This window comes from Dendronephthya gigantea, unplaced genomic scaffold, assembly GCF_004324835.1.
Source record: "Dendronephthya gigantea isolate DGI-Jeju-01 unplaced genomic scaffold, DenGig_1.0 000241F, whole genome shotgun sequence".
NCBI lineage: Eukaryota > Metazoa > Cnidaria > Anthozoa > Malacalcyonacea > Nephtheidae > Dendronephthya > Dendronephthya gigantea.
In genome coordinates this window covers 1-139345 of record NW_021163251.1, presented here as the reverse complement: position 1 = coordinate 139345, position 139345 = coordinate 1, and the positions used below count along the sequence as shown (strand labels likewise).

The window sequence follows — 139345 nt, the reverse complement described above, 5'->3', positions numbered from 1 at the left end:
AATGTTTCGCCAAAGTTTCAAGATTACACATGCTCAAACATCAAACAAGTGTCATGATTGATTCATGAAGATATTGCTAATATAATGTCCATTTTCAACTAGTTTCCAGACCCGCAAAATGGTTATTAGTTAGATTTTTAAAACTACTTATCTACTTTACCCAAGACTCCAGTTTATGCATAAAGACATGTCTTTATAACTTAGAATATAATATATCCTACACTGCTTGCTCCTATTGATATCTCAAACTTACAAAACTGATAACGCAACAACAAAGGGAAGATATCGTCATATTCTATAGTTATTGTGACATATATAGTAAGCCTATAATATTCTGCCTAATGCAGGTGACGTTATTTTCTGACGGTCCAAAAGATCCTTGCGAAGCAGCGCGGAGATGTTTAGCTGAGTCGACGGAAGGAGATGGTCTAAACGCTGGGCTATCCTTCGATGTTCGATCATACGGTTGTACCAGGCTGCGTGGAATAAGAAATGGGAGACCAGACAGTAACAGAAATCCCTCCAAAAGGGTTGAAGAAAACGAAAAATTTGTTGACGAATCTCGAAGATCAGAAGAATCATCGCAAAGAGAAATGGTATTAAACAAATCTTCACTCTTATGACACTGATCAGAAAACGCTCGAAAACGTTACCGTGTGCACATAGCCTATATCACATACCATAGACACAGTGGAATAAAAGCCATTAGTGATGTAAAACAGGATTGCAAACGTTAGAAGATAAGAATAAAATTTTGCTTCAGAAAGTTTAAATTCCAAATTTGTTTCCAGCAAGCTCTTTCATTGTGTGTTGATAAAAATTGTTTTTTTTCAGTTTTCTTGGTGTCATTTTTTATATCGGTCGTTAAAGTCGTTATTGGTTAGCAACTGAAAGATATAGAAACGACGCCTACTAACAAGCCTTTTTGCGTACATGTGAGAATTTCAAATTTTTTTATTCACACACATTGATATTTCTTAGGAAACCCGGGATTTGCTGAATGACGCAGATCGAACATCAGATGAAACAATTCGAGGACGACAAGAAACGGAAGATGAAACGGTATTAAAATCTTCATACTCATGACACTGATCAGAAAAGGCCGTCAAACGGAGGTGGGACATCAGTGGTAGAAACATGCTGCCCCCCCTACGTTTTTGTGCTGGAGATAATGTGTCCTTCCTTTAAAGCGATGTTCCATTTTTCTGACATCAAATTGCCCTTCTTGATTTTATGAACGGTAAATTGTGCACAGTCTACCACTGAACACAAAGACAGTGTAATAAGAGCCGTTCGTGATGTACAGTATGATTGCAGATATTAGAAGATAAAAATATTTTTCCTGCAGCAAAAAGTTTTTTTTTAAATTCAAATTTGTTTCTAATAATGTAATTTTTCATATCAGTTGTTGAGTCCTCGTAGTGTACTAAATTAACGAAAAAGATATAGAGACGAGAAGTGAACTACACCAATTAAGAAAGGGCGGAAGTAACGGTATATATATATACATATATATATACCTTATGTATAATATTTTATTTAAATGTGTATTATTTCTTTGTACAGTCGAGTTATTACTTGAGGTCCAATGAAAAGGGATCACGAAGGAAAAGATTAGCCAGAGAAAGGGTAAAACAATTGTATATGTTATAGTGATGCATGCCCTTCGCATTGACTGACGTTTTTAGCTTGAAGTTTTACTTGATGACATCAGGTGTATCAAACTTGGTGATGATACCAGCCTGGAGTAAATCGTTGCTACACAACGAAAAACAATACATATATAGCCATTAATCTAACCTCATTTTCTTTAAAGTGATAAGCTATAAATAGGAGTTAGCGAATTGTAAAAGAGAGAGCAAAATCTTTAATATTCCCAGTCATATTGTTTGCTCTTATTCATGCAATTGAAACAAGTATATATAACAAGTAATTAAGCTTGTAGGTACACCACGTAAATACTTACGTGGTGTACCTACAAGCTTAATTACTTATCGATTGTCACCATGCGAACATACAAGAATATTATTAATATATAACAACTCTAGATCGAGGTTCTTGGCCAAAAATCATGTACAGAAGCCGATGCGTCACAGTCAGAACCAATTGCAAAGGTACGTTTAACCCCATAGTTCATATTAGAAATATAGAAATTCATGTCGCTTGTCATGACATACTTGCATTGTGGTAAGGAGGTAGGGCCTACTATAGTCAGCAATCAGAAGCAAAACCACTCGCCAAGGGAAAACGATCTTTTCAGTTTTCCCCATACATCATATAATTTTAATTTTAGGTGTTTAAACAGTTGCCTTATTCCTTGAGATCCAATAAAAAGGCAAAAGAAACATTACCAGAAGGGAAGGAAACGGTAAACAATTATAATTTTTAAATAAGATAATTTTGTTAGATTATTTGGTTTATTTCGAATTAAAATGGACTATATTTAACAATTGTGTCTTTTGTTCACGCTTAGCAAAACAATATCTATCAACAATGGCCGATTATAAAAACGTTAAAACAACGTGTCCGATGATCTCTATATATTATGCTAATGATGTTTTTATCATTATATAGAATGTAAATGACAACCATGGTTATGACGTTGTGGGATGCCACTACTCCCTGAAGCAACTTGATGAAGACCTCGAAAAAAAGTTTGAATCGGAAAAATACAAACAAAAAATGGCTCCTATTATTGAAAGGCTCAAATCCAGAATTAAGGAAGATGCCAACTGTGGATGTTAATCAAATGGACTCGATTTTATGGTCAATCAATAATATACGCGAATAATTATCTATAACTTAAGGCCGGTATACACGACAAGCGTTTTGGGGCTTAGCCAGTCTGACGATTTTGTCCCGCTATGTAAATTTCGTGTTATTATAATTATTAATTTGTTTAGAAATTCATTGTTTTCACAGTCGATAAACACCAAAATATTAACATAGCGGGACAAATCGTCAGGCTGGCTACGCTACTGACCAGTGAAATATTATACACTTAGGGGCTGTTTACATGAGCCCGGTTACTCGAGATTCAACGAAGGGTGAGTGAATTTTGAGGTATTGAAATGAGCAGATAATGGCAGTCGTACAATCACCACAACAATAGCATGTGCTTGTTTGGTGTCATAAAGACTTATTTCAATACCTCAAAGTCCTCTCACGCTTCATTGAATCTCGGGTAACCGGGCTCATGTAAACAGCCCCTTACGAGACGAAGTCGAAAAAAAGTCTATTATTGACCAGATTGAAGGTCCGTATAGAGAAGTATTTCCCAAGGTCTCAAGTATTTCCCAAAGTCTCATTGAACATAATTTTGAAACAATCTAAACAAATAGTACTAACTTTAAACGGCATTTGAGCAGCCACAAATAATGACAAAAATAAACAAATAATGACAAATATTTTTTAAAACGGAGGTTTTTTTATCCGTTTTAGCCTTGCGTCCACACGTAACCGGCGTTTTCGGTAACCCGGCGAAAACGCAGGTTTTAAAAAACGCTCTCCAGAGTGGAGCTTTTCAAAAACGCCGGTTTCGTGTTTACGTGTGGACGGACAAAAACGGGTTTTCAAAAACGCTCTCCAGAGTGGAGCTTTTCGAAAACGCCGGTTTCGTGGTTACGTGACAATAAACACCAAAATATTAGCATAGCGGGACAAATCGTCAGTCTGGCTACGCTACTGATCAGTGAAATATATACACTACCTCGGGAAATAGTGAGTTTTGTTCTCTCGAAGGAAAACAAAACTCACTATTTCCCTCGGAAGCACACATTAAGTGTTTTGATATAAAGGAAAAAAACATACATATTTTAGCGTTTCCTGCAATCTGATTGGCTACGCGAGCGGTCCGTGTTAAGCCGTGCGGAAGCCAGTGGCGGAAGCACAGAGCCAACGCTAAAATATGAATTCGGACCGCAAGAAAAAAAATCCTATTATTTACCAGATTGGAGGTCCAAATAGGGAATCTTCCAAGGGTATATTAAAAAGGCAAAACGTGGGAATTTTGTCAGCACGTATCGATATTTTCGACCTTTGCCGGTAAAGCAAAGAGTAACAAAGCATGTTGCATTTGTGGGATAATAAATTATTTTTATCCCTGTTTCGTTTTGAGGCACTCGGCAAAATCAGTCATCTTCAAACAAACAAAATTTTCGCCAAATTGGGCGAAAAAAAGGATGTTTTCAAATGGAACTAGAAGTTACTTTTGCAGGTGAAGTGCTGCCACACAGGCATAGGGTCGTATAACACAACACAAGAACAACAGAACACAAGCAAATAAAACTACAGCAGTACAATGTACACAAAAGTGACAAATATTTTAATTTAGATATTAGTTAACTATCACTTATCTGAAATAATTGGCAAGGCTTTACAATGTTATAAAACATACACAATAATCGTATATATGAACTAAGAAAATGATTGGAATGCATGTATCTTTATACATTTTACTTATATAGTTAAACTTAATCTTTTCTGTAGAATATATTATCAATAAATATTAAAGAAATTCCTGTTCGACTTGCGTTTAAAGTAGCAGGGTCAAACAACTTCTGAAGGATATGTGTGCCGTTTAGTAGGCAAAGAAGTTAACCTTTACGGTGAAGAGGGAATCAAAACCCTGGGAGTCAACTGGAATCCGCAGTCGGATAAGTTTAGTTTCTCGGTTAAGAAGAGAAATGACGAAGAAACGTTAACAAAGCGAACAGTTCTTTCGAGAATTTCACGTCTGTTTGACCCTCTGGGTTTGGCCTCCGTGGTAACAATCAAGGCAAGAGTTGCTCTCCAAGAAATTTGGAAGGCAAAGAAGTACGACTGGGATGACCCATTGCCTGATGAAATGCGCGATTTGTGGTAAACTTTTCAGAGAGCTAGAAGAGTTAAATGAGATTGCAATCCTGGACCATCTGAATTGCACGTTTTCGCCGACGCAAGTGCTACAGCTTATGGAGCAGTAGCTTATCTTCTCTGGCCTACTTCCAAAGGTCCTAAAGTGAGTCTAATCGCCTCGAGAGTTAGAGTTGCCCCTTTACGTCAGGCAACTATTCCACGATTAGAGTTTATGGCATCATTGGTTGCTTCGAGATTGGCAAGTACCATTTACAACGAGTTTAAGACGAAGTCAGAAGTGGTTAAGCTGTGGTCCAATTCAAAGATAGTTTTGCATTGGTTGCAGTCCGATTCTACAATGTTGAAAGCGTCCGTGGGCGTTCGTGTAGCTGAGATACAGTCAACGTGGGAGTCAAGTCATTGGCAACATGTTCCTTCTGCCTTGAACCCGGCAGATGATCTAAGCCGAGGAATAAAAGTCAAAGACATGCATGGTCGATGGTTTCAAGGACCGACATTCCTTAAGTTGCCAGAAAGTGAATGGCCAAACGAGAGCGTGGAAGCTGATACAGAAAATGACACAGAAAGAAAGAAACCCAAAATTGTAGGCAGTGTCAATCCCGAAACCCCATGTATTGATCCAAAGAAGTATTCAAATTGGCAACGGTTAGTCAGAATTACGGCTTATTGTATCCGTTTTGGTCGCAACGCTCTAGTCAGCGTACAAGATAAGTCAAATATAGAGTTGGGTCCTCTTCAACCTGGTGAATTAAACGAGGCCAAAGAATTCTGGATTCGAAGAGCACAGAGCACGATAGTCGACTAGAAAAATCATTGCAAGGATCTTGTACCCTTCGTCGAGAACGACATCATCCGAGTTGGTGGACGCCTCAAGAGAGCTTCCTTTCCCTGTGATCAAACACATCCCATCCTGTTACCCGGAAACCACCACGTATCAAAGTTAATAATGGAAGAATTCCACGAGAAAGTTTGTCACGCTGGCTGTGAAAGAAGCCTTTCTGAAAGTAGGCGTGAGTATTGGATTATGTCGTAAGTTTCATATTGATATGTCGTAAGTTTCGTCAGTGACCCCACTCCATCTTGATGGCAGACCTTCCTCGAGAGCGAGTGAAACCTTTTTCCACCATTTACAGTAACTGGCGTGGATCTGTTCGGTCCATTCAGTCTTAAGGTTTCGAGAAACAAGAGTGTTAAAGCCTGGGGTGCAATTTTCACTTGTGCTAGAGTACGGGCAATCCACTTAGAAGTCGTCGAGAGTATGTCAGCCGTAGCCCTTCTCCACGCGATGAGACGATTCGCTTCACATCATGGTTGGCCAAGCACGATAATTTCCGATAACGGTACGTCGTTTGTTGGAACAGAGAGATTATTAAGAGAGCTATTTACAAAGTTGCGACAGAAGCTCGAAGATTTCGCAACCCTACATCAACTTGTTGTTGTAGATCGGGAGCCAACGGTTATCTTGGAACGAAATGAACACAGTTTTTGCCGAAGTAAAGTCGTTGATCAACGGAAGACCCTTAGGATACCCATCGAACGATCCCAATGATTTACAACCCCTTACCCCTAACCATTTTCTCATCGGTCGAGCATCGAACAGCGTTCCTCACGGGTCATTCGAGAGATGTGAAATCTCAAGTCGAAGGTTTTGAGTTTGTCCAACTCTTGTTCAGCAATTTTGGAAGAGATTTATTCGAGAGTATCTCCCGACGTTGCAGAAAAGAGGAAAATAGCGATTAAAAGAACGACAGATGAAGATTGGCGAAGATTGGTCTTGATGGTCGATTACGAGACACCGCACGGGAAATGGAAGTTAGCCCGAGTTGGAGAAGTTTACCCTGGAAAGGATGGTGTGGTAAGGAATGTTTTGGTCAAAACACAGCATGGTCATTACAAAAGGTCGGTGCAACATTTATGTGTTTTAATAGAAGCTAGAAGCAAATGAGCGAGCATCCACGAACTAGTCGAACTTTGGCCCCGGAGGGTTGGTTTGAATACCCAGCAACATTCCATCATTATAATTACTCCGGCGTCAGCGACGGAGTTGAAAATTCGCCCTGGTTTTGTTTTGTTGTTTTTTTTTTGTTTTTTTTATTTTTCGTCGTCGCAAGTCTGAATGGCGCGAAACATTCTAGTATTTAAAATGTGTATGTAACCGTATTTATCTACGCCCCAGTCTTATCTGCTAAGAGTTGTGGCAGTTGTGGTGCACAGCTTTGGCTAATTTTTTGATGCGCGATTCGATTTCGCTCGCATGATACGGCAATTCCTCCAAGAGGAACAAATAAACAGTTCTTTTCACGCTTTTCGACTAAGTTTAGATTGAATTGGGGTAAGAATATATTTAATACATGTAGATTTCTATAACTATATAACTATATAAGCGCGAATTCCAAAGGCAAAGTGTGAGACAAAGCGAATATATCATGCGGTTTATTTACATTTTTGAACAATTGAACTTCTATACTTTTTAAAGTACAATGTCCTTTTGAATTTCGTGATCGAACATTTAGGTTCGCAAGGCATCTAAATGCGAATATGAATTATGAACTGTATTGTTTATGTTCAGAAGCTCTATATTGAAGACTGGCACGTGCGCCGGAGTTAATGCCAGAACAGGCGTCTTGTTAAATTAATTTTAATGTAATATATCTAGTTAATGTTAGTTATTAAGTTCATAAAAGATACTGTATGAGTGACTGCTAATCAGTTAAGCGTCCGGAGAAGTGCGAGACAGAACGAACAGTTGATTTGAAAATATTTGTAGTAGACAAAGTCCTACGGGTTTCTGAAAGTGAAGACTCATGCTTCCACTTGTTCTCCCAATCCCTTATAGCAGATCGTTGATCATGATTATAAAAGGACAAGCTGAAAAAATAAAACTAAATCAATGAAATATTCACATTTTTTGCAACGTTTAGTATTTTGTAGAATCTCGAGATCAAACCTTAACGACGGCTAAACACCTACGAGGCATGCTATCTATCAAGTCCCTTAAGTTAATTTCGTGAGGGAATTCTCTCCAAGCAGTTAAGACACTGTCCCAGAGTTCATTGTTATTCTTGGAATTTCTCTCTTGAACAATAGTTAACGTTCTAACATGGCACACAAATTCAGTCATGCATGACTGTGATACGTACTCTGTAGTCTCCTCCCTAAACTAATTCCTCGCCACTCTGGAAGTATGGCAGGCGAAATATCTTACTAAAAATCATGCACTGAGCAACACGAATAACCACCATGTGAGTTGTGGCGGAAATAGGTGCATTCTTCAAGATAAAAATGTGCCCTGGTGCATGGGTTAAGCCTACCCTTCACCTTCGAGCGACATCCACTTCCCCGTGAACTAATGCATCCTCACCAGCATGCTTGAGCGTTACTGAGTTGAACACAATTTTCTCACCGAGTTGGTATCACAACAGGATCTCTCAAAGCAAACCTACATGTCGTTGCAAGTAATAAGGAATTTCATATAAATGCAAAACATATTATTTCCCCCATACTGGGCATTCAACTCATATTCATGCACAGTTCCTTGCATAACTAGGCTGAACGAAGGACTGAACACAAAATCTATTGCAAAGATGGCTTCACAAGAAGACAACATCTTACGCAACTATTTCTTAAAAGAACGTAACTGGATTCACACAGAGATAAAGAGCTTTTTGTTCGTAATTTTATCTTCTTTTGTTAATTATGAAGAGGATTACGGAGTGCCGCGAGAATTTATTGTAAACAGAATCAGCAATAAATTTCCTTTATTAATCAAATCCTTGTGTCAAATACATGGTCTATATGGTTATCCCGCGTCTACAAACTCTGACTATTCTCCTGATGACACAGGTAAAGCTTGAATTATTTTTGAACTATAATCCTCGATACACCCAAGTTTGCTTAGGTTGACAACATGTCCTTGAGTCGTTTAAATGTTAGAAAGTGCGTAAAGCCTAACAGTTATATAAAACCTAATAAAGACACCTAATAAAATTGATTCTCATATATGGAATACGTTCGGGGAACGAAAACTTGTGTACATTTTTAAATGAAATAAAATCAATAAATTTCTTAACAATTTTTCTAAAAATGCAACCGCATGGTTCCAAAGAAATATGCCGTAAAAGCGCATTTAGCAATACGCCCCCCCAAACAGTTCTTAGCTTAGTAGCGAGAGAAAAAATCACGAACAAAATGCATGTCGAGTACGGATCTGTAGATTTAGGTATCTCAAAGGTAACATTTGGGTCATTATAACTTTCCGTAAGCAAACGACGGTTAAAAATCAGCCAATAATGATAGGTTGTTTCATATCACACTATAACTTGCACAGGTGCATGGGGAGACCTACAAAAATTTAATCTCGCGGATGGAACGATTATGAAAAATAGTTTATTAAAAATCTATTCACTATTTTCACTAAATCCCATGATGCTGTGCGCGCGCATTCCTTGGGGTGCCAAATCCCGCCAAAATCAAAACAAAATGTCGCCATTTTGATCATATTTTAGTACCCCAAGAAATGCGCGCGCACAGCATCACAGGATTTAGTGAAAATAGTGAATGACTCATAAAAGACCGAAAATCTAGTTAAGACCAGAATGCGTCCAGCCTAGTTCAAGGGGGTTAACTTTTGCAGTCTTTCGCTAATTCCAGTATCTTCTTCGGTATAATCTTAGTTACAGATGTTAAACCAGAGGCAGTTAAAGAGATTTTCAACAGCTTGACAAAAAATGATAAGACACTTGGTATGTAGCTTTATTATTTATTTAGAAAATTTTTAATAACACTGCCGCAATAAGCGTTAATTAATGCATTAGAAGAACAATGACAGAACGAATTTCTTGATAAGTTTCTCTTTGAGACTAAACCTAAAAGCTGTTACTAACTATATATATATATATATATATATATATATATATATACATTACTCTCAGGAGATTATCACACAGATGCAAAGGAAGATCATTTTTGGCAATTTGAATCTTTTACCGACTTAGTCAGAGAGCCTGCTCATATTCTTGTAGAAATGGTAAGTATGTCTGATCAGGCAAGTTATTAACAGACTGTCCGCTTTAAATGTGGTATAACAACTGCCTAAAATAAACAAAAATTCTCGACGTCTCAGTAAAATGCTATAAACTTGCAAATTTGAAAATCTAAATTTAGAATTGTCATGTGCTTTTTGATAAAGACTACTGTTTAGTCAAACTTAGAAGTTAGGTTTCTAAGAAATGCCGGTTTGCGAAGTTTCTATTGGTTAATGTGGTTACATATAGTTACGGTATCATATAGTTATAGCATCACTTTCTACCTAATAACAGATGCGAGATTTATTTTATGGTCACGAAGACGCTTGTGAAGTAACGCTAGGGCTTTTGGAGGATCTGGTGGATGGAAATTATCTGAAACCCGTGATATGGGCAGAGCACAGGGAAAACCCGGAAAAGCATTCTGGATTTTCTCTTGGTGTTCGACCATTTGTTCGACCTTTATACGTCCAAACCAGGCTACGGGAAATAAGAGAACATCACAATGGTGTAAAACCAGGAGACGTGAACGCTTATCAATGTTTTGACAGAAAAGGCATTAAAGAAAATCCAGATTTGGCTAAAAAGAAATCTAAATACAAAAAAAGAAGTAATGGGAGACCGCGCAAAACCAGAAGTCCCTGCAAGAGTTGTACGTTTTTCTTTTATGGACGACAAAACTGGCCGGTTGAAGAAAATGAAGAATACCTTGGTGTCTTCGGGAATTGTGCTGAATATGATGTTATTAAAACTCATAAATTAGATGAATTGCTCGGCTCTACTGCAAACACTTCCTGGAGAGATTTTGAATCAGCCTGCAATGAACATTTAAGAGCATTCAACGATCTCACGAGGAGGGCTGGTGAGAATCAAGATCCATATCCTGTATTGAGAGAATATTTTGAAAGTACGCGTAGGCCGATAAACGCCAAAGTTCTAAGATACGAATGGAATTCTGAAAGCCAAAATTATGAATTGCAAGCGAAGGACTGGAAACCAGAAGAGCCTGATAATATATAAAATGTTACGTTTCCAAACTATAGACATTCACAATGATGATCCATAAGACCATAGCAAACATGACTTGTATACAATTCAGTCACGAAATAACTAAAACCCAGCTCATATAGGTTATTCTTATTGTTGACATTTACTTTTTTAATGTGACAATTAATTCAATAGGTAATAGTTCCAAGGCCGCACTTTCAACAGAAACCAGTTTAAGCCAGTGGCAGTGCTTTTTACTTTTTCTGAGTTTTGAGCTGAAATACTTGACGCCAAATGTTGAGCCGTATTTGAAATTAAAGCTAATAAAAAGTTATATTTCGTGCAGAAATTTCGAGACTTTAGTTTAAAGGGAAATATCCGTGAAAAGTTTTTTGCCGGTCGGTAATTGTTTTTTTTTTTAAATATTTCCTTTGCAGTTTAAGTCTTGAAATTTCTACATCAAATATAACTTTTCAAAAGCTTTAATTTGACACACAGCCCAACGTCCGCCGTCAAGTATTTCGTCTCAAAACTCAAAAAAACTATTTTCGCTTCAAGCTGAATAGGAATGTTTGTCAGGAGTTATCGTTCCAGTTGTTTAATTAGATTAATATGTAAATATGCACTCCTGCCCGCGTTTCTATAACGTTGGTTCAGAATAGTTTTGCTGTTACATTCAACGCGTATACACAGTAAATGCATGCATGGCTGTAAGTAATTTTTTAAATAGTGTAACTTAGATCGAACCTAACTTTATATCTTACTTTATGCATCTTATATACATGGCTGTAAGTAATTTTTTAAATAGTGTAACTTAGAACCTAACTTTATATCTTACTTTATGCATCTTATATAATTGGCTGTAAGTAATTTTTTAAATAGTGTAACTTAGAACCTAACTTTATATCTTACTTTATGCATCTTATATACAGCAAACTTTTTAATACTTAAATAATTAACAGTTAGCTATTGTTGAAAACTAGAATAAAAGTAATAAAGTAGTTATATGCCAGAGAACGTTTACTGCATATATACCCGTCACATGCCCATATCATATATGGTGATATGCATGCACGTTATCCTACACCGATCTGTTTTTCCCTTTGAATATTTTCTGATCGGTTTTATGGTGACGTTTTAGTATATTTCTTTTATGACTGTCATGCATGAAAGTTAGGATAAAATTCAGTGAACACCTCATAACTATATATACTCTCTTTAGTGACCAGGTTAGCTGGTTTCGATATACAACGTTTCACACACTCAAAATATGCAGTTTTTTTGTTTTTTTTATTGCATGGGTTGGTCCGCTTACCGCGTCACAACAGGATGGCAATCAATCAATCAAACGGATGTCAAGACCTTTTAAAACAAAACTGCATGTCGTAGCAAATAATAAAGAATTTTTTCATATAAATGCAAATATATTTCTCCCCCTTATTTGGCATTCAACTCAAAATGTCCCTTATATTATAAATAATGAGAAAGAATTAAGGACTTAGCACAAAATTTATATTAGGAGGATGGCTTCACAAGAAGAAGACGAGATCTTACGCAACTATTTCTTCAAAGAACGCAACTGGATTCACACAGAGATCGAGAACTTTTTGTTCGTAATTTTATCTCATTTTGTTAACTTTGAAGAGCGTTTCCAAGTAAGAGGGGAAATTATTTCAAAAAAAATTAGCGAAAAATTTCCATTATTAATGAAATCGTTGTGTCAAATACATGGTCTATATGGTTATCCCGCGTCTACAAACTTGACTATTCTCCTGATGATGAAGGTAAAGCTTGAATTATTTTTAACTATAATCCTCACCATACTTTCAATGACGAAAGTTTAGCCCCAAATACAAATAAATCGCCTAAAGGCTAGGGATACATGAATAGAGACCTAACAAAAGTGGGTCTCGTATATGCGATAGATACGGAGAAGGAAAAAATACGTGTATTTTGCCAAGTATATATAAAAGAGATTTTGAATTTCTGCCCAGTTATTATTTTCCAAATATGCAATTAACTTTGCCACTGTATGGTTCCAACGAAATATGCCGTATAGGCGCTTAATAATTACAACACGCCCCCACAAATATCTGTCTTTTCTTTGCTGTCAGCTGTCACGACCAAAACAGCCAAACACTTTTCAAAGCGCACTAGTCGAATACTATTTTCAAAATGTTATAAACGGTTAGAATTGTGAACGCATGCAGGTTCGACAAACAATAAGGCAAGCTAAATTGGCAGATCTATGGTCAGTCAAATAAAAATAAATTACTGCATGCAGCACCATCTTAAATTCAAAACACCTGAATTAATAACGATGCTTTTGCTTATATATACTGCCGGTATTTTCAAAGGATATTTTAGACCTCAAATTTAATTTTATTACAAATATTTCGAAATGTGAGATGTTATAATTTAAAGGAACTAGCTCACAAGACTTTTCTCCCCATATTCTTCCAACTACAAACTTACTGGTTGGTTGGAACATGCAACATTGTTGCACTGGCTTTAACTTTGTTCCAACGGGCTTAAAGAAGTTTGTTAATTTATCTTTTTTGGTATCTTAGTTATAGCTATTAAACCAGAGGCAGTTAAAGAGATTTTCAACAGCTTGACAAAAAATGATAAGACACTTGGTATGTAGCTTCATTCTTTGCCTTTGGATGATTACCACATGTGAAGGCGGGGAGTCTGATTTCAGTAGCAAGAGAACCAATCAATCAAAAAATAATTTGTGTTTGAGCGAAATTGGAAGCATTGGAAACTGAATCTGATCTACGTGCACTGTTGCTAACATATATGCCTGCATCATATGCTTGCCTTATATACTTTCAGGAGATTATCACACAGATGCAAAGGAAGATAAATTTTGGCAATTTGAATCTTTTACCGACCTAGTCAGAGAGCCTGCTCATATTCTTCTAGAAATGGTAGGTATGTCTGATCAGGCATGTTATTAAGAGACAGCCCATCTGAAAATCTGGGTTGCTTACGTTTTACCTTGGAGATTCCGTACCAATTGTTTTTCCGACCGAAATTTTCATTACCCCAAGGTAAATGGTAATCACCGACGAGTCCAGAAAACCTCACTTCCAACCGATTTTCTTGATCATATTTCATGATTTTCCCAAAATATAGATGCAAGATTTATTTGATGGTCACGAAGATGCTTGCGAAGCAACGCTAGAGCTTTTGGAGGATCTGACGGACGGAAATTATCTAAAACCCGTGATATGGATGGAAAACAAAGAATTCCCTGGGAATTGTGGATTTTCTCTTGGTGTTCGACCCTTTCTCCGACCGTTATACGTCCATACCCGGCTGCGGGAAGTAAGAAAACATCGCAAAAATGATTTGAAACTTGCAGAGGTGAACGGCTATCAATGCGTTGACAGAAAAGACTTTAAAAGAAACCCAAATTTGGCTAAAAAGAAGTCTAAATACAGAAAAAGCGGAAATGGAAAACCGCGTAGAAAAATGAGGCCCTGCAAAAGTTGTGAGATTTTTTTCGATAGTCCTCCAACCCTGTCAAGGCGTTCGGTTGCATTGGAAAGAAACCTTGGTGTCTTCGGGAATTGTGCTGAATATGATGTTATTAAAACTCGTAAATTAGATGAATTGCTCGGTTCCACTGCAAACACTTCCTGGAAAGATTTCGAATCAGCCTGCAATGAACATTTAAGAGCATTCAACGATCTCACGAGGAAGACTGGTGAGAATCAAGATCCATATCCTGTATTGAAAGAATATTTTGAAAGTACGCGTAAGCCGAAAAACGCAAAAGTTCTAAGATACGAATTGAATTCTGAAAGCCAAAATTATAAATTGCAAGCTAAGGACTGGAGACCAGAAGAGTCTGATAACTGAAACCCAGCTTGTTGTTAATGAACTATTTGTTAGAAATTAAAAAAATGGATGTATAACGATTTATAGCTATAAATTATTTAGATAATGTACCAAGCTTAACCCATATAAGATAATATCTTTAAGTAAAATTTGTTTTAGTTAAACTATAATTGATGTTACAACTACATACCTTGCATTTCTCGCAATTCTCCAGTTAATTTGGTTAAATCTGTTTTTACCTTCGTTATCCTGAACACCCATCAACATTTAATTTATATTTTGAGACTGGCTGCCTACGTGAGAATAACATGCGGCATCTTTTATGTCATTTGTGAATGTCAAAGAAATAGGAAACACAGTGTATGCATGCTTTGCAATTGGTAAAAGAAAATGGCAAAATTATGGTATTAAGAAGTTAGAAATCTTTTAGCTTTCAAGCTTTGGTGAAATGACGGCAAGGGAAAGATTAGAAATCAAGTTGCAGCACAGTGGTTGCAGTAACTACCACCAGCAACTCTTGCGGCGAGATACAGCGAATTAATGGATTTGCAATACCGAATATCTCTTTTCTGATAAAAACAAACTTGCATACTCTGAGAAGGGTTTTGGTTTGCGTCTGGTTGCAAAATGTTCATGACATAATTCACAGATGTCTGTTTTTGAAATGTTTAACCATTTCTCCAAGCATCTATATAACATGATACTTAGCAATGCTAACCGTACAATGACAGAGTGTTTTGAGGTTCTCAGTTTTGTACGACAGAGAGTCGATGAACTACTGCTGACGTTTAAAGCCTGTTTGACGTTTGTAGAAATAACGGCAATCCGAACCTGAGTTAGGCGAGGTTAAAAGTGGTGAATGAGAATAATTCTAGTGAAAAAAGCAAAGAAATTGTTGAATATAGGTTAAGAGAGAAAATCAAATACCTCAGGATCTTTTTTTAAAACCATACACAATGTAAACCGTTCCGCCTACCTGATGATTCATATATTGTATTGAAAGAATATTTTGAAAGAACTCGTAGGCCGAAACAGGCAAAAGTTCTAAAATACGAATGGGATTCTGAAAGGAATAATTATAAATTACAAGCGAAGGATTGGGAACCAGAAAAGTTAGCTTAAGAATTACTGTGTTTCCAAACTACACTGCAATAATGTTCCATAGACCATAGAAAAACCACTATATCTTAATGTCAGCCACTTGATAGATGATGACTTAATAAATTGTAGGGTTTATGTTAGATTTTCGTGAGCAAAAGATTTACAATATTAATTTTTCTCTACCCCACCTTTCACTTCCTCATTTTTTGTTTACTCTACCCCATATGCCTTCCTATTTTTTAGCTATCCCACCACTTTCTTCTTATAGATATATTATAATGCTTCTGGAGTTATTTTTCCCAGCAAAAAAACAAAATGGTGCATGGACGGGGTGTGAAAAGTTTTGAGAATTAAAAGTGAAAACAGGTCCCACCACTTCGAATACTCCAAATTACAATTTCAATTTGTAAGTAATGAAATAATTTTAGCGAGTTTAAGTTTGTAAAGTGTCAATTCCTGGAAATAATATCTGTACCTTTCATAATTTTCTTTGAGAATAGACGTACCGTGTTGCAAATTTGGTAAAAATGATTATTAAGAAAGTAATGGTTTAGGCTTGTTTTACTTTCTTTCTTTATTTAAATTTTATATGAAAACCATATTTCAATTTCTGTTTCGTAAACTAAAAGGAATGAGTTTCGTTTTTGTAGTATTTATTTCAATATATTCCCATCATCCTAACCTTAAGAATGTTAGGGCAAAGATATATACGCAGTATGTTTGTATCGTCGGCAAATAATATAGCTATGATCGAAATCGGTATGGTTGCATGCCTAAATTTTATAATAACATGCACAGAGCTAAGTATAATGTGCATGCTTTCAAGACAACAAATTAAGATACCTAGGCTACCTAGTTGTCATGTATACAATGCCTCACACAACTAAAAAAATTCTCACCAGGTCGGTCCGTTAGCCGGTTCACAACAGGATGCAAACTTTTAATTAATTATTTTTAAGACCATGTCGCGTAGCAAGCAAAGAATTTTTTCATATAAATGCAAAACACATAGTTCCCCCATACTGGGCAACCAACGCACATCAAATGAGTTGAAAGAAGGGCTGAATGTCTTTTGAGCTGATGGCTTCACAAGAAGACGAGATTTCACGCAATTCTTTTTTAAAAGAACGTAACTGGATTCACAACGAGATAGAGAGCTTTTTATTCGTAGTTTTATCTTCTTTTGTTAACTTTGAAGAGTATTTCGAAGTGCCGCGAGAATTTATTGTAAACAGAATCAGAAAAAAATTTCATTTATTTATCAAATCGTTGTGTCTAATACATGGTCTATATGGCTATCCCGCGACCACGAAGTTTGACTATTCTCCCGAAGATGAAGGTAAATCTTGACTTTTTTGAATCTAGTTTGGTGTATGCTTAAGACCAGGATAGAGAATATTATTAAAGACAGATAAATTTTAGACTCGTAATAATTTTCTGAAACTCTTCCAGTGTCCCAGTCCCACTGGGACATCCCTGCCCCAAATTCTTGATATATATTTTGCTATTTCATGCAGTTCCAGAAGTTAATCCAAATGCCATTAAAGAGATTTTCGATAGCTTGAAGAAGAACGATAAGACACTAGGTATGTAGCTATTTAGTTTGAATAACTGATTGGCAACTTCACAACTAAATGGCCCATTTTAGTAGATACATGAACCATGATCGCGCAGGCATGTCAAGTTGATATATGTGAACCAGGCTTGATGAGTTACCATCATAGTTTCCCATTTGACAGGAACTAAAATCTAGATTACTTCTAGGGTGTTATTACAAATTTCCCAAGGAAGATGAACTTCGGCAATTTGAATCCCTTACTGACATGGTCAGAGAACCTGCTCATATTCTACTGGAAATGGTTAGAAATGCAGATATATGACCAAGAGGCAGTCTAAAAGAAATACGAATCTGAAATACTCCCCTCGTCAACTGATTATTGCATACTATAATTAATCTGTTCGGCTGAAAAAAGCCTAAAAAAATTAATTTCAAAGTTTGGTTATGATTATTGTAGTTTGTAAAGTGCAGTAGTCTTACAAGTAAAGTTTGTAAGTTTTTTTGCTTTTATGTCAACGAATTAGATCACTCGGGACCGAGAGAAAAATATTCTGATATTTATAAAATGTATAAAATTTTAAACCCCCTGCAGTTTAAAGTATACTTGCAAATTGTAATGCTTTTTCAAACTGCTGCATGTAACAGTTGTCCTCCAGACTGTTTTAGAAAGAAAAATAGCACTAAACTAAACATTATAGCACGCAGAACTCCCAACAATTATGTCTATATAATTATAGGCCTTCAACTATATTCATGCAAGACTTATGTAATGTCATGCTGCAAACTTTAGCATATATACTTGCACGATATATGCTGCATGAGTATTTTCAATGAAAATAGCACAATATTTCCTGATGTTGCACTAGTATTTTAGTGCATGGTTACTTATTGCTGGATTTGCTACATGACTGATAGTTACCACATAATTTTCTGTTGAATACAGATGAATGATTTATTTCATGATCCCAAAGACGCTTGCAAAACAACGTTGGAAATTTTGGGGGATTTGAGGGATGGGAATTGTCTTAAACCCGTCTCTTGGGCAGAGAACAGAAAAGATCCAGAAAAATTTGGTATCTCTCTTGACGTCCGAAGCTTCGTTCAACCGTTATACCTTCATACAAAACTGTGTGAAATAAGGGAACATGGCGATAATGGTGTGAAACTGGAAGACGTGGATGTTTATAAATGTGTGGATAATAAGGCATGTTCGGAAGGAAAGCCAGCTTCAGTTGAACATATGTCGAAATACAAAAAAAAAAAAATGGAGAACCGCGCAGTACCAGAGGGCATTGCACAAGTTGTAGGATTCTTTTTGATAAACTTCACAAACGTAAAACAATCCTTTCTACTTTTGGAACGTGCGCTGAATACGACGTTATTAAAACTCATAAATTAGATGATTTGCTACGCTCTAGTGAAATGACATCTTGGAGAGAATTTGAATTAGCCTGCAAGCTACACTTAGACGCATTTAACAAGCTCACGGCGAAGATTGGTAAAGGTCATGCGGATAAATATTCTTTACTAAAAGAATATTTTGAAAGTACGCGTAAGCCAAAAACGGTGAACCTTCTGAAATTCGAATGGAGTTCTGAAAGCTATGACTACAAATTGAAAGCGATAATTTGGGAACCCGAATATCCAGACAAAAGACATTTAAATGCTGCAATACAATTTGAGCGAAGACGTTCAGTAAGTGCAGTGCATTAAACCGGTCTGAAGCTATATATATATTAAATGGCTCTGAAAGCGCCAATGCGCCATGCATTTCTTATAAAAACGGCGAACTATATATGTACGAAAATAGCCTCTGCTCAGGTTGCATGTACTATATGTATAAACTTGTTCAATATACTATATATAAATAATTTCCTAGTTTTATTTATAGACAGGTTGTTCGACTCACAGGAAAAGGAAGCGTGCCGAAGATGCCGAGAAAATAACCGCCCGGATAAACAAATGCTGGTAAAAAACCTTCATTTAAATGCCCCCATATATATACGCTATGATACTCCAGATGATTTTAGGTTCGTTTGCATGATATAGTTCCAGTTAGACCAATGTTTCTGATCGAGGCAGGATCAGTATAAATCAATCAGAGTCAAAATCAGTGCACGTGGAGTATGAGATTTTCACTAAAAAATGGTACATTCTGTTTCGGATATTAGCTAAATATATATTTTCTTTAGATCGAGCCAGTTGTAATTAAAGGAGCGGGTTTGTCAGAATCAGAATCAGAGGTAATTCGTAAAGAATATTTCGTAAACTGCATGATTGCATGATTCGATATCAATTGGTGTCTGTGCTCTTTGGACCCATATCGCTGTTGAGCCTAGAGTCATTTTTGATACTTTTTTCTATCATAATACAGGATAATAATGAAGATGGTTATGATGATGGAGGCTATGATTACTCACGAAATTAAAAGAACTCAAAAAGGAGTTGGACGACAAGTTTAAATCACCTGAATACCAAGAAAAGATGAATTCTTTGTTTCAAAGCCTCGAACTTAAAAAATAGAAAGATTATCTGTTATTGTGATCGATATATACTCACTACACTCAGCATATATATACTTATATTAACACATGTACTTTATCATTAGACCATGAATGCAAAGGCAAGGGCGGCAAGGGCGCACATTAGGGGATGTGGGAGGCAGGACACCATCATCTTTCAGTTCATGGAGATGGACAGAAAAAATCAGTCCGGTTGAAATCTGTGAACTTTAATAATGCAGTAAAAGCTAGTACGTTTTGCTACCATAGTGTTACCTCAAATTAGAAAATGTAGAAAATAGGTAAATTCTTGGACATATATTCTATAATACTGCATGTAATATAAGGGAAATTGTTTGTTATATGCACACAAGGGTTTTGCACGTGATGGACACACGGAAATGAAAACACTTTGCACCTTGCACTATGAACAATGCACAATGAACAATGCACAATAACGCACTATAGTTGTAGAGTATAAAATATCATGGGCTGCACTATTTTAGAAGAAGATTGATGACTTGGTCTGGGGCACGACAGTAAATATACTGGAAAGGAAGTGTATTGGTAATATCTGAGCTGTCCCTCATACGGCCCCGACGATCCCGCGTATAAAATAATTAGAAAAAGGGGTCGTTTAACAATACTACAATTACTATTATAATGTAACAACCAGATTCTGGCAATAAACCCTATGCTTTCATTTATTTAGAAGTCGGGTAATTTCAGTTAAAATAGGCAGCTCCATAGAGAAAATTGCATGGGGCTGAGAATGTGACTAAATATCATTCCCGACGGTCTTAATTTCAAGTCCCAAGCTGGCTCGCTTTAATTATTTTTTTTCTGTCAAATATAAACACGACAAAAGTCGGTCCCAGATTCCATAACGTAAGAGACCCCCGAAATTATTTTGGATTTGTGCGCCTGTGCAAATTGGTAAATTTCAGATTAAATAACGAGCAAAAATATTGTATAAAGAACTGAAGTAAAAGCATATGTGAAATTTGAAAGAAATGAATTAGGTGACTATTATTATTAGTCACCAACTATATATAGGTGACTATATTGTACCGGACAAATCTTGTGATACTCGTAATCAAAAGATGGAATCAAAATAATCGATAATTAAGTCGATAAACTATAATGAAACTTCTTCATGGCAAGGTGCATCACCTACCTTAAGATCATAGGCATGCATACAGGCTAAAAAATTGGGGGTGCAGACGAATGATTTGATAAAAAATACCTGATCCCCGCCCTGTACGCCTAAACTTTGGCAAGATGCTGTCACTTGATCATCATTTGAAATTTTGTGGTCAATGTGCATTTGAAACATGATTTGAGTCGAAATCTTGGTATTATGAAGATATCTCTAAATTTTGATTGATAATGGCGTAGCTGGCGGAACTGAGCGAAAAGGTATTATAGAATTTCGTGGGCGAATCATCAGGCCGCTTGGTTGCCATACCTACCCGCTTGCTCAGTCAAAATTTGCGCTATTTTTTATCGCTGAGTTGGCCTGCTTGCGGGAGATGATAGGACACCGCTGATATATCCATCAATTCTTGAGAAATGTCAAAACAATTTTTACAAACAAAAGACTCACTATAATTCCACTTGCTGCATGGGCTATCAACATTTCTTCAGTGAGATGAAAATACCGCGGATATGAAAAATGGATGCAGCAATAAACTTAAGAAGGTTTAGGGAATTTTTAAGACATCGTAACTCGATCCACGGAGAAATAGACGAGTTTTTGTATGTGGTTTTTCGCCATTTAATTTACCTTGAAGCCGAGAGATTCAACAGAAAACAAATTGCAAGAGGCATCAGCAATACGTTTCCTTCGTTAATCAAATCGTTGTGTCAGATACATGGTCTATTTGGTTATCCCGCGACCACGAAATCAGAGTATTCATTGGAAGATGAAGGTAAAACTTGATTGGTATAGTCTTTAGACTATATCGTCGCACTTTAAATTGGTGTGAGGTTATAACAGTGAGACGCTTGCATGCAAGTCAGCAAATTTCCCAAACGTTTAACTGCAGTCATGCATGCGGACTGAATCAGAGTTACATACTCTCTTTTTACCCGTTATAATTTACAGGAAGAACATGCATTATTTACCTTCGTACGGCACCAATGAAATATGCCGAATATGCGCATGGAAGTAAGCGAAACGCCTCCACAAGCAGCTGTTTTCGACCTTCCTCTAGCAATAGATAGAAAATTACAGAAAGGCAACCAACAATTTTGAATGAAAAAACGTTTTACCCCTCTTTTAAACTTATTTGAGTTATTTCCATATACCAAACAATTCTCCGTTAAGTCCAACAATGCTTCTCAACAAAACTAAGGTCACGTTTATTATTGAATTGCTTTGCTTCTCATTTGAACATATAGTTGTAGTTCTTAATTAAAGATAATAATTTCTTTTCGATACCTTAGATATAGAATTTAACATAAATGCTGTTAGAGAAATTTTCAATGAAGTGGAAAAAAATGGACAGACGCTAGGTATGTATTTTATCTAAGTTGGAAAGCTCGCAACAGGATTTCTACAGTCTAGTGGTTCTGCTGATCGAGAAATTTATATATAAAACTCTATAAAGAATATCAATTAACGAGCTTCTGTGTGAGACATGTTGCAATTGTTACGACCTAAACTAAAATAATATTACGATTGTTGCAAATTTTACTTTCAGGAGATTATTTCGAAAGGGCTAAGGAAGAGGAATTTTGGAATGAATTGTGTATTATCACTTTAAAAGATTTTGTCAGAGAGCCTGCTCATATTGTTGTGGAAATGGTGGGTAAATAACGGTGGGAAAGTCTACCAGAGCATGCATGGAGACCCAAATCTTATTCAAATGAAGTATAGCGATTGGCGATAATGCTCGCGTTTGACAACTTTGATTTACTAGAATTTCTTTGTTGCTTTTTGCCGGGCACGTTTAAGAAGTAAAAGGTGATTACTGCATACTATAATTATCTCTTCGGTTGAAAAAAGCCTCTTAAATTTAATTTCAAAGTTTGGTTATGATTATTGTAATTTGTAAAGTGCACTAGTCTTACAAGTAAAGTTTGTAAGTTTTTTTATGCTTTTATGTCAACGAATTAGATCACTTTAGATCACTCGCGGGACTGATCTCGAGAAAAATATTCTGATTATATATATATATATATATATATATATATAGGAAAAGTATATAGGCACCAAACAAAACGATGCAGCCCCCAGTAGAAGGATCCACCATCGGGATACAATTTCCGCTTCTTAACTTATTAGAAGATATGAATATAGGTATAATAAAAAGCAGACAACTTCTCACTGCTCCATTTATTAATTTAAGACGTTTCGGACTTCGTCCTTCTTCAGTAAAATTATAGGAGTGACAACTATATCTACAAGAGAGGCCACTATTTATAAATAGGAATCCTAATAAATTTAAATTATAACAATCATGCATAATTACTTATTATATCTAATCCGCCGTTTAGAGCGGTATTCACACCTTTTATTAAGTCCATTAGGTATCAAAGTGCAAAGCTGAGCGGCCCAATAGGCCTCCCTAATTAAAAGCGTATGCTCATTACTGTTCCTAACTTGTTCAATAATAATAAATTCGAAATCACTTAAGTTATGAGGTGCATTGTTAAAATGTATGGCAACCTCGCACGTGTTTTTGCCGGTTTTCATGGCTGACTTGTGATTCCGAAATCTAACTTTAAATTCCGTTGAAGTGGAACCTACGTACTGAAGTTGGCATTTCTTGCAAGAAGCTAGATAGATAACATTAGTAGAGGTACAACTCAGGGCTTGCTTAATTTTATAGAATCGCCCTGCGGCAAAGCTGCGAAATCTATCTCCTTCTGCAAGAAAATTAGCACAAAGATCACACCTCCTGTTACATTTATAGCAGCCTACGTTATTATGCAAGGCCTCAGCAGCATTAGAACCACCTTTAAGTCTAGATGGAGCTAGCATATCCTTCAAATTCTTCGTTCTCTTAAATGCTGGAAGAATTGAGCCCTCAGGAAATAGATCTTTAACTTTATCAGACGAGTAAATAAGATGTGAATGAGTCCGAATAATATTGCCAACGTTGGGCAACCTGGGGTTATATTCCAGCACCAAAGGGAACGTTTTCTTCCTAACTTTACATTTGGTCGGCTTAAGAACTTCCAATCTATCTCTCTTCATGGCTTTATCAAATTGCTCGTCAACCAGCTTAGGATTATATTTTTGTTGTTTAAGGTAAGTTTTATATTGCGAGCATGCCTTCTCTGTGAATTCCTTAGTGGAACAATTACGTTTCACCCTCAACGCAACCCCATAAGGTATAGCTTTTTTGCAATGATATGGGTGCGAGCTGTTAAAAGGTAAATATCTATGACTATCGGTAGGTTTGGAATAAATGTCAGTGACAATATACCCATTTTGGAGGTGTAGCGTGAGATCCAAAACATTAAGAAATTCCTTAGAATAAACTAATTCAAATTTAATGGTAGGATATAGAGAATTTATATATTCCGTAAATTCAAGAAGCCTGGCCTCTCCCTGAGTCCATAAATCAAAAACATCATCACGGTAACGCCACCACAACTTAGGTTTAATAGCACCCCCAAATTTGGCCTTCTCGTCAATAACACCCATTGCTAAATCCGCATAACTACAAGCGTTTTTTGGGCCCATAGCCGTGCCATGCTGTTGTAAGAAATTTAAAGACCCAAATTGACAATTATTACTTTCTAAACAAATTTGTACAGCTTCTACAATACATTCCGTAGAAGGACTTTTAACCTCTCTACGGTCTAAAGCTTGTTCCACAGCCGAAATTCCTAGAGTATTATCTATATTGGGAAACATAGAAACTACATCCCATGAAACCAACATGGTACTCCCACAGAATGGCCCTTCCTTATTCAAATCGCCTAATTTATTAATTAAATCAGTAGTGTCTTTAATAAAAGAGGGTAAAGATTGCGCTAAGTACGTAGGTTCCACTTCAACGGAATTTAAAGTTAGATTTCGGAATCACAAGTCAGCCATGAAAACCGGCAAAAACACGTGCGAGGTTGCCATACATTTTAACAATGCACCTCATAACTTAAGTGATTTCGAATTTATTATTATTGAACAAGTTAGGAACAGTAATGAGCATACGCTTTTAATTAGGGAGGCCTATTGGGCCGCTCAGCTTTGCACTTTGATACCTAATGGACTTAATAAAAGGTGTGAATACCGCTCTAAACGGCGGATTAGATATAATAAGTAATTATGCATGATTGTTATAATTTAAATTTATTAGGATTCCTATTTATAAATAGTGGCCTCTCTTGTAGATATAGTTGTCACTCCTATAATTTTACTGAAGAAGGACGAAGTCCGAAACGTCTTAAATTAATAAATGGAGCAGTGAGAAGTTGTCTGCTTTTTATTATACCTATATTCATATCTTCTATATATATATATATATATATATATATATATATATATATATATATATATATATATATATATATTATTTATAAAATATATAAAATTTAAAACCCCCTGCAGTTTAAAGTATACTTGCAAATTGTAATGCTTTTTCAAACTGCTGCATGTGATAGTTGATAAAGAAAAATAGCACTAAACTAAACATTATAGCACGCAGAACTCCCAAAAATTATCTATATAATTACAACTATTCATGCAAGACTTATGTAATGTAATGCTGCAAACTTTAGCATATACTTGCATGATATATGCTGCATGAATATTTTCAATGAAAATAATACAATATTTCCTGATGTAGCACTATAGTATTTTAGTGCATGGATATACTTATTGCTGGATTTGCTACATGACTGATAGTTACCACATAATTTTCTGTTGAATACAGATGAAAGATTTATTTCATGATCCCAAAGATGCTTGCAAAACAACGTTGGAAATTTTGGGGGATTTGAGGGATGGGAATTGTCTTAAGCCCGTCTGTTGGGCAGAGAACAGAAAAGATCCAGAAAATTTTGGTATCTCTCTTGACGTCCGATGCTTCGTTCAACCGTTATACCTTCATGCAAAACTGTGTGAAATAAGGGAACATGGCGATAATGGTGTGAAACTGGAAGACGTGGATGTTTATAAATGTGTGGATAAGGCATGTTGGAAAAGAAAGCCAGTTTTAGTTGAACATATGTCGAAATACAAAAAAAGAGAAAATAGAGAACCGCGCAGCACTAGACGGCCTTGCACAAGTTGTAGGATTCTTTTTGATAAACTTCACAAACATGAAAAAATCCTTTCTACTTTTGGAACGTGTGCTGAATACGACGTTATTAAAACTCATAAATTAGATGATTTGCTACGCTCCAGTGAAATGACATCTTGGGGAGAATTTGAATTAGCCTGCAAGCTACACTTAGACGCATTTAACAAACTCACGGAGAAGATTGGTAAAGGTCATGCGGATAAATATTCTTTACTAAAAGAATATTTTGAGAGTACGCGTCAGCCAAAAACGGTGAACGTTCTGAAATACGAATGGAGTTCTGAAAGTTATGACTACAAATTGAAAGCGATAATTTGGAAACCCGAATACTCAGACAAAAGGCATTTAACTGAAATACAAGTTGAACGAAGAAGTTCAGTAAGTGCAGTGCATGCATGCATTGAACCGGTCTGAGCTATATATATATTAATTGGCTCTGGGAGCGCCATGCATTTCTTATAAAAACGGCGAACTATATATATGTACGAAAATAGCCTCTGCTCAGTTTGCATGTACTGTATGTATAAACTCGTTCAATATACTATACATAAATAATTTCCTAGTTTTATTTATAGACAGGTTGTTCGACTTCTTTAACATCAGGGACTCACAGCAAAAGGAAGCGTGCCGAAGATGCCGAGAATAATATAAACCGCCCGGATAAGCAAAAATGCTGGTAAAAACCCTTCATTTAAATGCCCCCATATATACGCTATGATACTCCAGACAATTTTAGGTTCGTTTGCATGATTTAGTTCTAGTTAGACCAATGTTTCTGATCGAGGCAGGATCAGTATAAATCAATCAGAGTCAAAATCAGTACACGTGGAGTATCAGATTTTCACTAAAAAATGGTACATTCTGTTTCTGATATTAATATATATATATATATATATAATATATATATATAATATATATATATATATATATATATATATTCTTTAGATCGAGCCAGTTGTAATTAAAGGAGCGAGTCTGTCAGGATCAGAATCAGAGGTAATTCGTAAAGAATATTTCGTAAACTGCATGATTGCATGATTCAATATCAATTGGTGCCTGTACTCTCTGGACCCATATCGCTGTTGAGCTTAGAGTCATTTTTGATACTTTTTTCTATCATAATACAGGATAATAGTGAAGATGGTTATGATGATGGAGGCTATGATTACTCACGAAAAGAACTCAAAAAGGTGTTGGATGACAAGTTTAAATCACCTGAATACCAAGAAAAGATGAATTCTTTGTTTCAAAGCCTCGAACTTAAAAAATAGAAAGATGTCTCAGATCTGTTATCTGTTATTGTGATCAATATATACTCACTACACTCAGCATATATATACTTATATTAACACATGTACTTTATCATTAGACCATGAATGCAAAGGCAAGGGCGCACATTAGGGGATGTGGGAGGCAGGACACCATCATCTTTCAGTTCATGGAGATGGACAGAAAAAATCAGTCCGGTTGACATCTGTGAACTTTAATAATGCAGTAAAAGCTAGTACGTTTTGCTACCATAGTGTTACCTCAAATTAGAAAATGTAGAAAATAGGTAAATTCTTGGACATATATTCTATAATACTGTAATATAAGGGAAATTGTTTGTTATATGCACACAAGGGTTTTGCACGTGATGGACACACGGAAATGAAAACACTTTGCACTATGCACAATGAACAATGCACAATAACGCACTATATAGTTGTAGAGTATAAAATATCATGGGCTGCACTATTTTAGAAGAAGGTTGATGACTTTGTCTGGGGCACGACAATAAATATATTGGAAAGGAAGTGTATTGGTAATATCTGAGCTGTCCCTCATACGGCCCCGACGATCCCGCGTATAAAATAATTAGAAAAAGGGGTCGTTTAACAATACTATATGATTACTATTATAATGTAACAACCAGATTCTGGCAATAAACCAACACTATGCTTTCATTTATTTAGAAGTCGGGTAATTTCAGTTGAAATAGGGAGCTCCATAGAGAAAATTGCATGGGGCTGAAAATGTGACTAATTTCATTCCCGACGGTCTTAATTTCCCAAGCTGGCTCGCTTTAATTATTTTTTTCTGTCAAATATAAACACGACAAAAGTCGGCCCCAGATTCCAGAACGTAAGAGACCCCCGAAATTATTTTGGATTTGTGCGCCTGTGCAAATTGGTAAATTTCAGATTAAATAACGAGCAAAAATATTGTATAAAGAACTGAAGTAAAAGCATGTGAAATTTGAAAGTAATGAATTAGGTGACTATTATTAGTCACCAACTATATATAGGTGACTATATTGTACCGGACAAATCTTGTGATACTCGTAATCAAAAGATGGAATCAAAATAGTCGATAAGCCAATAAACTATAATGAAATTTCTTCATGGCCTACCTTAAGATCATAGGCATGCATACAGGCTAAATAATTGGGGGTGCAGAATGATTTGATAAAAAATACCTGATCCCCGCCCCGTATACGCCTAAACTTTGGCAAGATGCGGTCACTTGATCATCATTTGAAATTTTGTGGTCAATGTGCATTTGAAACATGATTTGAGTCGAAATCTTGGTATTATGAAGATATCTCTAAATTTTGATTGATAATGGCGTAGCTGCATGGCGGAACTGAGCGAAAAGGTATTATAGAATTTCGTGAGCGAATCATCAGGCCGCTTGGTTGCCATACGCACCTGCTTGCTCAGTCAAAATTTGCGCTATTTTTTATCGCTGAGTTGGCCTGCTTGCTTGCGGGAGACGATAGGACACCGCCGATATATCCATTAATTCTTGAGAAATGTCAAAACAATATATACAAACAAAAGACTCACTATAATTCCACTTGCTGCATGGGCTATCAACATTTCTTCAGTGAGATGAAAATACCGCGGATATGAAAAATGTATGCAGTAGGAAACTTAAGGTTTCAGGAATTTTTAAGACATCGTAACTCGATCCACGGAGAAATAGACGAGTTTTTGTACGTGCTTTTTCGCCATTTAATTTACCTTGAAACGAGAGATTCAACAGAGAACAAATCGCAAGAGGCATCAGCAATAAGTTTCCTTCGTTAATCAAATCGTTGTGTCAGATACATGGTCTATTTGGTTATCCCGCGACCACGAAATCAGAGTATTATTGGAAGATGAAGGTAAAACTTGATTGGTATAGTCTTTAGACTATATCGTCGCACTTTAAATTGGTGTGAGGTTATAACAGTGAGACGCTTGCATGCTTGCATGCAAGTCAGCAAATTTCCCAGAAGTTTAACTGCAGTCATGCAGACTGAATCAGAGTTACATACTCTCTTTTCACCCGTTATAATTTTCAGAAAGAACATGCATTATTTACCTTCGTACGGCACCAATGAAATATGCCGAATATGCGCATGAAAGTAAGCGAAACGCCTGCACAAGCAGCTGTTTTCGACCTTCCTCTAGCAATAAATAGAAAATTACAGAAAGACAACCAACAATTTTGAACGAAAAAACGTTTTATCCCTCTTTTAAACTTATTTGAGTTATTTCCATATACCAAACAATTCTCCGTTAAGTCCAAGTGTCCAACAATTAATGTTTCTCAACAAAACTAAGGTCACGTTTATTATTGAATTGCTTCGTTTCTCGTTTGAACATATAGTTGTAGTTCTTAATTAAAGATAATAATTTCTTTTCGATACCTTAGATATAGAATTTAACATAAATGCTGTTAGAGAAATTTTCAATGAAGTGGAAGAAAATGGACAGACGCTAGGTATGTATTTTATCTAAGTTGGAAAGCTCGCAACAGGATTTCCACAGTCTAGTGGTTCTGCTGATCGAGAAATTTATATATAAAACCCTATAAAGAATATCAATTAATGAGCTTCTGTGTGAGACATGTTGCAATTGTTACGACCTAAACTAAAATAATATTATGATTGTTTTTCAAATTTTACTTTCAGGAGATTATCACGAAAGGGCTAAAGAAGAGGAATTTTGGAATGAATTGTACATGGTTAATATCACTTTAAATGATTTTGTCAGAGAGCCTGCTCATATTGTTGTGGAAATGGTGGGTAAATAACGGTGGGAAAGTCTACCAGAGCATGCATGGAGACCCAAATCTTATCCAAATGAAGTATAGCGATTGGTGATAATGCTCGCGTTTGACAACTTTGATTTACTAGAATTTCTTTGTTGCTTTTTGCCGGGCACGTTTAAGAAGTAAAAGGTGATTCAAGATCACCATTTAGTTCTAATTTCATAAAATACCTCTCTGTTAGTCCGACTGCCCTGTTGGTGACCTGTATTTTATAATAAATCGTGCATGCAGCCAAACCCTATAATGCATGCCTGTATAATGGTAAGATTTTAAATGACCTAAATGGTTTTTTCTTATATTTTGCTAAATAAAGATGGAAGATTTATTTGAAGGTGTGAGAAATGCTTCCGAAATAATGGGTATTTTAGAGGAATTAAAAGATGGAAACTTTCTAAGACCCGTGGTATGGGCAGAGCACAACGAAACACCGAACAATAATTGTGGCTTCTCTCTCGGCGTTCGACGCTTCGTTCGACCGTTATACCTTTATACAAAACTGCGCGAATTAAGAGAACATGGCGATAATGGTGTGAACCTGGAGGACGTGGAAGCTTATAAATGTGCAGCGAGAAACCTCTTCCGGGAGAACCCTTTGTTAGCGAAAAGGAGATCTAAATACAAAACCGAAGACGGTATAGAACGCGAAGTCAAACCACCCTGCAAAAGTTGTGTGATCTTTTTTGGTGATCCTAGCGAAGTGGAAAGAGAGGAAAACATCGGCATTCCCTTCGGAAATTGTGGTGAATTTGACGTTATTAAGACTTCTGAATTAGACAACGTGCTTGGCAACGGGAATCTATGGCATTCTTTCACGTTGAGCTGCGAGCAACATTTACAAGCATTTAATACCACACGTTTCATAGCTGATGCGAATGAGCGTAGACCATATGACATTATGGTAGATTATTATAACAATACGCGAATGGTGAGATGTTTAAAGTACCAATGGGATAACGAGAGCTATGAATTAGCGCTGGGATGGCCAAATTGAAATAACATGAAAATACAAACTTATATATACCATATTAACCACTTATAATATACACGAACCACTTATAATACCATACTAATAAAAATAAGGATCCATGCGTTGATATAATATGTAAATTCAGTTATAGAATTTGTTAAGGGGGTCTGGGAGTCTAAAAATTTTTTGAAACCAGAAACGCACAAATATGTTAGGTTTAGATGCTCAGACGAAAATTTTAGTATTAGACCACGTTTTATGACTTTAATTCATTTTAATGTAATGAAATGTGTTCAATCGTTTACACCTTTTAATTTTTATTTCACACGACCGTTTCTTGTTGTTGTTGTTTTCTATTAAACATTGACTTCGTGTCTGGAACAATGAGTTCAACGACCTGATTCTCTTGACGCCATTGTTTCCAGCGTCGTACGTGATATCGTATGCTCAATGCAAGCCAGAGGAAATAAAGAAACGCAAGAAACGCACAAAGTGAGATTAATCCAGTGGCAATCATGAGCTCACCAAGAGTAAAATAATACCAAGAACCTTCAGCGCATAAAGCTGCGCTTGCTAGGACCAGCGGTGTTAGAATGATCAAACATAAAAGATCCCCGTAGATATAACGACTTTGAGATGTGCGATGGACAGCCTTAACCCACTAGAGGAAATAATAAATTCACATTATGAGAAGATACCAGCAAAACCCACTGTCAGAAGACAAATCAATAGAATATAAATAATTCAATTAGGCCTATTTTGGTGGTGTACCAGTAAACATTGCAACATTATTCTATGTACGCAACGCGCACCTATTTTTACAAATGACGGGAAGGGAAAAGTTTAGAAATTAAGTTGCATAGCCTCCTCCACAGGCCTCTCTAGCTTTCTCAAGGGAAGACCCAAAGAAAGCCAGAGAGGCCTGTGGATGAGGCTACAAGTTGCAGCACAGTGGTGGCAGTAACTACCACCAGCAACTCTTGTGGCATGATACAGCAAATTAATGGATTTGCAATATCGAATATCTCTTTCCTGATAAAACAAACATACCTCTGAGAAGGGTTTTGGTTTGCGTCTGGTCGCAAAATGTTCATGACATAATTCACAGATGTCTGTTTTTGAAATGCTTAACCATTTCTCCAAGCATCTGACATGATACTTAGCAATGCTACCCGTACAATGACAGAGTGTTTTGAGGTTTTCAGTTTTGTCCACATCCTGACAGATACGACAGAGAGTTGATGAACTACTGCTGACGTTTGACACCTATTTGACGTTTGAAGAAATACCGACGTAACTCTCCGTTGAGCAATCCGAACCTGAGTTAGGCGACGTTAAAAGTGGTGAATAATTCTAGTGAAAAAAGAAAAGAAATTGTTAAATATCTTTAAAGAGAGGAATGCAAATACCTCAGGATCTTTATTTAAACCAAACACAATGTAAATCGTTCCGCCTACCTGGTGATCAGGAACAACATTAACTTGTATAACCGCTATGTTCTCGTCATCTTGTTTCGAGCCAGCCACAGTCATGGCCGGCTGAATTGGCCAAGGTCCGCATGAAGCGATTGCTCGGAGAAATGATGACGTCATAACTATATTGTTTACGTCATAATTTATCCCGTTAATGATGTCGCTGATGCGCATGCCCCATGTAGCACACGTGCATTATCGACCCAGCCAAGGTATATGTTATCAATCAATGTTGACCTGGTTCGTTTAACTAGTGTTTTAATCAACACTTCACCTCTTCCCTGGCTTTCCTCTTCACCCTCCTCCGGAAGGAATTCCAAACTATATGAAGCCTTCCTCAAAATTATGTCAAACTGATGCTCTTTTTTCAACACCTAATGTATCGCAAAGCCAGAAAACTCTTTTCCATTGCTGCAATTTCCATTACTGAATGATGCTGTCCTCCATTTCACATTAATCCTTTCTTAAGTATGGTGGATTTTCCTCCGAGTGGTACCTGTATACCCACAGTTTTTTTGCAGCTCATCTTGAATGCAAATTAACCCATTTGAAATCACCTGCTCTAAAACAGAAAGCGTCTAATTGTCATTTCGCTGTGAAGAGGTTAGAAATGGGTTGTTTAACAACATGCACACAATTATGCACACGAAATATACAGTTTGTTAAAACTAGGAATCGTTATTTTATTGCTGTTGAAATTAAGTTGAACTTTTTTCGGCGCGTTTAAACTTATGCAATATTTACGATATGGGACTGACACCGCGAAATTTCTCCCCTAAATGGACGTAAAACGCTACCAACTACATGTGACATAAATTTGAGCTTGGAGATTTATGCTATCGGACGGAAAATAGCATTCCAGCATTCCAACGGCGTTAACGACCAATCAGAATCATTTCTGATTTCGATTATCCCAGAGTCTTTGTTTTCTACAATAAGTTACAGTTACAGCACAGGATTTTTTACAATAGGTTTGGTGAAAAATAGCGCTTTTCTCTAGACAACGTGCTCCCCCTACGCCCCCCCGTATACCGCCGGCAGGGCCGCAGGGTAGCAACAAAAACCTGCCTGCTTAATTCCTAGCCAAGCCACCAAAAACAACATTTCACATTTACGGAAATGTTGACAGGTTACACTTAATATTTTATAACATTCAACGTTTGCGGTTAATTGAAACGTAAATCGCTTTGAAACTTCAGTAGATTGCTGGGTTATACTGATCCCAGCTGGGTTGTACCGGAACACTCTTCTGGAATATCAGAAACCTACAGCAATGGCTGATACTTTAACACACGTAAACAGGTTAGTAAGATGTTATTCTGATTTTTCCCTCTTGAAGTCTTTCTTGTCCTGTTTTTTGCTATAGTTAGTTAGTATAGTTAGTATTTGCAAAGCATTCTAGTGTTTAATAATAAAAATTAGCGATAAAAGATTGATTCGGCGTTTCGATGTCATCTTAACATCATTATCAAGAATAAAGGTTAAAATACACTACACTAGTTTAAATAGTCTAAAGATAAAAATGGAATATATTACAATAATTACATGTAGTAAGGTAAAAACTAATGACTTAGAACAGTTTTGATTTTATCGAGTCCGATTGTCCATTGAGATTAGGCTTATATTGTTTGATTAATAGCATCTCATAAACTAAACAATCGAATTTAAAAAATATTGTTAATGGGTTTAATGCCGCATATATAAAATTAAATTTTCAATTTCTATTTACTTTTACGGAGTTTCTATTATTGTATTACATTACAAGCCGAATTCTTCACGCTATTATGACATGTGTATGAAATCAGTATGCGTTATAATCCTGCAGTATGCAATTCGCCTAGTGGAAAACGGGCTTTAGACGGGAAACTATTGTCTGATGTGAATCCGGTCACAGACTTGTTCAGTCTCGTCCGAACTTTCCGGTCTAAACAGACGAGTAAGCTAAGTTGACCCATCATACGTATAAATTTACTTTTTATTTCATTACATTTTACGTAAATTTGTCCTGTCTTAATTAGGAAAACCTCACCGCGCCAGTTACACAACAGAAACGAAACTGGGGAACACAAAATGAGTTCGAGACAAGGTGGAAGAAAACAAAAGTAAATACGCTAACGTTGTTTTATTGCATCGAATTATCCTTATCGATAATAATCTGAATTGCAGTCTGTCTACGAAGAACAAAAAATCACTGCCAATGGCAACGGCATACTTTATTTTGTTATGACACAATATTATTTTGTTATGACACAATATACGGGTAACAGTTTTGACCTGTTCCCTTCCGGGAAACATCGGCATTGCATTTAAAAACGTTTTACTCCGTTCAGTAGCGTAGCCAGCCTGACGATTTGTCCTGCTATGCTAATATTATGGTGTTCATTGACTGTGAAAACAATGAACAATGAAAAAAACACATGAAAATGATGAATAATTATCTAACTCGAAATTACATAGCGGGACAAAATCGTCAGGGTGGCTACGTCACTGACTTCGTTGTACGTATTTTTAGTTTTGTTAACATAGCATTTCGTTTTAGATTGAAGACTTGGAGCATAGCCAATCAGCGGATTCGTATTTCTTCGATTCAGAGGTGAATATATAGCATAGCCGCGTCATAAAATTTGCTAACACACTTTAAAGTAAACTTTTTGACACTGGCAGTCATGTTTTTTTTTTATAATCACATAGGAGGAAATCGATCGCGATAGCCAATCAGATTCGTACTCCTCCGATTCAGAGGTGAATATATAGCATAGCTGCGTCATAAAATTTGCTAACAAACTTTAAAGTAAACTTTTCGACATTGCATGGCAGTCATGTTTTTTTATAATCACATAGGAGGAACTCGACTATGGTTGGGACATCAAAACCGGCAGTAAGGACTCTTTGAAACAGTTAAACGAAAATATAGACCGTAACATTAAGTCGAAAGAATACATCGCCGCAAAAAAAGCTCTCATGGATCAAAGGAAACAGGCTTGAATCGAAATTCGTTTGATGGAAATCAAGGCAAATAGGAAAAGGAATACGATCTTACTGGTTTTCCCAATCCATCCTGGATATCATTTCGATGTAACGAACACGAGAACCAAACGAAGCTATGTCATTGCTCTGAAATGACGATGTCTTAAAGACGAAAACGTGAAAGACGAAACGTTGATCATACCATAATTATCAATTATCTATAATTTATGTAGTTTTTGCTATGGCTTTCAGTTTTTATTTATACTTATATTAAACATTTTTTATACAAATCTGTACATTGCCGATGTAGTTTACTACTCATTACTAGTTTTATTATTTAGTTTTTAATGATAGGAAAACGAGAAAATAGCACAAGCGCATTCAAGGAGAATAACCCCGGAAAGAGTTTCCGTATGCTAGCGTTTACCGTGCAAGAAAACAATCTCTGCAGAGTATATTAATCTCCTATAAGGGACATGCAGCATTCATATATGTAATATAGCTCGCCTACGTCATGCTTTTTCACGCTCTCCGAAAGTCACGCAATATCCCACGTGCAGTATCACGCTATCCCTGCACGGAAAACATTTAATATTCCTTTAATGTATCATGTATATATGCATTCAAATCAATAAGGGATTCCCGGCCCACTTGACCCGTCTTTCCCCATTTATTTAATACAAATGTTTATAGTCAAACATAAACTTCACAACCACGGTCGGAAACAGCTTGGGGAAAAACCATTAGACAAACCACCAAAATAATAATACGACAAAGTTATATAGAAATGTCCCTTCAAGTTTTACGCCCATGCATGGGAACTTGCCGTCGCTTTATGTAAAACGGACACGAGAGAATAACTTTATTGGAACTTATGTATAACTATATGAACTAGTCTTTTGAAGTGTATTAAAAAAATGAAAAATTAATTACTAATAACATAACTATATTACTATGGTATAATACCCACATTTGTCCAATATCGCTATAGTAATACCTGTGTTGCCGCGCGGGCTTTAAGACCGCAAAGTTTGCCGGCTGTTGTGAATAAATGAAATCCGGCTATCAAATTAGATCACACTCTGATTTCTGGAAATTTGTCTTGAAATTCTTCCAGTCCAACGTAATTTGCATTGAACCAAACGGTGTGGTGATGGAACAAAAAAAGAAGGCAGATTGGGGAGAGACTTTTTTAAACAGCGTGGCAAAATTAACGATGAAATCAAGACATTTTTAGGCCTTGTATTGCGATTCTGTGTGGAGTTGGAAGATGACTTTCATTTTACACAGGACCAAATTAAACAAACAATTAGTGACAACTTTTCCTCTTTGACAAAATCGTTGAGGCAAATACATGGTTTTTATGGATATCCCGGTAAAGTAATCTTTTGTGTAAATTAAGAGAGCTAAGAGAAGATTATAATACGACCATGCAGTGAACAGGGGCGGACTGGCAAGTCGGCAGGACGATTTCCCTGGCTCTTGAGCCCCTTGGTTTTATAGTGCATGAAAATTTTATATCCCATTTCTTCCAATTCCATCAATAACTAGCACAGGTAAAACAGTTAATAAAAATGATTGTTGAACAGAGATGGTACATTAATTGACTAGTAGCGCTTGTTTCCCAAGAAATAATGATGCATTCCTGTCATGTAACAGGTATATGTTGTCCAACTCTTGTTCAGCAATTTTGGAAGAGATTTATTCGAGAGTATCTCCCGACGTTGCAGAAAAGAGGAAAATAGCGATTAAAAGAACGACAGATGAAGATTGGCGAAGATTGGTCTTGATGGTCGATTACGAGACACCGCACGGGAAATGGAAGTTAGCCCGAGTTGGAGAAGTTTACCCTGGAAAGGATGGTGTGGTAAGGAATGTTTTGGTCAAAACACAGCATGGTCATTACAAAAGGTCGGTGCAACATTTATGTGTTTTAATAGAAGCTAGAAGCAAATGAGCGAGCATCCACGAACTAGTCGAACTTTGGCCCCGGAGGGTTGGTTTGAATACCCAGCAACATTCCATCATTATAATTACTCCGGCGTCAGCGACGGAGTTGAAAATTCGCCCTGGTTTTGTTTTGTTGTTTTTTTTTTGTTTTTTTTATTTTTCGTCGTCGCAAGTCTGAATGGCGCGAAACATTCTAGTATTTAAAATGTGTATGTAACCGTATTTATCTACGCCCCAGTCTTATCTGCTAAGAGTTGTGGCAGTTGTGGTGCACAGCTTTGGCTAATTTTTTGATGCGCGATTCGATTTCGCTCGCATGATACGGCAATTCCTCCAAGAGGAACAAATAAACAGTTCTTTTCACGCTTTTCGACTAAGTTTAGATTGAATTGGGGTAAGAATATATTTAATACATGTAGATTTCTATAACTATATAACTATATAAGCGCGAATTCCAAAGGCAAAAGTGTGAGACAAAGCGAATATATCATGCGGTTTATTTACATTTTTGAACAATTGAACTTCTATACTTTTTAAAGTACAATGTCCTTTTGAATTTCGTGATCGAACATTTAGGTTCGCAAGGCATCTAAATGCGAATATGAATTATGAACTGTATTGTTTATGTTCAGAAGCTCTATATTGAAGACTGGCACGTGCGCCGGAGTTAATGCCAGAACAGGCGTCTTGTTAAATTAATTTTAATGTAATATATCTAGTTAATGTTAGTTATTAAGTTCATAAAAGATACTGTATGAGTGACTGCTAATCAGTTAAGCGTCCGGAGAAGTGCGAGACAGAACGAACAGTTGATTTGAAAATATTTGTAGTAGACAAAGTCCTACGGGTTTCTGAAAGTGAAGACTCATGCTTCCACTTGTTCTCCCAATCCCTTATAGCAGATCGTTGATCATGATTATAAAAGGACAAGCTGAAAAAATAAAACTAAATCAATGAAATATTCACATTTTTTGCAACGTTTAGTATTTTGTAGAATCTCGAGATCAAACCTTAACGACGGCTAAACACCTACGAGGCATGCTATCTATCAAGTCCCTTAAGTTAATTATCGTGAGGGAATTCTCTCCAAGCAGTTAAGACACTGTCCCAGAGTTCATTGTTATTCTTGGAATTTCTCTCTTGAACAATAGTTAACGTTCTAACATGGCACACAAATTCAGTCATGCATGACTGTGATACGTACTCTGTAGTCTCCTCCCTAAACTAATTCCTCGCCACTCTGGAAGTATGGCAGGCGAAATATCTTACTAAAAATCATGCACTGAGCAACACGAATAACCACCATGTGAGTTGTGGCGGAAATAGGTGCATTCTTCAAGATAAAAATGTGCCCTGGTGCATGGGTTAAGCCTACCCTTCACCTTCGAGCGACATCCACTTCCCCGTGAACTAATGCATCCTCACCAGCATGCTTGAGCGTTACTGAGTTGAACACAATTTTCTCACCGAGTTGGTATCACAACAGGATCTCTCAAAGCAAACCTACATGTCGTTGCAAGTAATAAGGAATTTCATATAAATGCAAAACATATTATTTCCCCATACTGGGCATTCAACTCATATTCATGCACAGTTCCTTGCATAACTAGGCTGAACGAAGGACTGAACACAAAATCTATTGCAAAGATGGCTTCACAAGAAGACAACATCTTACGCAACTATTTCTTAAAAGAACGTAACTGGATTCACACAGAGATAAAGAGCTTTTTGTTCGTAATTTTATCTTCTTTTGTTAATTATGAAGAGGATTACGGAGTGCCGCGAGAATTTATTGTAAACAGAATCAGCAATAAATTTCCTTTATTAATCAAATCCTTGTGTCAAATACATGGTCTATATGGTTATCCCGCGTCTACAAACTCTGACTATTCTCCTGATGACACAGGTAAAGCTTGAATTATTTTTGAACTATAATCCTCGATACACCCAAGTTTGCTTAGGTTGACAACATGTCCTTGAGTCGTTTAAATGTTAGAAAGTGCGTAAAGCCTAACAGTTATATAAAACCTAATAAAGACACCTAATAAAATTGATTCTCATATATGGAATACGTTCGGGGAACGAAAACTTGTGTACATTTTTAAATGAAATAAAATCAATAAATTTCTTAACAATTATAATTTTCTAAAAATGCAACCGCATGGTTCCAAAGAAATATGCCGTAAAAGCGCATTTAGCAATACGCCCCCCCAAACAGTTCTTAGCTTAGTAGCGAGAGAAAAAATCACGAACAAAATGCATGTCGAGTACGGATCTGTAGATTTAGGTATCTCAAAGGTAACATTTGGGTCATTATAACTTTCCGTAAGCAAACGACGGTTAAAAATCAGCCAATAATGATAGGTTGTTTCATATCACACTATAACTTGCACAGGTGCATGGGGAGACCTACAAAAATTTAATCTCGCGGATGGAACGATTATGAAAAATAGTTTATTAAAAATCTATTCACTATTTTCACTAAATCCCATGATGCTGTGCGCGCGCATTCCTTGGGGTGCCAAATCCCGCCAAAATCAAAACAAAATGTCGCCATTTTGATCATATTTTAGTACCCCAAGAAATGCGCGCGCACAGCATCACAGGATTTAGTGAAAATAGTGAATGACTCATAAAAGACCGAAAATCTAGTTAAGACCAGAATGCGTCCAGCCTAGTTCAAGGGGGTTAACTTTTGCAGTCTTTCGCTAATTCCAGTATCTTCTTCGGTATAATCTTAGTTACAGATGTTAAACCAGAGGCAGTTAAAGAGATTTTCAACAGCTTGACAAAAAATGATAAGACACTTGGTATGTAGCTTTATTATTTATTTAGAAAATTTTTAATAACACTGCCGCAATAAGCGTTAATTAATGCATTAGAAGAACAATGACAGAACGAATTTCTTGATAAGTTTCTCTTTGAGACTAAACCTAAAAGCTGTTACTAACATATATATATATATATATATATATATATATATATACATTACTCTCAGGAGATTATCACACAGATGCAAAGGAAGATCATTTTTGGCAATTTGAATCTTTTACCGACTTAGTCAGAGAGCCTGCTCATATTCTTCTAGAAATGGTAAGTATGTCTGATCAGGCAAGTTATTAACAGACTGTCCGCTTTAAATGTGGTATAACAACTGCCTAAAATAAACAAAAATTCTCGACGTCTCAGTAAAATGCTATAAACTTGCAAATTTGAAAATCTAAATTTAGAATTGTCATGTGCTTTTTGATAAAGACTACTGTTTAGTCAAACTTAGAAGTTAGGTTTCTAAGAAATGCCGGTTTGCGAAGTTTCTATTGGTTAATGTGGTTACATATAGTTACGGTATCATATAGTTATAGCATCACTTTCTACCTAATAACAGATGCGAGATTTATTTTATGGTCACGAAGACGCTTGTGAAGTAACGCTAGGGCTTTTGGAGGATCTGGTGGATGGAAATTATCTGAAACCCGTGATATGGGCAGAGCACAGGGAAAACCCGGAAAAGCATTCTGGATTTTCTCTTGGTGTTCGACCATTTGTTCGACCTTTATACGTCCAAACCAGGCTACGGGAAATAAGAGAACATCACAATGGTGTAAAACCAGGAGACGTGAACGCTTATCAATGTTTTGACAGAAAAGGCATTAAAGAAAATCCAGATTTGGCTAAAAAGAAATCTAAATACAAAAAAAGAAGTAATGGGAGACCGCGCAAAACCAGAAGTCCCTGCAAGAGTTGTACGTTTTCTTTTATGGACGACAAAACTGGCCGGTTGAAGAAAATGAAGAATACCTTGGTGTCTTCGGGAATTGTGCTGAATATGATGTTATTAAAACTCATAAATTAGATGAATTGCTCGGCTCTACTGCAAACACTTCCTGGAGAGATTTTGAATCAGCCTGCAATGAACATTTAAGAGCATTCAACGATCTCACGAGGAGGGCTGGTGAGAATCAAGATCCATATCCTGTATTGAGAGAATATTTTGAAAGTACGCGTAGGCCGATAAACGCCAAAGTTCTAAGATACGAATGGAATTCTGAAAGCCAAAATTATGAATTGCAAGCGAAGGACTGGAAACCAGAAGAGCCTGATAAATATAAAATGTTACGTTTCCAAACTATAGACATTCACAATGATGATCCATAAGACCATAGCAAACATGACTTGTATACAATTCAGTCACGAAATAACTAAAACCCAGCTCATATAGGTTATTCTTATTGTTGACATTTACTTTTTTAATGTGACAATTAATTCAATAGGTAATAGTTCCAAGGCCGCACTTTCAACAGAAACCAGTTTAAGCCAGTGGCAGTGCTTTTTACTTTTTCTGAGTTTTGAGCTGAAATACTTGACGCCAAATGTTGAGCCGTATTTGAAATTAAAGCTAATAAAAAGTTATATTTCGTGCAGAAATTTCGAGACTTTAGTTTAAAGGGAAATATCCGTGAAAAGTTTTTTGCCGGTCGGTAATTGTTTTTTTTTTTAAATATTTCCTTTGCAGTTTAAGTCTTGAAATTTCTACATCAAATATAACTTTTCAAAAGCTTTAATTTGACACACAGCCCAACGTCCGCCGTCAAGTATTTCGTCTCAAAACTCAAAAAAACTATTTTCGCTTCAAGCTGAATAGGAATGTTTGTCAGGAGTTATCGTTCCAGTTGTTTAATTAGATTAATATGTAAATATGCACTCCTGCCCGCGTTTCTATAACGTTGGTTCAGAATAGTTTTGCTGTTACATTCAACGCGTATACACAGTAAATGCATGCATGGCTGTAAGTAATTTTTTAAATAGTGTAACTTAGATCGAACCTAACTTTATATCTTACTTTATGCATCTTATATACATGGCTGTAAGTAATTTTTTAAATAGTGTAACTTAGAACCTAACTTTATATCTTACTTTATGCATCTTATATAATTGGCTGTAAGTAATTTTTTAAATAGTGTAACTTAGAACCTAACTTTATATCTTACTTTATGCATCTTATATACAGCAAACTTTTTAATACTTAAATAATTAACAGTTAGCTATTGTTGAAAACTAGAATAAAAGTAATAAAGTAGTTATATGCCAGAGAACGTTTACTGCATATATACCCGTCACATGCCCATATCATATATGGTGATATGCATGCACGTTATCCTACACCGATCTGTTTTTCCCTTTGAATATTTTCTGATCGGTTTTATGGTGACGTTTTAGTATATTTCTTTTATGACTGTCATGCATGAAAGTTAGGATAAAATTCAGTGAACACCTCATAACTATATATACTCTCTTTAGTGACCAGGTTAGCTGGTTTCGATATACAACGTTTCACACACTCAAAATATGCAGTTTTTTTGTTTTTTTTATTGCATGGGTTGGTCCGCTTACCGCGTCACAACAGGATGGCAATCAATCAATCAAACGGATGTCAAGACCTTTTAAAACAAAACTGCATGTCGTAGCAAATAATAAAGAATTTTTTCATATAAATGCAAATATATTTCTCCCCCTTATTTGGCATTCAACTCAAAATGTCCCTTATATTATAAATAATGAGAAAGAATTAAGGACTTAGCACAAAATTTATATTAGGAGGATGGCTTCACAAGAAGAAGACGAGATCTTACGCAACTATTTCTTCAAAGAACGCAACTGGATTCACACAGAGATCGAGAACTTTTTGTTCGTAATTTTATCTCATTTTGTTAACTTTGAAGAGCGTTTCCAAGTAAGAGGGGAAATTATTTCAAAAAAAATTAGCGAAAAATTTCCATTATTAATGAAATCGTTGTGTCAAATACATGGTCTATATGGTTATCCCGCGTCTACAAACTCTGACTATTCTCCTGATGATGAAGGTAAAGCTTGAATTATTTTTAACTATAATCCTCACCATACTTTCAATGACGAAAGTTTAGCCCCAAATACAAATAAATCGCCTAAAGGCTAGGGATACATGAATAGAGACCTAACAAAAGTGGGTCTCGTATATGCGATAGATACGGAGAAGGAAAAAATACGTGTATTTTGCCAAGTATATATAAAAGAGATTTTGAATTTCTGCCCAGTTATTATTTTCCAAATATGCAATTAACTTTGCCACTGTATGGTTCCAACGAAATATGCCGTATAGGCGCTTAATAATTACAACACGCCCCCACAAATATCTGTCTTTTCTTTGCTGTCAGCTGTCACGACCAAAACAGCCAAACACTTTTCAAAGCGCACTAGTCGAATACTATTTTCAAAATGTTATAAACGGTTAGAATTGTGAACGCATGCAGGTTCGACAAACAATAAGGCAAGCTAAATTGGCAGATCTATGGTCAGTCAAATAAAAATAAATTACTGCATGCAGCACCATCTTAAATTCAAAACACCTGAATTAATAACGATGCTTTTGCTTATATATACTGCCGGTATTTTCAAAGGATATTTTAGACCTCAAATTTAATTTTATTACAAATATTTCGAAATGTGAGATGTTATAATTTAAAGGAACTAGCTCACAAGACTTTTCTCCCCATATTCTTCCAACTACAAACTTACTGGTTGGTTGGAACATGCAACATTGTTGCACTGGCTTTAACTTTGTTCCAACGGGCTTAAAGAAGTTTGTTAATTTATCTTTTTTTGGTATCTTAGTTATAGCTATTAAACCAGAGGCAGTTAAAGAGATTTTCAACAGCTTGACAAAAAATGATAAGACACTTGGTATGTAGCTTCATTCTTTGCCTTTGGATGATTACCACATGTGAAGGCGGGGAGTCTGATTTCAGTAGCAAGAGAACCAATCAATCAAAAAATAATTTGTGTTTGAGCGAAATTGGAAGCATTGGAAACTGAATCTGATCTACGTGCACTGTTGCTAACATATATGCCTGCATCATATGCTTGCCTTATATACTTTCAGGAGATTATCACACAGATGCAAAGGAAGATAAATTTTGGCAATTTGAATCTTTTACCGACCTAGTCAGAGAGCCTGCTCATATTCTTCTAGAAATGGTAGGTATGTCTGATCAGGCATGTTATTAAGAGACAGCCCATCTGAAAATCTGGGTTGCTTACGTTTTACCTTGGAGATTCCGTACCAATTGTTTTTCCGACCGAAATTTTCATTACCCCAAGGTAAATGGTAATCACCGACGAGTCCAGAAAACCTCACTTCCAACCGATTTTCTTGATCATATTTCATGATTTTCCCAAAATATAGATGCAAGATTTATTTGATGGTCACGAAGATGCTTGCGAAGCAACGCTAGAGCTTTTGGAGGATCTGACGGACGGAAATTATCTAAAACCCGTGATATGGATGGAAAACAAAGAATTCCCTGGGAATTGTGGATTTTCTCTTGGTGTTCGACCCTTTCTCCGACCGTTATACGTCCATACCCGGCTGCGGGAAGTAAGAAAACATCGCAAAAATGATTTGAAACTTGCAGAGGTGAACGGCTATCAATGCGTTGACAGAAAAGACTTTAAAAGAAACCCAAATTTGGCTAAAAAGAAGTCTAAATACAGAAAAAGCGGAAATGGAAAACCGCGTAGAAAAATGAGGCCCTGCAAAAGTTGTGAGATTTTTTTCGATAGTCCTCCAACCCTGTCAAGGCGTTCGGTTGCATTGGAAAGAAACCTTGGTGTCTTCGGGAATTGTGCTGAATATGATGTTATTAAAACTCGTAAATTAGATGAATTGCTCGGTTCCACTGCAAACACTTCCTGGAAAGATTTCGAATCAGCCTGCAATGAACATTTAAGAGCATTCAACGATCTCACGAGGAAGACTGGTGAGAATCAAGATCCATATCCTGTATTGAAAGAATATTTTGAAAGTACGCGTAAGCCGAAAAACGCAAAAGTTCTAAGATACGAATTGAATTCTGAAAGCCAAAATTATAAATTGCAAGCTAAGGACTGGAGACCAGAAGAGTCTGATAACTGAAACCCAGCTTGTTGTTAATGAACTATTTGTTAGAAATTAAAAAAATGGATGTATAACGATTTATAGCTATAAATTATTTAGATAATGTACCAAGCTTAACCCATATAAGATAATATCTTTAAGTAAAATTTGTTTTAGTTAAACTATAATTGATGTTACAACTACATACCTTGCATTTCTCGCAATTCTCCAGTTAATTTGGTTAAATCTGTTTTTACCTTCGTTATCCTGAACACCCATCAACATTTAATTTATATTTTGAGACTGGCTGCCTACGTGAGAATAACATGCGGCATCTTTTATGTCATTTGTGAATGTCAAAGAAATAGGAAACACAGTGTATGCATGCTTTGCAATTGGTAAAAGAAAATGGCAAAATTATGGTATTAAGAAGTTAGAAATCTTTTAGCTTTCAAGCTTTGGTGAAATGACGGCAAGGGAAAGATTAGAAATCAAGTTGCAGCACAGTGGTTGCAGTAACTACCACCAGCAACTCTTGCGGCGAGATACAGCGAATTAATGGATTTGCAATACCGAATATCTCTTTTCTGATAAAAACAAACTTGCATACTCTGAGAAGGGTTTTGGTTTGCGTCTGGTTGCAAAATGTTCATGACATAATTCACAGATGTCTGTTTTTGAAATGTTTAACCATTTCTCCAAGCATCTATATAACATGATACTTAGCAATGCTAACCGTACAATGACAGAGTGTTTTGAGGTTCTCAGTTTTGTACGACAGAGAGTCGATGAACTACTGCTGACGTTTAAAGCCTGTTTGACGTTTGTAGAAATAACGGCAATCCGAACCTGAGTTAGGCGAGGTTAAAAGTGGTGAATGAGAATAATTCTAGTGAAAAAAGCAAAGAAATTGTTGAATATAGGTTAAGAGAGAAAATCAAATACCTCAGGATCTTTTTTTAAAACCATACACAATGTAAACCGTTCCGCCTACCTGATGATTCATATATTGTATTGAAAGAATATTTTGAAAGAACTCGTAGGCCGAAACAGGCAAAAGTTCTAAAATACGAATGGGATTCTGAAAGGAATAATTATAAATTACAAGCGAAGGATTGGGAACCAGAAAAGTTAGCTTAAGAATTACTGTGTTTCCAAACTACACTGCAATAATGTTCCATAGACCATAGAAAAACCACTATATCTTAATGTCAGCCACTTGATAGATGATGACTTAATAAATTGTAGGGTTTATGTTAGATTTTCGTGAGCAAAAGATTTACAATATTAATTTTTCTCTACCCCACCTTTCACTTCCTCATTTTTTGTTTACTCTACCCCATATGCCTTCCTATTTTTTAGCTATCCCACCACTTTCTTCTTATAGATATATTATAATGCTTCTGAGTTATTTTTCCCAGCAAAAAAACAAAATGGTGCATGGACGGGGTGTGAAAAGTTTTGAGAATTAAAAGTGAAAACAGGTCCCACCACTTCGAATACTCCAAATTACAATTTCAATTTGTAAGTAATGAAATAATTTTAGCGAGTTTAAGTTTGTAAAGTGTCAATTCCTGGAAATAATATCTGTACCTTTCATAATTTTTTTGAGAATAGACGTACCGTGTTGCAAATTTGGTAAAAATGATTATTAAGAAAGTAATGGTTTAGGCTTGTTTTACTTTCTTTCTTTATTTAAATTTTATATGAAAAATATTTCAATTTCTGTTTCGTAAACTAAAAGGAATGAGTTTCGTTTTTGTAGTATTTATTTCAATATATTCCCATCATCCTAACCTTAAGAATGTTAGGGCAAAGATATATACGCAGTATGTTTGTATCGTCGGCAAATAATATAGCTATGATCGAAATCGGTATGGTTGCATGCCTAAATTTTATAATAACATGCACAGAGCTAAGTATAATGTGCATGCTTTCAAGACAACAAATTAAGATACCTAGGCTACCTAGTTGTCATGTATACAATGCCTCACACAACTAAAAAAATTCTCACCAGGTCGGTCCGTTAGCCGGTTCACAACAGGATGCAAACTTTTAATTAATTATTTTTAAGACCATGTCGCGTAGCAAGCAAAGAATTTTTTCATATAAATGCAAAACACATAGTTCCCCCATACTGGGCAACCAACGCACATCAAATGAGTTGAAAGAAGGGCTGAATGTCTTTTGAGCTGATGGCTTCACAAGAAGACGAGATTTCACGCAATTCTTTTTTAAAAGAACGTAACTGGATTCACAACGAGATAGAGAGCTTTTTATTCGTAGTTTTATCTTCTTTTGTTAACTTTGAAGAGTATTTCGAAGTGCCGCGAGAATTTATTGTAAACAGAATCAGAAAAAAATTTCATTTATTTATCAAATCGTTGTGTCTAATACATGGTCTATATGGCTATCCCGCGACCACGAAGTTTGACTATTCTCCCGAAGATGAAGGTAAATCTTGACTTTTTTGAATCTAGTTTGGTGTATGCTTAAGACCAGGATAGAGAATATTATTAAAGACAGATAAATTTTAGACTCGTAATAATTTTCTGAAACTCTTCCAGTGTCCCAGTCCCACTGGGACATCCCTGCCCCAAATTCTTGATATATATTTTTGCTATTTCATGCAGTTCCAGAAGTTAATCCAAATGCCATTAAAGAGATTTTCGATAGCTTGAAGAAGAACGATAAGACACTAGGTATGTAGCTATTTAGTTTGAATAACTGATTGGCAACTTCACAACTAAATGGCCCATTTTAGTAGATATACATGAACCATGATCGCGCAGGCATGTCAAGTTGATATATGTGAACCAGGCTTGATGAGTTACCATCATAGTTTCCCATTTGACAGGAACTAAAATCTAGATTACTTCTAGGGTGTTATTACAAATTTCCCAAGGAAGATGAACTTCGGCAATTTGAATCCCTTACTGACATGGTCAGAGAACCTGCTCATATTCTACTGGAAATGGTTAGAAATGCAGATATATGACCAAGAGGCAGTCTAAAAGAAATACGAATCTGAAATACTCCCCTCGTCAACTGATTATTGCATACTATAATTAATCTGTTCGGCTGAAAAAAGCCTAAAAAAATTAATTTCAAAGTTTGGTTATGATTATTGTAGTTTGTAAAGTGCAGTAGTCTTACAAGTAAAGTTTGTAAGTTTTTTTATGCTTTTATGTCAACGAATTAGATCACTCGGGACCGAGAGAAAAATATTCTGATATTTATAAAATGTATAAAATTTTAAACCCCCTGCAGTTTAAAGTATACTTGCAAATTGTAATGCTTTTTCAAACTGCTGCATGTAACAGTTGTCCTCCAGACTGTTTTAGAAAGAAAAATAGCACTAAACTAAACATTATAGCACGCAGAACTCCCAACAATTATGTCTATATAATTATAGGCCTTCAACTATATTCATGCAAGACTTATGTAATGTCATGCTGCAAACTTTAGCATATATACTTGCACGATATATGCTGCATGAGTATTTTCAATGAAAATAGCACAATATTTCCTGATGTTGCACTAGTATTTTAGTGCATGGTTACTTATTGCTGGATTTGCTACATGACTGATAGTTACCACATAATTTTCTGTTGAATACAGATGAATGATTTATTTCATGATCCCAAAGACGCTTGCAAAACAACGTTGGAAATTTTGGGGGATTTGAGGGATGGGAATTGTCTTAAACCCGTCTCTTGGGCAGAGAACAGAAAAGATCCAGAAAAATTTGGTATCTCTCTTGACGTCCGAAGCTTCGTTCAACCGTTATACCTTCATACAAAACTGTGTGAAATAAGGGAACATGGCGATAATGGTGTGAAACTGGAAGACGTGGATGTTTATAAATGTGTGGATAATAAGGCATGTTCGGAAGGAAAGCCAGCTTCAGTTGAACATATGTCGAAATACAAAAAAAGAAAAAATGGAGAACCGCGCAGTACCAGAGGGCATTGCACAAGTTGTAGGATTCTTTTTGATAAACTTCACAAACGTAAAACAATCCTTTCTACTTTTGGAACGTGCGCTGAATACGACGTTATTAAAACTCATAAATTAGATGATTTGCTACGCTCTAGTGAAATGACATCTTGGAGAGAATTTGAATTAGCCTGCAAGCTACACTTAGACGCATTTAACAAGCTCACGGCGAAGATTGGTAAAGGTCATGCGGATAAATATTCTTTACTAAAAGAATATTTTGAAAGTACGCGTAAGCCAAAAACGGTGAACCTTCTGAAATTCGAATGGAGTTCTGAAAGCTATGACTACAAATTGAAAGCGATAATTTGGGAACCCGAATATCCAGACAAAAGACATTTAAATGCTGCAATACAATTTGAGCGAAGACGTTCAGTAAGTGCAGTGCATTAAACCGGTCTGAAGCTATATATATATTAAATGGCTCTGAAAGCGCCAATGCGCCATGCATTTCTTATAAAAACGGCGAACTATATATGTACGAAAATAGCCTCTGCTCAGGTTGCATGTACTATATGTATAAACTTGTTCAATATACTATATATAAATAATTTCCTAGTTTTATTTATAGACAGGTTGTTCGACTCACAGGAAAAGGAAGCGTGCCGAAGATGCCGAGAATAATAACCGCCCGGATAAACAAATGCTGGTAAAAAACCTTCATTTAAATGCCCCCATATATATACGCTATGATACTCCAGATGATTTTAGGTTCGTTTGCATGATATAGTTCCAGTTAGACCAATGTTTCTGATCGAGGCAGGATCAGTATAAATCAATCAGAGTCAAAATCAGTGCACGTGGAGTATGAGATTTTCACTAAAAAATGGTACATTCTGTTTCGGATATTAGCTAAATATATATTTTCTTTAGATCGAGCCAGTTGTAATTAAAGGAGCGGGTTTGTCAGAATCAGAATCAGAGGTAATTCGTAAAGAATATTTCGTAAACTGCATGATTGCATGATTCGATATCAATTGGTGTCTGTGCTCTTTGGACCCATATCGCTGTTGAGCCTAGAGTCATTTTTGATACTTTTTTCTATCATAATACAGGATAATAATGAAGATGGTTATGATGATGGAGGCTATGATTACTCACGAAATTAAAAGAACTCAAAAAGGAGTTGGACGACAAGTTTAAATCACCTGAATACCAAGAAAAGATGAATTCTTTGTTTCAAAGCCTCGAACTTAAAAAATAGAAAGATTATCTGTTATTGTGATCGATATATACTCACTACACTCAGCATATATATACTTATATTAACACATGTACTTTATCATTAGACCATGAATGCAAAGGCAAGGGCGGCAAGGGCGCACATTAGGGGATGTGGGAGGCAGGACACCATCATCTTTCAGTTCATGGAGATGGACAGAAAAAATCAGTCCGGTTGAAATCTGTGAACTTTAATAATGCAGTAAAAGCTAGTACGTTTTGCTACCATAGTGTTACCTCAAATTAGAAAATGTAGAAAATAGGTAAATTCTTGGACATATATTCTATAATACTGCATGTAATATAAGGGAAATTGTTTGTTATATGCACACAAGGGTTTTGCACGTGATGGACACACGGAAATGAAAACACTTTGCACCTTGCACTATGAACAATGCACAATGAACAATGCACAATAACGCACTATAGTTGTAGAGTATAAAATATCATGGGCTGCACTATTTTAGAAGAAGATTGATGACTTGGTCTGGGGCACGACAGTAAATATACTGGAAAGGAAGTGTATTGGTAATATCTGAGCTGTCCCTCATACGGCCCCGACGATCCCGCGTATAAAATAATTAGAAAAAGGGGTCGTTTAACAATACTACAATTACTATTATAATGTAACAACCAGATTCTGGCAATAAACCCTATGCTTTCATTTATTTAGAAGTCGGGTAATTTCAGTTAAAATAGGCAGCTCCATAGAGAAAATTGCATGGGGCTGAGAATGTGACTAAATATCATTCCCGACGGTCTTAATTTCAAGTCCCAAGCTGGCTCGCTTTAATTATTTTTTTTCTGTCAAATATAAACACGACAAAAGTCGGTCCCAGATTCCATAACGTAAGAGACCCCCGAAATTATTTTGGATTTGTGCGCCTGTGCAAATTGGTAAATTTCAGATTAAATAACGAGCAAAAATATTGTATAAAGAACTGAAGTAAAAGCATATGTGAAATTTGAAAGAAATGAATTAGGTGACTATTATTATTAGTCACCAACTATATATAGGTGACTATATTGTACCGGACAAATCTTGTGATACTCGTAATCAAAAGATGGAATCAAAATAATCGATAATTAAGTCGATAAACTATAATGAAACTTCTTCATGGCAAGGTGCATCACCTACCTTAAGATCATAGGCATGCATACAGGCTAAAAAATTGGGGGTGCAGACGAATGATTTGATAAAAAATACCTGATCCCCGCCCTGTACGCCTAAACTTTGGCAAGATGCTGTCACTTGATCATCATTTGAAATTTTGTGGTCAATGTGCATTTGAAACATGATTTGAGTCGAAATCTTGGTATTATGAAGATATCTCTAAATTTTGATTGATAATGGCGTAGCTGGCGGAACTGAGCGAAAAGGTATTATAGAATTTCGTGGGCGAATCATCAGGCCGCTTGGTTGCCATACCTACCCGCTTGCTCAGTCAAAATTTGCGCTATTTTTTATCGCTGAGTTGGCCTGCTTGCGGGAGATGATAGGACACCGCTGATATATCCATCAATTCTTGAGAAATGTCAAAACAATTTTTACAAACAAAAGACTCACTATAATTCCACTTGCTGCATGGGCTATCAACATTTCTTCAGTGAGATGAAAACCGCGGATATGAAAAATGGATGCAGCAATAAACTTAAGAAGGTTTAGGGAATTTTTAAGACATCGTAACTCGATCCACGGAGAAATAGACGAGTTTTTGTATGTGGTTTTTCGCCATTTAATTTACCTTGAAGCCGAGAGATTCAACAGAAAACAAATTGCAAGAGGCATCAGCAATACGTTTCCTTCGTTAATCAAATCGTTGTGTCAGATACATGGTCTATTTGGTTATCCCGCGACCACGAAATCAGAGTATTCATTGGAAGATGAAGGTAAAACTTGATTGGTATAGTCTTTAGACTATATCGTCGCACTTTAAATTGGTGTGAGGTTATAACAGTGAGACGCTTGCATGCAAGTCAGCAAATTTCCCAAACGTTTAACTGCAGTCATGCATGCGGACTGAATCAGAGTTACATACTCTCTTTTTACCCGTTATAATTTACAGGAAGAACATGCATTATTTACCTTCGTACGGCACCAATGAAATATGCCGAATATGCGCATGGAAGTAAGCGAAACGCCTCCACAAGCAGCTGTTTTCGACCTTCCTCTAGCAATAGATAGAAAATTACAGAAAGGCAACCAACAATTTTGAATGAAAAAACGTTTTACCCCTCTTTTAAACTTATTTGAGTTATTTCCATATACCAAACAATTCTCCGTTAAGTCCAACAATGCTTCTCAACAAAACTAAGGTCACGTTTATTATTGAATTGCTTTGCTTCTCATTTGAACATATAGTTGTAGTTCTTAATTAAAGATAATAATTTCTTTTCGATACCTTAGATATAGAATTTAACATAAATGCTGTTAGAGAAATTTTCAATGAAGTGGAAAAAAATGGACAGACGCTAGGTATGTATTTTATCTAAGTTGGAAAGCTCGCAACAGGATTTCTACAGTCTAGTGGTTCTGCTGATCGAGAAATTTATATATAAAACTCTATAAAGAATATCAATTAACGAGCTTCTGTGTGAGACATGTTGCAATTGTTACGACCTAAACTAAAATAATATTACGATTGTTGCAAATTTTACTTTCAGGAGATTATTTCGAAAGGGCTAAGGAAGAGGAATTTTGGAATGAATTGTGTATTATCACTTTAAAAGATTTTGTCAGAGAGCCTGCTCATATTGTTGTGGAAATGGTGGGTAAATAACGGTGGGAAAGTCTACCAGAGCATGCATGGAGACCCAAATCTTATTCAAATGAAGTATAGCGATTGGCGATAATGCTCGCGTTTGACAACTTTGATTTACTAGAATTTCTTTGTTGCTTTTTGCCGGGCACGTTTAAGAAGTAAAAGGTGATTACTGCATACTATATTATCTCTTCGGTTGAAAAAAGCCTCTTAAATTTAATTTCAAAGTTTGGTTATGATTATTGTAATTTGTAAAGTGCACTAGTCTTACAAGTAAAGTTTGTAAGTTTTTTTATGCTTTTATGTCAACGAATTAGATCACTTTAGATCACTCGCGGGACTGATCTCGAGAAAAATATTCTGATTATATATATATATATATATATAATATATATATAGGAAAAGTATATAGGCACCAAACAAAACGATGCAGCCCCCAGTAGAAGGATCCACCATCGGGATACAATTTCCGCTTCTTAACTTATTAGAAGATATGAATATAGGTATAATAAAAAGCAGACAACTTCTCACTGCTCCATTTATTAATTTAAGACGTTTCGGACTTCGTCCTTCTTCAGTAAAATTATAGGAGTGACAACTATATCTACAAGAGAGGCCACTATTTATAAATAGGAATCCTAATAAATTTAAATTATAACAATCATGCATAATTACTTATTATATCTAATCCGCCGTTTAGAGCGGTATTCACACCTTTTATTAAGTCCATTAGGTATCAAAGTGCAAAGCTGAGCGGCCCAATAGGCCTCCCTAATTAAAAGCGTATGCTCATTACTGTTCCTAACTTGTTCAATAATAATAAATTCGAAATCACTTAAGTTATGAGGTGCATTGTTAAAATGTATGGCAACCTCGCACGTGTTTTTGCCGGTTTTCATGGCTGACTTGTGATTCCGAAATCTAACTTTAAATTCCGTTGAAGTGGAACCTACGTACTGAAGTTGGCATTTCTTGCAAGAAGCTAGATAGATAACATTAGTAGAGGTACAACTCAGGGCTTGCTTAATTTTATAGAATCGCCCTGCGGCAAAGCTGCGAAATCTATCTCCTTCTGCAAGAAAATTAGCACAAAGATCACACCTCCTGTTACATTTATAGCAGCCTACGTTATTATGCAAGGCCTCAGCAGCATTAGAACCACCTTTAAGTCTAGATGGAGCTAGCATATCCTTCAAATTCTTCGTTCTCTTAAATGCTGGAAGAATTGAGCCCTCAGGAAATAGATCTTTAACTTTATCAGACGAGTAAATAAGATGTGAATGAGTCCGAATAATATTGCCAACGTTGGGCAACCTGGGGTTATATTCCAGCACCAAAGGGAACGTTTTCTTCCTAACTTTACATTTGGTCGGCTTAAGAACTTCCAATCTATCTCTCTTCATGGCTTTATCAAATTGCTCGTCAACCAGCTTAGGATTATATTTTTGTTGTTTAAGGTAAGTTTTATATTGCGAGCATGCCTTCTCTGTGAATTCCTTAGTGGAACAATTACGTTTCACCCTCAACGCAACCCCATAAGGTATAGCTTTTTTGCAATGATATGGGTGCGAGCTGTTAAAAGGTAAATATCTATGACTATCGGTAGGTTTGGAATAAATGTCAGTGACAATATACCCATTTTGGAGGTGTAGCGTGAGATCCAAAACATTAAGAAATTCCTTAGAATAAACTAATTCAAATTTAATGGTAGGATATAGAGAATTTATATATTCCGTAAATTCAAGAAGCCTGGCCTCTCCCTGAGTCCATAAATCAAAAACATCATCACGGTAACGCCACCACAACTTAGGTTTAATAGCACCCCCAAATTTGGCCTTCTCGTCAATAACACCCATTGCTAAATCCGCATAACTACAAGCGTTTTTTGGGCCCATAGCCGTGCCATGCTGTTGTAAGAAATTTAAAGACCCAAATTGACAATTATTACTTTCTAAACAAATTTGTACAGCTTCTACAATACATTCCGTAGAAGGACTTTTAACCTCTCTACGGTCTAAAGCTTGTTCCACAGCCGAAATTCCTAGAGTATTATCTATATTGGGAAACATAGAAACTACATCCCATGAAACCAACATGGTACTCCCACAGAATGGCCCTTCCTTATTCAAATCGCCTAATTTATTAATTAAATCAGTAGTGTCTTTAATAAAAGAGGGTAAAGATTGCGCTAAGTACGTAGGTTCCACTTCAACGGAATTTAAAGTTAGATTTCGGAATCACAAGTCAGCCATGAAAACCGGCAAAAACACGTGCGAGGTTGCCATACATTTTAACAATGCACCTCATAACTTAAGTGATTTCGAATTTATTATTATTGAACAAGTTAGGAACAGTAATGAGCATACGCTTTTAATTAGGGAGGCCTATTGGGCCGCTCAGCTTTGCACTTTGATACCTAATGGACTTAATAAAAGGTGTGAATACCGCTCTAAACGGCGGATTAGATATAATAAGTAATTATGCATGATTGTTATAATTTAAATTTATTAGGATTCCTATTTATAAATAGTGGCCTCTCTTGTAGATATAGTTGTCACTCCTATAATTTTACTGAAGAAGGACGAAGTCCGAAACGTCTTAAATTAATAAATGGAGCAGTGAGAAGTTGTCTGCTTTTTATTATACCTATATTCATATCTTCTATATATATATATATATATATATATAATATATATATATAATATATAATATATATATATTATTTATAAAATATATAAAATTTAAAACCCCCTGCAGTTTAAAGTATACTTGCAAATTGTAATGCTTTTTCAAACTGCTGCATGTGATAGTTGATAAAGAAAAATAGCACTAAACTAAACATTATAGCACGCAGAACTCCCAAAAATTATCTATATAATTACAACTATTCATGCAAGACTTATGTAATGTAATGCTGCAAACTTTAGCATATACTTGCATGATATATGCTGCATGAATATTTTCAATGAAAATAATACAATATTTCCTGATGTAGCACTATAGTATTTTAGTGCATGGATATACTTATTGCTGGATTTGCTACATGACTGATAGTTACCACATAATTTTCTGTTGAATACAGATGAAAGATTTATTTCATGATCCCAAAGATGCTTGCAAAACAACGTTGGAAATTTTGGGGGATTTGAGGGATGGGAATTGTCTTAAGCCCGTCTGTTGGGCAGAGAACAGAAAAGATCCAGAAAATTTTGGTATCTCTCTTGACGTCCGATGCTTCGTTCAACCGTTATACCTTCATGCAAAACTGTGTGAAATAAGGGAACATGGCGATAATGGTGTGAAACTGGAAGACGTGGATGTTTATAAATGTGTGGATAAGGCATGTTGGAAAAGAAAGCCAGTTTTAGTTGAACATATGTCGAAATACAAAAAAAGAGAAAATAGAGAACCGCGCAGCACTAGACGGCCTTGCACAAGTTGTAGGATTCTTTTTGATAAACTTCACAAACATGAAAAAATCCTTTCTACTTTTGGAACGTGTGCTGAATACGACGTTATTAAAACTCATAAATTAGATGATTTGCTACGCTCCAGTGAAATGACATCTTGGGGAGAATTTGAATTAGCCTGCAAGCTACACTTAGACGCATTTAACAAACTCACGGAGAAGATTGGTAAAGGTCATGCGGATAAATATTCTTTACTAAAAGAATATTTTGAGAGTACGCGTCAGCCAAAAACGGTGAACGTTCTGAAATACGAATGGAGTTCTGAAAGTTATGACTACAAATTGAAAGCGATAATTTGGAAACCCGAATACTCAGACAAAAGGCATTTAACTGAAATACAAGTTGAACGAAGAAGTTCAGTAAGTGCAGTGCATGCATGCATTGAACCGGTCTGAGCTATATATATATATTAATTGGCTCTGGGAGCGCCATGCATTTCTTATAAAAACGGCGAACTATATATATGTACGAAAATAGCCTCTGCTCAGTTTGCATGTACTGTATGTATAAACTCGTTCAATATACTATACATAAATAATTTCCTAGTTTTATTTATAGACAGGTTGTTCGACTTCTTTAACATCAGGGACTCACAGCAAAAGGAAGCGTGCCGAAGATGCCGAGAATAATATAAACCGCCCGGATAAGCAAATGCTGGTAAAAACCCTTCATTTAAATGCCCCCATATATACGCTATGATACTCCAGACAATTTTAGGTTCGTTTGCATGATTTAGTTCTAGTTAGACCAATGTTTCTGATCGAGGCAGGATCAGTATAAATCAATCAGAGTCAAAATCAGTACACGTGGAGTATCAGATTTTCACTAAAAAATGGTACATTCTGTTTCTGATATTAAATATATATATATATATATATATATATATATATATATATATATATATATATATATATATATATATTCTTTAGATCGAGCCAGTTGTAATTAAAGGAGCGAGTCTGTCAGGATCAGAATCAGAGGTAATTCGTAAAGAATATTTCGTAAACTGCATGATTGCATGATTCAATATCAATTGGTGCCTGTACTCTCTGGACCCATATCGCTGTTGAGCTTAGAGTCATTTTTGATACTTTTTTCTATCATAATACAGGATAATAGTGAAGATGGTTATGATGATGGAGGCTATGATTACTCACGAAAAGAACTCAAAAAGGTGTTGGATGACAAGTTTAAATCACCTGAATACCAAGAAAAGATGAATTCTTTGTTTCAAAGCCTCGAACTTAAAAAATAGAAAGATGTCTCAGATCTGTTATCTGTTATTGTGATCAATATATACTCACTACACTCAGCATATATATACTTATATTAACACATGTACTTTATCATTAGACCATGAATGCAAAGGCAAGGGCGCACATTAGGGGATGTGGGAGGCAGGACACCATCATCTTTCAGTTCATGGAGATGGACAGAAAAAATCAGTCCGGTTGACATCTGTGAACTTTAATAATGCAGTAAAAGCTAGTACGTTTTGCTACCATAGTGTTACCTCAAATTAGAAAATGTAGAAAATAGGTAAATTCTTGGACATATATTCTATAATACTGTAATATAAGGGAAATTGTTTGTTATATGCACACAAGGGTTTTGCACGTGATGGACACACGGAAATGAAAACACTTTGCACTATGCACAATGAACAATGCACAATAACGCACTATATAGTTGTAGAGTATAAAATATCATGGGCTGCACTATTTTAGAAGAAGGTTGATGACTTTGTCTGGGGCACGACAATAAATATATTGGAAAGGAAGTGTATTGGTAATATCTGAGCTGTCCCTCATACGGCCCCGACGATCCCGCGTATAAAATAATTAGAAAAGGGGTCGTTTAACAATACTATATGATTACTATTATAATGTAACAACCAGATTCTGGCAATAAACCAACACTATGCTTTCATTTATTTAGAAGTCGGGTAATTTCAGTTGAAATAGGGAGCTCCATAGAGAAAATTGCATGGGGCTGAAAATGTGACTAATTTCATTCCCGACGGTCTTAATTTCCCAAGCTGGCTCGCTTTAATTATTTTTTCTGTCAAATATAAACACGACAAAAGTCGGCCCCAGATTCCAGAACGTAAGAGACCCCCGAAATTATTTTGGATTTGTGCGCCTGTGCAAATTGGTAAATTTCAGATTAAATAACGAGCAAAAATATTGTATAAAGAACTGAAGTAAAAGCATGTGAAATTTGAAAGTAATGAATTAGGTGACTATTATTAGTCACCAACTATATATAGGTGACTATATTGTACCGGACAAATCTTGTGATACTCGTAATCAAAAGATGGAATCAAAATAGTCGATAAGCCAATAAACTATAATGAAATTTCTTCATGGCCTACCTTAAGATCATAGGCATGCATACAGGCTAAATAATTGGGGGTGCAGAATGATTTGATAAAAAAATACCTGATCCCCGCCCCGTATACGCCTAAACTTTGGCAAGATGCGGTCACTTGATCATCATTTGAAATTTTGTGGTCAATGTGCATTTGAAACATGATTTGAGTCGAAATCTTGGTATTATGAAGATATCTCTAAATTTTGATTGATAATGGCGTAGCTGCATGGCGGAACTGAGCGAAAAGGTATTATAGAATTTCGTGAGCGAATCATCAGGCCGCTTGGTTGCCATACGCACCTGCTTGCTCAGTCAAAATTTGCGCTATTTTTTATCGCTGAGTTGGCCTGCTTGCTTGCGGGAGACGATAGGACACCGCCGATATATCCATTAATTCTTGAGAAATGTCAAAACAATATATACAAACAAAAGACTCACTATAATTCCACTTGCTGCATGGGCTATCAACATTTCTTCAGTGAGATGAAAATACCGCGGATATGAAAAATGTATGCAGTAGGAAACTTAAGGTTTCAGGAATTTTTAAGACATCGTAACTCGATCCACGGAGAAATAGACGAGTTTTTGTACGTGCTTTTTCGCCATTTAATTTACCTTGAAAACGAGAGATTCAACAGAGAACAAATCGCAAGAGGCATCAGCAATAAGTTTCCTTCGTTAATCAAATCGTTGTGTCAGATACATGGTCTATTTGGTTATCCCGCGACCACGAAATCAGAGTATTTATTGGAAGATGAAGGTAAAACTTGATTGGTATAGTCTTTAGACTATATCGTCGCACTTTAAATTGGTGTGAGGTTATAACAGTGAGACGCTTGCATGCTTGCATGCAAGTCAGCAAATTTCCCAGAAGTTTAACTGCAGTCATGCAGACTGAATCAGAGTTACATACTCTCTTTTCACCCGTTATAATTTTCAGAAAGAACATGCATTATTTACCTTCGTACGGCACCAATGAAATATGCCGAATATGCGCATGAAAGTAAGCGAAACGCCTGCACAAGCAGCTGTTTTCGACCTTCCTCTAGCAATAAATAGAAAATTACAGAAAGACAACCAACAATTTTGAACGAAAAAACGTTTTATCCCTCTTTTAAACTTATTTGAGTTATTTCCATATACCAAACAATTCTCCGTTAAGTCCAAGTGTCCAACAATTAATGTTTCTCAACAAAACTAAGGTCACGTTTATTATTGAATTGCTTCGTTTCTCGTTTGAACATATAGTTGTAGTTCTTAATTAAAGATAATAATTTCTTTTCGATACCTTAGATATAGAATTTAACATAAATGCTGTTAGAGAAATTTTCAATGAAGTGGAAGAAAATGGACAGACGCTAGGTATGTATTTTATCTAAGTTGGAAAGCTCGCAACAGGATTTCCACAGTCTAGTGGTTCTGCTGATCGAGAAATTTATATATAAAACCCTATAAAGAATATCAATTAATGAGCTTCTGTGTGAGACATGTTGCAATTGTTACGACCTAAACTAAAATAATATTATGATTGTTTTTCAAATTTTACTTTCAGGAGATTATCACGAAAGGGCTAAAGAAGAGGAATTTTGGAATGAATTGTACATGGTTAATATCACTTTAAATGATTTTGTCAGAGAGCCTGCTCATATTGTTGTGGAAATGGTGGGTAAATAACGGTGGGAAAGTCTACCAGAGCATGCATGGAGACCCAAATCTTATCCAAATGAAGTATAGCGATTGGTGATAATGCTCGCGTTTGACAACTTTGATTTACTAGAATTTCTTTGTTGCTTTTTGCCGGGCACGTTTAAGAAGTAAAAGGTGATTCAAGATCACCATTTAGTTCTAATTTCATAAAATACCTCTCTGTTAGTCCGACTGCCCTGTTGGTGACCTGTATTTTATAATAAATCGTGCATGCAGCCAAACCCTATAATGCATGCCTGTATAATGGTAAGATTTTAAATGACCTAAATGGTTTTTTCTTATATTTTGCTAAATAAAGATGGAAGATTTATTTGAAGGTGTGAGAAATGCTTCCGAAATAATGGGTATTTTAGAGGAATTAAAAGATGGAAACTTTCTAAGACCCGTGGTATGGGCAGAGCACAACGAAACACCGAACAATAATTGTGGCTTCTCTCTCGGCGTTCGACGCTTCGTTCGACCGTTATACCTTTATACAAAACTGCGCGAATTAAGAGAACATGGCGATAATGGTGTGAACCTGGAGGACGTGGAAGCTTATAAATGTGCAGCGAGAAACCTCTTCCGGGAGAACCCTTTGTTAGCGAAAAGGAGATCTAAATACAAAACCGAAGACGGTATAGAACGCGAAGTCAAACCACCCTGCAAAAGTTGTGTGATCTTTTTTGGTGATCCTAGCGAAGTGGAAAGAGAGGAAAACATCGGCATTCCCTTCGGAAATTGTGGTGAATTTGACGTTATTAAGACTTCTGAATTAGACAACGTGCTTGGCAACGGGAATCTATGGCATTCTTTCACGTTGAGCTGCGAGCAACATTTACAAGCATTTAATACCACACGTTTCATAGCTGATGCGAATGAGCGTAGACCATATGACATTATGGTAGATTATTATAACAATACGCGAATGGTGAGATGTTTAAAGTACCAATGGGATAACGAGAGCTATGAATTAGCGCTGGGATGGCCAAATTGAAATAACATGAAAATACAAACTTATATATACCATATTAACCACTTATAATATACACGAACCACTTATAATACCATACTAATAAAAATAAGGATCCATGCGTTGATATAATATGTAAATTCAGTTATAGAATTTGTTAAGGGGGTCTGGGAGTCTAAAAATTTTTTGAAACCAGAAACGCACAAATATGTTAGGTTTAGATGCTCAGACGAAAATTTTAGTATTAGACCACGTTTTATGACTTTAATTCATTTTAATGTAATGAAATGTGTTCAATCGTTTACACCTTTTAATTTTTATTTCACACGACCGTTTCTTGTTGTTGTTGTTTTCTATTAAACATTGACTTCGTGTCTGGAACAATGAGTTCAACGACCTGATTCTCTTGACGCCATTGTTTCCAGCGTCGTACGTGATATCGTATGCTCAATGCAAGCCAGAGGAAATAAAGAAACGCAAGAAACGCACAAAGTGAGATTAATCCAGTGGCAATCATGAGCTCACCAAGAGTAAAATAATACCAAGAACCTTCAGCGCATAAAGCTGCGCTTGCTAGGACCAGCGGTGTTAGAATGATCAAACATAAAAGATCCCCGTAGATATAACGACTTTGAGATGTGCGATGGACAGCCTTAACCCACTAGAGGAAATAATAAATTCACATTATGAGAAGATACCAGCAAAACCCACTGTCAGAAGACAAATCAATAGAATATAAATAATTCAATTAGGCCTATTTTGGTGGTGTACCAGTAAACATTGCAACATTATTCTATGTACGCAACGCGCACCTATTTTTACAAATGACGGGAAGGGAAAAGTTTAGAAATTAAGTTGCATAGCCTCCTCCACAGGCCTCTCTAGCTTTCTCAAGGGAAGACCCAAAGAAAGCCAGAGAGGCCTGTGGATGAGGCTACAAGTTGCAGCACAGTGGTGGCAGTAACTACCACCAGCAACTCTTGTGGCATGATACAGCAAATTAATGGATTTGCAATATCGAATATCTCTTTCCTGATAAAACAAACATACCTCTGAGAAGGGTTTTGGTTTGCGTCTGGTCGCAAAATGTTCATGACATAATTCACAGATGTCTGTTTTTGAAATGCTTAACCATTTCTCCAAGCATCTGACATGATACTTAGCAATGCTACCCGTACAATGACAGAGTGTTTTGAGGTTTTCAGTTTTGTCCACATCCTGACAGATACGACAGAGAGTTGATGAACTACTGCTGACGTTTGACACCTATTTGACGTTTGAAGAAATACCGACGTAACTCTCCGTTGAGCAATCCGAACCTGAGTTAGGCGACGTTAAAAGTGGTGAATAATTCTAGTGAAAAAAGAAAAGAAATTGTTAAATATCTTTAAAGAGAGGAATGCAAATACCTCAGGATCTTTATTTAAACCAAACACAATGTAAATCGTTCCGCCTACCTGGTGATCAGGAACAACATTAACTTGTATAACCGCTATGTTCTCGTCATCTTGTTTCGAGCCAGCCACAGTCATGGCCGGCTGAATTGGCCAAGGTCCGCATGAAGCGATTGCTCGGAGAAATGATGACGTCATAACTATATTGTTTACGTCATAATTTATCCCGTTAATGATGTCGCTGATGCGCATGCCCCATGTAGCACACGTGCATTATCGACCCAGCCAAGGTATATGTTATCAATCAATGTTGACCTGGTTCGTTTAACTAGTGTTTTAATCAACACTTCACCTCTTCCCTGGCTTTCCTCTTCACCCTCCTCCGGAAGGAATTCCAAACTATATGAAGCCTTCCTCAAAATTATGTCAAACTGATGCTCTTTTTTTCAACACCTAATGTATCGCAAAGCCAGAAAACTCTTTTCCATTGCTGCAATTTCCATTACTGAATGATGCTGTCCTCCATTTCACATTAATCCTTTCTTAAGTATGGTGGATTTTCCTCCGAGTGGTACCTGTATACCCACAGTTTTTTTGCAGCTCATCTTGAATGCAAATTAACCCATTTGAAATCACCTGCTCTAAAACAGAAAGCGTCTAATTGTCATTTCGCTGTGAAGAGGTTAGAAATGGGTTGTTTAACAACATGCACACAATTATGCACACGAAATATACAGTTTGTTAAAACTAGGAATCGTTATTTTATTGCTGTTGAAATTAAGTTGAACTTTTTTCGGCGCGTTTAAACTTATGCAATATTTACGATATGGGACTGACACCGCGAAATTTCTCCCCTAAATGGACGTAAAACGCTACCAACTACATGTGACATAAATTTGAGCTTGGAGATTTATGCTATCGGACGGAAAATAGCATTCCAGCATTCCAACGGCGTTAACGACCAATCAGAATCATTTCTGATTTCGATTATCCCAGAGTCTTTGTTTTCTACAATAAGTTACAGTTACAGCACAGGATTTTTTACAATAGGTTTGGTGAAAAAACTAGCGCTTTTCTCTAGACAAACGTGCTCCCCCTACGCCACCCCCCGTATACCGCCGGCAGGGCCGCAGGGTAGCAACAAAAACCTGCCTGCTTAATTCCTAGCCAAGCCACCAAAAACAACATTTCACATTTACGGAAATGTTGACAGGTTACACTTAATATTTTATAACATTCAACGTTTGCGGTTAATTGAAACGTAAATCGCTTTGAAACTTCAGTAGATTGCTGGGTTATACTGATCCCAGCTGGGTTGTACCGGAACACTCTTCTGGAATATCAGAAACCTACAGCAATGGCTGATACTTTAACACGTAAACAGGTTAGTAAGATGTTATTCTGATTTTTCCCTCTTGAAGTCTTTCTTGTCCTGTTTTTTGCTATAGTTAGTTAGTATAGTTAGTATTTGCAAAGCATTCTAGTGTTTAATAATAAAAATTAGCGATAAAAGATTGATTCGGCGTTTCGATGTCATCTTAACATCATTATCAAGAATAAAGGTTAAAATACACTACACTAGTTTAAATAGTCTAAAGATAAAAATGGAATATATTACAATAATTACATGTAGTAAGTAAAAACTAATGACTTAGAACAGTTTTGATTTTATCGAGTCCGATTGTCCATTGAGATTAGGCTTATATTGTTTGATTAATAGCATCTCATAAACTAAACAATCGAATTTAAAAAATATTGTTAATGGGTTTAATGCCGCATATATAAAATTAAATTTTCAATTTCTATTTACTTTTACGGAGTTTCTATTATTGTATTACATTACAAGCCGAATTCTTCACGCTATTATGACATGTGTATGAAATCAGTATGCGTTATAATCCTGCAGTATGCAATTCGCCTAGTGGAAAACGGGCTTTAGACGGGAAACTATTGTCTGATGTGAATCCGGTCACAGACTTGTTCAGTCTCGTCCGAACTTTCCGGTCTAAACAGACGAGTAAGCTAAGTTGACCCATCATACGTATAAATTTACTTTTTATTTCATTACATTTTACGTAAATTTGTCCTGTCTTAATTAGGAAAACCTCACCGCGCCAGTTACACAACAGAAACGAAACTGGGGAACACAAAATGAGTTCGAGACAAGGTGGAAGAAAACAAAAGTAAATACGCTAACGTTGTTTTATTGCATCGAATTATCCTTATCGATAATAATCTGAATTGCAGTCTGTCTACGAAGAACAAAAAATCACTGCCAATGGCAACGGCATACTTTATTTTGTTATGACACAATATTATTTTGTTATGACACAATATACGGGTAACAGTTTTGACCTGTTCCCTTCCGGGAAACATCGGCATTGCATTTAAAAACGTTTTACTCCGTTCAGTAGCGTAGCCAGCCTGACGATTTGTCCTGCTATGCTAATATTATGGTGTTCATTGACTGTGAAAACAATGAACAATGAAAAAAACACATGAAAATGATGAATAATTATCTAACTCGAAATTACATAGCGGGACAAAATCGTCAGGGTGGCTACGTCACTGACTTCGTTGTACGTTTTTTAGTTTTGTTAACATAGCATTTCGTTTTAGATTGAAGACTTGGAGCATAGCCAATCAGCGGATTCGTATTTCTTCGATTCAGAGGTGAATATATAGCATAGCCGCGTCATAAAATTTGCTAACACACTTTAAAGTAAACTTTTTGACACTGGCAGTCATGTTTTTTTTTTATAATCACATAGGAGGAAATCGATCGCGATAGCCAATCAGATTCGTACTCCTCCGATTCAGAGGTGAATATATAGCATAGCTGCGTCATAAAATTTGCTAACAAACTTTAAAGTAAACTTTTCGACATTGCATGGCAGTCATGTTTTTTTATAATCACATAGGAGGAACTCGACTATGGTTGGGACATCAAAACCGGCAGTAAGGACTCTTTGAAACAGTTAAACGAAAATATAGACCGTAACATTAAGTCGAAAGAATACATCGCCGCAAAAAAAGCTCTCATGGATCAAAGGAAACAGGCTTGAATCGAAATTCGTTTGATGGAAATCAAGGCAAATAGGAAAAGGAATACGATCTTACTGGTTTTCCCAATCCATCCTGGATATCATTTCGATGTAACGAACACGAGAACCAAACGAAGCTATGTCATTGCTCTGAAATGACGATGTCTTAAAGACGAAAACGTGAAAGACGAAACGTTGATCATACCATAATTATCAATTATCTATAATTTATGTAGTTTTTGCTATGGCTTTCAGTTTTTATTTATACTTATATTAAACATTTTTTATACAAATCTGTACATTGCCGATGTAGTTTACTACTCATTACTAGTTTTATTATTTAGTTTTTAATGATAGGAAAACGAGAAAATAGCACAAGCGCATTCAAGGAGAATAACCCCGGAAAGAGTTTCCGTATGCTAGCGTTTACCGTGCAAGAAAACAATCTCTGCAGAGTATATTAATCTCCTATAAGGGACATGCAGCATTCATATATGTAATATAGCTCGCCTACGTCATGCTTTTTCACGCTCTCCGAAAGTCACGCAATATCCCACGTGCAGTATCACGCTATCCCTGCACGGAAAACATTTAATATTCCTTTAATGTATCATGTATATATGCATTCAAATCAATAAGGGATTCCCGGCCCACTTGACCCGTCTTTCCCCATTTATTAAATACAAATGTTTATAGTCAAACATAAACTTCACAACCACGGTCGGAAACAGCTTGGGGAAAAACCATTAGACAAACCACCAAAAATAATAATACGACAAAGTTATATAGAAATGTCCCTTCAAGTTTTACGCCCATGCATGGGAACTTGCCGTCGCTTTATGTAAAACGGACACGAGAGAATAACTTTATTGGAACTTATGTATAACTATATGAACTAGTCTTTTGAAGTGTATTAAAAAAATGAAAAATTAATTACTAATAACATAACTATATTACTATGGTATAATACCCACATTTGTCCAATATCGCTATAGTAATACCTGTGTTGCCGCGCGGGCTTTAAGACCGCAAAGTTTGCCGGCTGTTGTGAATAAATGAAATCCGGCTATCAAATTAGATCACACTCTGATTTCTGGAAATTTGTCTTGAAATTCTTCCAGTCCAACGTAATTTGCATTGAACCAAACGGTGTGGTGATGGAACAAAAAAAGAAGGCAGATTGGGGAGAGACTTTTTTTAAACAGCGTGGCAAAATTAACGATGAAATCAAGACATTTTTAGGCCTTGTATTGCGATTCTGTGTGGAGTTGGAAGATGACTTTCATTTTACACAGGACCAAATTAAACAAACAATTAGTGACAACTTTTCCTCTTTGACAAAATCGTTGAGGCAAATACATGGTTTTTATGGATATCCCGGTAAAGTAATCTTTTGTGTAAATTAAGAGAGCTAAGAGAAGATTATAATACGACCATGCAGTGAACAGGGGCGGACTGGCAAGTCGGCAGGACGATTTCCCTGGCTCTTGAGCCCCTTGGTTTTATAGTGCATGAAAATTTTATATCCCATTTCTTCCAATTCCATCAATAACTAGCACAGGTAAAACAGTTAATAAAAATGATTGTTGAACAGAGATGGTACATTAATTGACTAGTAGCGCTTGTTTCCCAAGAAATAATGATGCATTCCTGTCATGTAACAGGTATATCAGTCAAGTATTTTTAAACGACAGCTTTCAGCATATTCTATTACAACCAAATTAACGTTATGCAACGGAGTACAATAAATCACACGTTTTAAAATGATCTTTTCCCTTGTATTATTATCTCTATTTTTATTTCATTGTGTTAACCAGGCGTTGGAATTCAAACGGCATCATCCATTGGCATTGATATAGATGCATTTAAATCTATTGTTTTGGAAGTTGAAGTAGAAAACCGTAAAAAGCCAGAAGTGAAATTCAGTATGTACTGTATATGGATATTTGAAATTTATTTCTTTGTATTATAGGTCCCGCTCTGCAGCAAAAAGCATGCATATTACAAATACGAGTGCCTACTTCTTTGCATGGCTTATTATTTGGAATATCTTGGAAAATAAAAGCTGTTATTCACCATGGTATTAATTTTCTCATATAGGTCATTACTTTGAGATCACGGGAGAATTAAACTCTAATACAGAAACGCCAGATCTAGTTAGGGAGCCTGCTCATATATTTTTAGAGATGGTTAGTATTTCTGACATGAACAACGATATATATATATATATAATTATATATATAAGTATAATCTTGTTGTTCGAAAAGACAAAAGAGTGCTCAATACTATAAGATGTTATAGTAGAGCGAATTAAGTAGATGAAATTAAGTCTTAAAATGAATTTATTTAGCTATCGCTACTCTGAGTTTCACGATTATCTCGATCTTCAGGCGATTAAATTCAGTTCGTTGGATTGCGTGATTAACGGTCGGCTCACGCGCACTGTTAATGTTTGCGCGTGCGTTTGAAATTTCCAGCATAAAATTTATCGCGATGGCGGCATTTAGCATATAGTTCTGATCTTTTGTTTAAAAGTATATGCTCATCAGCTTTCATAAGGCAAAGTTTTTCTTCAATGCAGAGATTACAACGCTTTCCACCAGGTTTGTGAGGATAAGCATGACGCAGAATTGACCACTTCAACTCGAACTCCGTATTGTCTCTTTTCAATCCCCAGATATACTTTGAGAGCTCCGTCTCCTTTTCATACTTCTCGTTGTTAATCGACTTCTTGTGGTTACGGAATCTTTCTTTCTTTTCCAACAACGTATTTTTATTCGCTGACAAGACAACAAACGTTTATGAAACAGACCCAGAAACCTATAAGAAACTGTTGACCGAAAATGTTACGAAATCGTACAAAATCGATTGTTCTAACGAAGCAGACAGTATTAATGAAGAACTTAGAGATATTACTAATGATCTGTCCATCGGAAACCGCATCGATACCATGGCTGAACACGACGCCTTTATCACAATTAAAGATCACAAACCAAACTTTCCATCCAGCATGAAATGCCGACTTATAAATCCATCTAAAAGTGAACTAGGAAAAATTAGCAAAGTCATCCTAGACAACATCAACTCAAAAATTAGAGGTGCGACAAAAGTCAACCAATGGAAAAATTCTAAATCTGTCATCAACTGGTTCCAGAATATCGAAGATAAGTCCAACTACACCTTTTTGTCTTTTGACATAGTTGAATTTTACCCTTCTATCACTGAAGATCTTCTCAATCAAGCAATTGTTTGGGCCCAATCCTTTATTTCCATCCCAGACAAAGATATCTCTATAATCAAACACGCTCGTAAATCCCTCTTATTCCACAACGGTAACGCTTGGAGAAAACGAAGCAACGATTCATTGTTTGATGTAACCATGGGCAGTTATGATGGTGCCGAGATTTGTGAGTTGATTGGTCTATTTGTCCTAAACAGACTTGCGGATGAATTCGGCAAAGAATATGTTGGGCTTTACCGAGACGATGGCCTTGCAGTAATCAAAGGCGTAAACGGCAGGAGTGCAGACAATGCAAGGAAGATCCTGCACGACATGTTCCAGCAATTTGGTCTTAAAATAACGGCCGAAGTTAACCATCAAGTTGTCAACTTTTTGGACATTACACTGAATTTAACCAATGGGAAATACACACCCTACAGGAAACCAAACAACGAACCATTGTATCTCAACAGCCGATCAAACCATCCACCATCAATCATAAAGCAAATTCCCAAATCCATCAACAAACGTATCTCAGCACTTTCTTCCGACAAGCAATCCTTTGATGAATGCAAACCTTTCTACGAAAACGCACTTGGGTTGAGCAATTACAACGTTCCCCTCCAATATTCGTCCAGCTGTCCGCCCTCTCCACCATCCACGAAACGTAAGCGTCAAAGAAACGTCATCTGGTTTAACCCCCCATTTAGCAAATCAGTGAAAACAAACATCGCTCGGATATTCCTACAACTTATCGATAAACACTTCCCCTCTACAACTCCTTTGCACAAATTATTCAACCGAAATACAGTAAAAGTTAGCTATAGCTGCATGCCCAACGTTAAAAGTGTAATATCTCGCCATAACAAGCAAGTTTTATCCAAACCCATAGTCGCTCCAACTCAAGATAATTGCAACTGTAGAAATCCGAAAGAATGCCCTTTGAATAAGAACTGCTTAACTAAAAGCATTGTGTATAAGGCAAGGGTGGCATCAGTCGACGGGCAAATTAAGGAATATATTGGAATGACTGCAAATTCGTTCAAAGAAAGATTCCGTAACCACAAGAAGTCGATTAACAACGAGAAGTATGAAAAGGAGACGGAGCTCTCAAAGTATATCTGGGGATTGAAAAGAGACAATACGGAGTTCGAGTTGAAGTGGTCAATTCTGCGTCATGCTTATCCTCACAAACCTGGTGGAAAGCGTTGTAATCTCTGCATTGAAGAAAAACTTTGCCTTATGAAAGCTGATGAGCATATACTTTTAAACAAAAGATCAGAACTATATGCTAAATGCCGCCATCGCGATAAATTTTATGCTGGAAATTTCAAACGCACGCGCAAACATTAACAGTGCGCGTGAGCCGACCGTTAATCACGCAATCCAACGAACTGAATTTAATCGCCTGAAGATCGAGATAATCGTGAAACTCAGAGTAGCGATAGCTAAATAAATTCATTTTAAGACTTAATTTCATCTACTATATATATATATATATATATATATATATATATATATATATATATATATATATATATATATATATATATATATATATATTATATATATATAATATATATATATATATATATATTATATATATATATTATATATATATATATATATATATATGCTACAGCTCTTGCCTCTTCTGATTTATAGGTGCGACGTATGTTTTGTTATAATAATAACAATAATGAAAATGATAGAAATTCTTCCGTAATTGGTCGCACATTCTTGGAGAGCCTGCCTGACAGGAACTATTTGAAGCCCGTAGTGTGGGCACAACACAAAACCAAGCAAGAGCATTTTGGCGTCTCTTTGGGTGTCGATTCTTTTTTCCGACCGTTATATCTTTACATAAAGCTGCGTGAATTGCGGAGTGATGCCAACGATAATGGTGTGCAACTTGAAGACGTGGAAGCGTTTAAATGTGTGGACAGAACAAAAGAATATGACCTAGAGAAAGCGTCTCCATATGACAAAACCAAAGGAATTGATCCCTGCAAAAGTTGCCAGATTTTCTTTTCAGATAAATCGGAAGATAAAAACGACCAGCGCACTACTCATTTTGGAAATTGCGCAGAATACGATGTTATTCGAACTAAGAAATTACAGGAATTGTTAAATTCTCGCGCCGAAGTATGGAATAAGTTCGAATCGTCGTGCAAGGAACTGATTCAAGCATTTGAGGACATGTTTGAAAATTTAAGGAGGCAGAATGCGCTTGAAGGAGCAAATATACTGGAAAGGTATAAAAAGAGTGCAGTCGATGCAAAGCTAAAAACGTTAAAATTCAAATGGAACAATAGCCTCTCTAAGTACCAACTCATCGCAAAGTAAAATCGGTAAAAAACAAAATATTTTTTTTTCTTGTAGTATCAATTTGTTGTTCATTTGGACATTTTGAGAACAATATAAAAATGATTTAATGCAAAGATATTTTTGCATGATTACTAGTAGTACTTGGTGAAATATTTTTTAAATGTAAGCCTATTACATTAGTGAAAGTTAATTAAAATGGGAGGTCAGCGAATTTTTAGTTTGCTAGCGAGGTAAAGGCGAAAAAATGATATTGTGCAAATTTCAAACAGTCCGCTTAAACGAAGCTCATCCACAGACCACACACGAAACTTTCCGTGCTTTTATTTTTCCAAATTGGAAGGTTTGCAAAATTCTCTACCCCCCATTCGCAGGTAGTCTTGCGATTAGATGTATCAACATTTCAACCATTTCTTTCCATTTGGTTCACCAACAAAAATGAACAGTTTCTGATGTTATCACATGTTATATAACAATTTTTATATGCACAAAAAAATACACTTTCTGAAACTATGAATCGTGACGTAAACGCTTGCGCAAGGAAGTCTGGGATGCAGTCAAGGGCGATTTACGTTCCGACCATTTCCTAGTCCGTATGTCAGTAGCTTTGGGACTAGTCCCCAGTAGAACAGGCGACTCTTGCAAATGTTTCAGACTATCAGCTGACAATGACATGGGAGTGAAATGTGGACGTAAATTACAAGGCGATGCAAGAAATTTTGTAGTTTTCTTTTCATGACTCGAGGAAGTCAAGATTATCTTATTTGGAGAGAGGTCATCTTCGGTGATGAATGAAGATGGTTGTTTGTTATCAGTTGTGCCTTCAATATTGCTGTCATCTGATATTATTTTCCGTTTTATCGCTTTGCGATTTGACGTTTGTTCATTTTCTTTACAAGAATTCACAGAGCTTGTATCCACTTCAAGTTTATTCAATTCACCTCGAGGTGTCCCTAAATAAATTGAAGATGCTGTGTTAAAACGACAGTCTATATATGAATACAATGGATACAAGGCAATGAATACAAAGGCTTAGCTTCATTCAGTAAATATCATCTTCCAAGCTCACAGCAATCTTGCTTACCTGCAGGGGAAGTATTTCTATGATTTTTTCGTTGTTTCAAAATCTGATTCAAAGGACTGATCCTTCCTGTTCCTACTAAAGCAGTTTTCTTCCGTTTTGTCGTAACCGGGCTCTTAAACACCTCAGTCTGTACAAAAGGTACAGACTTATCTAGTTGATCTATGACGTCATTTGTTGTTACGTCAGAGTCCCCCATATCAACTATAGTGCTACAACTCTCAAAATTCAGAGATGTTTTTGACCTGAAAGACTTCGCACTTGATATTAAAGATCGTTTCCGACTGAAAACGGGCGAAGCATTAACGACACTTTCCGAGCTTTCACCGACAGTTTCCGAATTCCTCGTGATAGTAGTCAAATCGTTTACACGTTCCGAAGTTGGATCGACACATTCCGATGGTGACCTCGTCACCGTGTCGAGTGTCTTTTTAGAATCTTTTGCTGTATCTGTTTTTCTTGGTTTAATATGCGAGCTCTTTACGGGCGTGAGTGGAATTGAAATATCAAATATTTGATCCGGGCTAAAGTTGACTGGAGATGATTTCGGTGTTTTCCTTGGAGTCTTAAATAAAACAGGTGAAGTGGTTGGAAATGATTTGTGGTTGATGAGCGGGGATTTTGAGGGTTTTAACGGTGGAGTAGTTGATAATGAGGGTGACGAGTTCGATCTTCGAGATAAGGATCTTTTCAAGTGAACTGATGTAAAGCTTGGTGAAGTACGTTTGGAAGGACTATCAGTTGATATATTGTGTTTTTCTGTGGTACTAAGGGGTAATTTTGGGTCATCACAGGAATCCTTGGAGTCAACGGTGAGTACATTTCGACTGGATGTGGAATCCTGTTGCTTATCAGGAGAGCAAACGGAGAGAATGGTGCCTTCATTTTTATCATCAGTCTGCAAAAAGACCTCGGCGAAGGAATCTTCTTTGGCGAGTTTCGAAGATGATGATTCATTGATACTCAAAGTTCTCGTGAATTTCTTTCCAGGACTGGAAATAGAAGCAAGATCCAACTTGCTGTTCATACTTCTGGCTCTGTGGAGAGTTCTACCACTTCTGTTTTCAGCCCCAGACGCGACATCGGCTGAAGTTGATTGAGTCAGTTTGTCGCTAGATTTCATTGTAGTTGTTGATAGCGCCGTTTGAGAAGCCGAGTAAAACGTCGCTGTCTTCAGACGAGGACTTCTTCGTGGAAGAATGGCTTTGAGAGAAAAATATCAGGTAAAAAGAAATATACTTTAGAAACGTAATCCAAGGAGCTCTCGTTTAAGCTCTTAACAGCAGGAAAACATACGAAAAATTAATCGCAAAGTTGTTTTAATAAATAAACTTCATTTACCGTGATCCTTGTCAGGAGATTCCTCTACAACAGTCACATCAGTGACAGTCTTTGTGCGACGTCTTGTTAAAAATGAATAAAAAAGAATGAAAAGGTTAATTTGAAGCTATAAATGGTACGATTCTAACTTCGCCATTTTATATTTAAAAATCTTTCAATAACACGCCAGCGGCCAGCACGTCTCTCAATAATACGAGCCCGCCATACCTCGCCCACTCCTGGCGACGTAACATACGCTGAGAGACCTGTTTACACACTGGAGTGTCAGCAACTTTCTCTTTACTGGAAAACGCTGAAAGAAGAGAAGAAGTTGTCGATGGACGGATTCAGGCTCACCTGGCAGACGGGAAGGGGAGTCCTTCACGGGGAAACGGAGATTATGTTACGATTGCGGGGAATTAAGATCAGAAGCTGCTACTAATTACCTGAAATCGTGTGACGTCGCGTGAGATTGCCTCGTTCTGATGTCGAAGAGCTGGCCTTCGAGTTTTTCCTGGGCGATGACCTCCTCTCGTTGCCAACGAAGAGATTTCGACGAACTTTTTTGACTGGTGTGACTGGTTTCTTCCCTGAAGAAGATCGTTTCTTTCCGCTTCTCTTTCCAGCGCTGTTTGCCTTCCTACGACCCTTGTCTGCCTTCCCTTTCATCGGGATGACGATCTCGCGCCTTTTGGCGGGAACCGCCATGACACTGTTCCTTCGTACCATCACACGAGAACTCTGAGAACTTTCAGAACTGAAAACACAAGAGATTAGATTTCAACACTTGTACAAAAGCGTTTGTCGCGGACATAGATACGACAAAAGCAAAGATATCGCTTGAAAATGAAGTGACACGCGGATATTCAAGTTAAAACGAAACTTACTGCATTTCTTCCACACTTTCGGCCTTTTTACTTGAGGACAGATCTTTGCGTGATTTAAGAGGCGTTTCCTCATCACTGGTGACTTGTGATGGAGAGAGAATCTCGTTTGGTGGTCGCTGCATCAAACCATGATCGTAAACAAGGCAGAGAAGACTGGAGAGATTGCCAGCATATCGTGGAATGATGCTTTTCTTTAAGAATGAACTAAGATAAGCTGGATCCTTTTGAAACGAAATCGCACGAAGCATTGAAGTAACCTGGAAATAAAACACAAAATACGTTAAAACAATCGCCGGGATAGTTATTTTCTTTCGATGCTGTTCGTATTTCAATAAATACAGACCTCGTCAGCAGCTTTTTCTTCATCCTCGACGCCAAATTTATCGGCAAATTCCAAACGAAGAAACACTTGTAATTTATATCTGCAAGGAAAAACAATTCCTCTCAACATCCATTATGTTTTTAACCGCTACAATATGTTGTAGTTACGGACTAAATAGAATTCCTTACTCCAGGACAATCTTTTCCTTGTACAATTCGCTTTCCTCAGATTCGGAAAATTCGCGTAGATTTTTAGCATCACGTAGCACGGAGGACTTCAAAATAGCATCGATCTCTTGCTAAAAAGAGACACAAGATAACTCTTGGTGGTGATTTCTGCTGGACTGATTCATTTTCCATCCGAAGTGTTCTTCAAAGAAAATATCTCGACATAAACTTACCAGATCTTTGAGTTGTCCAGCTCGTTTGAAGTGTTCAATCATTTGAAAAACACGGCTTGTATAAACGGTGAGAGATTGTTCCTAAGAAGGAAAATGGGAGCTGTTCAGTTTGGGGTTGTTTTCAAATTTTGCACCACGATTTTGGACTCTAAGAAAGACTTTCCTCTACGTACCTCTTGAAGACACTTTTTGTAACCTTCTTCCAAGTTGGCTTTTAGATCGTCAATACTTTTAATACCTAAATGAAAATAATCCGAAATGAATTGCAGGATTTAAACAATTCCATTCGTCCTGTGTGAGACATTTACCTGACAGATCTGGGAGATCTTCGTCCATTTTCTCCGAGTCAAAATTCGATGTCACTTCAGTTGGATCATCAGTCTTCATTGTACTCTCTAGTTTGTTATTCTGAGATGAAGTTTCGTTTATTTGCGCAGCCTTGATCCTCTGTGAGGCTGTCTCTTGACACAATCGTCCCCTCGTCATCGCCTGAAGTTCTACATGCTTCTCGCTGTTTAATTCGGATTTCTTCCTGGAGTAATAATCTTTGAGTTTTTTGCGCAAACCTATACCTTGACCTCGTTCTTTCAAATTCCTCTTTTGGAAGCCACTGTTTTGACATGAAATTACATAACTATGAATTAGAATAACTCTCGCGTTGACGAACTCATTTTTTACAATAAATAAACATAATTACGCTTACCAAATATACGAATCGATTACGCTCGTTTTCCCGCCTTTTTCTTCAGCCAGCATACAACCACCATTATCTTTACCAAAATCATCATCAACCTTTTCACCTTCTTGTAGTTCAAATGGCAACATCTTATCTGATGTGACGTCACATGTGCCAGTATATACCCACAACGTGACCTATGACGTAACATGGCTTTCTCAACCAATAGCAGCTTGTCCTTCTCGATTGTACTCAGTATTGCACAGAGTGTGGTGACTGGTTGAAGTATTCCAGTGACAAGCGTACCCAATGTTGGTTCAAGATACTCCAAAACCTTGGAAGAAAGTTTGTTAAAGCTTTTTGCTAGTGTAATAATGGTGAAGATATTTTATCCCCAAATGAGGTCAACTCCCAAGTATAGAAATTTGATTACTCTGAGCAACTTTCCTCTGTGCAAAACTGAATGAAAATTTAAGTAAAAACTTGTATCTGGAAGAATTTTAGAGGCTGAATTGAAATGCAGGTGTATTATGACTTACCATGCAGAGAGATTTATGACTAGTCAGAGCTAACATCTGGTGAAACAAAGGAGCCTTGAAGCTATCATTTTCGTTCTTATTCCAGTTTTCTCCACTGAAACAGGAGTATAACATTGTTGGATTCATCCAAGATGCTGAGACATCTGAACTGGCAAGAACACCCTTGATAACAAAGCAATTCTCTACACATTGAACTTCTGTGTTTGTTTCATTGTTTGTCTTAGTTGTGAATACAACATTAAGTGCTTTTTCAGAATCTGGGGCCACTCTTGAATTCTGATCAGAGACAGTTTTCTCGCACATTTCATTTGTGATGTGTTTGTGATGAGATGTTAACTTGTTCTGAAGTATGTAGGAGAGAATGACAGAACAAACTCTCCTTTCTGAAAAAAAATAGTTATACATTTGATTCACGATGTAGAAATGTGTTGTTCTTTTTGTTTTTGGCTAAGTCAAGGACTCTTGTCACAAGAAACAACCACTTATTGATCCCTTGTTATTGTTTGCTTTCCTTAGTTTGGGAGTATAATTATGGCCCTTAGAACCTTTTAATTCTAACAAAAACTTACCACGAAAATAACAAATTCCACTCAATAATCCATTAGTCCCATTTGCTAATGACCTGACATCATTAACGACCCTCTTACAAATAAAGTCTTTTCCACCGAGAAAAGCCTGAACAATTTTCCCAAACGAGCATTTAAAAACAGCTGCCATGACCTGAACTTCAGCCAGTGTTTTAACTCTGTTTTCAAAGCCTTTTGGAGTTGATGTACCATTCTCCAAAGCAAGATTGCAAATATTTTCCCCATTTTGTAGCATTGAGATGGGAATTATGTTTCCGTTAAGCTGTTTTGTTACAGATGACATCAACGAGTGCCCTCTCCAATCCTTTAAGAACGAAAGTGATGATAAATTGATCATGCGACAAATGAGCAAGTCATTGTATGAAACATTAAATTCATTCAAACCTCAATTTGTTGCTTTAATTTCTCAGGAGCCAGACACCATAGACCTGAATCAATCCAAAACAATGATAAACCACATTTGTTGTAGAATTCCTCATACAACGCAGCAGAAAATATTTCATTGAACACAGTCTGTGCATCATAGGAGTTGTCATCTCTGCTCAAAAACTGACCCAAATCTGTGTCTGATAAAGGGCAATCCGCTATGACAAATAAATAATTCCTTGACTTTTGATTATGGCCAAAAATGGGTTCATTCTTAGCAGTCCTCGATGGCGAACTGATGTCTGGAGTAACCCACGGAAAATCTTGCAAAATCTCCTTCACACAACAAGATAGACTTGTAACACCAGCCGTCGAGCTTTGACCATCACGAGCACTTTTAAACCGAGTTCTCAGCTCTGCCTCAAATTGCTCAAAGGATTCACTGCTTAATTCGTGAAACCGACTTCGTTTGTACTCAAAATTGAGTACACTAGAGTTATAGAATTTAAAACCCCATTTCAAAGGAGTACTGTTTCCACTCTTTAAAACGGAGTCAAAATGCAGTAACAAACGTAAGACACAGCGCGATATACCCCGCAATTTAATACTGTGAACATCCTCCAAGTGTTCGTTGCAAATATTATGTTCTTTAACGCATACATCAACAAGAAAAACAATTTGAAAATTCCCTCCTTGTTCAAACTTTGCCGCCATCTTGGAAAAATTGTTTCCTCATTCTCTCCCCCCCGGATGTCCACTTTTATTTTTCATCTCCTGGTTTTTCCATCTTTTTTCTCCTTTTTTTTTGTTCATTTTCAGTTCACCTGTTCTACTTTCCTGCTAGTTAACCCTCTTCTTCAACGTCCATCCCATTTTGCACAAGATCTCTGGTGGTTCAATCATCCAGTCTATCGTTCAGCATGGCCTCACAACCTCCTAAAATATATCCTTGTTTGATGATAAAAATATTAAACAGTATCTTTTAAATTCATGATAATAAAAATATTAAACAGTATCTTTTAGATTCATGGCAGATATCTAAATTCCCACGTGAGTGACATAAAATGCGAACGTTGGGCGAAAGAAATTAATGAACACTCCAATATTTGACAATGAAAGATTTAAAACACCTGCCTTGGATAGATAATGATGCATAAAACCCCATTAGCATTTAGTATGTACAGCTTGCTCTCGCGTGAATACACAGTTCAAAACCTTGTGGTTTTAACAAGAACAGTCGACTCTGAGGTAATAAAACATTTAAAAGCGAAGGAAATAACAGGGACATAAAATAGCACGTTGCACAGGGCAAAGGTCAGCTGAAAAAACGACAGAAAATGGACGAAAAGGTCGATCATAACGATGATAAAAGTCAACTGCTTGACACTCAAGCATGTACAACAAACACGGAGCTTTTGGGCTCGGAATATTACGCGATGATAGAAATATGCCCTGACAAAGAAGCAGTAAAGGGCAGGTGCGAAAAACATGGCCAGGAAATGGCTGAAACCGAAGGAGAGAAGCATGTCTTGGTTACAAGTACCGTTCGCAAAAATTGAGCCGGATGTTGAGCACGGTTTAGTGCCATTCAAAATGAGAGGCAGAGGAAGCAGATGGCTGAGTAATATGCAATGTATCATGGTTCTCTTATGTTTCTTCATCGTGTTTGTCGTTTGTGTTGCGCCTATCTTCTTCACTTTGAGACACGCTGTGGCCGGAGACAGCGAAAAACACGAACAGTTTTCTATCGTCAACTGAACATTCAATATTATTACACTAGGGGGGAATTATCTTTTGCACGTATTATCGACTTTGTAGATGACGGAGAAATTATTACGGTCATATAACCAAACAGCGCTAATAAATATATCATTAATAGCTGCACTCATGATATTTAGAATCTAAAATCAAAAATCTGTACTTTTCTTCCCCTTTTCATCGACAAAAACACAATAGAAATGCAAAGTAGTTCATGTTACATTTACATACGAAGAGGAAAGTGCCTTTCGTCAACAAATTCATTAAATATAATTGTTTCTAATGTAAACTCGATGCGAGAGCAGTATTTTAAATACGTGTATGTTTGAATTGAATAGTGAAGTCGTAGAAGGTTTATTAGAGAATCCTAAAAGATTTTGCATGTAAAAATTGTATGTAAAAACCATTCACTGGTAAAAACTCGAGTTGGATTGTTGAGATGCTTGGATTAACTGAGCGTTAGAGATAATAAGGAATAGTTTGATCATAAAACTTGCGAATTTGTAACAGCAAGAAAAATAAGGATGAACTGTTGTATAAAAGTATTAAAAAATTATACTACACCGAAATGACTCGCTCTTTTGTTCTGTTTTAAAGCTATTGCGCGTTTTCCAATAAAAAAATAATGATAAAAATATGTCAATGCCATTTGTAACACGTGTTGTGATGTCAAAGATGATGTAGAGATTACAAGATATGGGCTTTGAAGAGATTAAATAAGAGTTTTCAAGTGAAATCGTGAAAGACACATCCTAATTTATTTGGATGCGTCAAGACCCAAACGTGGTGGGCTAGTATACTAAAAATAGTTGTGTTTAGACTTTTAAGATGTCTCTGACGTGTTGAAAAAGAGATATTCTCTCTCCCTTTCCAAAGAAACTTATTTGCAGACGTTTCTTGGTCAATTTTTTAACAATGATATATATATATATATATATATATATATATATATATATATATATATATATATATATATATATATATATATATATATATATGGATTACGGTTCAAACAAATAATGCTTTAGCAAACATGAAACATGAAAAAGCAAATATGATTTATAGAGTTATTGTTATTATGTTCAATAAAGACAACAATTACAATATTCAGCACATTAATGAAAATGATTAAAGATAACACTGAAGTGTCACATACAAATGTATGCATATGCTTCAAAATATAATTTAAATATTATGTGCACTGTTTTTGTCTTATCTGTGTCCTATCTCGCATATTGCTTCCCACATTTACGGCTTCATTCACACTTTTGTTGAAAAAAGCGTGAATATCACTGATGACTCTTCACCTAACAGGTGAATTTACAGTGATTTAATATTAAACAAAGCTGGCTGAAAAAATCGCTTACCGATATTACACCAGTAACACTGCATTTATACAACCATCATTCTCAGGATTGTTCGTAACTTGTGCATATTTTCCTAAAATATAAACTTGCCAGTCAGATCAGGTTATAAGTTAATTCAGATACAAAAAGCAATGGTGGGAAAGAAATTTCATGATTCTTTTTTCACAATTTTTAAACAAGTCTTACCCCAAACAACTTTTCCACCTTGAGTTACAAGCCCAAGTTCACTAACATTCACCTGGAATACAATGAAATTCATTAGAAAAATAACTAAACATGTATGCATTATAAACTTATTAGCAAAGAACAGTGTAATATATAATACCTCAATAACTGTCCCCTTTGTGATAACACCCAGGGATGTGTACATAGGAGATTGTGGATTCTTCTTTATGCCAATAATTGGAAGACAAAACGTTGCTTTTAGCTGTGGGATGGAAAATATTCATTATTCGAATGCATGAAGAAATTTTACAAAATGAGTACTGTAAGAACAGATATATGCTCATGAGTTATGAGTACAGTGCAGTTAGTCATGGTTTAAATATTTGAAAACAATGTTAAATAGCTTAGGAACTACTAACAAGGGTTATTCAAACTGTACCTCTGGATGGGTGACATGAGCTTTCTTGAATCGTAAACCCTGTGATAGGAAAGAGTCTAGTTAGGGCAATTTTCTGTACGTCAGAAACAATTTGAGCGGTTTCATTTCTTGTACATGTGAGCAAGACACTACTCTTCTCAAATTAAGACACGGTGCAGTAATTAGTTGATTAGGAATTCATCATCATTGCACAATAAAGAAAAAACAAAACCATATAGGGTTGTCACAGAGATAACAGCGTAATATGACTTGTTAAATAAGTTCCCAAATAAAAAATGTGATGCTGCTATATGCTATCCACCGCATCCTCACCATTGGTCTGATAAATCTTTCATATTTTGGTGGTTTTCTTGTAAAGCCTTCACCAACGTAACAAGCTTTTGTGACCATCCTTTTCCAACCTTTTCCTAAATGAGTGATGAAATATTTAATATCCAAATATCTCAATGTACTTCAACTTTATGAATAATTAACATAAAAAAACATTAGCAAATAAAATATTACTTCTTGACTTTCCAGTTTTGACAACTTTGAAGACTTCGTTCTCTCCAACTGCCTTCACTTTTGGCAGTGGTACTTCCCATTTACCCTAAGGAAAATTAGACTGTTAGTTTACAGCAAGACAATGCAAATTTGTTGGACTAGTTTTAACATAAGAAGACAGTGCAAATATCAATAGCTATGGGCCTTGACAAGTGCCAAAGCAAATTACTGCTAGTGCTGTACGTTCCAACCATGCAGTTATTTCGAAGAGACTATGTACTAGCTCCTTCTGAGAAACAGGACACAGGACCATTTGATAGTCTATTAAAAAGACACCATTCAATTGAACTCACAGCCTTTTCTTTTCTTTTCTGCTTAATCATATTACTCAAGACTTTAGCTCGTGATTGCCCCTCTCGATCTAAAAGATAAGCTGGTACAGCTCCATCTGGAACTTTATCCTCATTTCTTGTCTTTGTTTTCTTTTCTTGGTGCATTTTAATTCTAATGGAGAAGATCAGAATTTAAGAGATGCAGCTTTTGAGCAGATCAACACCTCATAATTGTTAGTTTTACTAAATCAAGCAAACTTTGTGTGACATCAGACTTTCAGTGTTTCACATTTTTTAATAAAAAAGAACTATTGTGAGTCATATATTAATGATACTTACGTCTTTTTCATTTGCACCTTTTCTGCATGTCGTTTCTTGTTGTAAAGTTTGGCTCTGAACAAAAATATCAAGTTCCATTAGTGATATGTACTCCTTGGTTGAAACAAAAGTGGAAATTCTCCAACTAGTGCAAATTCCTACCTAAGTCCATGGAGTTTTCTTGCATGTTCAGCTCTTTCATGGACCTGTCTTGCTTCCTTTTTCCGTCTGTAAGTGTACAAAAACATTTAACACTTAAAAAAATACCTATCACAGTGATTTATCAGTCTTCAATTGAAATCAGACAACTTACTTTCTTTCAAAATGATCCAATCGGTAGCCATGTCTCTTCCGAGATAACTCGATGTGTTCATTTTGAGGCTAAATACAATCAGACAGTAAATTATTTGGCATTTTTGTTAAGACTATTGCCAGATGATTTCACTATAAATCACGATGGTCAGGAAGCCGACCAGAAAAACTCCCAAATATCTTTCACAATACAAAGAAAAGCTAGCTGGCTTACCATCTCTGATATATCCCAGAATAAAGGATTAATATGCAATAAAATTTATTCAAGATCACAACCAGATTCTTTCCAAAATCTCACATTTCTCTCGCTTTATTTATCAAACAAAAAATTTACAACAAACATGTGTAAAGTTATGAATGAAATCTGGAAGAAGAATAATCTCTAAGTGCCCTGCACTGTCCCCTACGCATAACCCTATATGACCTTTATAAATTATCCCTTTAAAACCCTAGAGTTACACATTCTTCCTTTATACTGAAGATGAACCCCAAATATTCATACAAAGTCCTGAAACAATAATAGGTATCCCCATATATCCTTGTTGATCGCAAACCAAAATTAACCCTTGCTATCCAGAATTGTTTTTATTACCCATGCCTCGATCGACCTTTTAAATGAATATATAATAATTTATTCACATTATTAGTACTAGGGAAATTTACAATAATCAATCATGCATTAAAATTAAGTATAATAGTAAAATTAAGTATAATCGACCTTTTATGCGGCTTATAGTCGGCAGTCGGTCAAAGTACGAGAAGCGGGCGGCGATTGCGAAATATTCATTTTTGTTGACGTGAATAAATTAAATTTGAGCCAAGATGGCGATTTCCAGCAGAGCTATCAAACAAGGGGCTCGATATTTCGGCGCTGTTTGCGGAGAATTCTCGACAGGAAAAGGACTACAGAGCCTTTTTTTAAAACAAGTAAGTGTTAGCCTATTGCGATTTCTATTAATCGAAAAATTTTGTTCAAGTTTTATGGGTTATAGACAATTTTTCCTCAGGGAGGAGTGACAGCGCAAAACAACTGCTTTCTCTAAAACTCGAATATACGATAGTAACGATACTAAAGTGATAGAGTAAAAAAGGCACTTTAAAAGTTGTAAAAAACTCTTCGTTTTTAGAGTTCTCTTTTACCAACAAAATTGAAAAAGTCATGTTTAAGCACAGAGGTATGGTTGAAAGCTAAGAAGTTATAAAGCTTGTACAGCATGTATTGTTTTATAAAAAACAGACAGTAAACTTTATAACAAACACATTTTAAGGTAAGAAAAGTTACCCTCATGCCAGGCCATGGCATTGGTCCTGAGATCTCTGATGCTGTGAAAGAAGTGTTTAGCGCAGCAGAGGTAAGCATTTTGAAGGATTTCCAAGTCGTGTGCCCCAGTGCCCTATGTTAACCGAAGCGGAAAGCCATATTGCAGAGTATGGCAGTTTTTTGTGAGATCTTGGGTAAAAATTTCATGTTTAGTAAATCGTAATTTCATTCATTCAAGGTTCCTATAACTTGGGAAGAAGTCAATGTGGAACCAATTGTCCTACCAAGTGGAAGAACCACGTCCCGCCGCAAGTAATCAAATCTATCAATCAGAATAAAGTGGGTCTGAAAGGTACACTTTATGTACATTCATGGAGCCAGCCTGATGCTTTAGTCGTGCTATGCTAAACGATAAGGAATATTAATTTGGTGTTTAATATGAAAACAACACATTTCTGTGTTATAGGACCTATGGAAACAAAGATTGGAAAAGGCCATGTATCATTGAATCTTACTTTAAGAAAGTAGGATTAAATATTATAATTATTTAAGAAATGTTAAACAAATAAAAAACCTGTTGTTTGCTATCCATCGTAGGACATTCAACTTGTTTGCCAATGTCCGTCCATGCTGCTCAATTGAAGGTTACCCTACAGCATACAAGGATGTCAATCTTGTCACAATTCGTGAAAACACAGAGGGTGAATACAGTGGTATTGAGCATTTGGTAGGCACAAAAAGTCTCCAGGGTATTTCATCCTTTGCTGGATTGCATTGCTTGCTATCAATTTCCTGCTATGTCGATTTCAGGTTGTTGAGGGTGTTGTTCAGAGCATCAAACTGATTACAAAGAATGCATCATCCAGAGTTGCTGAGTATGCGTTCAGTTATGCCAGAGCAAACAACAGACATACTGTTACAGCTGTACACAAGGCAAATATCATGTAAGAAGATCACTTCTAGTTCATCCAATGCTCTTCAGAATTATCCCGTCAAATGTTGTTTCTGTGCTTGACATTTACTCTGTCATAAATTCATGCCTTTTCAATGGATACAGGCGGAAATCCGATGGGCTGTTCCTGCAGTGTTGTCGTGAAGTTGCAGAGAAGTACAAAGACATTAGATACCAGGAAACGTATCTTGATACAACCTGCCTAAATGTAAGCACCCATTCTCCCAGCACCATATCTCTGCCTCTTCATCAGAGTTTTCAAAAACATTCTTGTTTCATCTACCACATAGATTGTAAAAGATCCAAGCCAGTACGATGTGTTGGTCATGCCCAACCTGTATGGTGACATACTGAGGTAGTTGATGACACCATGTTGGACGATTTTAACCAACAACTGTAGCTACCAAACACTGTATAAACATTTATGCCACACAACCCGGCCATGCACTTTTGCTTTCACATAAACCGAGATGACTTCCAACCATTCAAATTTCTTTGCAGCGACCTTTGCGCTGGATTAGTTGGAGGTCTTGGTGTCACACCAAGCGGAAATATTGGTGAAGATGGAGTAGCCATATTTGAATCGGTAATTTATAAACTTTGGGTAAAACAGGCAAAGCTGTTATAGCCTAAAATTATGTAGGTTTCCCTGTCTCCTGGGAATGTAATCCCATACAGAATAGTGGAAAACTGGTAGACCTGCCTGATATGAGTTTGTTCTCCATGAAAATACTGAAACCATATGTTTACTGTTTCAAAATATCTGACCTCACCTCTTGCCAGGTTCACGGAACAGCCCCAGATATCGCTGGAGAAGACAAGGCAAATCCCACAGCATTGTTGCTAAGCGCCGTGATGATGTTACGTCATATGAATCTTGGTGAACACGCGAGCCAAATTGAACAAGCAACGCTTTCCACCATCAAAGAAGGAAAGGTAGGATAAGGGTAAACTTTGAAACAGGAACTCTACGTTCACGAGTCTCTTCCGTCCGACGTTCCCATTCTCTTTGAAGCTCTGTTTTAAATGAAAAATGAAATGATCCCAGTTAACTTAACAGCTGTGATTCAACCAAACGTGAAATCAATGACAATGAAATGAACTCAAACTGTTTAAACTTAAAATCATCACTTGCTTAATCTAGGTTCGCACGCGCGATCTTGGTGGGGATGCAAGCTGCTCAGCTTTTACAGAAGAAATCTGCAACAACTTAAAACGATCTTAGCTGTGACAGCATAAATAACAGTTGTCTTTTACACTGGACGGAATGTACCCAGGGACGTAAAATGATCTCGCAGGATTCTACATGAATTGTTGACACATAAAGCCATTGCGTTTAAAATCATTTCATGTGATCAATGGCTGTATTTATTAGTGAGAAGAAAAAAAACTTCGGCTGTAAATATTTTTCGCTGAAATAAATGAATTTGCCAAGATGATTGTGTGTGGTGATATATATTGAGTGTTGATCTATAAGGATCCTGTCGAAATGAACAATGGGTCACTTTAGTTTGTGATGTAATATTTCGACAGAAAGATATACCACTCCAGTTTATGGTATACGCAACTGGGCTATTCAAGGTGAAAGAAATAGAAATGAAGGAACTGGGAATGGACAGAGGGACGTAAAAACACGGAATCTATAAAACCTGTAACGAGAAAATACGGAATTTCTGAATAGGCTGTAACAGCTGTTAAAACATGTCATGAAAGAACTCAAACATGAATGCAATGTTTGTTTCAGGATATTAAAAGGAGCACATATCACAGTTGAGCTATTCAAATAAGACACAACAAAGATTCCTCTGGCAATTATTCGGTATTTGCTGAAGGTACCAGATGGAAAATAATTGAAGTGAGATATCAGTCACATGACTAATGCATTTAAATATCAATCTTCCAAATTATCATATCAAAAATTGCAGGTCTGGGCTATATCAATCAACACACAATGTTGAAGCTTAGGGAAGCCGCATTTTTAAACTGGAAATCCAATAAGAGGTGTAAGGGCATAGCAATTTCATTTATATTGAATTGGTTTTGCTTGAGATGGTAAGAGACTAAAAGTAGCCTGCCCTGTTCTGTATTTCATTATCAGCGATATCTAGAGACGATCAGATAAACAAGCTTGAAAGAGCAGCTGGGTATTTGCAATCAAGAGAGGAACTTAAAACGACCGGGAAGAATAGATTGCTCTCAAGCGGGCGTTGAAAGACATTTTCCGCAGGACGCTTGCTTGAAACCTTAGCAGTAGTCACGTACGATGCTTTTTTTATCCACTGTAGTACTTAAGTTAACTCACAGTATAGAAGATAGTAATCCGCCCAAGAAGAAGAAACGAATCCTTTAAACTAGATCTTAAGCAGATCGTAAGTCGCCCTAAGTCGCAACCTGTGGGGAGACTTCGACAGCCCACCCTTCTATTGATAAATTAATTATTTTGACAGGCTTGCAAACAATGTTGGCACTTTTCGAGGCTGCCTGGAGGCTAATCTAACCGTGCCTGCATTATTAGTAAACCTTCATACATCAGTGATACATGTACGCACACGAGGGAGAAAAACACGCAGTTGTTTTTATTGAAAACTACAGTGGTCAAAACAAGCGCAAATTCGACTACCACGCGCTAGAACACCGCATAATTTGCGTACCGGAAGTTCGTAAATTGTGACGTCACAGCTAAAGGAAGTCGTTGCTGAAGGCTAGCAACTTGGGTTATGTTTTGAAATAATTTCAAGTATGGCTATGTCAAGTATATATCTTATAGCATAAGGATCGAGATATCTCTTATTAGAGTGCTCCACGGCGATCTAAATGCTTTTGGACATACAGTATATCAATACATACACTCAACAACATCGGCGGTGAATCCGTCATGATTTTTCTAACGATCGTACGTAAGGTTTTTCTTGTGTGTATTTTTATACAACTACGGGTAGGTAGCGACGCATCATCATCACAATACTACACGAATACATGGGCAGTTCACATCCCAAACGTAGACCAGGAAAAAGTGAATGAAATTGCTCGTCGACATGGCATGATAAACCTTGGTCAGGTAAGGTTAAAACCGTAGAAATATCTGTGTATGACGATGTATACAAGAAGCAAGCTTTGAGGAATTACAGAGGCCCTTTATAGAACGTGTTACAAAATTATCTTACAAGGTTGGAACTCTTGACGGGTACTACCATTTCAAACATCGTGCGCATTCTAAGCGTATGCGACGGGAATCGCTGGAGCATACTTCACGATTGTCTAGGGAGATTAAGGTTTGTCACGATTCTTTTGTATTATTTGGCGATTTAATACTACAGCATCGTAGACATCGACAATATCGTGCCGAAGACCAATGTTTTTGACACACGCTGACATGCAAATTAAAACCATCTTATTTCGCTTTTCGGCAGGTAAAATGGGTCGAACAGCAAGCTGTTAAAAGAAGAGTGAAAAGAGATGCCTTATTATTTCCCGATCCCTTGTGGAACAAACAGTGGTATTTGGTAAGAAATTCAATATAATTATCTCATACTCTTTTCAAAATTAGAATTCCTCGAAGTCCTAGAATAATGGAATCATTCTAAAATGTAGCAATATTCCGTACAGAGATATAATATTTGTCAACAAACTGCCCTTGGGGGTAGAGAAAGCACGGAAATACCAAAAATATAGCTTTCCTCGTTTTAAAAAGCCGGCTTGCTATTTTTCTGGTGAACATGCCCTAAGGAAATACTTAGAAAAAAAGCCTTTAAATGTATATTGGCTTGTCCAATAAAAATTTCAAGTGTTTGTATTGCACAATAGCATTTATGTGATGCATGATTAGACTTTTACTTCCTAGCTTGGATTGTATCATAGCTGTTCAAATATTTGATTGCATAAATAGGTTGGATAGATATTGCTTGGCACTAAGTCCATCTAAAACCTCAATATTCTAGCCCTGTTTGTACTTTATCATAAGATTAGAGTCCTGTCAGTAATGATTATAACACATCCTTCAAAGTTAATAAATGAATCTCTTTTTTTATGATATTTTCAAGCATAATAATGCCAAGCTGTTCAAGAATTATGACCACAATGTTATAGCTGTGTGGAAACAGTTGAACTACACAGGCCGAGGTGTTTCTGTGTCAATCTTAGATGACGGTCAGTCGAAATTCACACACATCATAACTAACTTTGCATTACAACTTATGTAACTACTATAATTTAATATGTATTTATCATGTAGGAATCGAAAAAGACCATCCTGACCTGAAAGCAAATTATGTATGTAGGATAATACTGGAAAATATTCAATTTTAGGTTCCAATAGGGCAGAATAGCATTCAACATGACAAGAATACTGCCTATATATCATAGAATTTCAATTTTTTTCACACCATCACAAGTGTACCTGCACAAATAAACACCAAGTTATCTTTCAATTGAAATATTTCATAGGATCCTGATGCGAGTTTTGACTACAACAGCAACGATCCTGACCCTCAACCAAGACCAACATATAATGACGAAAACAGGTGTGTTACTCAACACCGGAAACTATTACAACCTACTGTAATACTGTTCCTCTCACAGCCTTTCTTCCCTTTCATTCTATCAGGCATGGAACAAGATGTGCTGGTGAGGTCGCTGCGGTTGCTGGAAACACTCATTGTGGTGTTGGCGTAGCTTATGGTGCCAAAGTTGGAGGTCAACAAATATTTCATCAGCTTGACTCTTAGCAAATAACCTTTCCTTAGTTGTTGATAAACTATCACAACTCCAGTCTGTTGGTGGCATCAATTAAAGTAACCCATTGTTCATGTACATGCATGTGTACCTATTTTTATGCCCACCGTCTGTTGTTGCATTCAAGCGGGTATCTTTCAGCTTACACCCTGTACTCTTTCTTGACATTCCATATGCATATCTTTGGATTAAAGTTAAACACATGATATGGTTTTTATTACGGATTAAGTAATATTTCATCGCTGAAACATTCCTACAAGCTTATGTATTCATGTGCTTCAAAGCGCGCATATTCCCTTGTCAACACGCAGTCAATGTTTCCTGCGAAAAGCAATGATTTCTGAAGAGATTCCTCTTCTATTTTTCCAGGTATTCGTATGTTAGACGGTGAGGTGACGGATGTTGTAGAAGCGCACTCCTTAAGTTACAAACCAGAGCATATAGATATTTACAGTTCAAGCTGGGGGCCAGACGATGATGGAAAGACGGTGGACGGACCAGGTCCACTTGCAAAAGTCGCATTCTCCGAAGGAATCGCTAAGGTGCGAAACATGACAAATTTGCTCATACGGATTGAAAAACCCACCATATCTCAGATATCTTTCTCAGATAGTTCACACACAAACCACGACAGTTTATTGTAGAATACTACCTACACTACACCACCATGTTTGAGATATCTTTCTTAGCTGGACCACCAGATTGTTCAGATACCATCCAAACAACCAGATGTTCACCATCATTATATCCGTGTTTCCGTTTAGGGTCGTGGTGGCCTTGGGAATATCTTCGTGTGGGCATCAGGGAACGGTGGTCGTGATCAAGATAACTGCAACTGCGATGGTTACACGAACAGTATTTATACCCTGTCTATTAGTTCTGCAACTGAACATGGTACCAGCCCTTGGTATTCAGAATTCTGCGCTTCCACACTGGCATCAACTTTTAGTAGCGGTTCCTGGGGAATGAGGAAAATAGTAAGTGATTTCTTCCCGCCAAAGTTGGGATGAACGTGACTCTGGCATAAGAATTGATGATTATCTCGTGGAAACTCGGGCTTTTTCTGTTTGAGAGTTCATGCATGAGTATCCCATTGATCCTCTGGCTTGTCAACTTTCTCCCGCTTAAGCCGGGCATGTCTCGCCTTCTAAACTCTTTTTCCGGCTTCAGGTAACAACAGATCTCCATCATAGATGTACCTCAGACCACACAGGAACTTCGGCCTCTGCTCCACTTGCAGCTGGAATACTGGCACTAGCATTGGAAGCGAAGTAAGCCATAATCTCAGAGTTTACCCACCGTCAAAATAAAGCAGCGCTCTCAACTAAAAAATTGATTATCATCACTCAAAAGGTGGAGCATAAATTCAAGCGTTTTCATGTTTTTTCCTCGACTTCGTTTCTTTCAGTCCAAAGTTAACGTGGCGTGATATGCAGCACATTGTTGTACGAACGTCAAAACCTAACAAACTTAAGTCGAACGACTGGGTTACCAATGGTGTCGGGCGAAGAATCAGCCATCGCTTTGGCTATGGTTTGTTGGACGCTAAGGACTTAGTAGACCTCGCCAAAAGATGGAAGAGATCCCCTGAGAAACGATGCTGCAGTGAAGCGAAGGATACCACCCCCCGGTGAGAAATTTAACTGAAAGAGTTAGAGAGAGACATTATCAATAAACGAGTTTTTGTTTTCCTCTTGCAAAAAAACAACAACAGTTAAACTGGATCTTTCTCGCCAGGCAGAACTGTTTAGGTCAGACTGAATTACCCACCGACAATAAGCTAGTTTTGTAGAAGTTTTTAGCTTTACTGAAACTGTGAAAGGAGCAATGATTTAAATTGGTTTGGAACAATAATAGCGTTTTAGAAGAGACTTTCTGTAGACCTTGTGGACTTCCCTTCACATGAACCAGATACACGGAAATGAATATGCATAAAAGATATCTTATCTTCCGCTGAAAATGGTTCATTTTGAACACCATTAACTAGTTTGTGTTTACTTGATTTTGTTCCAGAGCAATTCCTGTTAAAGGTAGTCTGACCGTCGAAAGAGATACCACAGGTTGCGAGGGAACTGAGAACCACATCCGGTATTTGGAGCACGTGGAAGTCATACTGTCCTTATCGTTTACACGACGAGGTGATCTCACCATCTACATCACCTCGCCCCAGGGAACACGGTCGACACTGCTGGGCAAGCGAAGGATGGACTACTCGGCAAAAGGATTTAATAACTGGGCGTTCATGTCTACGCATACCTGGGAGGAAAATCCGAAAGGAAAGTGGAAGCTGGAGATCGAGAATGTTGGTAAGTGGTAGCACAAGACGTGCGATAGCGTCATAGTTCAGATAATATCATTCCGGTCCTACCATATCCCACTTCGTACATCACACTCCTAAGTCATATCCCACTTCGTACACCACACTCCTATGCCATATCCCACTTCGTACACCACACTTTTACCATATCCCACTCTTCCTTGTACACAGTTCTGGGTCTGATGATTAGGACAATCGTATATCTCTCATCCGAAAGTATCCTTCAATGAGATCAACTAAACGGAATATCTCTTCTTGCAGGTAGCACTGCTAACACTGGTACTTTAAGAGGCTGGCAACTCCGTTTCCATGGCACCCAGGAAGAGCCAGGAATTGCGTATACAAACTGCTCCAGCGAATGCAAAGGAGGATGTCACGGTCCGACCGCCCGAGACTGTTCCGAGTGTGCGCACTACAGGTCAAACGGAGTAAGTCGAAGCGAAAGTCTTTACTTTTGCATCAAAACGATATATCTTGTGATGTTTCACAAGTTGTCAAAATATTTCATCTCATGAATGTCAGATGTTGGGATGCTGGGTAGCAACAACTACCTGCAGGTGCCTGAACTGTCTAACTGCAAATCCTGGCCAAAAGTCTAGTGCACACTGAAGAGAAGTGAAAAATTTAAAATTTTTTCCAATACAATGTGCAATATGAACCGACTAGAGACTAATAAGACTTTGAAATCATCATCAAATGATGCCACTTAGTTTTGAAGAAATAAAACAAACAACTGAAAAAGTATAATTTTTGTCAATGTTTGGTCTCTGACACAATTTACAAGTTGCAGGAAAAGTAGACGGTTTTAGACCACGCAAGACTAACTGCAAATATTTTTTGGCTACCTGCATAAATACAAGCATTTACATCCGTTAACTGAGAGTTAGGTGCCTTGGCCTGTGGCGTTTCATTCAGGTGCTTTGTCCAGATCTTCAATCTGTGAGCATTGTCTCTTAGGTTTGTGTAAACAAATGTCACGACAACGAATACGCCGTTGAGGCAACGAAGGATTGCAAGACTTGTTCCAACACTTGTGAGAAATGTAAAGGGCCAGAATTCAACCACTGTACTTCATGTAAAGAACCGAAGCTGCTCAAGGAAGGAATCTGCGTCAAAGACTGCACGGATGGGTGGTTTGCAAACGAGGGAATCTGCCAGAGATGCGATCCCAAGTGTCTGACCTGCAGCGGCAAAGCCATATTTTGTACTTCTTGCAAGGAGGATCATAAGCTTGAGATGAACAGGTCAGTTGGTTGGTAGGTAGAGGGTGTGCGCGTGCATGTGAGTGCAGTGAAAATTGGTAAATAAGGGGGGGGGGGGTTGCAGGCAAACTCTCATCTTTCTCTCTCACCTCCAGGTGTGTTATCGACTGCAAAAGCAATGAATACGTGTCAAATGACCTCTGTGTGCAATGCCATCTTTCATGTTTGACGTGCAACAACGGCAGTGCATGGTCCTGCACTAAATGTGGGGTGACCACAGTAAGTCGTGAAGGGGTAACACATGATGCGTATTTACACAGAGGGATGTGTATGCTGACGTGCCCCTCCGGTTTCTACGGCAGCGATCATCAATGTGTGCCGTGCGATACTTCATGCAAGCATTGCAAAGGTCCGCTGAATACTGATTGTACGTCATGTAAAGATGGATTGGTTAGAACGGACGATGGAACAGGATTGTGTTTAGATAATTGTCCATCGGGTAAGAAGACAAATTTGATACCAGAAACCAGCTTTCGTTTCCTATATCTAGCTGTATTCATTATTATCCTCCATCTTCCAGGATCAAGTCATAGGATATCCGAGGACACATGTGTGAAATGTGGATCAAATTGTAGCGCATGTGACCCTGATCATCCCTCACACTGCACGGCCTGTGGTCAAGCCATGTTTCTATGGAAACAAAAATGCGTGACGATCGACGCATGTCCGAGGGGTACATACCCTGAGGTACAGAGTTTCCGGTGTAAATACTGTCACCCCTCCTGTGCGGCATGTCTTGGTCCGCCTACCCATTGTACCGCCTGCTCAGGTTATACGTATCTCCATGGAAACGAATGTAAGGCGATTTGCCCGACCGGAACCTACGGTAGAAACAACAAGTAAGTATTACGACTGTTTTGTGCGGAAAGATTTTCAAATGATGCCATAACGAAAAGTGAAACTTTCAAACGAAATAAACTGCAACTGGATGCATTAGATTACTACCATCCTTCGACATTTCAACTGGTTCATTCCTGTAACGTGTTGTCATCGGTTTTCGTAAAAAGTTCAACAGCTTATTCTGATGATATTTCTCGCAGGTGTTTGACGTGTTATGACAACTGTTCCAGCTGTTTCGGAGGCGGTCGTAACGAGTGTTTGACGTGTGACAATGGCTTTGTCTTCTTCGAAAACAGCTGCCTGAAGCAATGTCCCGCAGGGATGTTTGCGGATAAAAGAGGACGATGTCAGCCCTGCTCGCTAACGTGCGAGGGATGTTCAGGGATAGCAACGAACTGCACAAAATGCAAAGGTAGAAATATGCCATTTCTTCGCACGCTTTTTAGAGCAGTAAACTTAGGTGTTCTCGCAACAGGAAAAACGCTTTTCATTGCAGAACATTCAAACAATAGAATACATAGAAGATAGGCTATGAAATACGTCCACAAAATAATTTAAAACATGACACTTTGACATGATCTTTCACATAGACGTTCTCTTTTTAGAGGGTTTCAGTAAAGATGAAGGAGCATGCAAGTCCGTGTGCGAAGATGGGACATTTTATAACAGCACACTGGCTTCTAAAAACGTTGGAAACAAAACACAAGATCATTGCTCAGAATGTCACGTTTCTTGCTCAGTTTGTTCGGGTCCCAGCAAGTACGATTGTCTGAGGTGCAAAGGAGTGAAGTTTAGAGATCCCGAGAGCGGATTGTGCTCGCTTAATTGTCCTGAACGTGGCTACTACGAGGATATCTCAAGTACACTGTGCGAGCCATGCCCCTCCGAGTGTCTGAACTGTGGTAAACCAAGTGTATGTTTGAGATGCGTCCCAGGCTTATGGCTCCACGAAAGGAAGTGTATACCTCATTGCCCTAAAGGATTTTACGGTGAGAATACGACGAACGCATGTGCGCCATGTAATACCGCTTGTAAAGATTGCGCTGGCTCGCCTACAAGTTGTATAGAGTGCGCTCCGCCACGGATATTGTTCAAGAACGAGTGTGTGACCGCATGTCCATCTGGGATGTTTCTATCGAAGGATTTCAACCGATGCTTGCCTTGCGATGGCTCTGTTTGACTGCGTCGGTGCTGGTAGAAGTCGCTGTACTTCATGTAGGCCAGGATTGGTCCTGTTTCAAGCGCAGTGCAGATCGAGATGCCCGACTAGGTATTACTTCAATGAATATGTCAAAAACTGTCAGCCATGTGATTACTACTGCAAAGAATGTAGCGGAGGTGAGCCACTTTAATTTGTTTGCTGTTTCAAGCCTAATAGAATGGTAGATAGAGGTCTCTACTAAGGGATATAGTTAAATATGGTTCGGAAATGTTCAAACGCTTTGTTTGTTGTTTCTAACTCAGGATTCTTTCATTTACTAGGAAACGGTCTGTCAAACTGTAGAAAATGTTTAACACCGTTGGTGCTCGAAAACAACGTTTGCGTGAGAGTGTGTTCGCCCGGTTTCGTTCTGAATCGTGCAGAACGCAAATGCGTTCCGTGTCACGCATCATGTGCCACGTGCATGGGCTCAACATTCGACCAATGCCTATCGTGCAAGGACAGTAAAGATAGTCTCCAAGGAACCGTGTGTCAAAGGTCTTGCCGAGACGGCATGTACAGAAATGACGAGGGGTCGCGGTGCGAAGCTTGTCATCCGACGTGTCGAACCTGTTCAGGCAGGGGAAAGGTCGCTTGTACGAGCTGCGACCCCAGACGTTCATTGACCCTAGGTCAGTGTTTATCCCCCTGTCCAGGCAACCAGTATAAGAACAAGGGTACATGCTACACGTGCAGTACCGGTTGCAAGACGTGCAAAGGATCGACCAGCCAGGAGTGCTTGAGTTGCCACGAAGGCAAAAAACTCTTCAATTTTACTTGCGTCAAGAACTGTCCACCAGGAACCTACGAGGGAGAGTCCAACGGCTTGCCCGAGTGTAAGACGTGCCATCCATCGTGCGCAACCTGCACGCAGGCAGGACCCGACGCCTGCACATCTTGTCGTATGGATCTTTACTACCAGGGAAGATACTGCGTTCAAGAATGCTCGATCGACCACAAACTGGACGAGAATACGAGGACCTGCAAAACGTGTAACACTGACTGCCCTTATACGAACATAACTGGACGGCGCTCAGCTCTGCTTCCTCATCAAAACGACGACGAGAATTCCTCACGGAATAAAATAGAAAACCATTTCATCTTAATCTCATTGGCAACATGCTTATCGCTGCTCGCAATATTTGCGCTTTTCGGTCTCTTCAAACCTCGCTCGAGCAAAGGCTACACAAAAGTTGAGAATAACTCCGCGTCGAGTGTTGAAATATCGAAGAACGACGTCCCAAGTGTCTACATCCGCGATGATCAGTCGGAAAGAATCGCAATGCTCGATGACCACGACCATGATCACGATCATAATGAAATGTAATCGGAATTGAAACCACAACGCCGGAATTTTCCGTATTATAGGAATTGAAGTATTGGAATATTATTCAAGAAATATTTGACTTGCTGTGTTTGCAGTGCAATCCCAAAAATACATTTTTTACAAATTTAAATTCTATATTTTAATATATTATATCAATTGGAAAACATGTCGTATCGTTTTCAATACGTGTGGATGCATGTATGTGTGAAAATAGGAGATGGTGAAAAGGCGCGTACATACACGAATAATACATTTTTAAATTTATACATATTTTGTGTCGTTTCTTTGGTCGCAAAATCGTTTGTTTATGATTCCAGTATTCCTGCATCAGACAACCTTGTACGAGATTTGTGCATTTAAAATTCCCGCTGCCTGCACTACAGATTCTATCCAACACGAGCCAATAAATTGTTTGTAAATCGCTTTGCACTTTGCTTTTATAGTTACGTTTCCTACATTTTCTTACATACTCAATTCTAATACTCTAATACCATGCCTTTTATCCGCACAACGGTCGAGTTCAGAACAGTAAATTTGTAAAGGCTTTTCCGAAGCAACATTGCGTGCATTTAATAATCCTGTTGTTAAAAATCGCGCATATTTACTGTGGAAAGTATTAAATCCCGGTAAAACTCTATATATACATTAAACATAGCCCAACTACAAAAATCCTTATTTTCCTACCTTGTAATATTTTCCTCAGTAGAACGCATCTTCGTCTTCAGAATATTGTATTAAGTCGAATTTCACTCCCAAACCGTTGAGAAATTCTCCCATAGTTAATGAATGTTCTTGGTTGAACTTCTTAAACAAATCCTGCGCAGCTTGCTGAGAGATGGAACGCCATTTTTTGATCAGTTCTTCGAGATCGTTTAGATTGTTCTGAAGGAAAGAAAGAAATGTTTTAATTCCCAACTGTTCAGCAACAAAACTCTCTTTCTGATGTATTTTATATAAATTCAGTTCCACAAATGGAGAGAGGTGAAGAGACTTCCTATACATGTGTATAGACTCATGATCTCGCTAGCACATCGTGAGAAGGTCTCGTGGATGTTTGGCCATTTGGGACGGAGGCCAGATGCCCCCTAGAAGTCATTTGCTTGCCCACATTGAAAAATTCTCGCAGAATACACGTTGCTATGTTTATGATTTTAATCTTTGTTACCTATTTCAATAAATTTGTGTTACCATTAAATATTAATCTTATCTAGACCATTATTAATTACCTTAGCTCTGTACATCTTCACCAGCTTTAACTTTCGTAACAATTCTTCTTTATCCTTTAGAATTTTTTCCAATTCCTTCGTTTTATCGTAATCCTCTTTTGAAGAACGACTACACGACTCTCTGACTCTGTCAACGTCGTCGTTCTCTACGAGGAGAAAAGTCAAAAGATAGTCATCACTAGTACATCAAACATTGCAGATCAATGAAATAAGCATTCTTGTAACATTTTGGTTAATACCTTTGCGGGCTTTGCCGTTCAACTTGGTTCTTTTACAACGAAAACTCTGCTCTGAGTCTGAGGAAGAACGTTTGCTGCTCAATGGTGAAGCAAATTGTGATGATATCCGTGGACTTTGCATTAGCATTGAAGATTTTCCCTCCTTTTTGTCCATTGCCTAGTAAAAAGTGTTTCAAAGGTCAATTTATAAGCATTTAATATGCACATATCATGATATAATACGTCCATATTTTAAAATTCGCAATAACTTGTACCTGATTCGAGATCGCCTTTCCCTTTGACCCTAGAAATATTAACAAAGGTAATGGTTACAGGACGTACAGTTATATTCAAACTTTGGAGAAGTAAAGAAGCAAATAAATCCGTTTTACCTGCAACGGGAACTTCGTCTCCTTCGTCCGCCATTTTGAATTTCCGCGCCACATTTCGCGCAATACAATTAATTAATCTGATATCCCCCCCGTGCAAGAAGCTTACAGAATATTTTCGTGTATTGTTTAGCGATTTTATGGCGGGGGGTGTAGAGTATGGAAGTTTTAGAAGACTGAAAGTCTGAAAGATTACTGAACTATACATAAATATGGTGAATGACTGAATGTTTTGAACTGAGGAAATGGATGATTTTGAAAAAAAAGAATGCCTTCAAATCTTGGATCTTCTCACATTAGATAATCTGTTATCTTTGACAGACACTGTAACAAATAGAGTCGTCAGCGCAGAAAATAAGGAAGGTATGTTTAAGACCATTAGGATGGTAAACTGATAAATAGAAGGCACCCATCAAGGCAAAATGCCAGCAAAGTTTTCGAAACTATCCAGAATAGTTTTGAACTTGATGTGTTGGCTAATCTGCTTGTTTTACAACCTGGTAATTCTTTCCAATCCCATACAACTATATTATATATTTTTTTTAAATAGAAGCGCTGAGTGCTATTATGCTCTACACAAGAAGCAGCGAAGAACTGCTCCGAAGAAGAAAAGTTAGACGGGAAAACCTCTATGAGTATCTCGCCAAACAGGGCCACATTGAGCATCCTGCTGCAGATAAAAATACTTTGCTTAGAAAGGTCTTGAAATTCTGGGAATTGAAGAAACAAGGAGTAAGTATGGATAATTAGAGACATGACTGGTAGAGAATGACCATTGGTGGAATCCAGACATGTCAGTTACTCCCATTAGAAGAAGAATCAAACTTATTTAGAAACTCTGAAAAGTCTCACATTTCATTAGGTAGATCAGCCCCAGAAGTTCATGAATGAAGTGAAATCAACATTGTAAATTTTCTTATTTTAGAAAGATGTGAAGGAACTTGGTGATACAGGCTTCATTTTAGCCCAGCCTGGAGACAGAGTAACTGTTGGCTACACTGACCCAGAAACTCAACCAGAGAACAGTGATGAAAATGGTCCAACAATGACAGTTATTAAAAGAGAAGATACCAGCCCAATAAATATTACAACAAGTGAAGATAATAGTTCACTTACCTCCCCAGAAGAAAAATCCTCAGAAGCCAGTGAAAGTCAAGATCTTGCTATACACTTCTCTTCTTGGTTTTATAAACTGCTCAATTCTTTATCTTCAACTCCTGGGACAATCCCAACAGACTGGGGACCACAGCACTTCTGGCAGGATGCAAAGCTTATGGTGCAATGTAACGAACCCTCTGGCCTTCAGGAGACCACGGTGGACAGCGCTAATCTTGTAAGCGAGAAGTTTCTCTCAATGGTCGTCGTTGATCGATTGTGCTTCAACCCCAACCTCTCTAACGACAGCATCAAAGGAAAACGAGATTCTCATGGACTCGTGGTTGTTATGGTTGGTGGAACTGTGCATCGTGGGAAAGAATACTTGGGCGTCTTTGAGCAATCCTTCGGACTTATTCGGGATCCAACTGAGGAAAATAACTGGAAAATTAAGTTCTCAAAACTTATGTTAAAAGCATCAGGTTCATGTCCTAACAACCGGCTGGAAAGCCCAGTAAATCAGGTGCAAGGACCTCTTTGATGTAAATATACAGTTTTCCCCGGGTAGATTTAGTTGATGTGGCCAGTCAAATGTAGTTTCAATAAAAATTAGTTATATACATTTTCCGGCTGTGACTGTGTGATATGTAAGTCTGCGCAAGGTTGAATTGCGAGCAAGAGTTTCTTTGCACTCATTTTGAACGAAAAAACTTGTGTTTTCTTTCGTCAGATCTTGACTTGGGTATCCCTGGTTGTATTTTGAAAATTTCTCCCACCAAACCTTGAAGCAGCTGAAAAATGTTCCGCCAAATTTCGGGTGAAGACGCCGTAGAATAGACGAATAAACTAAACTACAAATAGCGAGTCTTCCTTTTACCGATTGATAAAATTATATATAAACTATTGAATTAAAAAAACCCCATAGTTTATATAATTTATATAATAAAGTATTTAATAAAAGTTCCTAACTCTTATCAGAATTTCATAAATGGCTTAAATATTTATAAACTAGCTTATCTCTTGACGATAGGGCGCAAGTAGTAATCGAGAACTATTGCATATAATGGTTGAGTCCACAACCGTCACTTTGTGGCTCAGTAACCTTTGCTAGATTGTATTCTTCTTTCTGTGACGTCAAACGCGGGAAGCCTGATGTAACACGAAGTTTGATTGGCTCCGCAAAACTAACGAACCAATCAAACTTCATGTAACATATCTGCGTCATTGATGTGCTCTATATTCTAATATTTCCTAGACTATATTGATTTTATAAAGTTCCTTTCTAAATCTGTATTCATTGGGGTCATATTGAACTTTTGCGTCAATTGTAAAACAGACTTATATCCTGCTGATAGAACAGACATGTGCTCAAAAAATACATCTTTCTCCACTTGAATCGTCAAATTATTTATGCCAATTTCTTTAAAAATATTCGTCACCTGCGGCGGGAAACGAAACGCATTTATATATCTTCGAAATTTCCTCGTGAAAAAAATCGCGACATTTCTTACCTGCGATATTATAGTCGCCTCAATGGCGGTCGGGACGACGTGAACTTGAATACTACCTGCTTTCAGGTTGTCAGAATGCGTCCAAAAATGTTGATTTCGGTAATTCGAAACTCCTTTTATCGTCAAAACCTAACAGATAAGCGGAAATTCATGGGATCCCCAGGGAAATTTCGATTTATGAGAGGGGTCAGGGGTGTACACCCCGTAGACAGAGGTGCCAGACCTTGGTCACCAAGATTGTAGAAGTTTGAAAAGTTCATCAATCAGGAATCAAACCTCGCTTAATGTTAAACAGCTATGCAATGAGATAGACTCAAGGCAACCTGCACTATAAGAATTGACGTTTTAAGATTTTGCAATAAAAGTCATCTGCTCAAGGAAGATTACCTTCTTCAAAGCTTCTCCAATCTCAGATTGAATATCTCTCGGCGTTCTCAGAGCAAGAACTAATGCAGATTCTTTCAACAACGGAACTACGCTAGCGAATATTAAGACAGCGATAAATAACGAACAGACAGGGTCAGCTCTTTGGAAACCAAACTGTTCAATGAGTAGACTGGATATAATCACTCCTACACTCCCCAGAGTGTCTGCAATAACGTGGAGGAATACCCCTGGAAAATACCAAGTAAAATTGGTTATTTCGGACACACGTGATAAGTATTTATTGCCGAATACTACCCACAGTGCTCCTGCCAAGATACACCTTACCTTGCATGTTAGCACTGGTCTTGTGAGAGCCGTGACCATCAGAGCAACCAGCATGACCATGTCCCTTATGACTGTGACCATGATTATGACCATGCTTATGACTATGACCATGCTCACTGTGGTTGCTATGACTACCATGACTGTGACCATGGTGACCAGCACCATGACCATGCGACTGACAACTTGATTCACCACCATGTGACCCCACGCCGTGGGAATGCGCATGACTGAAGGCGAAAATACCAGCCAAGTTCACCACTAAACCACATACTGATACAATCTAGTTTAGAGAAGAAACGCGCGCAGTTCAGACACGAACCAGGACAGTTTATTGTTGCAGAATACCACTAAACACTGACCTGTCAGTGACTACAACTAAACTAACGCAAGGTGGTATACATGAATTTACTTAATGGTTTCCATGTTTGGATGGCGGTTCGACCAATCAGAACACGCGTTATATACATGTTATTTTATAAATACAAATTCAAATCATTACCAATAATCTATTCGTAGTCACTTCAGGCGGATCAAACAATCTTTCCAGTGCTTCTAGGAAGACAAATACTGAAATAACGGTCAAAAATAAGCCATTGACGAACCCAGAAAGATACTCCACGCGTCCATAACTACAACAAAAAACAAGAGTTACCATGACTTCTCGCATGGAATACAACCCAGTTATGATGAAGTTACTCTTGCTAACAAATGAGTTCAATAAAAATCTCACCCGTACGAAAACAGTTTGGTTGGCTTCCAACTGCTCATCAAAGATGCACACAGACCCAAGACGAGCGCCGAACAATCAAATAACATGTGAAAACCATCTGATATTAAACCAAGACTGTTATTCCAAGCCCCATAGAACAGTTCAACAAATGTGAATGTCTATAAAAGACGATTTTACTGAATTCAGACTTGAAACAGACTTAACAGAGTACCGTAACAGACAAAAAACGACTCAGTTTGTACCTACCAAATTCAGGCAAAGAAAATAAAAGATCTGTCTTGATTCAGTTTTTGCCAAAACTTGTTTTAAAAATACCCTCGCTGTTGCAATAACGGACTGAGGTGAAGTGAAACTATACAAAGGAGTTCCACTGGTCGTGTAGCCAATCAGAATTCCTTTATTCACCCCTTGTTGTACTGGAGAAGGTCGAGATAAAAGATGCGTCGCTAGAGTAAAATTAACATTAACTTATTTATACTGGATTAACCCATCGTTTTTAAACTGTTCTTCCTAGAGGTCCAGTAAGGATCATCTCTTATTGATCCAGTGTCACTACAGGAGGAAACCTAAACTAAACCAACTTTATTTATACTGGATAACTCAATCAGTTCTAAACTGTTCTTCCTAGAGGTCCAGTAAGGATACAATAATCTATTTATTACCGATAGCTAAAAACAGGACTGCAAGAACGACACTTCCAGACATGCCATGCTCGTCAAACGCATCTTTGCTAAACGGGAATATATAAGTTGCAATATGATGATCATTCCACAGCAAACCCAAGCCAAAAGCTGCAAGAAAGGACACGATTGATCCCCATTTGGATGTTTTGTTTGAGTCAAGTTTTGCCATACATATGGCTTCCACATAAAAGTCGAAAGCAATAGCGAAGGAAATTAGGAGAAATGAGAGAAGTTTGTCCATCCAAGGAACATCTGCTTCCTGTTGAAAAGATAGATTTGTTTAAAAAATTACTCTATCACCATACTAAAATTCAGGTCTGTTCACACAATCCAATTTTGTCAGATCCAATTCACTTCTGATGGATGTTTAATGCCTGTTTTCCACTAGCGATATTTTTCGCGCGAAGCGAATTTATTCCTTTGTATTTGAGTGTCGTTTCGCGCGAAAATTATCCCTAGTGGAAAACCGGCTTTATAGTCTATTGACTTGCAATATATACAGACAAGTGAATGCAGTATTGCTTTAACAATAATAGGCTACATTCCATACATCAGAAGTATGTACATCAGAACAATGTTTTACAGATAAATTGACCATTACAATAAGTAGCATGTTGTTCCTTACTTTGAAAATGAAAATTAAAATAGCAGGTGGAAGGAGAAACAAGACAGAGAGGAAGTTTGTCAAAGCATTGAATCTTTTAGATCCTGTCGAAGAAAATAAGACACAAATGAAATGACATGTGATGATCACAGAAGAACTCAGAGAATGAGTATCTATTCAGTCACCTCCAATCTCAACAGCAACTTTTCTTCCATAGCTTTTGTTGCCAACATTGAAAAGCAAAACAACAGTCAGAAGCAGCAAGCCTCCCTTGAAAACAATATTTGAAAATTATGAAATAAGTTAAATAACACTGCCAGATAGACAGATTTTCTAGGCTAAATAGTAAAAGGTTGAATAGTAAAAGGTTGAATAGTAAAAGGTTGAATAGTAAAAGGTTGAAGAGTAAAAATTTCAAGTGTAATAATGTACCAGGTGTTGAAAACTGGAATAAAAACATGTACCTTATGATCTGACAGTTGTGGAAACCCTGGCAATGAGAGTGTTTTCCATTGGTAAAGATAATGAACGAGGTGACTACGATGCACTCCTTCAGCTGTTCATAAATTGTCAAGGATTTCTTCATATTTTAAATCCCCAATCTAAAACAGTTTCTTCCCAATCCTTTGATGCCCAGAACTTTTAGAGGGATAGGGGACTTTGATGTTTGAAAGAAAGCATTGATGGAGTGGGTACTTTCAAAATGAGTACCCTTATTAGTAGGGTGAGGTATAGACACGTCCACCCCAAATCTACCCAGACCTATCTTCACAAGTGATATATCGCTGAAAGGATACGATGAACATCTTCAGACGTCATTTCATCATTATCAAACAGGAGTAGGGAAATCATGGCAAAAAGAAACAGCAATGCTCCCCGTGTCTATAACAACAAGAATATTTCAACATCTCATAACTGATAACGCTGAAGTATACTATCTAATTTGTCTGAGAAAACGTACCTTGGTTGGTCCCGGATGACCGGTCTTGAACAGAACAGCCAAAACACCAAAGACAACAACATCGCTGTGCTCTGATAATAGGACAGTCCTGAAATTTCATACGCAAGATGGGGAGAAATAAACTTCAATTATATCTTAAAACCATCATCAAAACCAAAGAGTTATGAATAAGCTTACAGCACAGACCAAAAGTATAGAAAAAGAAATGACTGTCATACCTGACTGGACCACAAAGAGTTAATCCATCCAGAAGTAATAATGATAATAATGTGGAGAAGAATGCATGTCTGGCTACTTGGTACCACTAGGTTAGAAATATTATGGTATTCAAATAACATAGATATGTGAACTAATACAGAACTGTGTTATTTATGCATCTATTGGTTTGTCAAGTTGCCTGTACAAATATCAACTGACCTGTGAGGTTGTCAGTCGTTTCCCAGATGACAATGGTTTTTGTAAAAGAACAAACACAAGAGATGAACTACAAAAAAATTGATCTACTATAAATGCATGAATCAACTGCATAATAAAAGAGATGAACTACAAGAGAATTGATCTACTATAAATGCATGAATCAACTGCATAATAAATAATAAACATGTATGTTAACATCTTACTAATCCAAGCTAATTCTACTCAAAAGGGTTGTGATCATTGTGACTCACCCTTGTGCACCAGTTACCAGTGTAAACAGTATTAAAACATAGGTACATTTATGATTTATACAAGTTAATGGCTATCTCTCATAAGGCAAAGATACATAAGATATGGCTTACCAAGCACGGACAATGAACAAATACTGCACAATATGTACACTTTTTAGCAAATCGTGTGAGAGAAAGAAGCCGTAGACATGAAGAATCTTTGATACGATCAGAAAACACAAATATGGCGCTGAACTACACGAGAAAAAACACAGTTTTTAAACATGATGGAGCCACGACTTTTGCTAGATCGTTAAATGAACACAGAGTGAAGATTTGAAGTACCTTAGACCTGGTTCAATACGACCAAAACCTTTATTCTGATTCAATAAATTTCCACTGAATCTTTCTCTCTCCATTTCAATGACATGTTTGTTGAATTGTTATGAGTTGGCATTAGCAAGTGTTATACTTCATGTTGGCCGACATAAACGTCTTGCATGTATGTTCGCTGATCATGAGGTAGCCAATCAGCTGTCGAGGATGCCGTGTTTTTGAGATCAACCAATAGGAATAGACGTAAACAATTGCGAAAATTGGCGATAATTCACGGAGGTTCTTGGGGGTAATAGGGGTTAAAGAGAGGGCCTCGGTGAGAGAAGTACTGGCTGTACTGCACAATAATTAACAGTGAGTTTTCTCCAAACATCTATGAAACATCTAAGGAAATATGAACTTGATTTGATACGATTTTATATCCTAAACACAAAAGTTTAATGTCTTGCTAATCAGTTCCATTGGCGAAGGCTATTTGATAAAAAAAACGTCAACTAATGTTTAATTATTTCCAGGTAATTTAAAAGTAATTAAACGACAGCTAACTAACATGTTTTGACTTCACATTTTAAACGGATATCGATTGACAAAAACCTTTTAATGGATCAAAATTTTCTCGTTCTTTTACGCCGAGCGGTTTCCTAAAATTAGTTCTTATGTGAGCGAACAAGCAAATAAGATTCTCTTTAGCTCCTATTTCTGGAGGAACTGTGACGTAATGGGAACGGGTGATCAAATCTTTGCTCGGTCAAAGACAGGTGAATACACTAGGAAAACAATAACGGAGAAAACACAATGAATGCTTAATGAGTTAAGATTACCGAGAAAATATACGGTTGCCGTTGAAACCAAACATGTCCGTTTAAACATCAGGCTCTGGTCTCCTTCGTAGCAATGAGATGGTCAACAAAGGGCCGGCCGGTCGGCCTTATTTGAGGACGTTAGGATTACTACTTGTGATCAGTCTTTATCTTCGATGTTCTTCTACTGAATCAGAAAAGTTTAGATCCAAACGGGAGAAGATTTACACGAATGGATGGGCGGTGAAAGTCACGGGCGGATTTGAAAACGCGAAGGTTATCGCCAAACGACATGGCTTCGCAAAAGTCGAAAAGGTTTCGGATGAATTTCACTCTTATTATTGCCGTAAAATTTTATATTGTCAACTATTTGGGAGTAAAGATCACCGGTGTAAAATCTATTATAATAAGTCTGGCCGACATCGTATTGAAAACTGCATTTAGTTTAGTTTTCAATCAGCGTTCAGTGTTAAATAAGAGTAAAATAATTGAAGAAACTCGACGGATATATGAACGAGAAAGTTATAAGGTGTAGTCGCGCCATAGACCGGCCTTAATTCGCAGGCAGGTACCAGTCAAGGAGTCCATAGGATCCATTATAAGGAACAATATTATTTTCTTATAACAACCGGAATATTATAACATATCCGGGTTAAAGACAAGAGATGTTAGATTATCTGTAATTCAGTCCCTATATACGTACAATCATCGGGTAGACGGGGCCTTTGAGAGGAGGAGCCTGGGTGTGCTAATGCATGGCTGCCGACCGTAAAATGTCTGAGTGGTTAGTTGTTTTTTACCCGGCTCGATCGCTCTAGCGGCACGATCATGCAAGGCGAGATTGTTTGCTTAGAATTTCCTCTTTAAATTTCCTCTGATCTGCTATCGTGTGCTAGACAACAACAGGACACCCGTAATGTAAATGGCACCGCATGAGATTTTTCTGAAGTTTAAACGCCTTGGTTTAAATAGTTCCATGAACTAATTGCTTTGTGGAATCAATTTAAATTTAGTTTACCGATCTAGTTTAGCTTTTAATTAGTTACCATTTGCTTCGAATTATGCGGCGTGTCCCTAGAAATTACAGTTTTGGTAAAGGTTATTTCCTACAGCCGTTTTTAGCTTCACTAACTATAGTGATATCCTTCTTCTTCAGATCGGAACACTTGAAGATTATTATCATTTTGAACACCCAACACATCCGAGACGATCAAGACGCAGCGCTGATGAGATGACAGACTTACTTCACGCCCACCCAAACGTAAGTGGCAACAAACCACACGATTTTCAAAGTAGAGTAATTTTGTTTTAGTACTGCAATTTTCATATTCGTTGTCTACATGAGATTAAAGCGAAGTCTGTGCAAGATAATTTATAAAGCATTAGATTTTCTATCGTAGTAATGCCTCTTCAGTCTCTAAGAGCTGTTGAGAAGCTTCCTTGAAGCCTATGAATACTGACCATCCGTGATATTTCAATATTTAGGTTCACTGGGCAGAACAACAACACGAGAAAATCCGGGTAAAACGGGGTGCATATCACGACGCCATGGTCAAAAGACATGCTCAGGTGAAATTTAGGGATCCTTTGTGGAACTTTCAATGGTACTTGGTAAGTTTGAGGCGCACGTCCTCTTAAACAGAAAGAAATGGAAACATCTCAACGAAAATATGTATGTTTGTTTATCATGAGTGCTGTGACTGATGTCTCAAGTTTGAAGTAGTTGACACACTGACAGATTATAGCCCCTGAAACGGTCAAAACGTTCTGCGAGTTTATCGCGATTTCTATTTAGATTTTGTTCATTCGAAGCCACATTTTAAGATTTAATCTTTCTTGTTTAAACCAGGACGACACACGAAAAGGTTTTGATATGGATGTTCACGTTATGTCAGTGTGGAGGCAAGGCATTACTGGGAAAGGAGTTGTTGTCACCATACTGGATGACGGTAAGACTCGACGAAAGCCGAATGATTGAAAATAATTTGAGATTTTGAGTTCTCTTACACGCGTTCACCATCTAATTCTTCGCTTTCAAAGGTGTTGAACATAATCATACGGACTTGATGCGGAATTACGTAAGTTGACAACGTTGTATATTCTGCTGTTATTCTTCCGTGTCTTTGACAAAAGGTTTGAAAAAAAAGAAAAGCTTTCATCTTGTGTTTTGCATCGTAGGATCCCGCTGCAAGTTGGGATGTGAACGGAGGCGACCCAGATCCATTTCCAAGATATGATCGTACAAACGAGAACAAGTACGGAGATTTGAACTACTTCTGTTGTTCACACGAACTCGGATTATATTTCATCAACTCCGGTCGAAATATATTTCTCCCTTCGCTCACTCATATTATCCTCAATTATACCATCAGGCTAACGGCCCTTGTATGATTGAAATTTTCATTGATTAACCAGATTTACAGCTTTATTCTTGATTTTATGCATCTGACAAAGCTCTTCTTTGCAGACACGGAACGCGATGTGCAGGAGAGGTTGCAGGCCAGGCGAATAACCATAAATGTGGGGTCGGAGTGGCTTTTAATGCTCGCATCGGAGGTAAATAATGTTGGTCAGGTCCATGGGCATAGCCAACCCCCCCCCCAAAAAGTAGGGGGTTAACAGTCAGTGTGTGAAGTAATGCTTGTTTGAGTTTAATTTAGAACCGTTTCATTAGTTTTAAACGCTTTCAAAACATTGTCCCTTTAGGTGTACGAATGTTGGATGGTCGCGTCACTGACAAGGTCGAAGCAGAATCTCTCAGTCTCAATCCTCAGTACATTGATATATACAGCGCAAGCTGGGGGCCTAGTGACGACGGGACGACAGTTGAAGGACCGGGAACTTTAGCAACGGCAGCCTTTTTAAACGGGATCAAAAAGGGTCGAGATGGAAAGGGCTCCATCTTCATTTGGGCGTCAGGAAACGGCGGACGTCACGACGACAGCTGTAATTGTGATGGATACACGAACAGTATTTATACATTGTCGATCAGTTCGTCGTCGGATCACGGAGAGTCGCCGTGGTATTCCGAAGCGTGTTCGTCGACACTCGCCACTACATTCAGCAGCGGATCCAGAGGAGAGCTTAAAATAGTAAGGAAAATAAAACTGTCCAGCCCGTAGTTAAGACGCTCACACAAACCACAGAGGATACTCTTTGTAGAATGTTGTGTACTTTCTTTAGACTGTCACGCCTGCGTGTTTTCAGCTCGTTAAAAACACAAACAAAACTCCATTCTTACAATCCATCATGTTTTGCTAGGCGACAACGGATCTTCATAATCAATGCACCGAAAAGCACACAGGAACGTCAGCATCGGCCCCCCTGGCAGCTGGAGTCATTGCTCTAGCTTTGGAGGCAAAGTAAGTGGTCTACAGGGGGGTGTATAATAATCACGCAAAGATTGCACAGCGTGCGAAACAAACCATATCACTATACTATAATGCCTTATGCCTGTTATGAATGCCATCTGGACAGCTGAGAGTATCTTGAGTTTAGTATCTTCACATTAACAATGTTTTTTTGCAGCCCCAACCTCACCTGGCGAGACATCCAGCATATTGTGGTATGGACGTCAAAATGGCGACCATTATCTCATGACACGGACTGGAATGTAAATGGTCTTGGAAGACACGTGAATCTCAAGTTTGGTTTTGGTCTCCTTGACGCTCACGCCATTGTTGCTCTGGCCAAGTTCAAGAAGAAAGTTCCGGAGAAAACGATTTGTCATGGACAGATCAATCAGGATAGAAAGTGAGTGAAAAATAAACACGTTTGGTCACACACCATCAGTAGTCAACAGAAAGAGGTTAGGAAAGCTAGATTTTCTTGTCAATGATTCAAGACAATGGTTTACATGAACGGGAAAGCTTTTGCCAGCCCCTATGCAAGTTTTCAATCGAATCGCGCAAGAGCGGGAATAACTATTCAATTTGACTCACTTGTAGACCAATCCTTCATGACAAAGGTTTGGCTGTAAAGATCAAAGCAAACGGCTGTCAAAGCAACCAGGATGAGCTGCGTTATTTAGAGCACGTTCAGCTCGTGCTAACCCTGGACTATAGTCGGAGAGGCGATCTAGCCATAGATCTCACTTCTCCGATGGGAACAAAATCCCGGCTACTATCCCCGCGGGGAGAAGATCTCTCTGACGAGGGCTTCATGAAATGGCCGTTCATGACGACGCATTCCTGGGGTGAGGATCCTCGCGGGATCTGGACATTGGAGATAAACGACGAAGGCGATTCCCGCGCGAACCATGGCATGCTAAGGGAGTGGGGATTAGTCTTGCACGGTACGAAAGATAAACCACCCTATCAACGGGTTAGACACCCGGATAAACCCCGCCCGACCAAGCCTGTCCCCCCACGCAAACCAAACCACATGGGCGACAAACCCCCGGATGGCCCCACGTACACGTTTGGCCCGGCGCCAAATTTGCAAACTATCAAATATAAACCTTTGAAAGAACACGCTAAGAGTCAAACCCAGCAGAAGCCAGCTGAAAACATTTATCGCGAAGCAATGTCTGAGACCAGAACTAGCATACCCCAGGCGCCAGCTTGGAGCAACAGCTACCAGCAAAACCTCGCGCCTCAGACACCGCCCATCGCCTCATACGAGACGGTACAAAGCCCCGCGTACAATTACCCGAGTCGGAGTTTTGGTACCTCGGATGTTAATGCCCCGTATTACGGGCAAATGCAGCCAAGACTCGCATATGATAGATGGAATAGCAACTACATGAATTACCCTTCGAAAACGTACAACACTTATAATTATTTGAGATCTAGACGAAAGCGAAGGTCTCTGGATTAAAATAAAATGTGCCAGGTTGTACATTTCTAAAATAAATGTGTATAAAACACCTGTTTCCCAAATAAAAACGTTTTTCAATTGTAATTTCACAAGCATTCTTGTACCTTGGCGCGTCGAGTACCATACGAGCTCCGGGAGCGAGTTTTAGCTCCGTCTCGGGGACTTATCGCCGATAGTCGATTGTGAGCCTTCCCATGATCCGGTGCTTCTTTGTCTGACTTGGACGAGGGAACTCTGGGACTGGGTTTGGTATTTGACAGCGTTTGAAAAGTCACGACCGGGGGCTTGGGCTCCACGATTGGCGCAAGTTCGTTGCATTTGAGTGACGTGTACACAACGATTTGGTTCTGGTTCATGCGCAGTTTGGGCAGACTAGGAGGCATGTGGTGCCGGGTTTTCGGCTTGTAAAACTTACCTAAAACAAATTGGAAAATGAAATTATATTATCTGAGTGACCTCGCGAGCAATAGCATAGGACGGCGAACAGTTCAGAACGGATAGAGCTATTCAGGTAGTGAATTAAAACTTCTCAAATATCGAGTTTCAAACCTAAAAACTCACCTAAAATATTATTCATATCGATGCGACATTCCGCCTCGCGCAGGGTCGCACTTTTTGTCGCACTGGACTCGCGTTCATTACCCGCACTTTGTCCAACCTTGGGACGAACAAGCGTCAGTCGCCCTGCCGCTTGTAAAAAGCTCTTAGCGATGCTCCAACGCTTTCGTGACGAAGACTGCATCAGTCTCAAGGAATTTGCTGATGCAGCTCTCTGTAAGTCAAACGGCACCTCACCATCACCTTCCGCCGCTAGATTCCAAAAAGTACGCTGACCAAACGTACCAACATATTGTCCATTCACGCGCCACAAACGCAACGAGCAATCGGTGGACGCCGTAATCATTAATCGATACCTCGGAACGTAATCGATACTTATGATTGGTTGTAAATGCGTCCGCAAGCAAAATACCAGCGGAGGTGGTTTGGTGTTAATACTTCGCTTGGCCTTGTTCTCCGAGAAGTTAACATATCTACGATTTTTGCCCCCGGATGTTTCTTCCACACTACGGTTTTTATTCCCGGCTTGTGTGTCCACATGATCTTCTCGTATGCAGTACTTTTTAATGTTCCATATTTTGATATAACCCTGAGTATCCCCAGTCATCAACAGTTCGTTATTTTCATTGCTGGTCATACACAGGATCGATTCACGGTGATTATTCGAGGCCATAAACTCGCCCGCAAGCCCGCCCCCAAACATGCACCAGGCTCGGATCCAGCCTCCGCAACCGGTGCTCAGCAGCGTGGCCGTGTCGGTTGCATGGGTACGATTTTGCAGGAACAACACACAATCCACCCCAGAGTCGTGGTCTGTCTCTTTCACTTTCACCTTTAAGACGGAAGTCATATTGTAGTGAATGAAAAACCGACTCAAACCGAGCATTGGACAGCGGTCCTTAGAGCTTCAAATCTCACCCTAATACAGAGAGGATCAATGCTTTTTCTTCTCGCGATGCTGGCCCGACGCAAGCCGACGCTGGAGCGACGACGATACGAGAAGCTTTTACTTCTTCCATATTTCATGACGGGCTGTTGATGACGCCACAATCATCCTCGGCCTTTTCCTGAGCTTCTTGTCTCTTCAAGTCAGTGAAGATCACGTTGTTCACCATTATCTTTAACCAAAAAACAATTATTGATCCAGTGTTACTACAGGAGGAAACCTAAACTAAACTAACTTTATTTCTACTAGATAGCTCTATCAGTTCTAAACTGTTCTTCCTAGAGGACCAGTCTTCCTCGCCCCAACACTGTGATGTTCGTACATACATTCTTCTTGAGGTCCGTAGGAATACACGACGCTCGACGCCGTCGTGGGTAATCGTTCGCATTCAGAACGCACGTCACTTGAAATGTTTCCAGACTCCAAACTTTAATATCACCGTCATAACTGGATGTAGCCAGAGTCCCCGTACCATAGAGGTCGATGGAAAGAATATCGTCTTTGTGGAAATTTTTCCATACTCTGGGATCGCATTCCTCCTGAAGAAAAAAAAGATTTATATCAGACACACAAAATGACTGCAATTTGGCCTTTGAACATTTTCGTGAGACTGATATTGTCTATATTAAATTGAATCCCATCAGGTGGCCCGACGCAAACCCGACGCTGGAGCGACGACGATACGAATTCTAACCTCGTCGCTTCTAGAGTCCTTGTAGATCGCTACTTTCTTCGACCATCCAACTGTAATGATCCTCTGTTTCGTACACACAATCCCCGTAATCTCCTCATCATCCACAGGTGTCAACGTCCTCAAACAATTGCCGTTGTTGAAATTCCAAATTTTCACCGAGCCATCCCGGGCGCCTGTGGTAGAGGTTGCATATTATGCTAATTATCTTGAACGTAGAATGGAGTGGGCGTAGTGTGTAAGTTAGCCCCTCTCCTGTCTCCCTCGTTTAACTTCTGGGACCCTGGTGATAATAAGACAAGCTCGGAAACAATGCAATACCTGTTACTAGTCTGCGCAGACTCTGATCAAAACACATGGCTGTGATTTCTGACTTCGGATGCGCATTTGAAAACTGGATGACTTTCTCGCCAGTTTCGAGACTCCAGACAATCACAAGAGACGCATGACAGGCACTGACTACCTGATTAAACAAACTGTTGTATAACGCTTTACAAAGCGGTTTGATGTGACTGCTTCGCTCCTTCTTGTCGTCTGAGCTTTTCTCTGAACCTGCCAAAATGAAAAACTCTCGGATTTACTGAACAAGAGCCAAACTCTGGAAATATGACGAGAAATGACACAATGTTCCGATCCTGGCTCACGTTTGACGGACGAGAAGCCGATAAACCAGGCAACGTTGTTTTCATGCAGGGTTTTCATATCAAACATACCTTTCTTCTCAAGAGCGAACAATACATTCGTGCCCAGTAACAGCGTGTGGTTCTTGGCATTAAAGTAGATACTTGATATAACAACAGGGCCTGGCGTCAGCAGTCGGCTGGGGATTGTTTGTATACAGCAGACGTCACGAATATCCCAAACCTTCAAAACCTACGAAAGAATTACAAATGAATAAACCCCGTAATCTACTACTAGGGTACCGCAGCTGGAAATTAAACTTAATCCACTTTTTACCGTCCAGATGACAAGAAGAAGTTGCTTCTTCTAAAGGAATAAATCAGACAGGGATTTGCGCAAGAGTTTTATTTTACCAAGTTCACTTTCTTTGGGAGGAAGGGGCATTCATTCCCCAACTAGTTACAGGTATATTATCATCGTACCTTATCTTGGGATACGCTGATGAATTGACCGTTCAAACCATTCACTTCAATATGGATTATAGCAGAACAGTGACCTTTGAGGGTAGATGTGGGTTTTGTGGTCAGATAGGGATTCCAGAGGCGAACATAATGATCTATCCCACCGGTGACAATCACATTCCACGTGCTGCAATAATCGAAACACAGGACACCCTTGCGTATATTGATATACGAACTGATACGTTTCCTCATTGCGTCACCAATGTACAGCGATCTGTCGTTCGTCGTTGCGCAGGATATAAAGCATTGCAGGTTCGGGTAGTATTTGACTTTCTTCACCCAGTCATCGTGCGGGCTGAACTGCATAGCCCGCACATTCGGGTGTAAGCCTTTCACCAGCTCTCTGAACATGATACGACAGTACGACGCCATTGGCACGCCCTGGTTTTTCGCCACATGAATATCAAATAGACCTGAAAAGAAACGAAATGTAAATATTCATCGACCATAACCCGGTGTTAAAAACAATTCCAGTTCAATACTACGAGAACAGACGAAAGCAGGTAGAGCCAGGAAATAGGAAATAAACAACAACAAATGTGGAGGACTTACCTGTAGTTGCTGACGAGAAAATCAAAACATAAACTTGTCCATTCATGTCACCGAAATACACGCGCTTTCGTTGTAGTTTTCCGGGTTATACCAGTAGTCCATGCAGAGCACGGAATGCTGGAACCCGCAAACAACAAAATGCTTCTCGAAGTTGTTCGCGGCGCAGTCGTAAAAAGCAATATCTCTTTCGGTCGTGGACACTGCTATTTTCTTTACGTTCGCCAGGACAACGCAATCAGTCACCCAAACGGTTTTGTTGCCCTTGGAGGAATTGTAGTGCCCTTCGTTTAACAAGATTGAACGCTGAAGGTTCAGGTCCATGTTCCAAAATGTCATCACCCCATCTCGACTTACCGCTACGTATCTGGAAAGACGCAAATTACGAGCTTTTGCAAATCAATTACATGTTGGCAACAAGCCTGCAACAAGTTCGCAACAAAACGAATCTGGGAAAACGAGTCTGTCACAAGCCTGTGTATAAATTGTCTAACATGTCCGAGGTCGGTCGATTGAAGGGATAAGACTTGTGATTTAGAGTTACCTTCCCGAGCTCCCGTCTGCAAAATCTTCAGGTCCGTACGATATCTTCGGAAAATACGAGATACGTACGAGCGTATCCCGATGACTGCTTTGCAATTCTCGCAATGGATTCGGAAACGGGGCATCAACTCCGAGCTCACTGAAATAGAAACAACTTGTTTGAAACAATTGCAGTTGGTAAAATAGTTTCCTATGACACATTTCAATGAATATAACCGAGCGAGGTAAAATAGTTTCCTATGACACATTTCAATGGATATAACCAAGCAAGCCCCATAATAATATATAATATATAATAAATAATTGCAGTTGGTAAAATAGTTTCCTATGACACATTTCAATGGATATAACCAAACAAGCCCCATACAGTTCCCTTGTTTATAAGGGAGTGAGGATGATATATAGAGAAGTTTTTTTTTATTCATATTAGAAGCTAAGAATGCACACCTCAGACCCTCACCTGCTCATTACATCTTTCAATTGATTCTCCATCAGCATGTACGAACAAAACTCTTCCCAATCCACCGTGCCGTCGCAATTCGCGTCAACCTTCATGAAGATAATCGCTAGTTCCTCCTCATCAGGCAATATCCCGCCCTTATTGGCGATGATTCTCTTCAACGCCTCCCGGAATTCATCCAAATCAAGTCCGCCCCCTCCGTCCTCGTCCGCCTCCTCGAAGATCCGTTCTAGCAGCTCCAAGTCCTCGTGGTTCATCTGATCCTCCAGACGATTCTTCATCGCATTAGGATGAAAAGGCTTGCTCCCAGGGACAACTTTCGAGTTCTCCTCGGGCCCCACTTGAGAGCTGTTATTCCGAGAGGGTCTATCCTCGTATAGTTCGTCCACACTTGACGTCGTAGACATTTTGAGTTAGCGTATTCGGGGCTGACAACCCGCTACATTTTTCGCTTTACTTTTTTTCTCAAAACTTTTACTAAAGCGCTCGCGTTCCCACATTCGTGACGTAATTAATGAAACATTACGTCACTGCGCGCGCACAGCATTGAGAAACATTTAAACCCTGGGGATGAATGGAATTGACTTGTTTTGTTTTGTAAACAGCGTGATATTTACTTTGAAAAGGTTCTCATTTTGATTGCCAGATATTCCCCAGTGCAAATATGCATGGTGGGTTATCTGCAGGAACTACTAAAAAAGCTGTGTGTGTGCTATACTAAATATAGAGTTCATTTTGTTTCCAGCTATTCTCTAGAGTTGCAAAAACAACAGACATCCCGTCTGAGAATACGGCCGTTCTATTTCTCGAAGCACCTTAGCAGCAGCAGCAGCAGCGGTCGGTTTTCGTGTCAAAATTAGCAAAGCTATTTTGGCATGTGAATAAAGTTGAACTATAATCCGACAACTGCATATTGCTTGCAATATCGAAATCGATAAACCGACACCAGCATGACTTGAAGACGATTAACTATGAAATGGTAGAGATATCGACCAGATCATCTACGTTAAAACTCGTTGCCAATGGCCTGGACATTAATCTTGTGAGTCGCTTATTCTTTGGTTTAAAATTTACTCACTTCAAAACCACAATATATTCAGTAACTACAGTAAATCTGATATGATGGTAAAATATCTGGGAGTCAATGTCCTTGGAAACGCTCTTGATTATGCAAACGCTTTAGATAGTCGTTCAGACAATATCCCCTTCTGTACATGCGTTTTAGCATCAGGTAACATTATGTACCATCTGTGTACTCAAATGTACCTTCACGTAGGTTACTCATGCTTCGCTAACTAATACGAAAAACATATTTTTTGAACCAACGACGGTCGACGATCTGTTAGGAATGCAACCTCTTGAAAAGTTTGACTGTGATTGAAATCTACATAATATAGAGCAAATTCTTTGCTCGGGTCCCTATATATTGTGCAATATCTATCACAGTAAACACGCCTTAATTTGAACTCATGAATCAAAGGTTTACATACCTCTTGAAAACAACCCTTTCAATTTGTAATATTTTAGACCTTGCATTAGTTCATCGTTATCGTATTCACAGACTTGAACAGGTTCGTATGAGCCGATAAGAGACAGACCCTAGTAAAATGAAAATCATACTATTTTTACCATAAACTCTTCATTAGGGCCGCATCATTAGACTATAAGGTGTATGCAAATATGACCATGGTCGTATTCGCCATTTTCCGGCGAATATATGACCATGGTCGTACATTTCCCATTTTCCGACGAATATATGACCATGGTCGTATTTGCCATTTTCCGGCGAATATACGACCATATAAGAGATATAAGAGAAAACATACTCCGAAAATAAACATCTTGTAAACCCAAGATATGAGTTGTTAAAAACAAGACACAATAATCAAGGTGATATTTCGACTCTATTTCAAAGTCATTGTATATAGTCATATGACCATGTCATATGACCATATATTATAAAGTCATATGACCATGGTCGTATATTTGCCATTTCCTAGCGAATATATGATGGTCGTACATTTGCCATTTTCCGGCAAATATATGACCATGGTCGTATATTTGCCATTTTCCAGCGAATATATGACCATGAACGTATATTTGCCATTTTCCAGCGAATATAAGACCATGGTCGTAAAATTGCCATTTTCCGGCGAATATATGACCATGGTCGTATAATTGCCATTTTCCAGCGAATATAAGACCATGGTCGAGTTAGCCGTTTTCCGGCGAACTCCACCATGGTCGAATTAGTCGTTTTCCGGCGAACTCGACCATGGTCGAGTTAGTCGTTTTCCGGCGAACTCGACCATGGTCGAGTTGGTCGTTTTCCGGCGAACTCGACCATGGTCGAATTAGTCGTTTTCCGGCGAACTCGACCATGGTCGAGTTAGTCGTTTTCCGGCGAACTCGACCATGGTCGAGTTAGTCGTTTTCCGGCGAACTCGACCATGGTCGAATTAGTCGTTTTCCGGCGAACTCGACCATGGTCGAGTTAGTCGTTTTCCGGCGAACTCGACCATGGTCGAATTAGTCGTTTTCCGGCGAACTCGACCATGGTCGAGTTAGTCGTTTTCCGGCGAACTCGACCACGGTCGAGTTAGTCATTTTCCGGCGAACTCGACCATGGTCGAGTTAGTCGTTTTCCGGCGAACTCGACCATGGTCGAGTTAGTTGTTTTCCATCGAACTCGACCATAGTCGAATTAGTCGTTTTCCGGCGAACTCGACCATGGTCGAGTTAGTCGTTTTCCGGCGAACTCGACCATTGTCGAATTAGTCGTTTTCCGGCGAACTCGACAAGTTAGTCGTTTTCCGGCGAACTCAACCATGGTCGAGTTAGTCGTTTTCCGGCGAACTCGACCATGGTCGAATTAGTCGTTTTCCGGCGAACTCGACCATGGTCGAGTTAGTCGTTTTCCGGCGAACTCGACCATGGTCGAATTAGTCGTTTTCCGGCGAACTCGACCATGGTCGAATTAGTCGTTTTCCGGCGAACTCGACCAAGGTCGAGTTAGTCGTTTTCCGGCGAACTCGACCATGGTCGAGTTAGTCGTTTTCCGGCGAACTCGACCATGGTCGAATTAGTCGTTTTCCGGCGAACTCGACCATGGTCGAGTTAGTCGTTTTCCGGCGAACTCGACCATGGTCGAGTTAGTCGTTTTCCGGCGAACTCGACCTTGGTCGAGTTAGTCGTTTTCCGGCGAACTCGACCATGGTCGAGTTAGTCGTTTTCAAATTTTTGCACAACGCTTTGAAGTACCTTCTTTATACGTTGCAGATATTTAAAACTATGACGTCATAGGGCCACAGAAAAAAATTCGCCCCGGGCCCCACAATTTCTCTCGGCGCCTCTGGGTGTATGTTTTGAAAAGATTCGTGTTACTAACCTGTTGACTCAATAGATGAACATGATTGTAACTTGAACAGAATGCCTTTTCCATTCCAATCCTCGACAAGGCTAGAACATAACTTCCGCGTCCCTGGAAAACAATTTAACCAGGGATTTATCACATCACAAATTGTAAATGCTGAAAACGGAAATGGTCGGGATGTCAGACAATCAGATTCGTCAAACAATCCTAAACTTAGGGCCTGTTTATATGATCCCGCCTAGCCGGGACAGGACAGTTTCCGAGATCCCGCTTGTAATACAAACACTAATTAGTGTTTATATGACCACTTTTCCATCCCGCCTAGGCGGGATCCCGGCACTTCTTGCCGGGATCCCGCTTAGACGGGACGAGAAATTGCCATATAAACACTCCATCCCGCTTGGCCGGGATGATTCGCGATTAACATAAGCCCCGTTTACACTACACTCGATTTATTGGCACGGCACGGCTAAACTGAGTACCCGTGCCCATTTCATTCGTGCCCGGCCTTTGTTTTGGTAGCCTGAACACTAATAAAATTGGGCACGGGTACCCATTTTAGCCGTGCCGTGCCGATAAATTCAGTGTAGTGTAAACGGGGCTTTACATTAGGAGCATGTGTATATATTGGCATAGTCGTTTTCTACAATAAAACATGCCGTCGAAGGAACCTGCACTACAAAATGAACTCCATATAAACACGCCATCCCGCCTAGGCGAGTTTCCCGGCTAAGCGGGATAAAAACATCCCTTCCCGGCTAGACGGGATCATATAAACGGGCCCTTAAGAACTGTTTTTCGATAAGAAACGAGCTTACCAAAGAAGATTTCTGTATGAACAGTTTTCTAAAATGATGAACCATGCTGAGGTCTCGCGGTTTCAACCAATCGTTCGTTTCTGGATTCTTAAGCGACGTTTTCCAGAAAAAGCCATTAAATTCGTCTGCCGCGAATAAAACAGGCATTCTGCAGAAAAAATATAAAAAAGGACATCTTAGGATTCTTAGTCATGTCACAGGCTTTATTTCTGCAATATCACAGTTTAAGGATATATCCTTAAACTGTGGCAATATGCTGCATGCTGGCTAAAATCAACATGAATTGGACTAAATTTCTCAAACTCACCGACTGCTTAGTCGTTGCACTTCTCTGAGCGTGATTCCCACAGCATCCGTAGCAAAATTCGGTCGATGGAAAGCCTGTTCATTTAGCAAACATTATCCTTTACCAGTGTGAACTAGTTTTATCTTAAATCAAAGTCTCCGAGCGTGTACCTGGTCAATCACTGTGGAAATACGGCTTCCAGCATCGATGGAGATTTTTTGACTAACTTTGTAGTCTTTTGAAGTCTTTATCTATCACGAAATAAACACGATGTAGTGTTTCAGCCGTAGAGCAAACACAACATCATCAAATGCACTAAGAAGCAGTCGTTTTTTTACTATAGCTACCTGAGGCAAATGCTTGCCATTCAACGTTTGAAACATCTTCAACCATGTCAGTGCTTCGTCAGGCTGATCAAACCGCTCCGGATTATGGGGAGAAGGCAGGATGTTTTGTTTACTAAAAACTATCTTGAACACTAAAAGATATGCAATTCAACAGTCCTTATTCAACTGATCTCAACTCAAGAGGCCCTGTATGACATCATGGATACAGGATACTACATTCCACTCACCACTGGGAATGAACAGTATAAGCCATTCTTTAAGAAAACAATTATGAAGAACATGTGATAGCGTCATAGTTTTACCACAACCATCTTGACCATCTGTGAAATTAGTGAGTTTAAGAGAAAGTGCATTACTGCAGCCCAATAAAGGCAAAATATGTCTGACATTTATGATATATTTGGTAAAGTGAACATGAACTACTTGAATATAGTTGAAATATAATATAAAAGATAGGTACATACAAATCACATATTTCGAAGCACCAGATTCATCTGACTTAATGCTCTCCAGGATTGAGATGGCTGGCTGTCTGATCATGATGTTAAACTCTCCCAATGTCTTAACCTATGAGGCAAAATCAACACATATGAGGCAATAGAATAGGCAAGGTTAAGCGTAATGACTCACCCAGTAATGGTGATGTTAGCTAATGTTAGCTAACCTAGCTGGTACTGATTATACGTATCAAAATGAATTATTTTTCACAAAGTCTGTTCTCAAATACCTCATCCAGAAACGGTGGTTTAGGCAAACCATGAGAGAATAAAGTCGTCACTGTTTCTTTGGGAATGGTGTAATACTCTCTAACATGACTGGACGTTTGATTTCCCTATCAAAATTCAAAATATCTCCCATCAGGATCCATGCACATGCATCAAGTAATGCAAAATCACACAAATCATGCATATTCAGCATTAGTTTAAACAGTAAAGCACTCACAGGATTTTGTTCAGAGCATTTGACATCAAAATTTGCATGACTTTCTACAGCTGAGCTTTCTGTTGCAGTCACAGATGACAAATGCCTCTCTAATATGCTTTTGTGGTGTTTTAAAACCTACGGGAAACATTAATGTTTAAGGTAGAATGAAAAAAGAAAGAATATTAGACAGAGGGAGAGGTGAGAGGGGTGCAACCTCATAACCAGGGTTTTTTCTCTGTGCTCACTCTGGGGGGGGTGGGTTAAGAGGGGTGTTGTGGAGGGGAGAAGGGGGTGGGAGAGCAGAAAGGGATAGAATGGGTCCAGAAAAAGGCTGGATGTAAGAGATGGTGGTAATAGGAGTTTGAGCTAATCATGAGTTGTGAGAGAAATTCAATCCTTGAATTTTATTTCTGACACAACATTATCGTCAATTAGTGTCTATATTTCAAAGTAATTTAGTATGATAGGGCTATACTGACCCTATAGTATAAAAGGGTACGTAATATAACAATATTATTGCTGAATAAGCACTGGAGTTTGGATGAATGTCAACATATTCATTCAGCACGTACAAGTGGGAAACATATTCACAAAACAAATGCATATAATAAGTATTTAAAATGAGGTCTAACCTGACGAGAACGTCGCAAGATAAGTCTAGAAAAATACACCATTATAAAACTTACGAGCTAGTGACCAGGCTTCCTCTTCGCGCGCGACCAAGGGAACTGACCGAGGAAAACAGAAAACTCACTTATCAGACTTCTTTCACCTTTTTCTGAACTCTTTTGTCTGTTTTGTGACACTGGCCAACTGAAGAGCTAGACTGCTAATCTAGACTCAACAACAATTTTCTCGAAGAAAGAAAATCCGCTTTGTAACTGTAGTGTCTGTAGTTTGTCAAGCCCTACAAAATAGAGAATGGTACAATCCATTATGACCGCTTTATGCAAAGAATCCGAATAACCTTTAGGTTCCACTTGGAATTATTTTCCTCCAAAGTTCAATAGCATTCGAATAGGATAATGTAAATTCCAATTGGAACTTAGGTGATTTTCTAATAGAAATTACTGACTGGAATTCCAATTGGATTTATTCGTCAAGTCACGATTCAGTGATCAGAATGTCCTATTGTATTTTTCACTGTTTTAAACCTGTTTTGGCCTGTCATTTGTTTCATTCCTGGAGCTACAATCAGTAAACGCAGCTAGCCTCAGCGCTCATAGGTACCCCTCAGTAAGGGCCAAACTAAATCGATTTTGACTGGAAGCTTAGCGATGGCAAATGAAGGCAGAGCAAGACAAAACTATCAGTACGGAAAACCTTTAATTGCTGGCATTAAAAACGAAACTTTGGCAAAAGGTAAATAAGCCGATAAAAGATGGTCTGCATGGTAGTTTGCAGTCAAAATTATTGTTGAAATATTTTGTCACTATGGCGCTAAGACTGCGATTTTAGCGAGAAATCTAATGTCCTGATCATATTTGTAACGCAGAATAGAATGAAGGGGTTCTTAAAATGCCCTCCCCGTGAGAAAAAGTAGGAACTATAGGTCTATAGCCTGGTGTGATTGTTTTCTTGTTCTGCAAATTGCAAAACCGGCCGGCGAGCTCCAGTTACATCAGAGATCAGGGCTTTGGGCAGGGTTGCACGCACGTGACCGACAATAGTAGACGTCATACTGGCAAATATCACTTCGATCCGTTTCGAAATCTTCGAAAGTTGTCTTGTCCACTTTGAAAAGCGAAATTTGTCAAGATGAGCGCTAAGTTACAGCACTATAAAGACGAAATCAATAAATTTCTAAATCAAGACAATGCCTTTTGCAACGGCTTGGCGAAAATCGAAGAGAAAACCAAAGTTAACCGTCTCCACATCTTCCTTGGTAATTATGTTTGCAAAGTCTCCGGATTTGTCTCGCCACATTTCTCAAAGTGGCATAAAAAATTAACGTGGCTTTTCTTTTTTTAGGTGCCATAGGCTTATTCTCGTTGTATTTGATCTTCGGCTACGGTGCTGCTTTAATTGTGAATGCTCTGGGCGCTATGTACCCGGCATATGCCTCGTAAGTGATGTTGAAAAACTGAAAATTTTTTTGCATTAATGAGATGAAACGGCGGTCTAACCAAGCACAAAATTTTGAACTTTGAACCGGTTTGCTAATATCTGGTTATGTCGTCGTTAAATCTCCCCGAAACATTAATATTTCAGAAGGTTTAGGCAATAAATTTCATGCGCTAAACATGCTTTAAAATGTTTTTAATGGAATTAAATTTTCGAGATATACATTGGGCTGGAATTGGACAAACTACCTGCCGAAATTCATTTGAATATGCAAGTTGACAAGCATAATATTAATGATGGGAGGGGATCTGTATTAGTGCAATGTAATCATAAAAAATTATTCTCCAAATCAGAAATTGCATTTACATAATGTTTTCTCATACAGGCAGGCTTGAACCAGAATTTTTGGTTCAAGCCTGCCCAGACAGTTACCATCTATAGACAACCTACCATAGTTTGCGCAATTGAAAATAGAATGATTCGATTTTTACAGAGTTAAAGCTGTCGAAAGCATTGACAAAGATGATGACACACAGTGGCTTATTTATTGGATTGTCTATGCTGCATTCACTGTTGTTGAATATTTCTCTGATTTTCTTTTCTCGTGGTTCCCATTCTATTTCCTTGCCAAGGTAATGTGACATTCCCATTGGCTGAAAACAATTTGCATTGTTCTGCTTCCATTTCCTGGAATCTATATTTCAAATGCTATTGTTCTACGCATCCACTTACCAAACTCATACTTCAAGGAAATTTGAACATACCTTTTGTGTATATTTTGTGAATCCCGTTTCCACCTCTTGCAGTTGATTTTCCTCTGCTGGTGCATGGCTCCAATCTCTAGCAACGGAAGCACTTTCATCTATCACCGATTCATCAAACCTTTCGTTGTGAAACATCAATCCGAGATTGACGAGGCCTTGAACGAAGCAAGATCAGCCGCAAGCTCTGCCGCAAACACTGCTATGGATCAAGGTAGTTTAAAAATGGAACAAAGGACTAAATAACATTGAACTGAGCTCCATGACAGAACCTTTTTATTGCTCTTTATTATAGCCAAGAATGAAGCCATGAAGCAATACCTCCAACAGCAAGAACAGAATGATGAGGAAAAGATAAAAGACATGTAGAAGAGTTCACACAAACAAGCAACACACAGATTCACATGAATTGCTCTTCCAAATTAATGGGGCCAAACACATGATTTGAAGGCAGACAAACAGATTTTGTATTTTTCTTTGAACATTTTAGCCTAGATTGAGGAAACGTTTTGATGATAACACATCACATGCATATGCATTTTGGGATCAATCTAGTCGAACTTTGAGGAACTGTTTTTGTGTCTAGCATCTTGAATAATTTAATACTGGATGGTAGCTTTTTATTAAAACAGAGTGTTTGTGACTTTATATGTTATACAGTACCTATTTAGTTTTGCATGATTTGTAAAATGGCAAGAATAAAATACATAAACTGAGCAGCTATTTGATCATCACTTAAACTTCCCAACAATGCTTTAAAAGTTTGCAAAATCACTTGGGTGTCAATGCTCTTTATATTGTCTGATTTTAATTCATAATTAAGTCTCCACTAGTTCATAATACAATTACTGAGCTAATTGCCCATTCTTGATGAGGGGCTGGCACAATATATTGTTGCCACTAGAAACAATGGTATATTACTGGTATAAAAAGTGACTATTGAATATACATAAACTACAATTTAAATTCCTACGACCTTATTTTATATTACGTAGTCTATAAGTGATACAACCTTACTTGCTTCGAAACATTCTCTTGACTGTGTCTTAAGCCTTAACAAATGATGTTGAGAAATCCCGATTTGGCATACAAATGGGTGCAACGAGTGTCCAGAGGTACAACACAACACAGACCCAGCCAGTGATGATTTTCACCCAGAATGCTCCCCATGTCCCTTGAACATTCTCTGTGTCTGACACATCAGGCCTGTGAAAACAACATAAGTGTTAAGAGACTGACTGGACTGACTATCTATCCCAGTAAACATTACATATTACAAAAAGGATTGTTTAACCCTGGATTAATAACACACTACCCATGCTGCATGGTGGAATTTATCGACATGGGGCAAAGAATTCTTTACTTACTCAACCCAGTTTGTCATCACCATCATGATGTAGAGGGCAGCAAGAAGATAAATAAAATGGAAGAATGAATAACTGTAGACAACTTCTTCCTCTTCATCATTTACAACTTTGCCTTTCTCTTCATCTAAATCTACTGTGGAAAGAAACTCACTGAGATCTTTGGTCACTTGAACAAGAAATATAATTTATAAACACCCTAAGACTTATTAAAAATTGCACACAACAAAAAAAATTAATTTAGTTACAAAATGTACCTGGAGCAGTGGTGTTTGTGGAAAATTTATCTGCACTTCCAGATGTCTTCAAACTAAGAATAAAGTTACAATTAGTTTTCACTACATTTACATACATATATTCACAAGAATGTTCAATGGAAAAAATCAATGTATTTTATAGTTTTACCTTGAATAAATGATCATGACAAATGTCACAACCAGCCCAACAATCATGGTTGTGTTTTTAGATCCTCCAAAATTTGTGCTTTGAACATCACACGAGGTTGAGGTGGAGTTGCTCGACGCATCTGCAACATAAGATAATTTGTAACAATGATTTAAAAATTATTACATTTATCAAGACTATATACATTACTTATTACATACCAGGTAAGTCATAAGGCTCGTTAGCAACAGATGTCAATGTGATGTAAGAAAGGAAAAGAGAGATGATGGAGGATTGCAAAAGACCAGATTTGGGCTGAACTGAAAAATAAAAAATGTATACCATTTTTAGACTATTACATCGTTAGTGGCTCAAAAAATTATAAATATATTCAATTATTCAGAATGTTTCAGAGGCAATCATGTACTACCGTTAATCAATATGTGAATTATTTAATATTCATCATCTAAGATTTCTACCTTCCTGTATTTTTGGTAAAATGGAAACCCCCAACATAAGAACGCAGGTAATCAGGTTGAAACTGATTATAAATCTGTTCAAATCGCAGCCTTCACTCTAAAATGCATTGTGTTAAGAAAAACATTTAGAATAAGGACTATAATATAACTTCCAATTGTCTCACCCCTTGGAAACCAGACATAAACCATGCACTCACTGTTGTAAAGACATAGGCTAGAATGAAGCCAGTCAAGGCAAAACCAAGAAACACAAATACGAATGTACCAAGAGCTGAAAAACAAAGTTATTCAATGTACGTAGAATGGAAATTTAAATAAATGAATGTCAATGAAATTTATCCACTAGTTAATACAAACTAGATAAAGTAGAGTAAAGATATTCACCTGCCAACCATCCTTTGTTTCCAGTCTCTTCAGCATTGTTAGTCCTGTTAAAATAACAACATATTTCAAGACAATATAACCTGGATGTTTTAACACAATATATAACCTGGATTTCAAGACAATTCAACCTGGAGGACTTCAATACAATTAACCTGGATTTCAAGGATGAGGTTGCTTGTTATTGTTATATATTAAATATGCTTACCAAACTTCATTCCAGGTATGAGCAAAATCAATCAACAGCATCACCTGAATCACAATGAACAACAATCCACCAACCAAACCAATGTACATCCATGCTAAAAAGGAATAAATATAAACATTTATTTCCAGGCAATTGCTGCATCAGCAAGAAAGCTCCAAGATGAAGCTTATTTGTGATAAATCAGATTTGATCTCACCTTCAGCAAATTTATGACTTTTCACCCAAAATGACCAGAGACATAGGACAAAAAGAACAAGGAACTTGATCCCCCAATACCTAACATAACAAAAATATTACATAATGAATACAGTTGCATAATAATAGTGCAGCGTAACAATGGTGATTTGTTGCCTTTGTGATATCAAGAAATATTTTAGTGTGTCATATATACAAGTAGTTCAAATGAGACCAAATATATATGTGCCCTAAATTTCATAAAAACTGACAGTAAAAAACTCACAGGATTGCAAAAAGACCTAAATTTAAACATCATATTTACCCATTTTGGATTCCTGCCCGGCATTCTTTTTGTGACTTCACTCCAAGCGTGATGATCATGAGAAGAACATGAAATATGGCAAAACCAAGGAAAATTCTATACACAGACAAGTAACCCATTATCTCTTCACACTTTCCACCGCTCTCATCGCAAATCTTATCATGAAATGGAAGCTGTAAAAAAAGCAAGATAATATGTGAGTTGGCTACGTAATCAGCTTCATGAAATTTGTCATTGAGGTTGAAATAATGTCTGTGGATATGGATTTCTACCAAGTAAATTTAAGGTTTGTTTAACTTTTAATTTCTGCTGCAATTTTTTGTGGGATTTTCCTCTTTTGACAGATAGAAACAAGTAAAAAGTTATGAATGCTCTAATGTATAAGAAATTTGTACATCTGTACATATTCATTTGTACATATTCATCTGTACATATTCATTTGCACATATTCAATTGGCAATGGGAGTATTCAACTGACATGTTCTTTCAAGCTTTCTGCCACGTTATCTGATGATAATATTGCAGATATGATGACACCAATGAGAAGGAAGAAGGTATACATGATCCTTGTCGTAACTGAGCTGCGACATGATGGACAGCACGAACAACAGCAGCTGACTGCAGTTGATCCACAACAACATGCAAGCTGAAAAACATATCAAAGAAAACTGTCAATGCTTTTGCAGGAGAGATACTTTTGACAAACAGGAAAACTTTCAGTATGACGTCATATCGTGGACATTTAATATTGGTTTTACTTGTAACTTTCATTTATAACAAATTTTTAATATTTCATATAGTCGCGATCGAAACCACGACACCAGCATATGTAGATATATACTTACAGATCCAACAACACAACCCATTTTAATGGTGTTCTGAAAGTTGACAAAAACAGTTTAGTAATTGATATAAATTTATATGTACTTTACTAGTTTAGTACTGACAGTAATATAATCAGCTGTTGAAAATAACGCGTTTTGACAACAAACAATGACAGTTTTATCGAAAGAATAACAAGAATAAAACGATATAGTAAAGGTAATGTAAAAATCTACATTAAAAGATCACCTTTTATTCCCTTTCTGTTGTGTTTTGTTAAAAATTTCAGACAAGATACAGCAAACAACAAGTGTCCTTCTGCGAAATCGTAATAATAAACAAGAAGGTGGATATTTAGGAACATATGTCTACATGTAGGTACGAGCGCGAGTTAATCCAAAATTGTACATAAGAGTCATGATAAAGCCATAAAGGAGTACAAAAAGTACAAATGAAAGTAATAATTTTCATACATCAGGCGTCTTTAGAGCATTTTAATCTGTTTATTTTTTCTCGAGTAACTAGCATTCTACAATATTCTAGCCTATTAGAATATTAGAAATCAATTAAAGCTTCTAAGTCGCTCTTTGACGCTCGACTTGAACGAGACGCGAAAGCGTTACGAAGTAGCAGTTCTGTGAGACGAGATAAACGCCTGTTTGCATAATGAACTGCCTCTTTGAAATCGAGGTCTAAAGCCATACGTTGTGCTTTTTTTCCGTACTCGAAAGCCCATGTGAGGGCCTGCCTCTCCCCAGCTGGGCATCGTGAAAGTGTGGAGCGCTTATAACTCAAATCAGATTGCGCTAGTAAAATTTCGATTTCTTGGAAATGCGTAGGCTTGATTCCATCAAGGATCGAGCCTTGGACCGCCTTCAGTTCCGATGCAGCCAAGTCGGATGTCAGACTTAGTCACGATGCCCTGTTCTAAGGTTCCCCGCTTAGAGAACACCCTAAGTGTGCCATTGCCGAGTAGATGTGCGCCTTTTGCTTGAGATCAGCAGTACTTCTTGGATATTGATCTTGGTCAAGTGTATTTGCGTCTCTCAGAGCAGCCTGGAGATATGCTTGATTTTCATTTGCAAGATCATTGTATCTTTGAGGATCAGTCTCTTTGCTTGCCAAAATAGAGGTTACAGCAGCAGCATGAATATAGAACCATACTGTAAGAAACTCGGGTGGAATAGACTGCATCATTTGCAAACCCTCTTTCGCTGTTTGGTAGCTTTTTTCATGATCTCCCTCAGCACGTTCATTCCTGCTCCTCAAACAAAGTCCCCTTACGTCGAAAAAGGTCATATCCTTCACGTCGGGAGCTTGTATTGCAGTGGAAAAGTCATTAAGGTAGCCTCTTGCTTCTGCGAATTCGTTATTCTTACACGCGATTGCGGCCCTCTCTGCTGCTACCACCAACTCAGCGCAACTCCCAGGAAACTTTCTCATGGATATTTCACAGAGCTTGTTAAAATCCTTTATATTCTTGTCATTCCTAAATTGAACAAGTTTAGACGTCAGAAGCTGATAAATCTTCCGGTTCTTTGCCGAGCTCCAGGTTAAAAGCGGCATTGTTGATGGAACAGGATCCGCCGGTGCATCCAATTCGACTGGAAAATATTCCTCCCAGTCTTTCTTCCTTTCCACTTTCCCGTCCTTGATATGGTACATGTCAGGCATTTTTGTAAACACACCACCGGGACAGCGAGCTATGGCGATGACAACCACATAGGTCGATGCAATTTCCCTCCCTTCACAATCTTTAATAGGTATAAACATTATATCCCATTGTTCACCCTTCTGTGGCTCACCGCAGTATCTAGGCCAGATCATCCCCTTGATAGCTTTCGCGACCTTTTTTGTAATTTCAATTTGATCTTTTTCCCTCACTTTCTCCCCTTCTACAACACCACAATCGTTGATGCCATAATAAATATGGCCGCCGGACAGGTTAGCATAAGCGGAAACATAGTGGGAAAATTTGTTAGATTTACCTGTGATACGATCAGCCAAAGTGAGGGTGGTGTGCGTGCCTTCGGATTCCTCGGATTTGAGATTTTTCCATTGGATGTTAACATCTTCATCGAAATTTACGCGTTGATTTTGGACAAAATCTGCATAAAAGGACCCAGGAGTAAAGAGTTTCTTGACTGGTTTACACTGGCTGTTGTTTAACAGTTTTCTTACCATACCAATAGGCTGTGATGACGGAATTGCTTTGACCTGAGATTTGGTTGAAACGTACAAATTATAATTGACGACAAACGGTCCTTCGGCTTTCTTCACTTCGACGAGAATTTCATTGGGATTCGCTTTAAATTTTACTACGGAAACCAAAGACACAGTTCCTATTAGGTCGTCCACCTTTTGTTCTATGGTCCTAACGCAAGAATCAAGCTGTTTTCTCGTCGATATACTTTTGAACAGAAGCTGAATCAGTCCACCCTCTGTGTTTAACAGCGCGTTGATTGCTTTAATTATTTCATTCATGATCTCATCTTTGTAGCTTTTCTTTTTATTCACGTCTCTTGGGCATATTTCTGTGAACGTGATTGACGTTCTAGGGCATAATTGATTTCTCGAAGACTGCATGATTGACTGCAGTCTGCAGGCTGGTAACACGTCAGCTTTTCGCGACTTCACCTTATGCAAACAACAACAAAAATTTACTGCATTACAAAGGTTCCGTTTACCCTACAGACAATTTATTGGCACGGCTATTGATTGCTACACCGTACATGTACCAAATTGTATTAGTGCTCAATGTCTCAGGCTACAGACTCCCAATGGAGACTACTGTATTTGGTACTTTATTTGGTAGACTTATTTAGTACTCGGTTAAACATGTCAATTGTCGAAGTCGTCGGCCATTGTGAAAATAAATGGGGCTTCCCCTTTTCATATATATGAATTTCATGAATTTCATATATAAGTGAAATATAAGTGGAAGAATATAAGTGAAAATCTGAGAATCAAAGAATTCTCAGGTATGTGACGACAAAATTAGCCTGCGCAGCTGTGTATTTTCTCACCGCGGGTTCCCTTGTTTTTGGCTCAAATGCGTCGCCACAAAGCCATATTATCTATCCATTTTGCATTATAATTACTTCGTTGTTACACTCGAGGTCACACTAACATCGCGTTCCTATATACTGCCTTATAACTGCCCTAATTGTCCTCGTAGAGAGGGACTGAATTGGATACATCCTGGAGTACACGAGCTTCGCAAATGGCTCTGTATTTTCTATAATGAAACATCTAATTCATTATTCACCTGTGCTTTTCGGCTTGGCGTATGTGCTTTATATGACCAGAATTAATCAATTGTTCTACTATTAGTTTTTGTTGATAACCTACCTTAAAACCAACTTCAAAAGTTCGGCTTTGTCAAGTTTTCAGCACATTACGTTCGTATTCGTTGCACGTTTTGCCTCTATATTGACACATTGTATTTGTTGCAGTAGACAGTGCCTTAGAGACGCTTTAATGTGGTTGTGTAATCACGAATGAGCCTCATTCCCAGGCGTTTAACGAAACTCACTACATAAGTAGTCTAATTAACTACTAACTACTAAAGTATGATGACATTATCCAAAACTTGGCATATTTTAACGATTAAACCTGTTTATGTGCATCATGCATCAATAATAATACTGCTGTTATTTCCATCGTTTTTCCAAGGATAAAATTTATAGACTCTTTTCGGTAAACAAAGCCAGAGTGTATGTAAAACCATAGACAATCCAAAAGACATGTCTTTTGGATTGTTGATGGTAAAACAAACTAAATATGGGTTCCTAACATTAGCGGCTGCGTCCATATCGGGATTTGGTTCATATTTCCAAAACAATATTCTGAACAAACTCTACGGGTTTATTGTGAAGTATTTTTAATTCCGATGGTGAAGAAATTTGATACCAAATTCTGGAATCATTGGTCATGACCTGGGAGCCTCTGTCGACTAGATCTAGCGCGAACACGGAGGGAAACGTAAATCTCCAACAATCCCCTTCTACCCTGCATTACCCCAGTGTTTCCCTATGTTGTATTTATCATGGCGGAAAAAAAATGAAAAGTGGTTGAAATTGATTTCGCTGTTGTTTGAAAATGGTGAATGTTCGTTTCCGCGGCGTTGAGTTAGAGGAGTCTGCTAAGTCTGAGGAAGCAAGAAGACGTAATCCAACCGCAGAAGCTGAAAGAGAGTTTCTTAATTCCGTAGGCGAAGCGTATTTACCTGAGGCTGCTGGAATAGGTAGTTCATCCTTCCACTTTCAACTATGTCCACGATATTCACCTCGTTTTTGGTTTGATATTTTCCCTGTGTTTCTGTAGAGAATTGGCAACGTTTAGCAGGTTTCAGCATCGGTATTACAAGGTATATAACTGATATTTTTTGAATTTTTTTTTATGAATAATTGAATGGGATTTCTTTTACATAGTTTGCTGATTGAGGACTTTCTGACACATCCATTTATCGTTGTAAGAAGGCAATGCATGGTATGAAAGACTCAGTAATCTTCTAGTTTTGAAATGCAGAGTTATTCCCCTAATCTGTTTCCTTTATAGTCATATTTGTTTTTAGGTAAATAGCTCAGCTGTCCTGTACCATCTTGCCCCATTTTCTGTCTGCCGTGTCATGCTAAAGATCAGAAGAAAACAGGTATCTACCCCACTAAAGTTAAAAGACTCCCATGAAAAGTTAGCTTTTCATCCCCCCTGAAAAGGGTAGCACTTCTATAATCACCCCCCTGAAAATTGGAATCTTGCAATGAAAAAGTTATACCACTTGCTGATTGATGTCACCCCCTAACAAATATATTATGCACCCCCCCCCTGAAAAGTTAGGTTCTAACCTCAGCAGGTAAGACTTCCAACACATCATGGGTGTTTCTCTTCTCAGGGTCTGAGTACTTTTTGGAAAGGCCAAGGCAGTAAGCTTGCTGTAAGAGGAATGAATCTTCTGGCAGAACTATTGATCAGTGAAGTTACACATGAGAGACTACCAAGGTGAGCTTGTGCTAGCAAGCAAACACAAGAAAGGTCTCCAACAGATCTTGATTGAGGCATGTATATTCTTATTAGGGACATCAGTAGCCCATCATCAACTATAACTCAACTAGTTGGACATATCATTGGCAAAAGGTGGGTATTTTACCTTCACAGTGAAGATGATATTTCATATTTTCCCAGTTACAGCGTAGAGTACATTCCCATCAGGGACAAAAACGCGCATATTTATCTTAAAACGCGTGTCTTTTTCAAGCGCGGAAGTTTTATGCACGACTTGTACTTTTCCTGGGACAAAACCAACCTAAAAATGCGTACTTTCTTTTAGTATCAGCATCGTCTTGACTTTACCATTTTACAGTGCAAGTATCACTGAGACAGTCGAGGTTGGTGGAACACGAGACTTTGAATTATCTTTCTTACTAGTAAAAACTCTTGAATTCTTGACTTTCACCTGAAGTCCTTGTCTGTATCTCTTCAGACCGAACAGATTAAGAAGCAGCGTAGTCCCTTCGCCTTCATTAAAGAGGGAATCTTCCGTCTTATTGGCTGGCAAAGCTCGACCCAGGGTCACGGTCGTCTTCTGCCGCTCTGGGCCTTAGTGGCACCCACAATGCTTCATGGTCTTGTACATTACGTCATCGCCAGCTGCTTACAACACATCATCCTCGCTCGACACAAAAAAGTCGGAGTATTTCGTGGGGAATCGGAGAACCCCGAACAAAGTAGGCCGATGGTCGAAGCGTATTTCCCAGAACTCATGGCGAGCTTAACCGGGACCGTCCTCACTGAGATCCTTCTGTATCCCCTCGAGACCGTCATGTACCGTCTTCACCTGCAAGGTACACGAACGATGATAGACGACACGGACAATGGATTTGCAGTTGTGTCACTCTGCACTAACTACGACGGACTCTTAGATTGTTTTTCACGCATAAAATCCGAGGAAGGACTTCAAGGATTTTATAAAGGTTTCGGGGCGTTGTTATTGCAATATCTTGTGCAATTGCTTGTCCTGCGCATTACAAAAGCCATTTATACGGTGATTTCACAAGATTTCAGAGGGGACAGTGCTAATGTTGATAAGTAAACATACCCCAGCTAGGTTTTGATGCATGCGTTACAATGCTATGATATATGGTGAAGGGTCAAATGTATGAGGGAAGTTTAACAGACAATATATTTGTCCACTTGTTGGGTTCACCTCGTGTTCTGACAAATAGTTGTAATGATAATATTTGCCATAGTTACCAGCTTCATTGAGAGCTAAGGTACCCTTAAACTTACCACCTTACATGGTTTGAACCCACGGAAAGCATGCTGAATACGCATTAGAGAGTCGTATGCTTTCTCGTGTCACAATTCCTAAGGAATCGAAGGCTGTGTATGTGTTTAATGAAACTATTAAATTAATGTATGTATTGTTGACGATATCAGTATATTTAATCAGTATGTGTTATTCACCAATCTAGCAACATTGCTCTGTACAATTAATATATCTACAATAACACATATGGTCATCAAGAACCCTGAATGTATTTTGTGCTCAAATTGTTATCGCAACGGTTACTCTAATAGTCGAAGCATGTGATCAATTTGTGAGTCACATGATGAAATTCTCGTGGCACGTGATTAAATCTTTAATCACGTGGACAAGTTTTGGATTCATGTGAACAAATTTGTACACCACGTGCTTCTTTGTTATTGTTCCCAGGGCATTTCTCTTGCCTTGGAAACAAGGCTGCTTGCGTGTCTGACGTGTTCACTCTTTTGCAAATTTGCGCGCTAGGATCATTGCGTCGATTTTCGCAAATACAGCATGTAGTCGTTAATACTTGAATGTTATAAAAACTGACGCTGATTACAAATCATCATTGTCGATGTTCGCCACATCATCCTGTGATATTACTTTTGGAGCCTTCCTGGACTTGGGTTTTTTCGAAGATTTACGAGGTTTTTCACTTTCGATTTCCTGCATGATAAAAATAAGAACACCTTTACACCATTGCCTGATAAACAATACGAATGTTGTGTCTCTCTAGTTTAGAATGAATGCATTTCGTTACCTCATCTTTTGTTTTCTCTGTTGAAGACGACAGTTCTCCATCTTTCTCATCACTTTCCTCCGCAGAGGGAAATACGACGTTTTCCTGAAAGTTGAAATGATTAAAATCATCCATATTGGAGTAAGATCATTTAAATCAAAACAAGCCCAGTTTAAGAACATAAATGAAGTTAATTCTAATTAATAAATTGTTTCTTCCGGTGTAAAAATTACTAATTACCTTTTTATTCAGCTCTCTTTCCTCGCAAATACGGCTAACACAGTCGTACATGTACTTGAACTACAAAAAAATATACCAGATATCTCACAAAACAATCCCTAAAGACACTGAAAAATACGAATGAGTGGGAACTATAAAGTTCACGTACATATGGTGATATGATTCGAACAGAACGCGGCTTTTTGTTGGGTCTTGAATATTGAAAATAGAAAGACATTCCTTCCTCGTCTTCATCCCAATGAACGAAATCTTCGTAGCCAAAAGTGTGTGTTAGAGGACAACAATAGCATGTATACGTTTCAAAAAGACAGAAAAAATCGACCTAAAAGATCGGTTAAACGTGATATACCTCCGGCTCTCCATCCACAGAACACGCTTGAAGGAAAATGCTGTTAAGATTGAAGGAAACTATGACATGGCCTTTTTTACGGGCATCGCATTCGCAATGTGGGAAGCGAACGCAACCATAATCTTGCAGTGATCTTGCAAGCTTTAAATACTGCAAAGAAACAACAATTACATATTGTCATTGTGATATTAACTTAATATTAAGTATGGTGCTTCCCAGAATTCTCACACAAACCTCGGCTTTCTTGCCCAAACTTTTATATTCTTCAAGTTTTTTGAACTTTTCATCTGACTTAATTTTTAACGTTCTTACATCGTCCACAGCCTAATAAAACGAAGGAAAAGGTTTATGGTAATTGAGTGTCAATAGTTATATGACATTGACAAACAAACAATGTTCTTGTATTCTACCTGATCGTAAAGTAAGTTGAATGCTAGTTCTTCATCATCCATTTCAATTTCCTACAAAGAGTTTATATTGTTTTCATCAAATTCTGGTTAACTTAGCTGGGTGCAGTTGTTATAGAAGGCTAGTTAACTTTTAACTGTAGTTAAGGACAGAATTGGCCAATCAGAGTTGTGTATCTCTGAGTTAACAACAGCCAGCTTCTGGACTGTTATAACACTTGCCCTTAGGAAAACCTACCCTTGGTAAAGTGAAAACCCATTTCCTCAATACAAGACAACTGGGCAGCTCGCTGGAATAATTTCTGATGTATATTGTGTGTGGAAATTCATTGTCTCTTAATTTTCGCTCTGCAAAAAAAGCACAAGATCAATATATGTCCTTGTGTTTTTATTTTAGGGTTTTCAAAGAAAATGACTCACCAAATGCTTTTCCAATAATTTCAAACAAAGCGAAGTACTTAGCAGATGCTTCGCTCATTCCAATCTTTTTCAAAAACGCCTGAAATACAAAATATCTCATTGCAATTCATTTGCAAATGAAGCACCTATAGAATTAGAATTACATACACAATTGTGGTTGTCATATCATGTTTGTGAATAATAGAAAAGCAATAGTTTATTAACCTGACCTTGCAAACATCCTGAGTTTGAAAACTTTTCTCAACCTTCACAGGCCTTTCTGTTTGGTCAGGTAAGGCAATTTTCAATTCCACTTCCAAATTATTGACCTGTACTTCCTGAAGGATGCGGAAATTGTTGGATATGTATGAATTATTTGAAGACACAAGAAGTATCATATTTCATGCCATTTAAATCAGTATTCCTATACCTCTGAAGATTTCATGAACTCTTTCATTGCATCGCAATCATGAATTATCCGAATTGATGTAACTGTAAACAAAGAAAGGATACATTGAGACCATCAAATGAACCAATCAATTAACACTAATTTAATATGGCAAATTATTAATTACCTTGTTCTAAATACAACTCCAAGGCCTTCCGTCGGTTATCCAGTTGTTGTTCAGATAACTGAAATGGCCACTTGCCAGGAAATTTAGGAAAATCATAATCTTGAAACTGTTTCTTCAGCTATACAAAATGAAGTGAAGTTAGAAAGCTAAATGTCATTCATTGCTACTCATTCTATGCCAATTTACTCATTTATGGTACCTCATTGTTTAAATTTGAAAATTCTTTGTATCGTCTAGAGCAGATATGTCTGTCATTGACATAGATATTAAACACCTAGAAAGTAGAAAAGCCAAATTATAAACTATTACATAACTTGCAGGAAATATGAGTATTGCAAGCACTGAGAACAAGTCTTACCGCATATTTCTCCCTTCCGTTATCAATCTGTCGTGTTTCTGGTATTGTGACAAATATTTGTCTTTTGTCTGAGTAATCAAAGTATTCTGGTGCCTGCCCATCCTCTGGTGGATCCAATTTTCTGACCTCGCTTGGCGGCAAGGATAACACAACCATCGAAAGCTTTCTTCCACCAGATTTGATCAACTCCACAACATGCTTATGCGTGGCTCCCTCAACATTCTCTTCATTGCTAAAGATAATAGAAATTTTCATTTGCATTGATTTAGAATAAGCTGGAGATTGAATAAAACATGTAGAAGCAAAATCCACACACAGTTAATCAAACATTTCTGGTCTAAGACAATTTCATTATATCTTTTCTCTGCAAGGCTGTATTAGGAATAGGATCACTGCTCTTCCTATAAGCAGTTTGCTGAACTGTCAAACTTCTTTGAGATTATAATTACAGTCA

The 139345-nt window shown here is 37.8% G+C and overlaps 18 protein-coding genes and 1 long non-coding RNA gene across 23 annotated transcripts in view; 10 read left to right on the top strand and 9 right to left on the bottom strand.

Moving 5' to 3' along the window:
* LOC114540576 overlaps positions 1-2919 on the top strand; it is a 3956-nt gene extending 1037 nt beyond the window's left edge. The window contains exons 3-8 of the mRNA XM_028560699.1: positions 348-596; positions 982-1062; positions 1567-1629; positions 2049-2114; positions 2294-2368; positions 2575-2919. Of these exons, the coding sequence (XP_028416500.1) occupies positions 348-596; positions 982-1062; positions 1567-1629; positions 2049-2114; positions 2294-2368; positions 2575-2745 (705 nt within the window). The 3' untranslated portion in view covers positions 2746-2919. The remainder of the gene's footprint in view (positions 1-347; positions 597-981; positions 1063-1566; positions 1630-2048; positions 2115-2293; positions 2369-2574) is intronic.
* Positions 2920-8412: 5493 nt separating this feature from the next.
* LOC114540548 lies at positions 8413-9868 on the top strand. The gene is made up of 3 exons (XR_003689076.1): positions 8413-8700; positions 9531-9599; positions 9789-9868. It is a non-coding gene; the product is annotated as an uncharacterized LOC114540548 (long non-coding RNA).
* A 2775-nt stretch (positions 9869-12643) lies between these two features.
* Positions 12644-14770, top strand: LOC114540586. Its single transcript, XM_028560709.1, has 4 exons — positions 12644-12652; positions 13439-13507; positions 13707-13801; positions 14010-14770. Exons 3-4 carry the CDS (start codon positions 13799-13801, stop codon positions 14736-14738), a joined length of 732 nt encoding a protein of 243 aa, XP_028416510.1. The 5' UTR covers positions 12644-12652; positions 13439-13507; positions 13707-13798; the 3' UTR covers positions 14739-14770.
* A 24418-nt stretch (positions 14771-39188) lies between these two features.
* Positions 39189-45550, top strand: LOC114540574. 3 transcript variants are annotated; one of them, XM_028560694.1, is made up of 4 exons: positions 39189-39476; positions 40312-40380; positions 40569-40663; positions 44790-45550. In XM_028560694.1, exons 1-4 carry the CDS (start codon positions 39218-39220, stop codon positions 45516-45518), a joined length of 1152 nt encoding a protein of 383 aa, XP_028416495.1. In that variant the 5' UTR covers positions 39189-39217; the 3' UTR covers positions 45519-45550. The 3 variants fall into 3 exon arrangements, with proteins under 3 accessions (XP_028416495.1, XP_028416496.1, XP_028416497.1); XM_028560695.1 differs by lacking the exons at positions 39189-39476; positions 40312-40380; positions 40569-40663 and adding exons at positions 43179-43431; positions 44219-44287; positions 44487-44581; XM_028560696.1 differs by lacking the exons at positions 39189-39476; positions 40312-40380; positions 40569-40663 and adding exons at positions 43179-43431; positions 44487-44581.
* A 26906-nt stretch (positions 45551-72456) lies between these two features.
* On the bottom strand, positions 72457-78861 carry LOC114540581 (treslin-like). Its single transcript, XM_028560703.1, has 16 exons — positions 78143-78861; positions 77741-78062; positions 77172-77554; positions 76817-76966; positions 76660-76781; positions 76265-76566; positions 76130-76194; positions 75957-76037; positions 75745-75854; positions 75578-75656; positions 75235-75491; positions 74794-75104; positions 74576-74660; positions 74369-74430; positions 73031-74230; positions 72457-72899 (listed from the first exon to the last, which is right to left on the bottom strand). The coding sequence occupies exons 1-16, from the start codon at positions 78836-78838 to the stop codon at positions 72457-72459; spliced, it is 4668 nt and encodes a 1555-aa protein (XP_028416504.1). The 5' UTR covers positions 78839-78861.
* Positions 78862-78976: 115 nt separating this feature from the next.
* LOC114540554 (ribosome biogenesis protein NSA2 homolog) lies at positions 78977-85225 on the bottom strand. Of its 3 annotated transcripts, XM_028560673.1 has the most exons (12): positions 85134-85225; positions 83300-83367; positions 83149-83214; positions 83008-83061; positions 82690-82840; positions 82358-82442; positions 82166-82260; positions 81854-81892; positions 81575-81676; positions 81436-81487; positions 81250-81322; positions 78977-79060 (listed from the first exon to the last, which is right to left on the bottom strand). In XM_028560673.1, the coding sequence occupies exons 1-11, from the start codon at positions 85149-85151 to the stop codon at positions 81255-81257; spliced, it is 798 nt and encodes a 265-aa protein (XP_028416474.1). In that variant the 5' UTR covers positions 85152-85225; the 3' UTR covers positions 78977-79060; positions 81250-81254. The 3 variants fall into 3 exon arrangements, with proteins under 3 accessions (XP_028416474.1, XP_028416473.1, XP_028416475.1); XM_028560672.1 differs by lacking the exon at positions 78977-79060 and having other exon boundaries at positions 80946-81322; positions 85134-85224; XM_028560674.1 differs by lacking the exons at positions 78977-79060; positions 85134-85225 and adding an exon at positions 83513-83692 and having other exon boundaries at positions 80946-81322.
* Positions 84086-86927, top strand: LOC114540552 (isocitrate dehydrogenase [NAD] subunit alpha, mitochondrial-like). Its single transcript, XM_028560670.1, is given in 13 exon segments — positions 84086-84225; positions 84426-84473; positions 84567-84650; positions 84798-84852; positions 84855-84911; positions 85026-85083; positions 85157-85286; positions 85370-85503; positions 85617-85719; positions 85802-85866; positions 86013-86097; positions 86295-86447; positions 86656-86927. Coding segments are annotated over 13 exon segments (1158 nt in total). The 5' UTR covers positions 84086-84120; the 3' UTR covers positions 86737-86927.
* Positions 86461-99060, bottom strand: LOC114540555 (swi5-dependent recombination DNA repair protein 1 homolog). The gene is made up of 6 exons (XM_028560675.1): positions 99026-99060; positions 98909-98937; positions 98655-98811; positions 98416-98561; positions 97874-98071; positions 86461-86528 (listed from the first exon to the last, which is right to left on the bottom strand). The coding sequence occupies exons 1-5, from the start codon at positions 99057-99059 to the stop codon at positions 97889-97891; spliced, it is 549 nt and encodes a 182-aa protein (XP_028416476.1). The 5' UTR covers position 99060; the 3' UTR covers positions 86461-86528; positions 97874-97888.
* Positions 88248-97455, top strand: LOC114540557 (proprotein convertase subtilisin/kexin type 5-like). The gene is given in 20 exon segments (XM_028560676.1): positions 88248-88569; positions 88679-88783; positions 88922-89014; positions 89552-89657; positions 89743-89780; positions 89955-90031; positions 90115-90203; positions 90612-90784; positions 91007-91219; positions 91413-91513; positions 91651-91872; positions 92256-92548; positions 92821-92987; positions 93517-93803; positions 93917-94260; positions 94342-94660; positions 94862-95073; positions 95267-95838; positions 95840-95999; positions 96144-97455. Coding segments are annotated over 20 exon segments (4800 nt in total). The 5' UTR covers positions 88248-88386; the 3' UTR covers positions 97190-97455.
* A 154-nt stretch (positions 99061-99214) lies between the features above and the next one.
* On the top strand, positions 99215-100696 carry LOC114540553 (uncharacterized protein C3orf38 homolog). The gene is made up of 3 exons (XM_028560671.1): positions 99215-99385; positions 99573-99754; positions 99948-100696. The coding sequence occupies exons 1-3, from the start codon at positions 99268-99270 to the stop codon at positions 100656-100658; spliced, it is 1011 nt and encodes a 336-aa protein (XP_028416472.1). The 5' UTR covers positions 99215-99267; the 3' UTR covers positions 100659-100696.
* A 355-nt stretch (positions 100697-101051) lies between these two features.
* LOC114540549 (zinc transporter 5-like) lies at positions 101052-106410 on the bottom strand. The gene is made up of 17 exons (XM_028560665.1): positions 106310-106410; positions 106097-106219; positions 105735-105801; positions 105536-105621; positions 105318-105405; positions 105154-105238; positions 104821-104912; positions 104542-104626; positions 104378-104460; positions 103732-104011; positions 103316-103515; positions 103070-103227; positions 102839-102968; positions 102340-102619; positions 102016-102242; positions 101629-101757; positions 101052-101556 (listed from the first exon to the last, which is right to left on the bottom strand). The coding sequence occupies exons 1-17, from the start codon at positions 106381-106383 to the stop codon at positions 101374-101376; spliced, it is 2370 nt and encodes a 789-aa protein (XP_028416466.1). The 5' UTR covers positions 106384-106410; the 3' UTR covers positions 101052-101373.
* Positions 106411-107057: 647 nt separating this feature from the next.
* Positions 107058-112013, top strand: LOC114540550 (neuroendocrine convertase 1-like). Its single transcript, XM_028560668.1, has 11 exons — positions 107058-107415; positions 108257-108361; positions 108586-108711; positions 108950-109049; positions 109141-109178; positions 109279-109355; positions 109568-109656; positions 109807-110192; positions 110362-110462; positions 110629-110853; positions 111048-112013. The coding sequence occupies exons 1-11, from the start codon at positions 107200-107202 to the stop codon at positions 111916-111918; spliced, it is 2334 nt and encodes a 777-aa protein (XP_028416469.1). The 5' UTR covers positions 107058-107199; the 3' UTR covers positions 111919-112013.
* Positions 111857-117685, bottom strand: LOC114540558 (WD repeat-containing protein on Y chromosome-like). The gene is given in 13 exon segments (XM_028560677.1): positions 111857-112333; positions 112480-113308; positions 113395-113520; positions 113523-113594; positions 113749-113961; positions 114117-114289; positions 114435-114665; positions 114827-114986; positions 115217-115668; positions 115808-115870; positions 115873-116171; positions 116349-116486; positions 116808-117685. Coding segments are annotated over 13 exon segments (3492 nt in total). The 5' UTR covers positions 117215-117685; the 3' UTR covers positions 111857-112004.
* Positions 117686-117870: 185 nt separating this feature from the next.
* Positions 117871-123242, bottom strand: LOC114540551 (28S ribosomal protein S29, mitochondrial-like). Its single transcript, XM_028560669.1, has 12 exons — positions 123188-123242; positions 122574-122690; positions 122359-122463; positions 122096-122198; positions 121859-121951; positions 121632-121762; positions 121455-121535; positions 121306-121379; positions 120999-121146; positions 120196-120288; positions 118298-118406; positions 117871-118191 (listed from the first exon to the last, which is right to left on the bottom strand). The coding sequence occupies exons 1-12, from the start codon at positions 123227-123229 to the stop codon at positions 118103-118105; spliced, it is 1185 nt and encodes a 394-aa protein (XP_028416470.1). The 5' UTR covers positions 123230-123242; the 3' UTR covers positions 117871-118102.
* Positions 123243-124229: 987 nt separating this feature from the next.
* Positions 124230-125952, top strand: LOC114540579 (receptor expression-enhancing protein 5-like). Its single transcript, XM_028560701.1, has 5 exons — positions 124230-124440; positions 124527-124620; positions 125113-125251; positions 125426-125594; positions 125676-125952. Exons 1-5 carry the CDS (start codon positions 124314-124316, stop codon positions 125747-125749), a joined length of 603 nt encoding a protein of 200 aa, XP_028416502.1. The 5' UTR covers positions 124230-124313; the 3' UTR covers positions 125750-125952.
* A 20-nt stretch (positions 125953-125972) lies between these two features.
* On the bottom strand, positions 125973-129851 carry LOC114540580 (probable serine incorporator). The gene is made up of 14 exons (XM_028560702.1): positions 129767-129851; positions 129541-129573; positions 129174-129341; positions 128696-128868; positions 128393-128472; positions 128197-128290; positions 127992-128035; positions 127805-127878; positions 127608-127704; positions 127350-127448; positions 127150-127270; positions 127002-127054; positions 126748-126880; positions 125973-126586 (listed from the first exon to the last, which is right to left on the bottom strand). Exons 2-14 carry the CDS (start codon positions 129559-129561, stop codon positions 126427-126429), a joined length of 1317 nt encoding a protein of 438 aa, XP_028416503.1. The 5' UTR covers positions 129562-129573; positions 129767-129851; the 3' UTR covers positions 125973-126426.
* Positions 129852-133561: 3710 nt separating this feature from the next.
* LOC114540587 (solute carrier family 25 member 46-like) lies at positions 133562-135949 on the top strand. The gene is made up of 8 exons (XM_028560710.1): positions 133562-133763; positions 133844-133886; positions 133951-134008; positions 134094-134171; positions 134412-134518; positions 134594-134653; positions 134847-134904; positions 135000-135949. The coding sequence occupies exons 1-8, from the start codon at positions 133619-133621 to the stop codon at positions 135606-135608; spliced, it is 1158 nt and encodes a 385-aa protein (XP_028416511.1). The 5' UTR covers positions 133562-133618; the 3' UTR covers positions 135609-135949.
* Positions 135950-135966: 17 nt separating this feature from the next.
* On the bottom strand, positions 135967-137072 carry LOC114540588. The gene is made up of 4 exons (XM_028560711.1): positions 136952-137072; positions 136804-136863; positions 136585-136668; positions 135967-136490 (listed from the first exon to the last, which is right to left on the bottom strand). The coding sequence occupies exons 1-4, from the start codon at positions 137018-137020 to the stop codon at positions 136380-136382; spliced, it is 324 nt and encodes a 107-aa protein (XP_028416512.1). The 5' UTR covers positions 137021-137072; the 3' UTR covers positions 135967-136379.
* A 65-nt stretch (positions 137073-137137) lies between these two features.
* LOC114540571 (sorting nexin-27-like) lies at positions 137138-139186 on the bottom strand. Its single transcript, XM_028560690.1, has 10 exons — positions 138892-139186; positions 138733-138807; positions 138534-138651; positions 138389-138450; positions 138189-138296; positions 137980-138058; positions 137798-137907; positions 137563-137613; positions 137387-137476; positions 137138-137302 (listed from the first exon to the last, which is right to left on the bottom strand). The coding sequence occupies exons 1-10, from the start codon at positions 139150-139152 to the stop codon at positions 137138-137140; spliced, it is 1119 nt and encodes a 372-aa protein (XP_028416491.1). The 5' UTR covers positions 139153-139186.
* Between the last annotated feature and the right edge of the window lie 159 nt (positions 139187-139345).

What these genes read in the sequence shown, in the direction of transcription:
- LOC114540574 (XM_028560694.1), top strand. Translation starts at nt 39,218, where the DNA reads ATGGCTTCACAAGAAGACAACATCTTACGCAACTATTTCTTAAAAGAA. An exon ending in CTATTCTCCTGATGACACAG is followed by an intron (nt 39,477 to 40,311) that starts GTAAAGCTTGAA and finishes GTATAATCTTAG; the next exon opens with TTACAGATGTTAAACCAGAG. An exon ending in AAAAAATGATAAGACACTTG is followed by an intron (nt 40,381 to 40,568) that starts GTATGTAGCTTT and finishes CATTACTCTCAG; the next exon opens with GAGATTATCACACAGATGCA.
- LOC114540581 (XM_028560703.1), bottom strand. Translation starts at nt 78,838, where the DNA reads ATGGCGGCAAAGTTTGAACAAGGAGGGAATTTTCAAATTGTTTTTCTT. An exon ending in GTAATCGATTCGTATATTTG is followed by an intron (nt 76,567 to 76,659) that starts GTAAGCGTAATT and finishes ATGTCAAAACAG; the next exon opens with TGGCTTCCAAAAGAGGAATT. An exon ending in AAGGAAAAGATTGTCCTGGA is followed by an intron (nt 75,657 to 75,744) that starts GTAAGGAATTCT and finishes TTTTCCTTGCAG; the next exon opens with ATATAAATTACAAGTGTTTC.
- LOC114540554 (XM_028560673.1), bottom strand. An exon ending in TTGGATCATTTTGAAAGAAA is followed by an intron (nt 83,215 to 83,299) that starts GTAAGTTGTCTG and finishes GTACACTTACAG; the next exon opens with ACGGAAAAAGGAAGCAAGAC. An exon ending in AAGGTGCAAATGAAAAAGAC is followed by an intron (nt 82,841 to 83,007) that starts GTAAGTATCATT and finishes CTTCTCCATTAG; the next exon opens with AATTAAAATGCACCAAGAAA.
- LOC114540555 (XM_028560675.1), bottom strand. Translation starts at nt 99,059, where the DNA reads ATGGCGGACGAAGGAGACGAAGTTCCCGTTGCAG. An exon ending in GAAAGGCGATCTCGAATCAG is followed by an intron (nt 98,812 to 98,908) that starts GTACAAGTTATT and finishes ACTTTTTACTAG; the next exon opens with GCAATGGACAAAAAGGAGGG. An exon ending in GAACGGCAAAGCCCGCAAAG is followed by an intron (nt 98,562 to 98,654) that starts GTATTAACCAAA and finishes TTCTCCTCGTAG; the next exon opens with AGAACGACGACGTTGACAGA.
- LOC114540553 (XM_028560671.1), top strand. Translation starts at nt 99,268, where the DNA reads ATGGATGATTTTGAAAAAAAAGAATGCCTTCAAATCTTGGATCTTCTC. An exon ending in CAGCGCAGAAAATAAGGAAG is followed by an intron (nt 99,386 to 99,572) that starts GTATGTTTAAGA and finishes TTTTTTAAATAG; the next exon opens with AAGCGCTGAGTGCTATTATG. An exon ending in GGGAATTGAAGAAACAAGGA is followed by an intron (nt 99,755 to 99,947) that starts GTAAGTATGGAT and finishes TTCTTATTTTAG; the next exon opens with AAAGATGTGAAGGAACTTGG.
- LOC114540549 (XM_028560665.1), bottom strand. Translation starts at nt 106,383, where the DNA reads ATGGAGAGAGAAAGATTCAGTGGAAATTTATTGAATCAGAATAAAGGT. An exon ending in AGTTGCTGTTGAGATTGGAG is followed by an intron (nt 104,461 to 104,541) that starts GTGACTGAATAG and finishes TTTCTTCGACAG; the next exon opens with GATCTAAAAGATTCAATGCT. An exon ending in GACCAGTGCTAACATGCAAG is followed by an intron (nt 102,243 to 102,339) that starts GTAAGGTGTATC and finishes GGTATTTTCCAG; the next exon opens with GGGTATTCCTCCACGTTATT.
- LOC114540550 (XM_028560668.1), top strand. Translation starts at nt 107,200, where the DNA reads ATGGTCAACAAAGGGCCGGCCGGTCGGCCTTATTTGAGGACGTTAGGA. An exon ending in GATCGTACAAACGAGAACAA is followed by an intron (nt 109,356 to 109,567) that starts GTACGGAGATTT and finishes TCTTCTTTGCAG; the next exon opens with ACACGGAACGCGATGTGCAG. An exon ending in GCTCTAGCTTTGGAGGCAAA is followed by an intron (nt 110,463 to 110,628) that starts GTAAGTGGTCTA and finishes GTTTTTTTGCAG; the next exon opens with CCCCAACCTCACCTGGCGAG.
- LOC114540551 (XM_028560669.1), bottom strand. Translation starts at nt 123,229, where the DNA reads ATGGTGTATTTTTCTAGACTTATCTTGCGACGTTCTCGTCAG. An exon ending in AATGCTCTGAACAAAATCCT is followed by an intron (nt 122,464 to 122,573) that starts GTGAGTGCTTTA and finishes GAATTTTGATAG; the next exon opens with GGAAATCAAACGTCCAGTCA. An exon ending in TTTCCACAGTGATTGACCAG is followed by an intron (nt 121,380 to 121,454) that starts GTACACGCTCGG and finishes CTAAATGAACAG; the next exon opens with GCTTTCCATCGACCGAATTT.
- LOC114540579 (XM_028560701.1), top strand. Translation starts at nt 124,314, where the DNA reads ATGAGCGCTAAGTTACAGCACTATAAAGACGAAATCAATAAATTTCTA. An exon ending in ATGTACCCGGCATATGCCTC is followed by an intron (nt 124,621 to 125,112) that starts GTAAGTGATGTT and finishes CGATTTTTACAG; the next exon opens with AGTTAAAGCTGTCGAAAGCA. An exon ending in AAACACTGCTATGGATCAAG is followed by an intron (nt 125,595 to 125,675) that starts GTAGTTTAAAAA and finishes TCTTTATTATAG; the next exon opens with CCAAGAATGAAGCCATGAAG.
- LOC114540580 (XM_028560702.1), bottom strand. Translation starts at nt 129,561, where the DNA reads ATGGGTTGTGTTGTTGGATCT. An exon ending in CAGAAAGCTTGAAAGAACAT is followed by an intron (nt 128,869 to 129,173) that starts GTCAGTTGAATA and finishes CTTTTTTTACAG; the next exon opens with CTTCCATTTCATGATAAGAT. An exon ending in GTGATGACAAACTGGGTTGA is followed by an intron (nt 126,587 to 126,747) that starts GTAAGTAAAGAA and finishes TTGTTTTCACAG; the next exon opens with GCCTGATGTGTCAGACACAG.
- LOC114540587 (XM_028560710.1), top strand. Translation starts at nt 133,619, where the DNA reads ATGGTGAATGTTCGTTTCCGCGGCGTTGAGTTAGAGGAGTCTGCTAAG. An exon ending in ACCTGAGGCTGCTGGAATAG is followed by an intron (nt 133,764 to 133,843) that starts GTAGTTCATCCT and finishes GTGTTTCTGTAG; the next exon opens with AGAATTGGCAACGTTTAGCA. An exon ending in TAAAGATCAGAAGAAAACAG is followed by an intron (nt 134,172 to 134,411) that starts GTATCTACCCCA and finishes TTCTCTTCTCAG; the next exon opens with GGTCTGAGTACTTTTTGGAA.
- LOC114540588 (XM_028560711.1), bottom strand. Translation starts at nt 137,020, where the DNA reads ATGTCTTTCTATTTTCAATATTCAAGACCCAACAAAAAGCCGCGTTCT. An exon ending in TTCGAATCATATCACCATAT is followed by an intron (nt 136,864 to 136,951) that starts GTACGTGAACTT and finishes ATTTTTTTGTAG; the next exon opens with TTCAAGTACATGTACGACTG. An exon ending in AAAGAGAGCTGAATAAAAAG is followed by an intron (nt 136,669 to 136,803) that starts GTAATTAGTAAT and finishes TTCAACTTTCAG; the next exon opens with GAAAACGTCGTATTTCCCTC.
- LOC114540571 (XM_028560690.1), bottom strand. Translation starts at nt 139,152, where the DNA reads ATGCAAATGAAAATTTCTATTATCTTTAGCAATGAAGAGAATGTTGAG. An exon ending in AAACTCAGGATGTTTGCAAG is followed by an intron (nt 138,059 to 138,188) that starts GTCAGGTTAATA and finishes TTTGTATTTCAG; the next exon opens with GCGTTTTTGAAAAAGATTGG. An exon ending in TCAACTTACTTTACGATCAG is followed by an intron (nt 137,477 to 137,562) that starts GTAGAATACAAG and finishes TCGTTTTATTAG; the next exon opens with GCTGTGGACGATGTAAGAAC.